The 121,241-nt window shown below is 37.5% G+C and overlaps 4 protein-coding genes and 1 long non-coding RNA gene across 5 annotated transcripts in view; 3 read left to right on the top strand and 2 right to left on the bottom strand.

Moving 5' to 3' along the window:
- Positions 1-1,621, bottom strand: part of LOC139720988 (uncharacterized) — a 2,406-nt gene extending 785 nt beyond the window's left edge. Inside the window, exon 1 of the long non-coding RNA XR_011710198.1 lies at positions 1,503-1,621. This is a non-coding gene — a long non-coding RNA (uncharacterized lncRNA). The remainder of the gene's footprint in view (positions 1-1,502) is intronic.
- A 24,045-nt stretch (positions 1,622-25,666) lies between these two features.
- Positions 25,667-67,682, bottom strand: LOC139720987 (forkhead box protein J3-like). Its single transcript, XM_071632319.1, has 9 exons — positions 67,100-67,682; positions 62,665-62,739; positions 45,892-45,963; positions 45,336-45,425; positions 39,453-39,588; positions 35,098-35,337; positions 33,485-33,583; positions 29,566-29,712; positions 25,667-26,136 (listed from the first exon to the last, which is right to left on the bottom strand). Exons 1-9 carry the CDS (start codon positions 67,457-67,459, stop codon positions 25,835-25,837), a joined length of 1,521 nt encoding a protein of 506 aa, XP_071488420.1. The 5' UTR covers positions 67,460-67,682; the 3' UTR covers positions 25,667-25,834.
- Positions 67,683-73,856: 6,174 nt separating this feature from the next.
- Positions 73,857-81,281, top strand: LOC139720986 (decapping and exoribonuclease protein-like). The gene is made up of 6 exons (XM_071632318.1): positions 73,857-74,405; positions 76,480-76,703; positions 77,639-77,858; positions 79,391-79,526; positions 80,162-80,247; positions 80,715-81,281. The coding sequence occupies exons 1-6, from the start codon at positions 73,918-73,920 to the stop codon at positions 80,824-80,826; spliced, it is 1,266 nt and encodes a 421-aa protein (XP_071488419.1). The 5' UTR covers positions 73,857-73,917; the 3' UTR covers positions 80,827-81,281.
- A 7,169-nt stretch (positions 81,282-88,450) lies between these two features.
- Positions 88,451-102,689, top strand: LOC139721005 (decapping and exoribonuclease protein-like). Its single transcript, XM_071632335.1, has 6 exons — positions 88,451-88,860; positions 90,779-91,002; positions 92,874-93,093; positions 93,792-93,927; positions 101,109-101,194; positions 102,578-102,689. The coding sequence occupies exons 1-6, from the start codon at positions 88,451-88,453 to the stop codon at positions 102,687-102,689; spliced, it is 1,188 nt and encodes a 395-aa protein (XP_071488436.1).
- Positions 102,690-109,523: 6,834 nt separating this feature from the next.
- On the top strand, positions 109,524-118,824 carry LOC139721004 (decapping and exoribonuclease protein-like). Its single transcript, XM_071632334.1, has 6 exons — positions 109,524-110,011; positions 114,483-114,703; positions 116,051-116,270; positions 116,680-116,815; positions 118,153-118,238; positions 118,713-118,824. The coding sequence occupies exons 1-6, from the start codon at positions 109,524-109,526 to the stop codon at positions 118,822-118,824; spliced, it is 1,263 nt and encodes a 420-aa protein (XP_071488435.1).
- Positions 118,825-121,241: the final 2,417 nt, after the last annotated feature.

Below are 121,241 nucleotides of genomic sequence, written 5' to 3'. Positions count from 1 at the left end.
TGTATTACTTTAAAATAAGATACACTATTAAAAGGAAAAACAAAACAAAAACAAACAAAAAACAGGGGAAAAAATAGGTGCAGTGCACTCCTGTTCTAACGAACATGGTGTAACAAAATTCTGGTTACAATAAAAGGCCCCCTAATTATGTGCTCTTTGTTTTTTATTGTTTATTTATTCAGTTATAACGAAATTTTTATATAACTAAAGAAAACTGCCCATCCCAGGGATTTCGTTTATATTATCTAACGGGAGTCGACTGTATAACTGCAGAATATCCCACGATCCTGACACACTGACAGCTTGCATAAGTTGTCCACATGTACACTGTACCTCAAACAGGATATTAGATTAGTCGTGTGCATCTGTAAGTTTATCGTTGTAGGTTTAATGTATGTGTAGGGTTACAAAATATGGTGAAGTGCCTTTTGCTAAAAAAAAACAAAAACAAAACATGGGTGGACTTGACCGACATGTACATGTAGTCCAACTTTCAAGACTGTAACAAAAAAGTAGACCTATTACATAATCATAAATGATGATCAATTTCACATTCACAGAGTATATTCTGCACAATTTTTGCGAAGAGTCAAAATTGTTATTGTAGTGAGGATAGGGGTTATTGAAGTAATATAGTCTAGATCTATACACCATACCCATTTTAATGTAGGCTGCTCCTGATTCAGTGCAGAGTGGTTAACCATCACAAAATCAGAAATAGGACAAACAAATGTGCTATCAAAATTTTCACCCTTCTTTGACTTCGTATTTGTTCTCTCACTTTTGTTTTGTTTGGGCAGATAGTCTAGAAGTCTATGCATATCATGGCATGGGCAAACAACATAACACCAATTAACAGTCAACTTCTTTAAAAAAAAAAAAAAATCAAATGAGATCTACATCATTATTAATTATACTTACGGGTACAGGATCACTTTACATCCATTCCATCTGTCCATAAAGTTTACGTGATGGTATTGGTATTACAACAGGCATGGTTACACAGATTTTCTAAATTCCCTGTCAGATTTCATTTAGAAACATTTGCGCATGATACATGTAGCAGAACAGAACACGTCGTTCATATCACTGCAAATGTTGTTGTTGTTGTTGTTTTGGTTTTAATGGCGTGTATCACTCAAGATTGAGTATTTACGCCAAAATGCGTCAGAATTCTAGCCTCTACGCTAGGCATTTTCTTCTGTAGAACCAGTACGGCAGCAGTTCTACGTGATCTGATGATTCGCAGTTTTGGTGCGGTGAGAGAGAGGCGGCGTGCAAGAGGCCATTGAGGAGTGGTCACATACTACAATTTGTATGTATGGGACTGAAGATTTGCTCTCGTCGCTACAACGGACAGTTTACGCACACAAAGCTCAGGGCCATATTTCGTTGCACTGCAGTGGTACTAGCAAAAGTAAGTCAAACAATCCCCTCTGTAGCACAATGCGAGATAAACAATTCTGCATTATCTGTTACAAAACGTACAAAATTTAACTTACGTTTTTTGCCAAATATACTGGACATCTTCGTTCGTACTTCGTTCGTTTGTCACTGGTTTGTTGTCACTGGACTGTCATGTCATGTGACGTCCTAACAGCTGACCGTCGCGTCGTACGCAGCTCTTGCAGCACGATCGTGGCCCTTCTCTGAGCTTCCAACTAAAAATCGTGACTGATGACATGGCTTTATGATCATCTGAACAAATACTAGTAGTCAGCAAAGGATCACTTAGCTTGGGGGATACAGTCTCTCCACCAGCCCGCAGTAACGTTTGCCTTTATACTTTGGAAAATCTGACCAAATTTCATCGATATTGAGATATTGACTCGGCTATGAGATATAGCTTTCAACTTGGAAACTCTTCTTACTCCAGAAAAAATTTGCTCTTCCGTAAGTCCCCTTACGGAAACGACGTGGATATCTACTATGCGCCGAGTTGCGCAATTATTGTCCACTTGATTGGCGACACAATCAGTTCAACAATAAGCCTTACTAAAATATCCCAAGACGACGGAAACCCCGGATGCGTACCATTATTGGGAGATTCCGGCATTAGCCCATGCATCATTATACCGATTATAGCTTATGGTGCCCATTCTATAGGCCTAAAGAAAAGGCAATGATATTGAAAGTTGCTATAATTTATTTGCAGTTACCTTCACGATAATAGTGTGATTGGTTCATGTATGACTAACTCCTACAGAAACTACAACTATTTAGTTGTAATAGCTTTATTAACTTATGATGGCACTCGATAAAACTACTCTCAGGGAAATTATCCTGAGGCTCCAGACAACTCCTTCTACAGGCCTACACACCACCCCACGCGGGAGCATTAGATGTACATGTAATTCGTTATTCCGAAGGTTCATTATTCTGGAACACACATAATTCAGTCCCTATACTGTTCAGTAATCTGCCGTGAAATAGGGTTCGTTGGTCCATAAGGTTCGTTTATCCGAAAATGAAACGGGATCGTTTTTCCGGAGGTTCTTTGAGTCCGAAACTCACAAATTCCCTGTGCATATAGGCCTAGGCCTAGGTCCTATACCTAGGCTGATCTCTATGGAAATAAATGTTTGTTAATCCAAAAATGAAATAGGGTTCGTTAATCCGAATATTTTTGGAATTGTTCCGAAGGTTCTTTACTCAGAAAATGAAATAATTAAGGTTCGTTATTCCGAAGGCTCGTTAATCCGAAAACGGTAAAGAAAGCGTGTACAAATGAATCTTCGGAATTACGAACCTTATTTCATTTTCGGACTAAAGAACCTTCGGAAAAACGAACTGCGTACCCCACCCCCCCCCCCCCCAAACACACACACACACACACACACACACACACACACACACACACACACACACACACACACACATCCAACACAATATCACTCCACATGTAATCGCCCCAACCCACACCTACAACGTCACCACCACCATCACCATCACCATCATTTCTAGATTGGTATACTTATCGCGTGGCTGTTTCCAGCCTAATCTTCTAAATCCGTTCTTGAAAACGTTTTTCCTTGTTTTTCGACAGATCAAAATTTTGCTCTTGCCCTATTCCCATTTCGGCCAATCAGTCCAATATCAAAGGTTTTTGTGAGATAGAAATGGGATGTGTTTACCCATATATATATAGGTTTGGCATCATATCGGAGTCAATTAAAATACGGTTGTGAATTATAACAGTAAGTTGTTGCCAAATTTAATGTTATGAGTCTATAATTATCATTCCTGACTCTCACATCCTGTCTCAATCAAATGTATTTCGAAAAAAAAAATTAAACGTCGCTCTTTGTAAAAGTTGACTTATAATGAGAAGAGACATTTTAAACAAACAGAACGGCAAAAGCTTATTCAAAATTCAAGAGAATTTAAGAAGTTGGGAAATTTGGAGTTTTATGAATCTAAGCTTCGCCCCTCCGAAATAGTGAAGTTGTCAAATTGCGAATGCTATAGTTTGGGTAGGCCTTATTGGTGATAGTTTATTTGCGTCCTCTTTACATGGAAACAGAAGTTATGCCTTAGGGCTGTCAACATTATGATCCGAAGACAAATTCCTCTTCCTTCGAAAAGCAGCATACAGTGCTCAGTCATCATTCCCATTCCGCAATCATTCATGACAGTGATGCAATGGATGTGTATGCGTTATTATGAAGGATGTGAAGTTGCCTTATCTAGTATCGTGCATCGTAGATGGGAATCAGCTCATCAGAGGCGCCTCGTCGATGGGGTGAATGAGCGTCTGCATACCGCTGCCCGTGAACGGAGCTGGGGTTTCATTGACAACAGCAGCATCGGTGATAGGCATCTTGGGCGAGATGGGGTTCACATCAACAAGGCTGGGCAAGCTGTTCTTGCTTCGAATATGCGAAATTTCATCAGGCGACCCAGAGAGCAACCCACTGCATCTTCTCAACAGAGATTGTATGCTGAAGTGGTGGGATCCTCAACGCGGAATTTCAGGATGATTCCACCTCGAGGGCGGCTGAAATCGACCCCCACCCACCCGTGGCTTCCACTGACAAAAGCTCAACAGGGGTGGCACGAGCATCTATACGTCTCGTGACGGCAACATGCTGTTAACCTCGCGCTCTAACTTCGGTGAACATCGTGCGGGTTCTCGTTTATTGAAGTCAAAATCACAACCAATTTCTAACAGTGCTTTGAAAGTTTATACCGAAAATTTGAATTGCAATGATAATGTTAACACTGGCGAAGCACAAAATGCTCTTCAGGAAGCCTCAGGAGCGACCACATGAACTAATCAAAAGTAAAATTAATAATTTGATAGATGGTACAATTCCTCCACTCAGAAAGAGGGGTCTAAAATTTGCTCATTTGAATATTCGTAGTTTAATTTCTAAAATTGATGAACTTAGATTACTTCTGAGACATACATCACTTGATGTCATTGGTTTGAATGAGACATTTTGTGATTCCATGATTGATGATTCTGAATTGCACATCGATGATTATGTCCTATTACGTAGAGACCGTACAAGACATGGTGGCGGTGTGGCAGTATATATTTCCAAAAGATTCAACTATAAAATAAGAGACGATTTGAATTCATCTACTTTAGAATGCCTTTGGTTTGAATTGCATTATCCAAATAAGCCTTCCATCCTTGTAGGGGAATTTTACAGACCTCCGAATTCTCACGTTGATTTCTTTGACGAATTAGACAGGACTTTGGACTCTGCTCTCTCGGAACATATGAGTTGTATTATATTAGGTGATTTCAATTGTAATTATATGCCACACCAACATGATGTGAATGCCGAAAAAGTTATGTTTTATACAAATATGTACGGACTAAGCCAGTTAATCGATACTGCCACAAGAGTTACAAATACTGCTTCTACTTTAATTGATTTGATATTTGTATCAGACAAAGAACTTTACAGTGAATGGGGAATATTTGAGACTAGCATTAGTGATCATTATTTGGTATATGCTATTCGGGACTTCAGTGCAAAGATCCATCAAAAATCTGAATGTGCGGAATTTCGCTCATTCAAAAATCTTAATGAGGAGGAATTTTATAGTGATTTGAGAAGTGCTCGTGGCAGGTCATAAAAGATACAGACGACGTTGATGATGCGTGGGATATGTGGTTGACTCTTTTCAATGATGTTATCAACAAGCACATACCTTTGCGCAAAAAGCGGATAAGAAAACATGCATGTCCATGGATATCTGATGAGATTGTTAAGCTCATGACGGAACGTGATAAAGTTCTCAAAGCTGCTAAAACTAACAATAGTGATGATCTTTGGAATACCTATAAATATCTAAAAAACAAAGTTACTCATCTCATGAGAATAAGAAAAAAAACAGTATAACACTGACCAAATTTTACAAAATCGTAACAACAGTAAGAAAATGTGGAAGAGCTTGAGAAAACTTGCGCTTAAATCATCACCCATTTCTCCCAATACCATAAAGGTTGACGATGCAGAAGTATCGGACAACGCAAGTATTGCTGAAGCATTCAACAATTTTTTCATATCTAATGCTACTAAAATTACAAAAGACCTGCAGAGAAATACTTCTCAAATGATATCAGATGAGGACAAAGGCTTTGTTCCATCTCATTCTCAATTCAATTTAAGTATGATAACGAGAGATTTTGTATTGAGACAGATCGAGCTTCTTGGCATAGATAAAGCAACCGGAGAAGATCACATCGGCTGCAAACTTTTAAAGATGACAAAGAATGTTATTGCAGAATCTCTTTGCGATATTGTCAACAAATCCCTGTCTACGGGAGTTGTTCCACGTGAATGGAAAAAGGCTCGGGTAGTACCAATATTTAAAGCAGGAGATATTTCTTCGTTGAATAACTACCGCCCCATCTCAATCTTACCAACAGTCAGTAAAATTATCGAAAGGACCGTACATCAACAACTGAGCGAATTCATCAATTCAATTCAATTCAATTTTTATTTTCCACTCATGGGGTGGAACACCCTCGTCAGCCAAAGGCTGGTTTTCATAGGGGTCCACACATTGATTAAAAATACAAACATTATACGTACAGTATGACAAGGATAAACATCACATAATATGCAAAGAGCAAGAAACATGGTATGTAAAAGTAAAGTAATTCATGAATGCGAATGATTTACTACACCCTAATCAATCTGGTTTTAGACCATTTCATTCCACATCAACTGCTCTTGCAAAACTTGTGAATCAGTGGTCTTTGAATATAGATAATAATCAAATTTCTGGAGTTGCCTTCATAGATCTTCGGAAGGCATTTGACACTGTAGATCATGACCTACTTTTACATAAATTAAAGTGTATAGGGTGTAGCAAGACGACTGTAGATTGGTTCAAATCCTATTTAAGTGACAGACAGCAAGTGACGCAATTCAAAGGAGCCAAGTCCCACCCTTCAACTATCAAATTGGGTGTACCTCAAGGGTCAATACTTGGTCCCCTTTTATTTTCAATTTATGTCAACAGTCTACCCGAGTGTACTTCAGAAGGTGTTATAGATATGTACGCTGACGATACGACCCTCACTGTCAGTGCTAATGACGCAACAGTTTTAGAAGAAAAGATAACTGTTGCACTAAATAAAGTAATGGGGTGGATTAAGAAAAATCGGCTCGTCCTTAACACTGACAAAACTTCTGTCATGATTATCGGCTCCCGTGCTAATCTCGGGAAAATTGAAAATTTCAGTGTTTCATTAGATGGTAGTCGGATTAAAAGAGTTCAGTTCACTAAATGTTTAGGTGTTTTAATAGATGAAGAACTGAAATGGTCTAAACAAATCGAAAATGTATGTAAACGTACCCAAAAAAGTGTCTGCATGATAAAGAGAGCGAAGGCCTTTTTGCCCCAACAATCCCTAAAATTACTTTATAATAGTCTAGTGTTACCACAATTTGATTACTGTTCTGTTGTTTGGTCAAACAGATTTCAATCCCATACAACTAAGCTAGAAAAAATTCAAAAGAGGGCAGTAAGAATAATTTTGGACAAAACATAGTATGACACACCGTCGGCTGATTTATTCAAAAGTCTTAAATGGATGACACTAGACAAACGTTTTGATTTCAGCCGCGTTATGATGATAAATAAATGCGTCCATAACTTAGCACCTTCGTACCTTCAGGTGCACTTAGTTAAGCCTAGTGATGTACATGAACATCATACAAGGCTAATAGACAGTAGAAATCTACGTGTGCCAAGATTTCGCTCTGATTGTCACAAGTGCAGCCCAATCGTATCCTCTGTACTTGAATGGAACAGGCTAGATCATTCAATTAGATCAGCTTCTTCCATGTACTCATTTAAGAGATTGTTTAAGCAAAGTTGCTATTTGTAAGTAACACACGAAATTCATTCTTGGCTTTGTCATTCCTGTATAATAGCGTTTTAATTGTTATTTCGGCATTCTGGTGAACTCTTGCTGTGGCATGTATTTAATATGTTACTTTGCAATGTACAATATGCTGTATGTATCTACACTGTATATGTCATCTTCTGTATATACGTTTTGCTATTTAATGTACATATGTTCATCAATATTATTCAGGGCTCCATGGAAGACCACTATTTATTGGTGAATGGACTACCCTGACAAAAGATTAGAAAGAAATAAATAAATAAATAAATAAATTATCATGTTTATTTCATTTCAATACGGCAAACTTACTTAATGTCTTGTGTTAATCAATAGGAGACTTGCAAGTATCGTCGTCATCCAATAGCATTATGACGTCGTGATCGGGTGCGATATCACTGTTTGGCGTATAATATGAAACTAAAATAATGGCTATTAAGTTCATGATATCCACATTTATGTGTGATATAACAAAATACCGGTATTTGTTTGTTAAAGTATACTCATTTATGTTATCTTGGTTGACAATGAAAAAAAAAATCCCTTCAAACCAACCAAAATATATAATAGTACACAGACGCGACGTCTTCGTGTGTAAGGTAAAAAAAAAACACACACACAAACAAAAAAAAAGTCTGCAAAAAAAAGAATGCAACTGCAAAGAAAGTGACTTCGTATCATTAAAAGTCTTCAATCAATGTCAAAATTTATTTACTGATCAGGAATACAATTACCAACATACCAACATAATACATTTTCTCTCCCTTGGATTTTGTGTCCCTCCCTTTTCATATGTGCTTTAATTATTATTATTTTGATTTCTTTTATCAACATCATTATCATTATTGTTTTTGTTATTATTTTCATTATTGTGTTTTCATACTTTGATATGTTTTATTACTTGCATATGTTGGTTGACTTTCACTTTCATTTTGTCGCCTCTTCTTGGTACACCTTATAAGAGCTCGCTGTTTGCTCAGCCACCCCCCCCCCCCACTTCCCCTTGCTTTTGCTACTTCACTCTTCACTCCTTTATCCCTCTGTTGTTCCCTATCTTGTTTGATGTTGCCTCCCTATTCATCCTTTTCCTTCAGTGGTTGCACCCATGGCCCTCAGGAGCATTACTGACCCTCCTCTGCCTTTTGTCTGTCTACCCTCCTGCCTTAATCCCACTCCCTTTACCTGTTGGGTTCCTTGCCCATGACCTCCTAACTTCTCCTTTTGTTTTCTTTGTTCTGTGTCCCTAGCCTGTCCCTGACTGTTCTTGTTGTGTGATGTCCTGAAATGTGATTCCTTTCCCTGCCAGTTTGTCATTTTGCCTCTGACGAAGATTCTGCTAGGATCGAAAGCTCAGGCCCCTTTTTACTCCGGGAATGCAATTTTACATTTATTGTGCTATTTGTATGAATTGTATACGTATGGACATCTGTTTGTCCATTATTTTTACTGACATATAGTGCCAAAAAACCATCCGAACATTTGTGGCGTTATTACAGACTGTTCGTTATTCCGAAATTCCTTTAATCCGAAAATGACATAAAGTTCGTTACACCGAAATTGAAAAAGAATGCGCGTGCAAACGAACCTTCGGAATTACGAACCCTATGTCGATTTCGAATTAACGAACCTTCGGAATAACAAACCTTCCAATCTCATTTTCGGATTAACGAAACTTTGGAATAACGAACCTCATCTCATTTTCGAGTTAACTAATCTTATTTCATTTTCGGATAAACGAACCTTTGGAATAACGAACTGTAACCAAATGAATCATCATAATTACGATTTTCTAGCTGCCAAATGCTTCCATTGTCATTAAAATCATACGAAAGTGTTTCATGCGGTGAATTTGACTCAGGTTTCCCATTGATTCATCAAGGTTAATACCCATGGCTTTTACTTCATGTAATCAAAGCCATGAACATGGAACACCATTTCACTTGAAAGAGTTTCCCCAGTATACATGTTTGTGATAATGACGTTCATTGATTCAACGTTTGATCGCTTTGCAAAAAAATAGAAATGAAAATTTCTTAGTCCGGGGGTGCAAATCCCCCCCCCCCCCCCCCAAGGTAATGCATGTGGTGCAGGAATTTGAGCGAAGGGCGAAAGGGGAAGGGAGGGTTCGTGGTATAGACGCTGTGTCAAACAGACACATTTTGTTCATTCGTTAACACTTGAGTCGTTAAAACGTTCTGTCTTGTTTTGAAGAAATTGATCTCATTGCTTACCAATCGCTTGTACTCTGTATGGAGGAAGAAGGACACGAAGCAGCAAATGAAAGCTTAAGGAGAAAAAAAAAAAAAACCACACACACACACAGAAAGAGAAGAACGAGACAGGAGGGGGAGGGGAGGGAGGGTGAACTACAAAATAGGAAACGATAGCAGGAAAAGTTGTTTGGCGCCATCTGCGGCAATATAAAAGAATTTTCTCTTTATTGCCGTCGGCCCACACCGTCGGCCCTGACACTCTTGAGATAAGTGATTGGCGCAGATAGTTTTGTAGATTGTAGAATGATTCTGCTCTTCCATAGGGTGTAATATTAATACACATAAATAATTGAAAATTATAGTAAAATATAATATTCAAACATACACATGAATAACGCATATTTCAATGAGACACGAGTAAGATGCACCAGGGAGGTGGTCCACCTCCCTGGACGTACTGATGGCCTCACGCTCCTTTTCCGGGCTCCCATATAAACCTGTGTTAAATGCAGCATATTCCATGAATCATGAAAAATCAATCGAATCATAGAATTTTTTTAAATTGAAGTAGATGAAGGGAAATTTTCTCTGCTTTCAAGCAAACAACATATTTTGGGATGTTGTCCAGCTCTAAAAAAAGTTAAGAGCCTCCATACGAGACTAGTCATCCAGTCACTCTCAAAAATGATAAAAATAGCAAATTACCTCATACATCAATAAAACATCATTAAAAATACAAAAACCCTGATTCATTCAACTTCTTTATAACCTGCAGAAGCTCCTGTCCTCAAGCAATGTCAAACACTACCAAAAGTGGCAATTTTCTACTTGACTGATTTTTAATGATTTTTTTGGTAAAAAATAACATTACCTCATCTTTGTACTGCCTTCCCGGTAGGCAATGCGCGAGTTGAATTAGGAGCGTGAGGCCTATAGAGCAGTCAAGTGCTTCCAAACACTTTTTGAACGCTTTCATCTTGTAGAGATATTAATTCCGACTACAACGATATAAAACTTTCTACATTTCATGCTTGTTTTCAGCAGAGTGGACCCCATCAAGCTACAATGCACCATGTACTGAAATCCAATCAATGCACCCTTGCTGGCATTATACCTTGGGTTCGGTGAAATTGGATGTAGGGCCCAAATAGACAATAATTCAATGACATTCATTCAGTCCAATTTGAAGGTTTAAATGCTGGATACCCTGAAAACCTCCCAAAATATCAAAATGATTATTCATATTATATCAAGGTAAATATTTAAGTTCAATGAGCAAGAAAGGGAAGTTCAATTTCACTGTTCCATGGAGCATTTGAGCCCACCACCAGGCCATAAATATACTATGATGTACTTTTAAAATATATATCACTGTAAAACTCGATATAAGGTAGGGATTAGAGTTCACAGTGGTTAGAATATGAAGGATGGAATAAGATAGGATGGGAAATGTGGGGGGGGGGGGGGGGGGGGGGGGGGGGTTCCAGGACATGCCTACAGAATGGCCCTACATAAGGGCAACAACAGAGAGCATGAGTACAGGTTTATACATTTTATGTTTTGTGGGGTTAGTGAGATGCTTGACTGCTTTGATCTGGAGTCAGAATGCAAGTGTTCTTTATTCACTGTTCTCCAGTATTATTATTCCAACACATTTACATGGTCACAGCCTTATTGACTCGGCCTGTAAGCCAGCATACCACTGGATCATCACCCGCACTCTTGTCCATCTTAATTTCTAACTGTTTGGAATAATGTTTGCTCCACTCTTCCGCATTCATATCCAAATCTTCTTGCTTGTCGCCATAAAACACCCCCCCCCCTCAAAATACAACAACAAAGAAAGAAAGAAAGAAAGAAAGAAAGAAAGAAACAAAGAAACAAACAAACAAACAAACAAACAAACACTGTTGTATAAAAACGTTCATGAACAAACCTGCTGGCTCCCTCAGATCCAGGACCAGAATATTGTGTATGACAACCTGCAACACAGATATATTATTCATTAAATGTCAGTAAATGACTATGACACTTTGAAAACTGATAGTCCTGCTACATTTTTCTGAGAGAATGATGCTGAGTTCGTTGTTAGAATGAAATGCAATGGAGTGAATGTGTAGACCATGAGTGGTGAATAAATGGCACATGGCTGGTGGGTGAACATGAATTCGTACAGCAAGGAAACTTCCAACACAAAAAACCACTGTCTGCATGGGACCAAGCACGTCCATCACAGTTTTTACACACATAGCTCTCCATTTTCACAGTAAAAGTGAAAATAATACAGTTACACTGTCACTGGGTGCTAGTTTTGAGGTGTACAAGTAAACTTAAGCCTAAGGATATATTTATAGGCCCACAGTTAGGACGAGGGGAAGCTAGGCAGGGTGAGGGCTAGGGCGTAAGTTACCATACTCGGTCTAACTTTAGACTAACGTTATAGTTCTACACTAGCTTAGACTGGGTTAAATTTGAGCCTTGTTCATATTACTAGGCAGCTAGGGTTAAATTTGGGGTTAGAATCTGATTTTGGGCTGAAATCTTACTTTGGGTTGGCATTTAATAGGGCTATGGTTTGGATTAGGGTTAGGGTTAGGTTAGGGTTAGGGTTTGGGTTAGGGCTAGTTAGGGCTAGTTAGGGCTAGTTAGGGTTAGTTAGGGTTAGGGTTAGTTAGGGTTAGGGTTAGGTTAGGGTTAGGGTTAATAGGGTTTTAGGGTTAGGGTTTTAACAGCTAGGGTTAAATTTGGGGTTAGAATCTGATTTGGGGCTGAAATCTAACTTTGGGTCGGCAATGGATTCAACTTTAGGACTATGGTTAGAGTTGGGTTAGGGTTTGAGTTTGGGTTTGAATAGGGTAAGGGTTTTAAAAGCTAATGTTAGGGTTAAATTTGGGGTTAGAATCTGATTTGGGGCTGAAATCTAACTTTGGGTCGGCAATGGATTCAATTTTAGTTCTATGGTAAGAGTTGAGGGCAAGGGCTACCTTAGAAATAGGACTACACTTGTTTACTAGTGGTCTGACTTACCCCTTAAAGAATATTTCCGAATTTAAGCTAGCAGGTACCATGGCAGTAACCCCGGGAACCTTCCCGTACACTCTGCACGCCGTTTGCTGGCGAGAACATCGCATTCTAGCAGACGACTCTCATGCCCACTGCCTACCAGTCTCACAGTATAGGCCTCACGCTCCTTTTCCGGGCTCCCATATAAACCTGTGTTAAATGCAGCATATTCCATGAATCATGAAAAATCAATCGAATCATAGAATTTTTTTAAATTGAAGTAGATGAAGGGAAATTTTCTCTGCTTTCAAGCAAACAACATATTTTGGGATGTTGTCCAGCTCTAAAAAAAGTTAAGAGCCTCCATACGAGACTAGTCATCCAGTCACTCTCAAAAATGATAAAAATAGCAAATTACCTCATACATCAATAAAACATCATTAAAAATACAAAAACCCTGATTCATTCAACTTCTTTATAACCTGCAGAAGCTCCTGTCCTCAAGCAATGTCAAACACTACCAAAAGTGGCAATTTTCTACTTGACTGATTTTTAATGATTTTTTTGGTAAAAAATAACATTACCTCATCTTTGTACTGCCTTCCCGGTAGGCAATGCGCGAGTTGAATTAGGAGCGTGAGGCCTGATGTCTATGGAAATATCACAGAAATCAGTGATAGCCGTTTTGGCGTGCAGACCATCATGACGAAAACATCATTAATTTTCCCATCATTATGATAAAGACTATATTAGGTGCATCAACCAAATTACAACCCCCCCCCCCCCATTTTTTTTTCTCTCAGATTCACAAGAGATGACTTCAAAACCTGTCTGCTGCTGCAATCAGGGATGCCAAGTTCAAACAATTCTTATGAGTGAGACTTTCATGACTCGGCATCTCGGCGCGCGAATGTGCGCACGAGCGAGGCGAGGGTGTGGGAGGGGTTATTCCTCCCTGTGGCCTCCCACGGTAGGGAGCTTTTTCAATTTTTAGCTCCGACCAGGTGCATATTTACGTGACTATTTTTTCTTGGTTTGAAAGACAAAAGGTAAATATACCTTCAATTACAACTATTACTTTAATCCTTTGAGCTATGCTCCTTATTATAGGCCAAAGTTGCAGACTTCGCCCGATGCGTGAGAAGAATGGGTGCCATGCGTGAGATCGTGAGACGGCCCCTAAATGCTAGAGTCTCACTCAGAATGCGTGAGACTTGGTAGCTCTGCTGCAATACATGCACTGTGTAACACTGTGAGATACAAACGACAATCATTCTGTTCTCGATCTGAAACTTGTTGAATTTGACTAAAAACATTTAGAATTAGCCCCTCTTATCAGTATTCCAAAGATACTATGGAAAGTACCTTTAGGCAACTTATTCTTTCACTGCTGTAAAATGACTTCTTAGAATATCTTGTTGTTGTTCATAAAATAACATTTTTATCACTGAATGATCGTGAATATGTAATCAAAGAAGCATGTTTATGTGATTAATACCTCAATATAAGAAAATATAATATATATACATCAATATAATGTAAAATGACTTCTTAGAATATCTTGTTGTTGTTCATAAAATAACATTTTTATCACTGAATGATCGTGAATATGTAATCAAAGAAGCATGTTTATGTGATTAATACCTCAATATAAGAATGATCCAAGTCCAAATTTAAATGTCGTCTTTGGAGACCCGTTATGAAGTAATGAAAATTACTACTTAACGTGACTGTTTTAATATGTGATACGTAATGGTCCAATAACTGAAGAATAAAAACAGTAAGTTATTATTGATATTTTTTCCTAAATTTTCTCTTATGGACTTGGGTCTTTCTTATATTAAAGTATTCAGTTGGATTCATAATAGTTTTTGGTCCATATGTATAACATGGCATTTCAATTGCAGACACTGAAATGCAAGACATACGTGTTGAGATAGAGGACAATATAAATTATTGATTCATCTAATTCATTTAAGTGACTGATATTCAGTGACATTTTGCTCACCAATCGTGTGGCACTCTAATCTCCCTCTTTGAAAAATTTGGATTTTTTTTTCCAAATATTAGGCAAGATTCATCATTTTGTATCTCCATTCAGATGGTACTGGGAATTGAAAATTTTAAGGGTGAAAATCCTCTTCATGTTCATTCATTGTGAGCTAAAATTCAAACAAGACAATGAATATGAAAGTTTCATTGGAAGTGAACTAAACAGAAAGCCATAGAACTGTCAATGTCAATATACTTTCCCATGAAAACATTACAATCAAAATAAGTAGAAACTTCTGTTTTTCTCTCATTTATTAAACCTTGTAAATAACTGTTTTTACTTATCAATTCCAATTCTGTTATTTGTCTCCTTTAACCACTTGATTTCAATCCTAATTCAGTGAACTTGGCCTAATTTCTTTGGTTGTCATCTGTGAGGATTGCTTCACGACAGGCACTGAGCATCTACAGAATGTTTGGGGGCAGACAATTTGTTCAAAATGTTGTGAAAAGAACTATCATCATCACCACCCATGACATTATCCAGGGCTCGACACTAACGGTGGCCTGGTGGCCCGGGGCCACCAAAAATGAAAGTCGGGCCACCAAAATTTTTTGAAAAGTGTGTCAATAAATTCGTAACTTTTTGCGCCGGAAAGGCATAATGCATGCAGTGAGTGTGCGACTTATTAAAAAAAAAAAGGGACTTTTATCAATGTTTTTTTTCTTTTTTCGGGCCACCAAATTTTTCTCTCGGGCCACCAAAAATTTGAAATTGATGATTTTGGTGGCCCCATCGGGCCACCGAAAAATAAAGTTAGTGTCGAGCCCTGCATTATCACAACCATCACTCTTGTCACCATTATTATCAGCACACTCAACATCATCAACAGACATTGCCTGAACATTTACCATTACAATTAAACCACAGCACAGACAAATTATGTGACTTAACAACAGACGTCAAGCCCTTTATTGATTCTATAGGCAAATGTTAACAAATTCACAGCATTCATGGTATTCAATTAAGTATGTTACACTGTATATCACAAAAGAGAAACTGTCATACTTTCTTTTATCTATGTACAAAGACAGGCAACATTTGAGTCTAGTTACACTTTGGATATATATAAAAAGACAAGGAAGATATCTATATGAATATGTACACGCATGTACACTTAGTATTCTTATATATATCTCTCAAGTTTGAAGACGAAGAGTCCAAAATAATTTATACAAAAATAGTATAGTAAGGGCTGACATCCCTGAACAAGCTCTATCATATGAAGTCAATTATTGCAAACTGTTTTCAAATCTATGTACATTTAAGTATGAAAGAGTATTCATGAAGACCTGTCAACGCAATTTCACTCAATGATACAGCATTATCAAAAGCATTCAGGCTGGTGCTCGGCGAGATAGAGAAGACACTACTGAAGGCATATTTTTGGATAAATTTGAAAGATTTGAGAATAAGCCACAAGAGTCAGTTTTACAGATGCTCACACTACCACAAGATTTCTCATGGAGATATGTATAAAGACACGTCTTCATTAACTCCCCCACAGAATCACAATCAAAACAAGTACCAAGGTTAACATGGACTTCACTGTCTTTTACACACCTATTCTAACCTTAGTGCAATGATACACAACACAAACACTACTCAGAATGACTTCCAGATATGTAGGTGTACAGACTGTCATTTTGTCATGCTTGTAGCAAATTGAGTGATAGAAAAACATCTTAATTAACTCCTCCATAGAATCACAAACAAAACAAGTACAATGTACCAATGTTAACACCTATTACAGCCTCAGTGCAGTAAACTGTACCACTACTCAGAATGACTTTCAGACATGGTGTAAAGACTGTCATTTTGTCATGCTTGTAACAAGTGTCTAAACGGCATCATCGATTGGCACAGGGCAAATCTCCATTTGGTCGCATTTCCAAACATTCAGCTGCAAGCAGCTTTTATCACATTATCGAATCAAATGGGAAATACTTTCTTCTCAACATGAGGATGATGCAAACTCTTCTCTTTCACATGGAGTAAACACTTGTGGGTAGTCTCTTGAAGCAGCATGTGTTTTCTTTTAAAAAAGTTACTAATTTTCAAGAAATCTCAATAAAATATCGCTAACAAAAGCTATTACTGTAGCCATATTGATAATATGACTACAGTGCTGACACAAGCTTTCTTTCTTCTTTCTTCCTTCCTTTCTTCCTTCCTCTTTTTACACAGTACACATTTTCAAGAAGTTACCCCTTTCCTTCATTGCAAAGAGTCTTAAGAAAAGGAAACACTTCTTCCTGAAAAAAAAAATAAATAAAACAAGAAAAAAAGGAAAGACTTAAAGCCTTGCCCTGCCCCATACCAAATTATGTGTCTCCATTACTCTGGAGCAAATGCACTATTTTCAAAATCTACATGAAAGTTTGATACTCAATCTCACAATTTCTAACCTTTTCGTCCCATCTTCAAAAATATCGCCTATGGTACTCTTTCAGGGTTTTTGTAGCAACAAATGGCTGACAGACAATAACCAGGAATAGTGTGCCCTTATTTCTCCTTGCCTTATTCGCTGGAATATACGAAATTCCAATGCCCCTTTTCTTCTACTAACTGGATATACATTTGTACTCACTGGCAAGAACAAGGAACCTTGCAGTTACAAGAATGGGGTCAAACAGGATTATCATATGCACTTCATGAGGAAAACAATTTTTTCCCCCCTCCTAAGCCTCTTGGGTGTAAAATCAAATGATGCACACAATTCTTGGAATAGCATAAAAAGATAAGGCATTGGCTTGGGTTCTTCTGTGTTTTTTTTTTCTGAGAAAGAAGTAAATGTTACCCCAAACCAACTTCCAAGAAGAGAAAGGTTACTAAGTATACAATTGTACCACTTGTCTGGACAGCTCTACTCCATCCTTTGAACATCACTGATAAGATTATGAAGTGACACATTCTTTATACCACCTAATTCTGGGAGATATTTCAAGTGCTTTACCACCATATGGAATTCACTGGCATTACACAATAGTTGCCACTAAGACTTTTCTGTTTCAAACTTCAGATGCTTTGTAATGCTTGACAAGCAGTCAGAGGAAATGTACACAAATTTTGAATTGCTTTATTTCAGTGCAATTTCTATAGACAGCATAAACTCAAGTCTTCAAAATACCATTTGGACATCAAATGAAAGCTTGAAATCTATTTTCTCCCCTAGAAATAATGTGGTCTTGCAGAACAGGGCTCCTAACCTGTAAGTCTTGTGGCACCAGTGTAAGTGCCAGACAAAATTCCTAGGTCAACAATGACTCGTCAAAACTTCTGGTAGAAGAGAATAATCCAGTCATGTATTTTGTTACCGTGCTCATTGATCTATTTTTTTTTTTTCAACTTGTTTTCTTGACCTACTTTCTTGGTGGTTTCAGATACACTATACTTGAGATCCGCCCAGCAGAGAACAAGAAATTACGTGCACGACGGGGGAATCCCCTGGCCTCTTGGTTCTCTTTTTTTACGTCAACTACTCTTTGCGATGGCCTTGAATCTGAGAATATGTAACTTTCCTTGCTCAGATTTTAGTCACGTACACGACATGCTTCCTCTTTCCTTCTTCTATACAGTCCATGTATAAATGATCGTGGAGCTTTTGGCACATGGCGCAACAAAGGACTATCTTGCGCAAATTCTGAAGAGACGTGGTGCCTGGCGAAGATGGTTTTCCTTTTTCCTGTTTGTTACTTATCTTTTAGTCTTATCTTTCTTTCTTTTTTTTTTTCTTTTTTTTTTTTTGCTATGAGGAAGGAAATTGTCCATATGCACCCTGTACTATTATCCTCCACTATCTCCAGGCTATGACACATCACTTAGTGTTGAGTTCCTACACCTATAACCCCTAACACATCTTTCCTTGACAAAAGATAGGGCTTAACTGAGATATTTGTTTGTGCTTTTGTTTTTGTCTCTTCTTAGCCTGGGTCTCTGATTATCAAGCACAAGGGGATGAGCTATAAAAAAACTTTTTCTCTCTTTCTCTTTCAAAGCCCCGTCCCCTTTCTCTCTCCTCACCATGAGCAGACACGAGAAAATACCGACTGAAAAACTGAAATTAAAACGAAAGAGAAAGTGAGAAAGACGAAGCAAGCTAATTACTCATCCAAGATGAAACAATGAAACATACAACAGGGCACTTTCTTCACAACATTATGCTCAGCTGATATCTGCATTGATATGTTACACAACAGAAACTGTCTCATTGATAATTGAACCAGTACAAGTAGCTGATTAAGCTTCACATACCTAATTTGACAATTTTTCGCTGGTTAAAACCCAAGAACAAGTATCATTCATAGAAGAGGCAAAAAGCAGTAAATGGAATATCCTTCCGCAGGAACAAAACCTTTAGAGCCTACTCTACATGAAACTCATTTGTTTGTACAACAGCCAACAGTCTGGACATCAAATTGGAAATACTTGCTTAAAAAACAAGCATAAACGCAGTTAGTTATAGGCTAACTTCATAGATAAATTACTTTATAAGGTATGAATGAACTCTATAAGTCTACTAATGCCAGTCAGAACACACAAAAAAATTGACTTTGGGATACTATTACCAAAGAGAAAAATGTGCATTATTTTGTGCATATTTTAAAACATGATATGCTGGCTGCTCACTCTGTCTTCAAGTTACTTCCCAGTTATTCTGGCCACTTAGGTATCCAGATAATTACTAGATTACATTATCACTTTGCTAATGCCTACATTTCCAAACAGTTTTGTTTACTGGGAGCAGCATGGCCTTTCAAATTGGTACATGTACCTTTACAATCTATTTCATGTAACCACGGCTCAATGAATAAAAAACAGTAGTTGACAGTAATTACCAGTACTACACTATCACTTTTTCAATGTCTACATTTCCAAATCGTTTTGCTTACTGGGAGCCTTGTCTTTTGACTTTCACATTGGTGCCTTTCAAATCAATTTCATGTAACCACCACTCAATGACTGAAAACCGTACTTGACACTAACGCATAAAGAAAAGGGAAAAGAACCCAGCAGTCTACTTTCAAGAGAAACAGATATTCATATCTTTACATGATTGCAGAGGATGTCATTAAAGATGTATGAAAGAAGAAGAAAAAAGACAGTGACTGAAAGATGACCACTCTATATAGCAGCCTTGATCCAGTTTGAAACATAGTCCCATACAATATGGAGTGCCTTTTGTGTTGAAAGGAAAACTGAAAGTGGTAGTCCCTACTGGACTGCGTAGTGGCTGGTATAGCGATGACATCAAATCTGAATTCTTTTCTTTCTCTGTGCTTTCATCAACACAGCTGCTCATCACTTAAGGACCTATACCAGACTTACTGGAGCCACCCTCTTCACAAGAAAAGAAAAAGAAAACTACGAAAGCACTCAGAGACCGCAGACCTCCACCATGGAGCTCACTCCCACCCATATAAAGATATGCTGAAAATGGCCCTATTTCACAATCGATAAAGAATCCTTTCCAGTGTTTCGATCTCAGCCTCCCGCCTCGAGTGCACACTTGGTGCTCATACATATGCACACCTCAAATACACTCAGCTCCAAGGCCCTCATGTGGTGGCACTATTTGCCAATGATAAAGAATCCTTACAAAAAAAAATTCAAAAGATTCCTGGATCGAGACACTGATCCGGAACACTACCAAATTTAATCATATCTTCCTAGTGTCATTATAAACCTTTCCTGTAAATTTCATCCAAATCGGTTAACAACTTTTTGAGTTATTTTGCAAACAGACAAGCAACAAACCAACACCGTCAAAAACAAAACCTCCGTGGCCGAGGTAAAAATGCAAAATGAAAAGCAAAACAGATCAAGAAGATGACAGATTTGCACATGACAAAACAAGACACGCCCACTTTCTCCCTCTGACTTTTGCCCATATAAGGAATCTAATCCTACCCATTACTTTCACTTTGTGTCCTCTGCATTCGATTTCTTCTATCCTTGCACAAACTCAACAATCTCGACCCCTGTTATCTGCAGTGTTCTGAGCAGGGTACAAGTTCAGGATGACATTTTCCATGTGGGCCCAGCAGGATTTGCTCCTGCACTCATCCCTATCAGCACAAATTTTGTTTGTTTATCCACAATGTGTATTGCAGCATTTTCACAAAGTTATTACTCTGACAAGATTTGGAGTTAAAAAACTGATTGGGCTATATCTGTATTACGAGAGTGGAGTCAACGTACTTGTCACCACCTGTACTTCCCACATACTTAACAATGTCCTGATGAATATGTACAATAGTAATTACAAAAAAAATGAGGCACAATTCATATTTGCTAACTTCAAATAAAGAAATTTGTGACCACTTACAACCCTTAGAATCACTGCAAAGCCTGTGAATTCATAAATTGTCAAACCATTCCATAAAAGAAAAATAAACAAAAGGAGAAAGAATAAACAAAGCTAGAACCCCAGGAAAGAGAGCAACATCTCCCTGGCACAATTTGAGCTTTCTCAAACCCTACCTGTCAAGCATTGCGTGTGTGTGTGTGTGTGTGTGTGTGTGTGTGTGTGATATATGTGATTAAAGGTCGCCTTCATCTTCTCTGTCAAGAGCTGTGCCATGCAGGAACAAAATTATGAATAAGTGTTGACTGTAGATTACAGACACTCTAGCATAACATTCTCCCCTGTAATTATTATCCTTGGGTGTGAAATATCAATATTGACACAGGCGAGGGAAAATGAGTTCAGGGCATCGGGCAGCAGATACCATGTGTATGTCTTTGACAGTTCAGGAGGAGTACAAGGGTGTTATGACACACTCTAGTAGCGTGGGTCTTTAATCTTTGTATAGATCTCTGACTGCTTGTGTTATCAATGTTCACTACTGATGTCTTACTACCACTTTACCTGTTAATTGACAGCATTCGACTAATGATCATGTAAACTTGCGGAGGGTCAAATTTAGTAATCACTACAGCATCTACAGAAATCATCTGGCCGTATGTGACAATTCATTGTCAATCGCTGCGAAATTCTGAACTTACTAGGCTGAAGGAAAAGAGACATCAATGAAATTTAATCCATCACAGAAGCAGTCTTTTTTCTTCTGTCTATTCAGCAGTAAGAAAAGAGGTCCAAGAGCAACGATAACCACAGTGACTTTCAAAGCCTAACAGATGTAAAGACCAACTTTCCCAATCCCAAGCAAAAGCACAATACTGACATTTCCTCTTCCATTGCTCCATGTCTGCTAACCATATCTATTCCATCAATAATCTGTCTTTGGCACATTGTTGTACCCACAACTTCACAGCCTTTTTAATAGACAAATACATTTCTTTTTCACTAATATCTAACCCTATTGTACTTGATACATGCATAATTTAATCTTTGGTACAATATAAAAAGCAGCTTTTAGTTTCAAAATCATGATATCTCGCCAAAAAGCATAATAATGTAACAGTGAATCCTTGTTTTATTTGATGCCATTATTACACCATTTCAGGCAAAGATGTAAGGAAACAGTTTGTCTTTCAAAATCATGATATATTTCCTGGTGGTAATCTAATATGATTTCTACTTATCTATCAAGCTCATTCTCAATAAGGGGATTTTTTTTTTTTTTTTTTTTTTTTTTGGGGGGGGGGGGGTGCTACATAATACAAGGAAATACATCACTGCTCATGTAAGGGCATCCTACAAATTAGTACAATGTACTCTGCGCAGCATTTTACATGAACATGTGTGTCTGTGTCTGTGTTCATCTATAACCCTGAAGAAAAAAGTATAGGCCTAGTCAAAATATATCTAAAAGGTAGCACATTGCCGAGAAAAAGTATCTCTCTGACCATATCTCTTCATGATGATCATGGGGAGTCCAGACATTTGGCATGTGTGGTTAAATCTTGTTATGACCTCTAGCACCCATAGACACAGGAATTTAATAAACCAATGTCAACAAATGCGTGCCTATCCAACATAGAGCTCATCAAATTTTGACCACATTGTGCTTAGAGAAGAGTATTTTGTGTGGGGGATGAAAAAAAAAAGGGGGGGGGGTAGCATATGGCTAACAAAGAATCAAGTAATGTGCACAAATAATTAAGCTTTTGCATAATGTGTATGTCAGGTAATCACTTCAATATAAGGCAATGCCAGGATCACAGTTAAAGGAACTCACAAGGGAACTAAAGACAGGTGTATACAGAAAATAAAAGCTGTGTCGGCCAGAATCACAGAGACTGGGGTATGCACACAGAATTTAGAATGCGACTTCAAACTAAGACTTTGGATGAGAGATTGTTAATAGTGTAGAGTATTACTTTACACCAAGTCATATCACAATTTGTGAAGGGTATAAGACTCGGTGATAACCTTTTTCAGTACCAAAAAATATAACTGATACTAGGTAATACACATGCACATGCAATTAAACAGTTTGAATAATTGGGTCCATCTAAACTGAGTAATTTGAGGAAGAAGAAAAACAAACTACAAGATGCAAGTATGTGTACTGATTCCTTTTTCTTTCTAAGCCACCTGTGGGTCATGTGCCACGCTCCCCCTGGAGGCCTTCACATGCCGAAAATAATCAGATTTATTTTCAGCAATGATCACAAGCCTCAATGTAGGCACATCACAGAATCATACAGCCTACCATGTCAGTGAACACAATCCATCATGCTATCCCCATCTCTACTTGTAGCTTTTTATTCTTTCTTTTCTTTTTTGTTTAAATCTAGCCAAATTGCTGTAATCAAAACAAAGTATTCCACTGCTTTTTATCCCAATTAGTCACATGTGTTGAAAAATTCACACTCACAAAACTTGTATTCTCAAAGTCTAGGTGATACGTTTCTATCATTGCATAGCCGTTTCATGTCAGGAAATTTCAGAAAGTGTTGCCGGTGCACACGTGAATTACATGTGTCCCTAAGTGACTTCAGCAAAGCAAAGAAGCCCGACTAACAATACTGTCAATACCAGAACACTGAAAGTCAAAAAGAGAATTCCCTCTAAGCTCGCATCAAAATCAACAGCACTGAATAAATTGACCCATTATTCAACAATTTGATGAAATATCAAAAAGAAACAGTAATGTCTCAAAGTCTCCATTAGAACATCTAAATGTCAGTTAATGTTTCATATCAAACAGAAATCTCACAGCTGACACAATGCACACCCTGTGTGATGAGAATTACTGTGTGACACACTGCCATTATTTTTTCAGTCAATTTCGGCGATAATTCATTACAAAAACAAAACAAAACAACTGGTGTAAGTCTAAACTTAGCCTTTTACAAAGTTAACAGACATTTTGATTCACGTATTGGAGTCTCCAAATTGTGTGATGTTGATGCAAAAGTCCGATACTTCACTTCAATGTATCCACAGACCGAGGTAATAATAGAATGTATGCGCTTTGAGCACTCTACAGAGTGGATTTAGCGCAATATAAATTCATATTATTATCATTATCATTATTATCATTATTTAAATCCTTTGTGTGATTAGAGAGTCAAATGGCACAGAAAATCCCGCAGCATTTCAGAATAATTATACACACTATCCACAGTCCCTTGCACAGAATGGTTGACAAATCTGAGCCTATAGATGACTTGATAAGTCCTTGTTTGAGAGATTCCCTCGTGATTCACATACTGAATGAACGTAAGCAGGTATTCTCGTTGGTATGCCCCAGAATGCATTTTCGTTCATTGATATACATGTACTATATGTCATCACTGTGATTGATACAGGAAATCACATTCATATCCTATCATATCAGCTGAGGAAAAACATTAAGAGAGATGAAATGGATTTGATAACATTTTTCAACTGGAAATCCACCACCCACACTGCATTTTCTTGTACTTGCTAGAAAAATAGATTTAAGAGTGATATGTTTCTCTTTTTTTCTTTTGGTTTATTTCCCACGTAAATCAAATTTTAAAGAAAGAACCATAATTTTTTTTTGGTTCACATGCCGTAAATGTAATACCACGCTTACGCTCTCCCACAAACTCACACACAAGCACTCCAACAGAATATATTTATATTGTGTATATATACATATGCACATATTTACAGGTTTATGAGTGGAGAGAACATAACACAGAGATAGGTGGATACAGACTAAGTCCACTATTGCTACTCCCTATCACACTTCACAACACTAGAGCGCCTTTGTAGTCCTCCAGCTAGGACCGGATGGTACACACTGGGGGTTAATTCCACTTGGTTCTTGCCAGCTGAGGTGACATAAATGTTGGAGAAAAAAACATAACACTGACCTACTCTGGGATTGTACCATGGTTAGATTCCCATGCAGAAGGACTCAAGTCCAACATTTCTGGGCTTTTCACACTTGGAAAACGGTTTGTAGGGTGGGCCTGCATACTTGCATGCCTATGGAATCACAAGCTCACTCTCTGTGGATGGTCATTTCATTGTGACAGACATTTGATAGTGACAGATCACTTTCCACATTTAGCAGTTGTGCAACTGCTTATAAATAGGATACAAGCAAAGATCTATGTGCCTGGTGCTGCTAACTTGATTCAATGCACTTTCCTCTTGTACAGGCTTGGTTGGTTCGTTTTGCCCTCGAATATGAAGCATAGCTTCTACACTCTTTAGGAGGGCATTATGTGTACGAGACCAAATTTTCCTCAAGCTTCAGTGGACTGGCATGCAGGACGATGTCACACCCCATCAAACTTTGCCTACTCTTCACAATCGCTCACTTTCCCCCGTTCTAACACCCATGTTCAGGCCAACAGTGAATGAGGGTGAGCTTGACCACACATCACCCCAGAGAGCTGGCCATGGGAGTGTCTGTCTGTCTGTGAGCAACGTTAGGTGGAGGAAAGAGCCGGCTTGGCCAAAGTTTCACCCCGGTGGTTGGAAGCAGACCCACACTGGATGATCATCAGGATTTCTCTCATCGAGCCCCCTTGCACCTTTCCCTGAAAGCATGTGACTGCTCTCACCCTGGCAAATTTCAGTTCTGGCTTGCGGCGGGAATGGAGTACCCCTACGGTGTTAGCTGACCTCACTACACTGCAAATCGTATTCTAAGATGAGATACCTGCACACACTCTGCACACTTTCTCTCTATGCTAAGGTCAGAAGGGAAGGTCGGGGGTTTCCCCTTTTCTCTGACAGTTTACAGGCAAAAAGAAAAGGACAGAACAAAGACTTGGCGCGAAGTGTGAGAGGGGTGACTACGCGATCGTGTCCCACGGGAACGTGTCTTCTATCTCGTCATCGCCGAAGTCGGTGACGCGGGTGGTGATGGTTGGCTGCACTTGCCGCTGCATGTGGGGGTTGGGCGAGATGGACTGTGGCATCATGCGGGGGCTGACCTGGTGGTGGTTGGCCATACCCATGGGGGAGTGCGCTCCCAGCGACTGGTGGCTGCTGTTGGGGCTGAGCAGCTGGGGTGAGCCGAGGAGGGAGCCGCCGCCCCCACCGGCCGTCGAGTTGGAGATGCTACTGTGGGGGCTGTCGGAGAACGCACTGTTGGCTGGGGTGGGGCAAGGGGAGGGGAAACAGGAGAGAAAATTGAAAACACATTTCAAAATTGCATCTCATAATTGTACATTCATGACATTACTGATATGACATCTTGCAACCAATGCGTATTCTATGCTATGTAACTGCATCACAAGTAACAAGCAGGATACGTCTGTACCAGCAAATGATCTGATCATGCCATTCAAATTCATACATATTCCAACATTGCTTGTGAAAGCACAGCAACAACTCTTGAGCTACACAGAAATCAAATCATTGTTTCATACAATGTGGACCCTCAAACTCATAAATAGTCTCATAAATGGTCAAAGTATGCATTTGCCTTTAATGAAACTGAAAGCTAATTTTCACAACTGATATGATCAATAAAATATGTATATTCAATGTTTTCTTCCTTATGGATGAACTTATCAGTGCCAGATTACAGTTTAAGTGGCACTTCAAACCAAAAAACATGACATGTGTCATTATTAGCCAATGACTTATGATACAATACAATACTCTCTAGCATTTCCGTAATGTTAAAAAGCAGGCACATCAACCAGCAACCATGGGACACACATTAAATAGAAGTCTATAAATAGTCCACTCATAAAGGTAAGGAAGAATATCCAGTATGTAGCTCTATACAGTGCTCACTAAAATTTGATGATCAAAATGCAACTATTCCACACAGAAGTGGAAAAGGGCAAACAACCCAACATAATGATTTATAAAAGCCATGAATGGAGGCATTTGATTAGTATTAAATCCATAAATGGTGCTGGGTGTTTTTACAGCCATCATGTAATATGTAAATGACATCAAAATCCAATTTACATTGATATTCGACAAGAGTAGTCAAATGTGAGGGTGTATTGCCCTGTCACTCATTACAGCATAATTTTGTTCATATCGCACTATGAAGACACGTTTGTATAGCTAGCACAGAACTCTGGGGAAAACACGTATGGCTGACTGCTCAGAGCTCATCCACAAACCAAGTCGAGTGATATTCTGGGAAGATGAGTATAAAACGTATTTAAAAGAGAAAATTCGATTGGGTCAGTCAAATGATTGTGAACTGCTTGGTAAATGGTATCGAATATGACCCATTAAGACTCCCCCCACGGTGACATTTGAGCGATTCCCAACCCCTTAACACTAAGCTGCGTCCCAAATGTCATCTCACAAAGTTATTTCCTTCCAGCGACCTTATCAGCACCGCAGTGGCTGCACAGTCAAAACAGCAGCTTTGAAGCCACGAAGAATGACAGACAAAAAGGGCACTACATCATCACACACCACACAGTGTTAATTAGAAAGAAACAGTCTCCAGTTGACAGTGCATCCAAAGTACCTCCCTAAGGCTCAAAAGCACCTTTCGAAGGCTTCAGAATGCCAAGTGCACAAAATCAAACATGTCACACTTTTGAATGAAAGTAATGCAACCAAAGAATCAGCCAGTTCAGTGAGGGGGAAGAAAACACATAGTAAACTATTGAGGAAAATAATGAAGATGTGAATAACTTCTCTCAACACATATGGCAATAATTAAATCAGGATTTGGTGAACTTGGGTATCCGAAATTTTAAACAAAAGTGGCTGTCATGTGACTGACTGTAACCTCTTTTTTTAATATTCCATTTTTTGTAAAGTTCTTATATGAGCATAAAATGTTCACACCAATCCTATTTTGCCGGACAATTATTTTCTCTATCCTTTTTTTTTTTTTTTTTTTTTTGGGGGGGGGGGGGGGGGGGGTTAAATCTATCAATCTACATCAAAAATGTCAAGGGCATGAAGTCCTCACAAAACATAAAGATAAGGGTCAATAACTGCATGCAAATCCAAGGACTAAAAATGTGTTTTTCTCTTTCCAAAAAAGGAAATGACATAGCTATTCAGAAATCAGGAAGACTAGAGTGGTGTTTTGAGTAACTCAAAAGATCCTACAAGAGATGTGTACTTAAAACCATGTATGTATCATTCGCTTAAGTTCACTTTAGGTTTCACTGCAGTGCTCACAAAGCTCATGCAAATTAGTCTAATAGTATTCTTTTTCTTTTCCAGTCATGTTTCCTGTCAATGTAGACTGTTGATGGTATATCCTGCCTTTACCCTGCCTCTAATCTCTTACATTCTTTGTTTGATTCTTGCTATCACATTCTTCTCCCCTAACCCTTATCGAGTACATCACAAAACGATGAAAACAGAAATAAAGTCATGGAGAGTTGTTGCCTGATGCAACAGGACCATGTAGATTGATTTCCTCTTCTGTTTAAGATTTCAAGAGGCCAAACAATCACTGTAGAGTACATTTCATCCAAAATTTGCCGTAACTTTTGTTGGCTCAGCAGGTCATTTCACTATCAACTAAATGCGTTTGTAAATTTTCAACAGGATCCTTTTTTTTTTCTCTCTTTTTGTGTGTGTACTTTTTGTCAAAATTTCCAATTCGTTGTGGAAAGGATTTCAAACTGAGGAGCATCAATGAAAAAAACTTGAAGGGTATGTCAAATACAACAATATAAACAGCGCCGGCAGCAGCTGTTTTTAATGACGTTCACTATCTAACATGTCTCCTGTATGAAGAAATGAGATATTTTCTGAATTTTGTCCATGAAAATGGCTGATCCATTTGAAATGCAGTCAAATTTAATGACATTCACTATCTGATATGTCTCTTGTATGAAGAAATGACATATTATCTGAATTTTGTCAATGAAAATGTCTGAAATGCAGTCACACTTCTACCCCCTCTCAGCATACAAATACAAATCTCCAGATCTTATCATGTACCATGCAGCAATTACTGACTTATCTTCATTGTTGAGATTAAAGGGGAAGGCTAGTAACTGATCAGTGGGAATCAGTGGAAATGCTGGGAGATGATTGTTCCAATTCTTATGGGATTCATTCAAGAGTTCATTGTATATTTATTGTTGTGTGAAAATGATTTGCTTCAGAACGGTCTCATATTCAAGTAATGTGCAGATTAATGCTCCGTCACTGACCAGGGACGCTAACCTGAAAGCATCAAACTGCACATTACTTGAATATGAGACCATTCTGAAGCAAATCATTTTCACACAACAATAGATATACAATGAACTCTTGAATGAATCCCATAAGGGTTGGAACAATCATCTCCCAGCATTTCCACTGATTCCCACTGATCAGTTACTAGCCTTCCCCTTTAATTCTCTCATGAGTGTGTTGAAAACAGAGAAATACAGAGATCGCAAAGATCTATCCATCTATCTATCCCTATATATATATCCACATATCTATACAGATGGATATATGTAGAAAGAGAAAGAGAAAGACGGATATGAATAGATAGCAAGACAGATAGATGAATGGGTCAATAGGCATATGGTAGGATAGATGGTTATCATTAGGAGAGCAAAAGCACAACAAAGCACATCTAAGCTACCTCCTGTACTGCACTGACTTGTGTTGAGGAGCCCCGAGACCCCCGTCTGCTGGAAGAAGCTGTTCAGGGATGCAGCGAGGTCGGCAAACTGCTCCGGCTCCAGCGACCAGTTCTTGGAATCTGCTTGCTTCATGCTTTCCATCAGACCTGCGCAGTGAAGTTGGAGGAAGTTTATGCGTACAGTGCTAAGTTTCATCTGTGAACATCATACTGTGTAGCATCTTTGTCTCCACAGGTTTGCTTTGTACATTTCTACTGAACTGGTTGCTGCAGCTAGACCTGTACCATTGTACAGAAATTACTTCTTTACAGAAGTTACAGAAGTGCAGCATCAGGAAAATGTAAGTCTACACTGGGGTCTTTGCTGGTAGACAGAGGCATCAGCCATACCTCACTTGAGCCTTTTGTCTGGGCAAGTCAAAGACAGAAATACTACTGCATTGAATAAAAAAATTGCAATGAGTGGCAAAACATAGGAAGTCCAATGACCGTAAAATCAAGCGTCAGGTCAGACTGCATACCCCCCCCCCTTTTCCAAAGTGACAGACTTACACACAAAGAGAAGCATTCTTGCACTTTTATCAGGTCAAAGTCTACACAGAGATTTTTAAGCACAAAGTCTAGAGGTATCTTCAAGATACACACTCGACACTTAAGAGCAAACTTGGGGGGGGGGGGGGTTGTGTGTATTTGACAATAACTATATCACTTCATGACACTATTAGAACAATCAAAGTAAATCATAGTGTGACAATAAAAGAAAAGGTTACTAGTAAGTCAAATAGTATTCAATTCAGCATAGCACTCACTTGAGAAAACAAAGCAAATTAGATGGCAGAGGCCATAGTATTAGAAACAAGGAAAAGTAGAAATTACGCGGTGCGTAAAATATGTCCCCGCCGGAAGTAGCATTTAGTAGCAAAATGTACAATATCGGTAAAAAATCCAGGTCAAAGGTCAAAGAAGTCAAAGGTCAAAATTCTGTGTAGAAGTTTTGAAGCCCTCACCTAGTGCCATCACAAAAAGCAAACGGAATCGAAATCGGGTTAGAAATGGCGAAGGAGTAGCATTTTGTAGCCAATGTACAATATAGGTCAAAAATCAAGGTCAAAGGTCAAAGAAGTCAAAGGTCAAAATTCTGTGTAGAGGTTTTGAAGCCCTCACCTAGTGTCATCACATAAAGCAAACGGAATCGAAATCGGGTTAGAAATGGCGAAGGAGTAGCATTTTGTAGCAAAATGTACAATGCAGGTCAAAAATCAAGGTCAAAGGTCAAAGAAGTCAAGGGTCAAAATTCTGTGTAGAAGTTTTGAAGCCCTCACCTAGTGCCATCACATAAAGCAAACGGAATCGAAATCGGGTTAGAAATGGCGAAGGAGTAGCATTTTGTAGCAAAATGTACAATATAGGTCAAAAATCAAAGAAGTCAAAGGTCAAAATTCTGTGTAGAAGTTTTGAAGCCCTCACCTAGTGCCATCACATAAAGCAAACGGAATTGAAATCGGGTTAGAAATGGCGAAGGAGTAGCATTTTGTAGCCAATGTACAATATAGGTCAAAAATCAAGGTCAAAGGTCAAAGAAGTCAAAGGTCAAAATTCTGTGTAGAAGTTTTGAAGCCCTCACCTAGTGTCATCACATAAAGCAAACGGAATCGAAATTGGGTTAGAAATGGCGAAGGAGTAGCATTTTGAAGCAAAATGTACAATATAGGTCAAAGGTCAAGGTCAAAGGTCACAACTGAAATTCTGTGTAGAAGTTTCAAAGCTCCCATGTAGTGCTATCATATAAAGCAAACAGAATCAAAATTGGCTTATAAATGACAGAGAAGTAGCAAATTGAACATTTTGATCACACACGGACGCACAGACAGACGGACGGACAGACAGACGGACACACGGACACACACACGTACGGAGCCCGTTTCATAGTCACCTGCTCGAACTCGTTCGGCGGGGACAATAAACATTTCCTTCAACTTACTGTAAAAGTGGAAATTTTAGCGGCGTTGAAATTTTCGCGCATTTCGCGCAACCAGAAACTAGCGCGAAAATTACTGCACGCGAATATTTTTGCTTGCCATATGTTCCTGTGCGTGATGTCTGAATTCCGCAGAATTAAAAACACGCGAAACTCTTCTTACGCGGCCAAGGGCGAAAAATTACTCGCACGAAAATATCCACTTTTACAGTATTGAATATTTAAAGGACAAGTCCACCTTCCTAGACATGTGAATTGAGTGAATGCAGCAATATTAGTAAAACACATCATTGCAAGTTTGAGGAAAATCGGACAATCCGTTCAAAAGTTATGAATTGTTAAAGTATCTGCGTAGTCACTGCTGGATGAGAAGATTACTATAGTGTATGATGTCATATGCGTACAACCATATAAAGAAAATAAAAAGAGAATTTCACAAAACTTTACTTTTTGAATTAAGTGCACATTTCTTCGACTTGTTACTGACATATGTTAAGGGTAATATTATTCCCCCTGCCTTCTGAAAGAGAGAAGTCAAGTGTTCTTTTGTTATGCGAGAAAAGTGAGAATATGTTGAATTTTCTTTATTCTTTCTTTATATCGTTGTACTCATGTGACATCACAAGCTATAGTAGTCTTCTCATCCAGCCTTGAGTGAGCAGAAACTTCAAAAATTCATAACTTTTGAATGGATTGTCTGATTTTCCTCAAACTCTCAATGATGTGCTCTACTAATATTGCTGCATTCACTCAACCCACATGTCTATGAAGGTGAACTTGTCCTTTAATTCTTAGCTGCTGACACCTTCTGCTTTAGCATGCAATGGTAATCACCTACCCCTAATATGACTTTGTCTCAATAGACAGCAAACTAATAGTCAAATTAATGAATTGTTGCATCAAGTTGTTTTTATGGCAAATGATTGACAAATTGCCTTACATCACTGTAAAAAGGCACCAATTATTCAATGCTTTAATGATATCTATGATAACAAAATATCATGGGCATAATTGGTGCTTAAATTAAACGTCGATGTGGGGCAATTTGTCAATCTGTTGCAATAGTGAAATAATAACAATAACAATTTTGGAATTTGTATCATCACATGTCAATATTTTAAGAGGAAGATAACAATCCTAACAATAACATCTATCACGGATTACCACAGCTATCATTCGGAGAATCACTCCAGTTAATACATGTAGATTGGGTCAAGGGCATGATCAATCCTCTGAATTACAGCTCACTTCCTATCCAGATGACACATCCTTAATACCTACTTAGCTCTTGAAACTTTGAGAGCAAATGACATTACTCTTCATAAATAATGATTGAATGAATCAATTGGTAAAACACTTTGATATTGAATGATTCTCTCAGCAAAACCATAGCACACTACATTTAAAGAGAGAAAATATCAATAACGAAACAGAAAGAATATGATACAATGAATACCAAGAATGATACTAGGTCAATAGCACAATCAGGGTATGCAATTGTGTAACAGGGCAAAAATGAACAGTAAATGAGAAGAAATTAGCTATTGTCTTACCACATGTGATTACTGATGTCTTAGCATGCTGCATGTGAATTTTTAAGTCAGTTGGTACATTCTTTTAGAAGTTACAATTTTTTAAAGTGAGAAAGTCATGATTGCATACCCTGATTGTGCTTATCACCACAATGAATACCAAGAAACATGAGTCAATGAATACGATTCAAGAATGGTCCCAGACATATCTAGAATTTCAATTTTCTATTAAAGCAATGAAGGGTCAAATTTCATGAAGCTTTAACAGAGGAAAAAGTGAGTGTCAAAGTTTCTGCTTTTCTTTTCCTTCTTACCCGTCAATCACTTTCAGCAATTTGTCTTTTAGGGTTTTGTTTTCCATGCGGGGAACAGATTTTGGTATAAAATGACTGGCGGAGGCGGAGCTTACCTGCGAATTGCGATAGATCCAAGTCGGACCAGTTGTAGCTACTTGCAAACCGTACGCTCTCTTTGAGTAGGTCTAGATTATTCAGCCAGTCTGTATTTCCTGCTGGAAGATGGGAACCAATGGAAAAGAGAATGTCATGCCATTCTGACTCCTTAGCACTGGCGGCCCCACGTAGGAGAAGTCACGTACCCATCAGAAGAAGAATGATTTCCTGAGAATGCTATTAAACTTGTACTCCACTCTTTGGTGTGTTGGCTGGACAGTTTTAACTCTTGAGCCCCCAAAAAAAAATCTCTGGCTGCCTCTCTCGGAAAATCACACAACTGTCTACAACCACCATTGCATGTTTCAGTGTGTGTCTGTGTGTTTTTTTTCCAAATCCAATATCACTCTTCATTTATCACTAATGTATATGTATAAAATTCACTGTTTCTGTCAGTAAAAACAGGTTGACATTGCAAGAAACCACTACCGGTAGGTTCTGAACGGTTAACAGAGAATGCTCCCTCAACAGTTCCCTACTTCAAATCTTCTCCTTTTTGCTATATACTTTCCTACAAGTAATATAGATTTTTTGAGTCATACATTCATTCTACAGGACAATCTACAGTTACATTAGTGTATATGCAATGAATGCTCCGTGACCATGAGGTGCCCATCTTCATGGTCACCAACGACACAAAGAATCCATGCTTGAGAGCCTCGGAACAGAAACAGCAAAAATTGTATGGCGAGAATAAAGATCTCCCTGACTTCCTCTTCTCTCATGAGAATGCCTATTGCATATATCCAGTATTCCCTGCTGGAACGAACACAGTGTCCCACAGTGCGCTTACAGTGTGTTCACTCAGTCGACTCTGTGAACACACTGTGTCGAATCCTGGACCTTCTGTTTACACAGTGTGTTCACAGAGTCGACTATGTGAACACACTGTGATCACATCATGGGACTCAGTGCTCACATTATTCAAACGTTCAACTTAACTCTGTGTTTCACACTGTGTTCTTTCTAGCACGGTTGCATTTCATATGAAATCTATTCCAACTTTGAAACCAAACTGCATACATCCAACAGTTTACCTGTTTCTTTCCTTTGATGTGGTATAAATGTTTATATGGATATTGAGCATGACAACATGATATCTTGCCATTGTATACACTGTATCTACAGAACAAGGAGGATAGGATGACACTAGACATACTTGATAATGTCTAGTCTTCACACACAAACACACACACACACACACACACACAAAAGAATGAAATATACAAAAAGAAGAATATATACCAAAATGTGCCTGCCAGGATATCTCACAAAACGGTACAGTTAAATATGACAACATTCCCTTCGAATATTAATTTCAAAGATGTTTAACAGTCAGAATTCATCTCCTTTATACATCATATGACAGAATCTGCAGAGAGAGAGAAAAAAATATTGTCTTGAAAAACACAGTCATATGACTGAATTAGAATCAAAATGAGTTGTATTCCATCTATCTGACATATCTCAGTAGAACCTGAAACTGCCAACTGTTGAATGTCGACAGGGTTAAGAATGAGAGAAATTTTACAGCTACATGTACTTCATGTGACTGTTCGGCCAAACTCACCTCCTAACGAAAGCTGTAATTGCGACTGTTGCAACTGTTGTTGTTGTTGTTGTTGTTGTTGTTGCTGCTGGTGCTGGTGCTGGTGATGGTGTTGCTGCTGCTGTTGCTGGTGTTGATTGTTGTTGAGAGATGATATGCTGCTGTGTGAACTGGTGAAGGATGCTGGTTGTAATGTCATGCCCTGCCCTGAATTTTGCAGTTCCAGTTGCTGCTTGTACTGCGCGATGATGTCTCCCACATCTTGCCACACACAAAAAAAAAACAAAAAACAAAAGACAATCAAAACATAATAAAAGATAGGGGTCAATAGAAGAAACAACTTGTGAGTCTCTATGGGCAAGGCAAATAACATAACCAAGCTATTGATGGCAGATCAGGGCATGAACAAGGGTGAACTACCATATGTTGTACATTAATTTTACACTGAATACAGATTTATCCTGAACCCAGAATGAGAATGTAAAATGCAAACATTGCAGTATGATATAAAAAAAATAAAAAATACTTATAGACTTTCCTTTCTTGTATCAATCTCTGCATGACATTACAATTATCAGGACCATCAGGCCTGTGAGAGACATTAACATTGTATGTTTCCAAGTACCCACTGAGCGGAGAGCCTAAAACAGGAAGTCATAAAGTGAATGGTACGTACATAGATTATGGTAGGCATCATGGGTGATTGCAGTGATATCAAACTTGCATGCAGATCGTTTGCAAGCATTTGCTGGTGGTACGGGGCATGGGAGCAGGATCATACACACATGGAGACACCCATTACACCACACAATCGACATCCATATCACACTCGCAACTGCAACAACTAAGGGAGTTTATGATGACATGCATTAAATAGTGATGACAGACAGCAGTTGATCAGTCAAAACCACTGCAGACATGGGACTAAGGGAATGTGATGTCAGAAAGACAAGACAAGACAGACAGACAGAGGAGAGAAAGAGAAGGGTACTGGTCCAGATAGGAGTTATACGTCCACTTCTCCTTCCCTCTCTCTACCCTTCCCTTCCCTTCTCGCTCTCTCCATCATCCTTTATCTCTTTGGGGACATATTTCTGACATCACAAATTAGATCATATCCTCTTTGGTTTGCTACAATACTCTACGACTGGGACAGTATCCAGATCATCGGTATTGTTCCACGCGACCAAGATTTCCTCTTACCCTTCTTTTACCCTCTTACGACTACCTCGAAACAAAAAGCAATCAATACAATCACCCAACAAAATTATGTGATATTTCAATGCAACCATTGCACTGAGGATAAAAACACAATGCTAAATTTGTAAACTGTGCAGCTTTGCAAAAATAAAAAATATACATATATTTTCCTATAGTTCTACTATTGAAATCCAGGTTGTTTCTTCTTATTTTTCATTAAAAAAGAAATCACATTATTGATAAATTTTAGTTTTCTATACTCTCATTATCACATGCTTTCAAAGATAACATATTGCTTTAACATGGCAGCTCAAAGTGTTACTTCCTTGCATGTCACGAAAATACATTAATTCTAGGATTCTTGCCTTGAGCACGTTCTATTGAGGACATTTATAACCCTGCGGCTGTTGTGACATCATAATTGAGGTCATATCTTTCCCAGTGCAGTTTATCCCTTGGAGTCTACAACTCAGTCTCGCACAGCAAGACCACGTGAGAGATTGAGAGCAGGGCATCGCTAGTTATACCTTCTACTGCATACGTCACCTTCCACATTTCCCCCTAACACATTCTCTCCAATTCTCTCTCTCCTCCCCCTCCCCCCTCTCCACTTTCAAAGCTCTCTCACTCTCTCTTTCTACTATTAACTCACAGCATATCTGTCTGTCTCTCATATTCTTTCTTTCTCCTCATCCTCTTCTCTCTCTCTCTCCCTGTCATCCGATTCCCTCCCGGTGGGGGCGAAGACCTTCCAGACACGATCAAAATCGGGACTGCGATTCTGATCGAGGAAAGAATCAATTTCTTTCAGGGGGCGTCTTATCAATTTACATAGGAGCATCCCTCTACATGCGCGTCTCCCAGAATTACGTCAAGCCACAGTCTCCTTCCGCATTCTGTTTATATCTCCACGAATCTATTAATCTCTCTTTCTCTATCTTTGTCGTTTTCTCTCCCTACAGCAAGGGGGAAAAAATACCCAAATGCCAGAAATACTGCTGATAAAATCACCAGCTCGTGCGTGCTACCAAGAACAACATTGCATTTTAAAGTACACTTACACTGTCTCTGTTCTGTTAAATGTAATCTTCTTATCCCCCAAATTTGGCTAAAATAAAGTGTACTTAGGATTGACACCTGCCCCTTACAGTGAAAAAAATTACCTACATATAATTGCTTGAAATACTGCTGACTACCACCAGCCAGTGCATGCTACAGTGTACCAAGAACAACATCGTATTAAAGTACACTTGCACTGTCGTCATGTTCTGTCACTTGTACTTTTCTTATTCCTCCCATTTGGCTATATATAAAGTGTACTTAGGATGGACAACTGTCCCCTTACACTGCCCCTTTGGCTGCACATGTTCAATACACACTCCAACTGTCACCAGGCCAAGTAGGGCAGCAGTCACAAGGAATCACTCGCTTTGAGGCAGACTCAATTGTACATGTGCAGGGACTGACAAATATTTCTACTGCGGTGATGGAGAGGGTGACAGAAGGCAAAGGAAAATGAGTGCAGCTTGCTTTACTACATGTAGTTTAATAGTCTATTCTTTTCTTTTCTTTTCTATTCTCTTCTTGAGGTGTTAACTGTTGCTAGTGATCTGACAAAGCCTGTAAGACCTACTCTGCCTTCTGTTTGATTGATATTAATCATACCCAAGATGGCTACAAACATGAGGTGTATTATTCACTCTCCAATTCCAGGAAATCTCTACTCTGCATCAAACACATTATTCTTCAGCACCAGGGCTCCTTGCAATGGGAATACAGGCAAAGCATTGTTACAATGTTGTATTGCAGTGCTGTAGTGCTGTAACAGTTACTGTCTCAACATTATCACTAACAGACTAGAAGCATAGTACTGAAGTTTCCTAAATGAAGGGGCGGGGGGGGGGGGGGGGGGGGCAAAAAATGTATATCAATATATATATCAAATTTTCCAACATACAATCATAATGCTAAAAGGTGCTAAGTGCAGGGTTCAATATACATGTCTAATTCATGTTCAGGCTGGAGCCTTTTACATATAATACATCATTCAGCATTCTGGGTTAGGAAAGACTGTGCACACAAAAAGACACATCACAAGAATATACTCTCGCTCATCACAATCTCAGGAAGAGCACTGCAAGCAGGCGCTACTTTCACTGCCCTTTGGTGTTTTTTTCCTTCCTCGTCCTTGGCTGAGAACAAGAAGGACGCTAACATACACTGCTGCAGCTTCTATTATCTTCATTGACAGTTACGTTACAAAAATTACTTAAGAAAATATCACTGAGAGCTTAAATTGATCCATTTTGATATGTGAACACACCTGACACCTTTGGGCACTGCGATGCCTACATTATATTTCTAATTTTGTACTCATACTAGTGTAATTCTCTTTGTTTGTTTGCTTTTTTCTGGAGAGGTGGGGGGGGGGGGGGGAGTTGTTAACATGATTGAGACATTTAAAGTCATTACCAAGAAACTATGACATCAAAACAATGCTTTTCTGAGTAGAAGGAAACATAAATCAAATGCCAACTTTTATATATAACTCTTGTACTTGGCCAGTGGAGTAGATGTTCGGTGTCTAAAGTTGCTAATTATTATTAGGGCAAATAGCAACTACAGATTTAAAGACAGAGACAAATTGTGATGTGATGCACAATATATTATTATACCATAAGTATTGATATTTAAGAGTGCCTACAAGATTTCTAGAGATAGTGTGGTGAAAGGGCAGATGGATCAATACAGACAGATAGATAAAGAGATGAACGTATCAACCGACGAACGTATCAACTGACAGGTGGATGGACAACACGAAACATAGTGCATCCGGTAGTATTATTTGATGAACGATACAGACATCCAAAGGTCATGATAGCTATGGATACACAACCACTTTATATTCCTTTCCCCTACATTAACAAACCTGTATAATCCCAAACACAAAGGGAAATGGTTGTTTGGTCATGTGGGGGCAGGGGAGACCGGGATTTTGGTGGTCTGGTGGAGGTGGAGGTGGAGGTGGTAGAGGTGGTAGTAGAGGTGGTGGTGGTGGTGGTGGTGGTGGTGGTGGTGGTGGTTGCAGTGGCTGGTTCAGTGTGTGGCTGCAAGCTGCTTTTTTTTTTTTTTTACTCCACGGGGTAGGGCTGTGCACGAGGGCACTGCAAACTCACCAGTACCTTGTGGGTTCTCAAATACTTTCTTGTACAGGCTCTTGAAAGAGGCGCTGAGGTCTTCTATGTTGGGGTTGGACTCAAATAATCTGTGGTCCCCAGAATTTGACAGCTGATGGTGTGGTGGTGAGGCAAACTGCAAAAGTAATGATATACGACAACAAAATGAAAAAAAACTACCAGGTAGACATATTTGTAGACATGGTAGACATGGAAGACATATTTGACTGCATTTCTGACAAGGAAGATCATTAGTAAAAGGAAACAGTCCATAATTGACTCAGAGAAGTATTGTAATATCAAACCAATATGTACACCAAATATCAAAATATACTATAATCAACATAGCTTGAAACAGTCTGTTACATTAAGTTATCTGGCATGTTTCCCTACTTGATGTTTAAATGATATTATTGAATTTCAAGCTTGATGCAGACCCACCCCTAGGTTCCTACATTGGGGTACAAGTTATATTTTCCTGGATCAAGAGGTACAATTCAACCCATTTAAATATTGTACTATATGTGGCTACACAAGAAAAGCAACAATAACAACAACAAAGCTTTACAAAGCCTGACACAGCCGAGGTAACATATTGCAAGTCAAAGTGAAGCCACAACAGAGGTAACAGGTAGCTCCAACATTAATTTCCTCAAGAAAGGAAATTATGTAATATTATCCCACTATGCAGTAATATTAATCGAAAAAATAGAAAAAAACAAAAACAAACAAAAACATGGCCTGCACAGAAATTGAACCCATTAAAAAAACCCTGCTAACAGGCTTCTGGAACTATACAATTATTCAACAGAAAACAACAACCAAAAACTAACACCTACTGAAATGTTATCAGTCGGTTTCTTCAAGGATTTAACCTATACACTTTTGACACATACAGTATTTACATATCTACTGATCTATTCATATCAAACTATTCCAAGCTTCATCTCTCTCTGTTTTTAGCTAATCTACAGCAATTGACCTTTATCATATCTCTTGCTTGTCCCCTACCTCCTTCTCCTGTCTTTCTGCCATCCCCCCATCCAATAATCCAAGGATCATAAAAAGCCCACCCAAGATAAGGTGTGATCAGACACGATGCTTCGCAAGAGGAGGAAAAGGTAATTAAACAATTTAATCTAAATTTGCCGATGTCAACTCTTGTTTTGGCCAGTCGGTGCAGCCTATAAAGGTTGTGCCAGGGTGACCTTTAACTCGGCTGCCGACTAATTGTCAACTGGGTCCCACAGGACCTTTCTGATGTACTTAAAAGTAGAGCTACATGTACACTTATAAGCAAAGGGGTCCGTATGTGTTCTTCTCTCCATGCTATAGAGCTAGACGGCTAAAACTTAAGTATAGGATGCAATGTGAAGGGCAGAGCTCTTTTCTCTTCAGTTTTATCACGAGCTCAGTATGCACTGTACAGTGTACAAGCTGCTATTTTCGCAGACTGATATTTTCGCGAATGAGGAGATCACATTTTCGTGAGAAGTTGATTCTGCGAATGGACACCAATTCTAACATAAATGCACTATTACCCTAGCGCACAGCGACATTTCCATGTGTTGTTGAATTCCCAGTCCAACAGTGATTCGCGAAAATTACAGCTTAAATACAGTAGCCCTATACCACTGTTCAGAGTATACAAAACAGCATTCTTAAATAACCATGTATATATGTAATGATAATGAATATGATAATACCAATATAAATGATAAAAAATTATCATAATCAATATCCTATAGAACATAGGTGAAGTTGCTCAGAAACTGTTCTATTTTGTAGTCATATATGCACATTATGGTGGCAAAAATTAGTTTGCTAATAAAGTGTACTACTGCATGTAGCAATGGAATTTTTCATTGCAGTGTAAAGGGAAGAAGTAAAAACTGTCAGCAAATTTACATGCTCATTGTGATATCTGCCCTGACGAATAAACGTAATCATGAAAATGGAAATGGGAGGGGGAGGGCATAGGATTGTTACAGGGTGAGTGTTGGGGAGGGGGGGGGGGAGGAGGCACTCACACTATCTTTGACAGGTTTACCGCAAAAGTCCTTGATGGCTATATTTTGTAACATGAGCATAAAATGCAATACATCACCTACCCGAACACCCTGAAATAACTCCACTGGGAGAACCATTGATTTTGATTTATAAAATTGCAGTCAGTCCAACATAACAGAGTATTACCATGTGTACCAGGTTTTGTTATGGTTTCTTCATGCCAAATCAATATCGTGAACCAGCCATAAATAACTAAGTACAGATTGGTTTTTCCTGGTTAGTTTCTCTATATTGGCACCTTGTAACTTTGGATCCATTCCACCCAGAGACCAACAGGTAGTATAAACTACTTCAAGTCTATAGTGCCTGCTTACAACTTGTAGGACCTATGTATTTCATACATGCAATGCAGACAACATACAATACACTTTGTGCTGAAAGTGCAATCAAATACATTTCAGGTTTGGGTCATATTTCATTAGACATAAAAAGATGACAGACGTGTCCACATCATTACATAGCTTGGGGTAATGTTAACACCTGAACTCATTTAACATTTTAACGGCAGATCAAAGGGGGAAGTTGTAGTATGTAATATGTACATGAACACATTTGTACTGATATTCATACACTTGGATTTCTCTTTTTGTAGAAGATTAGGCTTAAATACAAAATGTATTTATTGTACACATTTCTCAATAGTTTAGTTTCCTTCAAGAGTTTAGTTTCCTGCAAGAGTTAAAAGACATGGTCTGACTTAATAATTCATTGGGAGCTGGCATCATACTTAAAATAAAAGTGCCTGGGGACAAATCATTAATAAGCCAGTATTTCATAATGATAGCAGCTTAACTGCAGACCCATTGAATCCTTTATAACTTGTTTCTGCAGACTGAAGAGCACAATATTGTATGAAATTTACTTATGATTTTACACAACTCTAAACACACCCTTGTACAATGTAGCCCTACATGTACTTTGTATGGTGTTGTGAATTAAGAATCCCTCCACTCAGATTTTAGGCCACACTCCTTCCACAGATCCATTACTTTTTATTCTTTACAGAGGACCTCACATTGCCTCAAAGTGCAAAATTCTGCACAGTTTGAATTTCCTTTGATACGCACAGTAAAAAGAGGTCAGAAGAATACAACCATCAAGGTCAGACTTAAAATTAGAAAGATAGGGACTTATGGAGAGTTTCATGCTTACCCACGCTTCTTGCCAAGAAATATCATTTTTTTAAAAATTATGTTTTTGGTCAACTAAATGTTAGTAATCCCAACTCTTTCCCCACAGAAATTCATTAAAGTACTAGCTATTTTGCACATACATGACAAAGCAGAATACAAGTTTTCTTTCTAGGATTTTACAGAAAAAAAAAAGAAAAAAAAATAATTTAGTACCGGTACATATAGATTTGTATGTAAGTCAATGGATGACTTGAAAGGCCATGAGATCTACTGTACAACAAGTTGCATATTAATGATTGGCACCTGTACCACTATCACTGTATACAACTTTATGTGAAAGTATCATAATTTCCATAACTTTCTAATGTCATGCCTGAAATCAGTCCCAATATATTTGTTTGTCGTTATTCCACTTATCTAAACCAAGTTTCAAAGTGACACAGAATTTCACTTTAATCCCATGGGGGAGGGTACTCTACCCCTATATTAACACACTGCAAAAATTGCCCCGCCCTGCCCTCCAGATATCCCTATAGATCCATTACCATTGGGGGGAAAACCTCAAACTGCTACCACAATGAGAACAGCCCACACTAAAAACCGCCTCCACATATCAACCACTACAATCCTCTATATAAAATAAGAAACCATCTCTCCGCTAGCCTGTCGAAGGAAATGTAGCTTTCAGGTAATTTTCCCTCATGCACTTGTAAACTTGGCCCTTACGGATGAAGTATACAAGTGAAATCAAGAAAATTTAAGACTCTTCTACATCCTGTGGAGGTTGACCATCAGGTCAGTGACCTACAAGTACAGTGTACATGTTTGTATCTTCAATTTTCGGCAGCAGTTCATCCTTTTCCTTTTGTGATATAGCACCAAAGGCCACTGACTTGCCTTAAAAAATTGTTACATTTTATTGCATGTACATGTACATGTACATGTAGGGGCATTGAAGCATTCAATCAATGCACAATCAGGCAACAGCAATACTCTCAATAAAGATCATTAAAATGATTATACTTATAGAGGTATTTTCCAGACTCTTGTAGACAAGATACCTGGGTATAATGCTCCTTGTGCCACAGTATCAAAGGAGAATTGGCAAAACAAAACTAAATGCAGGATATAGGTGTAACTCCATTTTCACACATAGCACAAGCTCAACAGGTTGTATTCAAAATTCATCTTTTGAATTAACACATCATTGCACTGATCTTTAGAAAATACACAACAAAAGAACACCATTCTTCTCACTATTTTACTTAGAATAACACAATCACAGAGTGTGTGCCAAAGCATTGTTGGGGTACTTACAAGATACCACATATTAATATACACCTACAGACATTCCTATGAATGAGTCACTTCCAAACTGATGTATACAATTCTCATCCTGTTAACTCAAATACATACATTGTAGCAATCATATGAAAATAAGCGTGGGAGTCTCAAAGAGAAACTAGCAACCTGCAACTCCTGATATTCCCAAAAAGTGAACACAGTCTCAATGGGCCTCAAATATACAAAAACACTCTTGTAATGACACAAAATGAGGGTAATATTTTCATGGCAAGTGATTTGAACTGCATGAACTAGACAGCATGTCAGTTTATAAACAATGTTTATTTTTCAACCAACGTCCATTCAAGATGGATGTTTTGTGTGAAATTCAACACATTAATGCATGACAAAAATGTGCTCATGGGTATTGAATTACATTTGGTGGGTATTGAATTACATTTGGCTGTCATTGAATTGTTGTGTATACATAGAGGAGTATTCAAATTCATCAGTTTTAAATTTACAGCAGGACAATACACTATACTGTCCAACAGGCCCACATGAAGATTCTTGTGATGGCTTTCATGAGGTACCGGTAAGATGATGACAATTTTTGACCTCTCTCTAATCAGGACAAGTCATTCAAGCAGGACAAATTATGTCTTATTCCCAAGTCCACCTGATTATGCGTTGACAAACTCTACATCAGTCTACTATTTGCCCTGATGCACATTTACTTGGCCCATTTGACTTTAACTGCTACAATGTAAGACACTTTATGCACTGTCAGATATGAGTACTTTCTTGTTTTGCGTTGTATGTACGGTCTAAAATATAGTTTGACAAATTGTTCTGATATACAATCTTTGTATACTGTAGCTGAAGTTTGCATTGTGATGATTTGCCAGTGATAGCCATCACCTATATGGGAAACTCTTTGACTGAAAAAATATATCACTCAACCAAATAAAAATATTGCAAAACCGAACCAAAACAAAAGAAAAGAAATGGGGGTCTTTTTTCATTAAAGAACTTTGATAGAGATTTCACATTTTCACAAAGAGCAACATCATCTACAATCTAACATGTCAATAAGATAAAGTTTTGATGCCATTGTTTTGCTAGCCTGCTATTGGCATACCAAAACAAACAAACAAACAAACAAAAATCTCTAAATATCCTTTTACCTCTTAATGGAGGACTAAAAAATAAACATTATAAAGTTACATCACTTGTTTTTGCATTCTGGTGCCATGAAAAATTAATCAAGCCACATTACAAATGGAGCTGTCGTTGTGATATTGACAACACTCAATTGCCACTGCATTTTTTATATACTGTGTACATGTCAACGAGAGAGTTGCAACTTTATAGAAAATAGAAGTCTGATACTCACTGGACTATTGTTAAATGCAGGAGTAACTATTACACTACCCAGGCTTCCGCCCGAGCTCTCTAAGCTCTCCTCTGGACTGTATGGTGACAACTGCAAAACGTCAAGAGAATAAAGAAAATACATTGTAGAATCATGTGCACAGAGAAAAAAAGGAGATACATGAAGGCAGCTGGAAAAATCTTGTCATAAAACTTGACAGGGGATGGGTACTAATAGGGAGGATAACGGTTCATATAAAATTTGAGAGAAAACTAAAAAAAAAAAAAAACCTGTTGTGACAATAGTACATGAACGTTTATCACCACAATAATCAACACATTCTCATCCAAGTAATGAAATTTATGTTTACTTCCATAAACTGATCATTTTTTTTTTTATCTTGCTGTTGCTGAAGGTTCTGTCCATCAAATAAGTGTCAATATAATCACTACAACAGTACACCTAATACTGAGTATCATATACAAACAGGATGCAGGCGTAGTGTTTTCATGGAACAGTGCCGCGCTATGGGTCACGTGTCACGCCACATGATTGTTTTGCCATATTGTGTACTCACCCGCCGTTTCCTGAGCTTCTGCCTGTGTAAGTTGTCATCGTGTGGATTGTTGTCAATTGCCCAGTATGAACCCTGTAGGAGGAAACAAGGGGTAGGGGTGAAAATAAAATCTCTTGATGTAACAATGATGATAGCACATTTTACCTTATTGCGTTTAAAACTACATACTTCCATTAAAAAAACCAACAACAACCTAAAAAATGAAATGCTCTTGTAAAAGCAAAATACATCACAATAACATTTCACTCATCTACAGTGTATGTATTGTACATGCGTAACCCCTACATACATTGTACATGTACGCTACAGTACATTGATCACTTTGTACACTCTGGAACACCCAATCTTTTTAACCCATAAACTGCGAATGGCCACGATCGTGGCCTTGAGCGACAGGTCGAAAGGCCACGATCGTGGCCGTGCGTAGTATGTTTACTTTGACGGCTCGCTGTGTGTATTCTGAGCATGGGAAAGCAAAATTATGAATGGGATCGTCTTCAGCGAATCACAAGCTTTCTTTTAAGGTATGACTTGGCATTTTTCCGGCATTACGCTCTTCCTGATTGGCTGATGAAAATCCAGAAAAAAAAATGGTTCGGAACCGTTCGGAGGAGCTTGCGAACCGCGTGCGAAACCAAGCTAGACATTTAAATTTTACTTCCGGGTATTTAAATTTCGAATAGTATCGGATGTTTTAGCTTTAGCGATTCGCGATGTCATGTCATTGTGTGCATATTATTTTGGTATTGTTTTGCATCTTTTCTGAAAATATCTTGTGATTATTTCATCCCATATTTTTTTGAGAGCGAGAATAATTTGCATATATTTTTTTCCGGGACGCTCCGGTTTCGAACGAATGCTATCGAAGTTCGCGTGCAAAACGTGGGTTAGCATTTTCTCTGTTGTGATTGCATACACTCGTTACTGCTGCTCTGTGAGTTCTGATCGAAAGAAAAGGCTTGAAAATGTCGAGTGACAGTGACGTTGAGATGGAGGATGTCGATATTGATGCAAGCAGCGATGTGGTCGATGATCGAGAGTTGTCACTTAGTGATTTCGACGAAGAGGAGAGCGATTATGAAGAAGCGATTGGGGAGTTGTCAGCGTCGGAATTTGAGTCGTCGGCAGAGGATTCCGACCACAGCTCTGCCAGCGGTGACGGCGGAGATAGAGGCGCAGGTACGGCTGCCGGCGGTGGCGTCGGTGGTGGTCCCTGGATGCGAGTCAACGATCCGGACAACGATGCCCCTCCAGTGAGACATCGATTCAAGAGTCGAAGCAGCGTTCTCGCCAATGTCAGAGCAGATAGCAACCCCATCGACTACGTAAAGGTATTTTTCTTGCATATTTTATTATGTTATTTCAACTGTTCACCGTCAGCATGATCAGTGAAATTGAAAAAAAAAAAAAATCTGATTCTGAAATGAAGTGACACATAACGTTAGACGTAGTCTCACGAGAGAATGATTTTCATGAAGAAAACTAAAACTAAAGGGAAAAGAAAGCAATACTGTCTAGTGTCTATATCAAATCCAGGTATATCATAAACGTCTGATCATAATTTTCCCAGCTTTTGAATAGTTTGGATGTGATTGTGAATGTGAGGAAAAAAGTAAAATAAGGCTTTGAAAAAAGGAGAAAGAGAGAACAAAAAACTGAGCAATACCATTACCAATCACCAGTGTAGCTATGTAGGGCTGATATTGAGTGATAACAATATCAGCTACATTCATATACATGTTATTAGGGTTTAGTGCCCCTGTCCATGCCCCTCCCCCCCCCCCCAAAAAAAAAAGGAAGAAAAAAATCTAAGTCTAACCTAGAAGTAGATCATCTATCAATGAAAAAAAAAAATGTCTAGCTGCAAACTGAGTGTTTTACTTTTAGTTTATTATTCATGTATTTATTTGTTGTTTTTTCTGCATGTTGTACTTACCTTTTTTCTCTTCCTCCCCCACCCCTCCTGTTTTTTTTTCTTCTGTTTTTTAGGTGTTCCTTACTGATGGCTTTTTTGAGCAGTTGATCGATTACACGAAGGCGTACGCTACAAAGATCATCAACAAGGAGACTGCAAGGTGCCGTGAACAAGGGAAGGATGGTCTGCCTCCCCATTCCAGGTACCGCCAGTGGGGAAAGCTCTCTGCCAGACTCGGGCTAGGAGTGATCCTGGCTTTCTTCGGTCTCTTCCTGAATATGGGTCTGATCAAGAAGGCGAATCTGCATGACTACTGGAACGTGACTGACTGGAGCCAGGCAACACCAGCCTTCCCTGAGACGATGCCGAGAGACCACTTCATGCTGATCCTGCGGTTCCTGCAGTTCTATGATGTGAACAACGAAGGGGATGTTGCCGACCCAGGGAGGAAGATTCGTTACGTCTTCGACTTCTTCAATGCAAGATTTCTCGATGCGTACGTCCCCGACGAGAACCTAACTATCGATGAGGGACTCGTAGGTTTTAGAGGTCGATCAGGAATCATCCAGTACATGCCCCTAAAAAAACACCATAAGTTCGGGATAAAATCCTACGAGATTTGCGAGGTCAACGGCTACACATTGCAATGTAGTATGTGTGCAGGCAGCGAAGACCGGATCCCTGATGCATACAAAGACACTTACCCCAACCGGCCGGACAGGATTGTACGTTCACTGCTCAGAGGCTTTGGCCAGAATTGGTGGCATGTGACAACAGACAACTGGTACAGCCATGTGACTCTGTTCAGTGAGATGTACCTGCAAAAAATCAAAATGACTGGAACGGTAAGGAAAAACAGAACTGCCGGCATTCCAGACTCAGTCAAGCGAGCAGTGAATGGTGTTGGAACTGTAACGGCATCAAGGAAAGGATCGCTGCTTGCTGTTTCCTTCCGGCAGAAGGCATCGCAGAAGCAGCCTGGAGTTATCCTCATCAGCACATCTGAGACAGCCCAGTGGGTCGATTCGACTGGAAGTGTTGTTCCAGAGAACAGGGATGACAAGGCGAAGCCGCAGGTCGTCCACTTCTACAACCACACCAAGATGGGCGTGGACTTGGCCGACCAAAAGATGTACGAGTACGAGGTTGAGAGAAAGACGAGAAGATGGACAATCAAAGTTGCAATGAGGCTAATACAAAAAGCCCTCCTAAATGCGTACATCGTGTATGAAAAAACAAATGGCAGTCCGATGCCGAGGAAGAAATTTTATCTGACAGTGATAGAAACAATGTGTGCCGAGGAGAGGCAGAGGCGACTCATTGAGCCTGCGGGTCAACCAGGGCCTTCAAGAAGGAGAAAGGGGTGCCGCATCGATCGTCTAGGTGTTGGGAAGAAGCGTGACTGCTCTGTATGTTCGGATCGCACAACCAAACGGAAGAGAACGAACCAGATCTGTGGCAGATGTAATGTTGGTGTGTGTGCATCATGTTGGGATCAGCACGATCCCAAATAGTCTGGAACTCGAACTCTGGAACACTGACAGTCAAGATACATGACAAGGATATTTCCTTGATAACTTTTTTTTCAAACATTATCTGTAGTGTACATGTATCATCGGTGTGCTTTTTCATGGAAAAGGTTATTCGTATTATGAGAACATAATTATTTTTGTTGGCAAGTTTTGTAATTGGTTGGTGTCTTCTATTTATGAACACTTTTTTTTATCAGGATATGAGACAGTTTGTTATAACCAAGTTTTACTTATGTATTTTTTGAATGAAAACATGTTTCGTGTAGTAGTGAGGACCTAGGGAGAGCCCCCCCCCCCCCCCACACACACACACAGCACACAGAGGTCTCTGAGAAATTTCAAAACAGTTTACAACTTGTTTTTTCCTGCATGTCAAGGAATTTCAGAATGGCTTACAAGTTACAACTTCCTTTTATTATTTTCTTTTCTTCTTTTGCTCATTGCCTCACTGGCCTGTTTATTTTTGCTTCTTTACTGATGACGTGATCATCGCATTGTCCTAAGATATTTATCACCAGTGTTCATGTCTTCATGATACATGTATGTATTTTTTTTTTAAACCCACATCTGGTTTATTGGCATAATTACAAATTACAGTACATGTTATGCTTTTCCAGAAAAGACAATTCTTTGTGTTATTATGTTTGTGGGATTGAAAGTGTCTGCACTAATGTACGTTTTGTATGTTTGTACATTGTATGCATGTTTGTGAGTGTGTGTGAACTCTGACTGTATGTGTGTGTGTGACATGCATTTTAGTTACATTATGTACTTGTGTCTGTGTTCATGCATTTGTTTGTGTTTGTGTGAGTGTGCATACTCTGTTCATGTGTTTTGAATGATTTTATGTATTGTATGACAGAATTTGTTTTTACCTACATACAATGTACATGTGTGAATGTCTAAAGCGTGTGTGTGTGTGTGTGTGTCTGAATGTGTGTATGTGGGTGTGCTATATGTTGTGAGAGCATGTTTGTAACTGCATGTTTGTTATATTTGAATTTTTTTTATTTTTGAAGTGCTTTTTAGTTTGTGTGTGTGTGTGCGCGCGTGCCTGTGTGTGTGCGTGTGTGGGTGTGGGTGTCTGTGTGTGTGTGTGTGGGTGTGGGTGTCCCTGTGTGTGTGTGTGTATGTGACTGATGAGAGTGGTGTGTTTTTGTTGCTGTCCATGTGTGTGTAAGAATGATTTTTTTTGTTTGTACATGAGAATAATGTTACATTGCTTTTTCCTTTATCATCTCAAACACAAACAATTCACAACTTTGCTGGAAACAAACACACGATACAGAAAAACTAATAATGCTATGAGTGTGAAATTTTCAGAATTTATTCATGAAACATGCTTCAATCAGTGAGTACAAATTTGAAGAAAACGAATCACATATGTCAAAGATATAAACAAAAACATGCATCAAGCAATAGGTTGTTTTTCGAATAGCGCCCCCTTTTGTCATATATTTCAAATTCAAAAATATGACCGTTATTTTTCAAACTGACATAAACAGAAAGTTCATTCTTCACTCTTTATTTTGATATATAGTTCGTCTCTATAACATCCTTTTCTGATTTTCTGGAATTTTTGGAAATATATAGTGTCAAAAGGATTGAAAGTTCATTATTTACCCATAGCATTCCATGACATCTACACACATTTCCAGCACTTTATGGGTTAAAAGACATAAACAGGGGTGTAGTTATGGCGGCACATCAAAAAATGCCCTTTGACATCCTGTATTGCTGAAGTGTGCATACAATAACAGGAAGCTTTTGACAATTAGCATGGCTGGGTGGGCTGAACAATGGTGTACACTGCAATATCAGCACTGCCTTTGGTATCTATTGGCAAGAAAATTATAGCTTTTAATGGTTATATATTCTACAAACTCTTGTGTTACAATGTATGTAATAATTGTTCCAGCTCACAAAAGTCTGTGAAAAGTCACTGACTGCACTATTATTAGACTATATCTTTAAGCAGTAACAGCTTCTATTCATTTCATTACAAATACAGCTGTATTTCTGGTATACAGCTGTAGACCCTAGATAACTAGAGAGTCACTCACATCTGAAGTGACAGACAGAATTGTCAAAAATTTACAGAAGTAAATGAGATTGACATTGAGTGAAATGGGGAACATTGTAACCCCTCCCATACAAGTGTATACACTGTAAAATGTGAAAATATAGCCGGAGTTTGAATAATGTCATATTATGTGGGAATTTCCAGAGAACCACATCGCATACAAGACTGTGGATATCGCTCATTTTCTGTAGAAGTCTCACTTTGCTCTTATACAAACTGTTCGCAGAATTTTTTTTTTCATTTTATTTTGTACAAAAGAATACATAATTATGTTTCATAGTATGCATATCCTGGACTATGTCACTTAATTGCAGTGCTCACTGAACATTTTGCAAGATGTTCAACATGGCCAATATAATACAATTGTATGAGCCAAAAAAAGAAATAAAAAATACACAAATCTTTATGTACCCACACAACCTAAATCTGCATTTCACACCTCCTGAAGTACCAACAGCTTGTCTGTAGTTCAAAATTGATTTGTAGAAGCTTACGGTGAATTCTCCCCAACTCCATCTAACTGACATCCTCTTTTAAAATTAAAGAATAATCTTGCTTGTCTCACGGTACACAAATACAATTACTTTGCATTCCATTCAAAGCAGTATTGAGTATCTGTTGGTCATCAATCACCTCACTGATTGATTCACTTCCCGATAGTCCCAATACAAATTGCAATACTCAGTCGGGACTTCACCACTCTTCAACACACATCATGCAGAACTACATACATTTGTATCGTACATACTGTTTGTGAACTGCGGAATTCCCCCTCCCATTGTATAGAGTGTATGGATTCCGACACATGTGTAAGATGTCGCATTCCATTCATAAATCAATTGTATGGGTGATGGGTGGATATCATGTGTGGGTGGCATATGTACATATAGTTTTAGCCCTACAGTTGTTGCTGTGCATTCAGAAAGTGCTACAGCCCGCAAACAAGACTATTCACACAGTTCAAACGTGTGGTTTTTACATTAGCAAGTTGTTTAGCCCTTCGTGATTCACAAGGTCAATGCCAGAATCCAGAGAACACCGAATCCTGGGCCCGATTCCAAACAGTTTGCCAGCCTGCAAATGCTGCACTATTCTTCCTTGAAATGCAACCATGATCATATTTGTGCTTTACTAGCTATCTCTCTTCCCCCTGCTCTGAGATGTCAAGTACATGTTTTCATTGGCACTCTTTCACACAGTAACACACGTACACTCTGTCACCCAATGCAAGTAGTACCACTTGGCATTGTAGCAACGATACAATTTTGCTGTGGTTATGAATCCCCCTATCCCACTCAAACTCTACAGCAATACAGTGTGTATCATGACTCATTGTATGTAATGATATTCATCAGAATACAAAGGGAACCTCCAACATGTGGGGAAACTCCTTACTAGTAAAAATTATAGGCCTACAATGTATGTTTTACTAGCATACACACAGATAATGTGCAAACAACTGTTACTGGACCTTGAGCACCGCATCAAATTATTCTACTACAGGAGTGCAAAATGCAATATTTACAATGTAGATAAACCTTGAATGCTTTTAATATTGGCAGCTGCTTTAGGTAATCTACAGTACATGTAGTTGTATGTGCAATACATGTAGATTATAGACAAGAGAACTGAATGACAACAAGATTGAAATCTACCCTTGCTGCTTACACATATCCAATGGAAATTGGAATAAGATTTTATGGCTTCAGGACTGAATTGGCATCCTTCTTGTACTGCTTGACAATACCTCTAGAGACGGAAATTGGGGGACAAAAACGGCTGACATGCACATATATTGTGTTAAAGCATTTTTCCACTTTTAAACACTTGCACAATTGTATATCATAATTGAGGCATTTATTATTGTTCATGTATTTGGAAAAAGAAAACAAAACTTTTTCTCAGCACATTAGAAGTTATTCTTTATCATAATAATTTCCTGTTCTGTTATAAGAATGCCTATTGTATGTGCAAGATGTTTTTTTTTCTTTAAATAAATGAAATTGAACCCAAAGCAATCTCGTTTAACTCACTTCAGGGAATGTTTGTTGTGTATACAATTGTACTATAGAATATGAGAATATTTCTGTACCAATATGCTGTCATATAACACTTTACCAAATATTGGTGTTAAATTTTCACACAGAGAAATATTCCACATTTAGAGTAATCCAGCTGTAAACATAAAACTGGTGTACATATGTAGCCATCAATGTGAGGGAATTACAATTTACATCATATTCTGATCTTAACAATTTGAGCCCAAGGAAATCAACAAAGTTATGTTAATACGGTTTGTATGTATGTACATCATTAATTAGTATAATTTTAATCTCACTCTTCATTGCAATACATCGTACACGGTGAAAAATAATGTCTAGTTCTTCCAGGCACTGTTAACCTCAACTTTAGTACAGGTTAGCAGTCCACCTGTTAACATGTAGTACTTTCAACTTAGGCCAAGTAAAAAAAGAAACCAGTTTCTCGTCCTCACGCGCATCGATTTTGGCCGCCGCATCGATTTTTTTACTATTTACTATTTTCAAAATGGCGCTGAAAATACCAAGAAATTCATAATTCTCGTCCCAGCCCGCTCCCCGCCCGCATCGATTTTCAGTTGCCGCATCGACTTTTTTGATATTTACTATTTTTTCGGCCGCCGAAAAAAAAAAAATCAAAAATTCACCTACCAATCGTGATGTCTTATTTCTAATTACGCCTTGCGTCCTCTACTTAAATGTCGTACAGCTGTAGCTTCTGTAGTGCGTATGTAATAACGCATGCATTTCACACTGCGAGCTCGGCAAGAAGGAATGACCCACAAAGCAGTTGAACTGTAGTTGGATGGGCGGGGGGCACAGTAGAGTTCTGTGGCGGGGGGCCTGGGCTGTGATGTACAGCGCACTCGGTACGTCGTGATGTAGACAGGACGTTGAGCACCTTTTCTCTCGTGCTGTTGCCCGCTTCGTGTGCTGCTAGATTGATTGCGCAATGTAACCACAAACCCCGTTATTACGAGATCCGTGGGACCGGCGATATTACCTCGTTATAACCGGTACCTCGTTATAACCATACTCATTAAAAACAAAGAAAAACATAAGCATGACGTCAAATACCCATCCATTAAACTTAAACATATCCTTTGCGTTATTATTACACAATTATTGAGGGTTATTATTGAGAGAATAAAGGGAGATTATTTGTGAATTAGATGAAGAAATAGAGGCTGAAATGATAAGTTAATTCTTTATTGTAATTCTTGTTTGTTAAGCTTTTTCTAAACACCAGCGCAAGTATGGGGGCAAACATATACTGTAGAGTAACATACAGGCCTTGTTTACCGTAACTTGCTATGTATTTTTACGCTGTTGGTGCCCAGCGGGAATGCGACGATTTCATGAATCATTTCGGCTGTAATCCGGTACTGTACATGTACAATGTATGATCGTTGCGCCCAAATGGATTAAAAATGCGTTCTTTATTTTCTTCCGAAAATCTCTTCGCGTTTTGTACGACCGTTCTTGAAAATATGTGACAGGATTGAATGTGGGAGGTTGTCATCCTGTTTACGCAAGTCTGTACCAGATCTATTCAAACTAATAAATGCGTGTGTTTCTTTTTCTGATTTAGGATAACATGCGTCATTCAACTTTTTTTACGCTGCTGTCACCTGGCGAGATCGCGATGATTTCAGAGTAACATACGTGCGTTGTTTACCGCTAACTTGCGAGGTATTTTACGCTGTTGGTGCCCAGCGGGAATTCGATAATTTCATGAAATCATTTGGCTGTAATTTTATATAATGTATGATCATTGCGCTCGAAGGGATTAAAAATGCGTTCTTTATTTTCTTCCGAAAATCTCTTCGCGTTTTGTACATCCGTTCTTGAACTGTTGAATGCGTTTGTTTCTATTTCCAAGCATCGATTAAGTAGGTTAACATGCGTTATTCAACAATTTTTACGCTACTGTCACCCGGCGAGATCGCAATGATTTCATTCATTATTTTGGCTTTAATCATACACACTCATATTTAAATTATCATTCGTTAAATGATGATGAACACATCCAGATCTATTCAAACTAATACATGCGTTTGTTTCTTTTTCCGAGCACCGATTAAGTATAGGTTAACATGCGTTATTCAACTATTTTTACTCTACTGTCACCTGGCAGGATCGCGATGATTTCACTAATTATTTCTGCTTTGATCATACACACTCATATTTAAATTATCATTTGTTAAATGATAATGAACAAATCCAGATCTGTTCAAACTAATAAATGCGTTTGCTTCTTTTTCTGAACACCGATTAAGTATAGGTTAAAATGCGTTACTGAACTATTTTAACGCTACTGTTACCCGGCGGGATAGGGGCGATGATTTTATCATTTCGGCTTTAATCATCCAAACTCATATTTGCTCAAAACCAGCAACAGAACTGGAAGTCGGAACTAAAATTGGAAAGGATATAATGATGAGTTGCACACGCATTCCAATTGTCCATTTTTTGTCAAATTTTATTGTCGCTACATGAAAAGTTTTTGAATGCGTTATCTATTTTTTTCTCGTTGCGCTGTGGTCTGACCTCATATCACGCACGCGTTTCTCGCGAAAAAGAAAACCGAATGCGATTATGTTAAATAATTAGCAGGAACATCGGAAGGTGTTCCTGTGTCTTATCATGTGATTAAGAAGAAAACATGGAAGGAATGGTTCTCTGCAAAACGGGAAAAGACGTGGATAGCGAGATTTCGGTTTCCAATGTTTCATTTGTCGCGTGTTTGAAAGCGGCAATTTGGTCAAGAAATGGAACCTCGTTATATCCGATCAAATTGCTTATGTTTTTCTTTATCATGATTTAGCGAAATTGTCCTCGTTATAACCGGAATCTCGTTATGACCGAACAGGTTATAACCGATTCGTTCTGCCATTACACGCAAAGGAAAACGGGACCGACGCGATCACCTCGTTATAAGTGGTTCCTCGTTATAACCGAACTCGTTATAACGGGGTTTCCCTGTAGTAGAGGAGACCAGCCAGCCAGCATAGCATGCCTTCTGGAGCTGGAAAAAAAAATTGTGGAGTGATGGAGAGAACCGATCTCAAGCGCGCGTGTGCACAGCGAACGGCTTTAAATAGTGAATACTAGTATAGTATTCAACTGGTTCGTATTGTCTTTCAGTAAAAAGGAAATCAGGTGGTTGTTTCACAGGGTTGACAATTGGCAGCACTGTCTGCGGCATTTTAAATCCTTGAGCGAATAAGTTTTCATATGAGAAAAGATCTAACTCAGTAAGTTTGTGTTGTGTTGAAAGGCAAAAATAATGCTATGCATTTCCAGAGATAATGGTTGGATTCATAGGTTCAACAAGTGATGCATAAATGTGTATATCTTATGTTAAAAAAAAACGTGTTTTTTTTCCATACCCTTGATATGACTGAATGAATACAGTCACAGTGTATTTAAATTGGTATACTTGTCATGCATAAACAGCAATATACGCAGATTTGGTGCATCACTCAAATGATAAGTGGTTTATATCACACATATAAACACATATTACTTTCATTCTGACAATCCTCGAAAAAATAGTAAGATATCAAATAGTAAGGACCTCCCTCATCGCCTTGTTCAAAAAACCCGGACGAGAAACTACTTTCTTTTTTTACATGGCCTTAAATATTTACACCTCATGGAGACAGGGAATATGAATTACAAACTCCGATTTCAACATAAAAATTTCTACAACATATTGTTGAAAACAAATCAAGCATAGTAATACTCTGGACATGCAAGGTGCTTGCAAAACCTGTAACTTTGAATGGTAACATTAACCAATGAACAGGCCATTACAAACTTTAGGCATTTACCCACTTGCTAGAATGGGCACTCTGGAAAGGGCCCACTTGCTAGAATGGGCACTCCAAAAAGGGCCCTATTCTTGTGACAAGACAGGAAAGTAGGACCAAGTCTTGATACACCTACTGAGTGAATGGACGCACACACATCCCGATTTCTTAGCCCACTGTTGTACTCCAGAACTTTCCAATTTGTGAAAATTAAACTCGCTACCTAAGTACTAGCGTACAATGTGTATTTGACAGTAATTGTCCAACGATGAGGTAGACAAGTTTATAACACTGGACAAGTGGACAGGTGGGCTATGGTATCCTTGAGTGCCCATTGATGAAAATTTGAGGAAAGTTTGCAAATTTTTTGGAAAGCCACAGTGTACAGCAATCAAATGTAGAGTGTATTAATGTGATCAATGCCCCATGGGTACTTCATAATGGCTGCTTTAAATAGTAACCTGCCACTTGAATGTTAATCCTTGTTCACTTTTTAGTGCAGAATTGGCACAATAGCTCTGTATGTGTGTGTGCGTGTGAGTGTTGTTGTTGTTGTCGTTGTCGCTGTTTTTTGTTTTTTTCCCCTAAAATTTTCTATGATACACTGGACACACACACACACACACACACAATTATACCCCTGTACCAACATCTCCTCCAAGCGAGAGACCTGGTATTCAAACAGTTTTAAGTTTGATAATAGCAGGATCCTATTATTTGTTTTAATTGCCTACGATACATACAATTGTAAATTGCTTTTCATTTGGCGCCTTATTGTTGCACATTAATGCTGTAATATCCCTTCTGTCAGATGACACATATTGTGTCTATATAGATCGATATCTTTTTAAGAGGTTGTATATATATTGAAAGAATAAAATGCAATATTTTTTACTTTTTTGCATGGTTAAAATTATGAACTTCATGTTTATATTCATTCTGTAATATAATCAACATTATCAAATCAACTCTTATCTGTTTGCTCATTATTAAAAACATTACTTACAAAATTATATCAATGCATAATAATACTTCAAATCACACATTATGCTGTACATCAATGTTTACAGTCTCATATACTGTACAGTGTAGGCCTACATACAAGTTTGTAATAGTCTGGCACATTAGTTTTGGACAAGCTAAACCAGTCTTTACTGAACTGTTTAATTTCTCGCATTACGACGTTACCTCAAAACATACAGTGTACAATAAATGTGGTACTATTGATGTGGTACTGTGCATATTCATGAAAAAGAGTTTCTATGAGGAAATATGTTGTGAGGACACCATAGAAAAGGAAGTGAAATGACTATTCAGTTACAAACTGTGTATTCTTCCCTGTGCAATCTACGTGTACACTACATACACAATACTGTACATTTTTGTGTCAGCTATCTATGTATGCCATACACACTGCACACAAGAGAAGTTCTACATAAATATGTACTGTCCTTGTGCGAAACCACTGCCTTGAGTGGATGAGTAATTGGATAGGGAACAAAACAACACAAGTACAAGCACAGCCTGTATACACTCTGCACAGATTGCTGTCAACGAAAAGAAAGAGAGAGATTTAAAAAAAAAAAAAGCAATATGGATGACATACACTCTTAAGTGCTGCCTTCAGAGAGCAGGCATGTTGGCACCAGACAATGTCAGGAAGCCAAGCTTTGAAATAAAATTTGCCTGTCTTTCATAACAATGTTCAATGTTTGCATTTAACTTTCTGTATACTACATGTATGTATACATCACTTACTGACACACTGCATAATATATTGGTATTGATTTGCCAGTGCAGCAATTTCTACAAGAGAATTGAATTGAACAGAAATATTTCATATCATCCATAGAAGTCTTTCATATTATCCATAGAAGTCAAACATGGCTTTGCAAACACTGACCTGCTAAACACCTTTACTAAAGATGCTGCAAAGCTTACCCCTTTAATACTCTGTATATTATGGGTGGAAAAGAAGGCTTTGACCAAAAATATTCAAGACAGTTTCGTAGGTGAACTCCACTTTGTGTTCAAGTTGACTTGGGTTTAGAAATTAATATAACTATTAACAATGTACAATGCGTACACTGTACATGTGTGCATCCATTTTTTTTTTCTGTTGGTTGTTGTTGTTGTTATGCTGACATCTGAAAGTTTGCTCATGACATAATTACACACACACACACACACACACACACACACAATTACACAGATTGATAACTGCCTAACAACAGTAATCTTGAGAAAAATATAATAACTGACATGTTTGATCCCAGCAGTTGAATCTTGATGCAAAACAGTATTTTTCCTGAATGCTGCAATATCTTTTTTTTTCCATAAATGGCAGCCTATGATTGGAAAAAAAAAAATCAGCTGAAATGTAAAACGTGTACTGTAAAGTACTGGAACAGCAGAAAACATGGGTTTAGTGCTGGCTGTCCTTGCATCCATGTGCAATGTGCAGTGTACAGCCCTACATCCACTGTGCACTAGCCACAAGCCACTTCAGACTTTCTTTCTCACACAGGAAAGGACAGGAAAGCTTGCACTCTTGATCAAAAACAGAAATCTTGTCGCAGGAATCAAAGGTCATGTGTAATATGGTCATAGGGCCATGGTCTATTCCTCTGGGGATTACAGTGTACAATATACTCTGCCTGGCAGTAGCAGCCTACTGTCTGGCATTGCACAGTCAGTACAGTACTAAGCCACTTGCAATGAAATAGCAGGCATGCTAAACAGCCATCTGCACAATAACAACACAAGTTGTACATTATATGCTTCACTGCTAATATATGCACACTAAACATGAACAGTCAGTGATGTGTAATGTAGGCCTATGTATGTTCAATGGTGCACCATCATAATCTTGGTATCTCACTGTAGACTATCCTTACCTTGTACGAATTGAGGGGGTTGGCGCAATATAGTGCTACAAACTTGTAACCCACACTTTTGTCAAAATTGAGTTACATGCATTTTCATTATCCTTATCCTTCACTCTAACCTCCGTAAAAATATCATTATTTGAATTGCACCAATAAGATGGTAAAAAATGCATGCATTCATGTTTCATTAATGTACAATGTATGGACTTTCCAAACATTCAACAGCGATTATCTCAAAATGACTATTGTGTGGGTTAGCACAATATTGCACCGACCCCCTCAATTATTCACTATTCAGTATGACTAACAAATTGATTTACAATACACGCATGTAAAACCTAAAGTATAAGTACAAAGTCTATGATTACAAGCTACACTGTAAAAGTGTGTAAAGATGAACATAATAATAATGTCATTATTTTCGTCCAACACTGAAGCACCTCCTTAAACTGCCCATAAATTCCACTGACATACATTTTGTACATTGTGTACAATCCTGTACACAGTCTCTCACATTATTGCAAGAACTAAATGTCATTTGAACACAGGCAATACGTAAATGTGCTGATTTAAGCTAGGTTGTTATATTTGTATTCACAGGAAGAACCGCAAACGATACTGTATTCCCTAGCTATTGCAGGAAGACTGACTGACTTGCCAGTTACACGTCTTAGGCTGGAAGTCACTACTAATACAGCAAAATACACTGTATTCAGTAGACGAACACAATCATGTATAAGGTCAATAATCAGTACTCTCGGCCCTGTTGCATAAAAGTTGAGATCAAACATAAGTCAGAAAACCAAATAAGTCACTGAATACGCAATCCTGATTGGCTGATATGTTTGATATTTGCGACTTACATGTTGTATGTTTGATTGCATCTTTTCATGCAACAGGGCTCTGGTATTTTTAGTCTGATCATGAGACCACCAATGGACAATATTTCAAAAATTGAAAATTAGAAACAATGTAAATGACCATAAACTCAACCTTCAGGATATATTAATCACACATCACCACCAAATATCAAGGACTAGTCATAAGTAAGGAAAAGTGTATTAACACTGTAACAGGTACAGCAACGAACTCTGCTTTGAATCTCTTCTGGAATCAGCAAACCACAAGATTCTGTGTTAACTATGAATAATAATGAACATCCAAAGTATCAGGATTCCTATAAAGTGATTCTGGCACTCATTGGTTGTATTGTTAAGGGTTCAGTATCACTCAAAAACAACACAAGGAATCCATACTGAAACAATACGTCTGAATGATAATTACATCTTCCACTAGCAAAAGCCATTCACAGCAATAATCGTTACACCTGGGTATCAAGTGGAAGCCAATAGAGTTTCAGTATTGATCTTTGTGATCATAACGTGTTTGTGAACATGGAGGATTAGGCTGGGGTTATGCAACTACCAGGAGTACACATAGCTGTACAAACATCAGAAAACTTGATAGAACCCTACATATGTCAACAAAGCTCTCCTCACTGAATAACTGTGATTCTAAGCAGATAGACATGCCATGACGACACCAAGGCCATGCACTGATCGAGATATATTTAGGATTAAATAAAAAGGATTTCATGCACATCAAGGAATAAAATGATTTTCTTTCTGCTTCACTTGAATAGTTAATTAAAAGGATAGCACCCACCTTCCTGGCATATTCATAGTAACAAAAATGTCTGAGCCTGGTAGCTTTATTATAATGTTTTTCACCTGTTTTCTTCAATTGTATTTCCCCGCCTAACATCTATTTCATCCACACACTGTAACTTTAATATCAAATTTGCATGTACAACTTGTCTGATCTCATGCAACATCACCACATACTTGAACATTCAGATTCACTGCTCATTTGAACATTTCATTTTTTTTTTTTCAAATCTGCACATCAGTCCTGTTTTCAAAGTCAATGCATGCCAGTTCAGACATCTCTTGAGGACATGTACACTGTACCTCCTTTCCTTGAAGAAATGACTGACAAATATCACACAATGATGGTAGTCACAACCAATCAAATTGTAAATTTACAGATTGTACACAAAGATCACCTGTCTGGTTAAAAAAAAAAAAATGCACTGTGAATTCTTAGTCAGTTCTTCAGATTTTAGACTACTCTTCTTCTAGGATTTAGTGTATGTATCAAAAGATCTTTTTCCTGGTCTACCCAAATATTGACTGTTCTCCCATACCAATATCATCAATGTTTACAGTCAGTAGGCTCACCATTACAAAGACAAACATCTAATCTATGCAGAATATACTTTGCAAAACCAGAAGGGCACTTGCACAACACCTAATTTCACTGATACCTGTCTTCTTTTTATCTAAGTGTAAGAGATCACAAAATTGAATGAACAAAAAGCCAAACAACATTGATACTGCATTTTTACTGATTTTAAAATTCATTAAAAAAAATCATGAGAAGGAATAGAATGACGGATTTAAAACAATATCTTTTGAAATTGAAAGGACAGTTGTACATACCTTGCCTGGATCATCTTTTGATCTTGGTACCTTCATGAAACATTTGTTTAGGGATAGATTGTGTCTGATGGAGTTCTGAAAAAACAAACAAACAAACAAATGCAAAGAGATTGTTTTCAGTTGAAAGCCACTAACTTTTCATGGGTCATATGAACAGCAATAATTCTCATCATCAACAAAGTGCAGACAATAAAATTCACATTCCCAGGTCTAAACTGGTGCAAAAATGCAAAGAGCTCCATTCGAATACTCTGTGGTACTGTTATAGGTTGAAAAGAATTTTCTGTCTGAAAATGTTGTTGCTTTCATAATTTTTATTAGATTTGTAATGTTACATACAATTGTAAAGGGATGATATACATATCAAATGAAATACAGTTTGTAATTGTGCCTGATATAAAGCACTGCAACAAACAGTGGTCATTTGTTTTTATAAAGACAGCGTATAAAAAGTAAGATCCTTGATCAACAAACAGAAGAGCAGATCTGAATATAATTTCTTTTGCTAATGAGAAGTTGTCGTAAGACGGGGCTGCACACTAAACCCATTTTTGTCTACTGGTCTGACAGACAGTAGGACCAGTAAGTACCCAGTTTTTCCATTTTTTAATAGTCCATTCCTGAAAAAGTTACTGGTCCGACAGTGATTTTTACTGGTCAGGGACCGTCGGACCAGTGCCAGTGTGCAGCATTGCGTAAGATGATATATACCAATTATACGGATGTAAAACATAAGAGCATACTTATAACAGTATATCACGCACCATGATATCCCTTTCACTTAAGTGCGACAATAGGATGAGGCTTTTAACATACGTACAAAAAAAACAGTATTCAAATGTGAAGGAACTGTAATAATTCATGATTTACAATTACATGGTCATGATAAACATACAATATTATGAATAGAATAGTTTAAAAACGTGATAGAGTATCTTACTATGTGTGTAATAAAATGACATTCTCATGAAGAATATCTTTGTTCAAAACATGGTCTGCTGTTTTCATATGGCTTGGTTTTACAGTTACTTTATGCACATTGCTAATCATGTACACTGCATAATACATTTTGTATTTAAGTAATGTGTAGACATTATGCCTCTAGCAAGTTTATGTGATTGGCAGCTTTTGCTACGGCTGGGAAGTCTAGACTGAAAACCTTACAAATATTCTAATTGGGTTACTGGTCCACAATAGGTCTACAGGCAACAATAAAACACATTTTCCAGACGTTAACATATGAGTGTACAATGCATTTTGGTGAAGACAACTCTATTTCCTGTCCGCACTTGACGCAATGAGCAGCAATCAGTCTATAGACATGTGAGGCACAAGCTGACAATATCTGATTTAAATATGAACAAAAAAGAAAATGTGTTGTCAATAAAGGCATTTTCTTCAACCATCAAACAAATACAGAATTCTCTACCTAAAAGACACCACTAACAATGATTTTAAAAAGTCTTCGAAATTTATTTCATGCACTTTAAAAAAAAAAAAAAAAAAAATTCCCAACCCTCTTTTTATGTCTGTGAAGACAGTCTGTAAGAAAATTTCTACGAGTCGGAGAGGAAAACATCAGTTATATTGCCCCACAGAGTGCTCAATAAAAGCTCTGAAGATCCTTGATTTCTTATCTAAGACAGCATTAGCTTGATGGGGGGGGGGGGGGGGGGGGGGGAGGGGGTGGGGAAGCAACATTCATGTATACATACCAGCAGATCCTACACGTAGATGAATCACAAATAACTTTTATCAGCTTATTCATCATGTCATTAGTGTTCATATTACATTAGTGCTTACTCATAGGAGCCAATAAAGTACTGTATTCCGAAAGACCACCAAAATATAATCTCCAACAACTTGTCAGAACTTGTCACATACATTGTACCTGATAACTTTAATATCAACATTTTGTAATGTTGAAATCTTTACATCTTTACAGCTATACAATAACAGTAAAATGTACACAATCATTAAATTACAATGTACAGTATGATGTATGTTCACATCCCAATTTGCTACTTGGAAGAAGAGGTTAAGTGTGTACATGTGTATCTCTGCAGAGCTTGTATTACTAAATTAGAAAAAAAAAATATTGATATGGTCACTCTCCCTCAGAGAAGATTTACCCCATTGAGATGTCAGTAGCCTCAATATTCCAACTCTATTAAAATCTGATTTCAACTCTGCTAAATTCAGATACTGTGTTTTTTTCATACAAGTATGTAAAATATAGGCCTACCCCTTGTATTCATGCATCAAAGCTTTGGTTTTCAAAATCGAAATATTGGTCAACTTCTTTTCACTATAGACTTTCACTGTTTGACCCAAAATGTAATTAATTGCTTTGTCCTGATATTAAACAAAGCCTTCAAAATCACATATTAAAATATATCAAACATCCGCTTCTGTTCAGACTGTATACTGTACATATACTTACAGAAAGGCAAGAGTTCCATATGTACAGTAACCCCCCCCCCCCCCTATGTATTATGTATAAGAAACACCATTAAATTTAGATGGCTTTAGGATTAGGGTTAGAGTTTACTCAGGATTAACTAGGGTTAGGGTTGGAGTTAGAATTTGAAGTTAGGGTATTTAAACTTTTATAATCTTGGTGTCCTAGGGTAATGTGGTTGGGGTACATAGATGTAGTCAATGTAACTCTAGATATAAAAGTGGGAGTACATGGGACTCTTTCCTACAGAAACAAAACAAAACAAAACTACAAATTGTAGCATTTAAGGTATTACATATTAATCAGATACACACAAAATGCAAACTTGGTCATAAATACTTCTGAAGCTTATTAAATGCCAATTTATGATAGATGGATACAAACTGTTTCTTGAATACTCAAGAAGCTTTGAGATTGAGTAAACAATTCCAATAAACTTGAAGCACTTACAGATGGTGGCATGTGCAAGTGTGTGGATCTATCTACCGGTATTTTTTTCAAGACCACCAAGAAGGCATTAAATTAAATGCTCATAATATTAATATAGCTGCCACAGGACGCTGCATTTCCTGAGTAAGACTCTTTAGAGGGTACTTTTCAGGGATGTTGCTTTATTTTTCTGTTTCCATTGTGCATTACCCCTAGTTTTAGAACACTTTAATGAGAGATATCTTTGTCCCAAAGTTGCTTCAAACGAGCAATCTATTAAGTATTAGAATTTATGCCAAAATGAAAAATTTTGAGTAAATGTACACTGTACATGTTTTTAATGCTAGACAGCATGTAATGATCACTCATACAAATGGTCAAATTATGAATGCTCAAATAAACTTTGTTTTTCAATTGAATGGCCCAATTTGATGAGAGAAGACAATAACAGCTCTAAAATTCTACTGAACATTGTGTTTTATACCATTTCTAGACTATGGTAAGAGGAGAAGGTATGTTTACAACATGGACAGACCAAAATGTGACATTATAGACAAGACAGTCTGCAGATGTTCAATATTAAGTCAGCCACCCCCTTCTTGTTGAAGACTAATGACAATGTCAGGGCTGGCAACTCTCACGCATCGAGCGTGAGACTCACCCATTTGGTCCTTTCTCACTCTAAAACTTTATTTCATTTGCATGCATTTCTTTTGATCTCACTCACTTTGACTCCTAAATTATAGCATTGGCCTATGGGAGTCTCACTCTCAACGTTAGGGGCCTAGACAGAGGCATAGAGGACCGTGTAATGTGTAATGTGTAGTGTAATGTTCTTCCTGTTTCTCTATCCAGTGAGTTAGTGATTGACTGATATCTAGACATCTAGACAAAACATGTTAACACTTTAATGGGCTACAGTACAGGCTACAGCCACAGGCTATCCAAAAAGGCAATGCCTTACTGCTTGGCTAGGCAGTGTGCCCATCATTGAAGCATCGTTTTGACATTGACGGTGAACACACACACACAGTCTGCATGAATCTTCTGCTGAGTTACAGTAACGTTAGGGGCCTAGACAGAGGCATAGAGGACCGTATACCCACTTGGACCCTGGTTAGAGTCTAACGTGTTAATGAGAAAAAGAAGAAGATGACAAAACCACAGTAAGTTGTGCCCATGGACATTGTGGTTAGTTAATAGTTAGCTTCTTAATTTCTTTCCGTTTCTTTTCGCATTTTGATTCTGACAGGTGGTGTCAGTGAACTTCTAACGTTAGGCTAGCGTTAGACTGACTCTGAGCTAAGTCTAATCAACGCTAACCCTAACGTGTTAATAATGTTAATGTAAAAATAACCGCCACGTTAAGTTCACTTTTAGCCTAAACCAGTGACAGTGTGCAGTGACACTGACAGTGTAAACAATTGAATTGTTAACTAGAACTCGTAAATTTAAGTTTATTGCTGAGACAATGCTGACTGTTGAAGATATGTGTTATGGAGCTCATGTCAAATATATATGCACAATGACATCCTAAATACAAACCTTCCACCCATTCCCGGCATCCCTGTAGTACGGAAAGTTGTCGCAGATCCACTGATATATTTCGCTCAGTGTCATTTTCTTCTTCGACGAGCTGTTGATAGCGAACGTGATGAGGTTCGCGTAGCTGAACGGTGGCTTCCCGTCCTTCACCGGCTGCTGTTCGTCCCATGTCGCGGTCGTATCCAGTGGTGAACTAGGCGATTTTCGCATAGGAATTGTACCTTTTGAAGGGTCTAATGAGTTATTTTGTCCCTGTCCATTTTTGCTGTTCGGCGTATTACCATTTAAAGCTCCTGGTATATTCAGCCGGCCTAGCCAGTCCATGGAAGTCAGGCTGTTGCCCAAGTCTGCGTCCGCCATCTTGCTTGTTTAGTTGCAAGAGCCGCATTACACTCGGCGCATAAATACTGAATTTAGCTCTCACGAATAATCTCCGTTATTCACGCGCAATTTCGCTGATTTCAGTAGCAGTACGATAGATTTGACTAAAATGCTTCCTCAGTTGGGGTGTAACCCAGTTTTCGCAACAAATTTCACCCGGACTTTTGCCCTAATTTCAGGTGCGGAAGTACGTCAGCCTTGTAGCGCCACTTCACTACTTTTCGAGCTCCAGACCCCCTGCGAAGACTGCCATGGCAGCGGCTTCCTTCTTACGTCATAGCATGGTCGTAGCGCGAATGTACGATCGCGATGTACTGGTACTTAGAAGGCTAGATTAAATCATTAAAAAAGAACAATTATTCACACACAACTAACTAAAATAGGTGATTTTAGTTTGTGCTAATAAGAGTGTGAATCATGATATTATCATACATTTATTGATACAAATCTTGGGGACATTTTTCGTAGATAAAATCCTATCATCATTTGGCGGGAGCACTGGTTCTGACCGGCAACAGTGCCCCTGGAAGTTAATGCCATTAACAAAGAAGAGTTCCCACTCAATAATTTCCGGGGTTCGCGGGGAAGGGGGTGCAACATTTGCCCTCTCTCCTTACATAATATGGAGGGGCTCTAATCCAATGGATTAGCTCCATGCTGATGCTAATATCGACTGAGAAGATATTAAACCTTTTAATCATTTTGTCCACTTTGTAGTCTAGAGTACTTCTTTCCCTTTTCTGTCTTTTCTTCGTCGTCGTCTTCTTCTTCTTCTTCTTCTTTTAATCTCCTGGCCTGATCGTCTGGACATACCGCTTCACTGAAGTGTGGAAAAAAAAAATCGATGGTCAATGTGTGAAGATTTACCAAGCACACTGAACGATGTCCTTCCGGTCTGGATGATTAGGCCTATACCCGACTGAGAAACTCTGGCTATAACCTTACCATGAATTAAGAGATCGAGATTACGGAATATATTAAATTAACGAAAGATGTTTTATGTTGTCTGTACTTGTGGAAGGAAGCTAAGTAGGTATATCAACTAGTATTATACTGGAAACATTGGCGAGGTACCATTGGCGATAATGACACTCAGGCGATTGCAGGGGCAGGTCTGATGCAAATGGTAACATCGACAACGAAGTCTAGCCCCAAGTCTCGGTATGGGCCCATTGGTCGGACAGGGTGTCTTGACATCCTTCGGGCCTGTCCCGAGATTAACCTGTACTAGGCCCTCAATGAATGTGCTAAGGGGAGGGAAACAGGCTGAGATGTCCGGGGAAAAAGTAAAAAGTGGTCCAAATACAGGGGGTGTTTCATCAACGCTTGTCAGCGACGACAACTGTCGCCGCTGACCAATTTCAGCAAAATCCTTGGTTTTGATTGGCTGAGATGTTCTGGTCACTGACTGTTACTATGGTGATTCAAGTTGTCAGCGCCGTGACAAACGTTGATAAAACACCCCCCAGGGTCTTACCTTTAATATTAGGACACCTTTCTTTGGGATATCTCAGCCATTCCAAAACTAAATTTCATCATATTAAATGAATTTTCAATTCCTCTCAGAATAATGCATGCTCTTTAACATTTCATATTATAAGCAGTTTCTGATTATCTCTCAAAACCAGATTCACCATCTCAACCAAAACTATCCATCCCTTTAAAGGACAAGTCCAACTTCATATACATGTGGATTTAGTGAAGGCGGTTAGCAGAGCACATCAGTGAAAGTTTGGGGAAAATCGGACAATCAGTTCAAAAGTTATGAATTTTCAAAGTATCTGCGCAGTCACTGCTGGATGAGAAGACTACTATAAGTGTTTGATGTCACATGCGTACAGCGATATAAGGAAAATAAAAAGAGAATTTCACAAAACGTTACTTTTTTAATAAAGTGCACATTTCTTCGACTTGTTACTGATGTATATATGCCATGGGTGATATTATACCCCCTGCCTTCTGAAAGAGAGAAGTCGAGTGTTCTTTTGCTATGCGAGAAAAGTGAAAATATGTTGAATTTTCTTTATTCTTTCTTTATATCGTTGTACACATGTGACATCACAAGATATAGTAGTCTTCTTATCCAGCCGTGACTGAGCAGAAACTTCAAAAATTCATAACTTTTGAACGGATTGTCCGATTTTCCTCAAACTCTCACTGATGTACTAATATAGCTGCATTCACTCAACCAACATGTCTATGAAGGTGAACTTGTCCTTTAAGAGTGAAAAATAAGACCGTGTGTTGGGGGCATACGATATCTTGCGTATGAAAGGTTGCCAATCGTCATGGTCTATAGGAAAGTTGTGTCTATGGTCCTTCGCAAACGATACCATTTCCGGTTGTTATAGTTTCACCAGGAAGGTGTGACTTAGAGATACATTAAACCGAAAGGGTTTCTTTTCTACTCCCGCCCCCCCCCCACCCCCCCCCCCCCCCAAAAAAAAAACAGCATCAACACTTTCATTTTGTATAATATGCAGTAAACATTTGGGTTGTTTTTATTTCTGTTTTTGTTTTTGAAATAACCCTTAGAAGCCCAAGCCATTTTTTAACGTCTCTGACACAAAGAGGCACAGTGTGCCCTCTCTATATTTTCTATAGTTTTTAGCAACTATTGGTTTGAACTTTGGCACGAATATAAAACAAGTCATGCCCTACAAAATGGAACTGTCGAAATTTCACTAGGACACAACATGGGAGCGCACTTTGACTAATATGAAAACAAAGACAATCTTAAACATTATATTCTTGATTAATTTTAAGCCATAAGTTCGGCAATAGAGGTATAGGCCCCTAATCAGTTTGTGTGCTTTTATCAAGAAGGATTAAGAAACACATTCTGAGCCCTAGTTTGACCTTTCCAGCTTATTATGAAGGTCCATAACCTTATCAAGACATGATGTTCACTGGCGAGACGACCCGTGTTTACTGCACAAAATAAGACAAAACACAAGATGGCGCTATTACTGTTTAAAAAGGATATACAACTGCGAATTAATGTACAAAATTATTATGTATGTTGATCGGAAGTAGATTAAGCCCTGTAGTCACATTTAATATGCATTATAGGCCGCTTAATTCAATATATATATTTTGTTTAAAGAGAAATCAAAAACATTTATATAACCCATATAAGTGACATAATCAGAGGAAGGTATCCCCTTCTACACAACGAAGCTTCTCAACTGAAAGTCAATGACCTGATGCACGCTTCGGGGGAATAATAGGGAAACATTTTTCAATCAAAAAGTAAGAAAATGAATGTGAATGGCTATTCGTTGTATATATCTGTCATCGCTATTTTGTTTTTCGGCGTTTGCGTCTTCACTATAATAGAAAAGACTATGGTATGGAGAGGGATCAAAGGGAAAGAGAGTGTGAGATGGGAGCATCCTACACGAGATAGTTGGGTTTTTTTTGTACAGCTGAAATTTAATGATCTGGTGCATAAACACTGAGAATTGTGGGGAATTTTCTATCGAAAAAAATAAAAGAAGAACTAATATTCAAGAACACTGTGAATGTCTGACATATTGTAAAACTATACTTGTCTCGCAAGCTCATTTTCCACGTCTCCATCTTTCTTATGTACTTTTAGATTAGATACATTGATCTGATGCACACTTTGGGGGAATTTTAAGAACAATTATTTTAAATGCAATTTTCAGGGCTAATATGCATGTGAGTGGCTAATTCACTGCATTTTCTCGTGTACGTCTTCACTCTTGAACATGGGGAGGGTGTATCCCTTCGGTTACAGTAATCATACCGAAGGTTTGTTTTTCCAAAATGTTCTTTACCCCGAAAAAAGAAATCAGGTTCGTATTCCGCAAAATAATGTCATAATCTCTGGCGAAGCCCGGGGGGGGGGGGGGGGGGGGGGATCATTGTTTCCGTCGCCTATTATTATAGTTATGAGGGTGGGAAGGGGCTGACCTATCATGACCATGGTGAGCACGCAAGATCTTTTCAACGGGCGTGATTACACAAGTGTATGATTTTTTTTTCTGCCTGTGAGTGGCCTCTCTGTTTAGTTCATCAACCATGCACTGACGATGATGATATGAAGGGGAATGGTGGCATACGGAGGAAAAGACATAGTAGTCTTCTTCTTTTTCAGCTATGTGCTTAGAAACGTCAGTATTAAGCGCAATATGAGTATTATTTGTCATTATTATTTTATTATTATTATTATTAGTAGTAGTAGTAGTAGTAGTAGTAGTAATATTAGTAAGAAAGAGTAGTAGTAGTAGTAGTAGTAGTAGTAGTAGTAGTAGTAGTAGTAATAGTAATAGATAGTATTAGTATTAGTATTAATATTAGTAAAGTATTAGTATTAGTATCAATATTAGTATTAATATTAGCATTAATATTAGTATTAGTATTATCTAACACCAGATTGCGATTACTCTCAGCGGAATAACTCACTGTAGCCCAGATAGAATGCCCATAAAAATGGAAGAGTGTACAGAGTAAGGCGTGAATTACAAGTACTTCAAGTATGACAAGATTTGCTTGGTACTATAGGCCTATAATATGACGAGTATTTTCTCTCGATACCTACAATAAAAATGTTGGGTATATACAGGATCTCCAAAACAGTAGAAATATCAAGAAACATAATTATAATGGAGCTGTGTATTGAAGTGCACATTGCAACATAGTCGAGTGACAATTCTTTATTGTGCCAAAAATCCCGGCAAAACGTCGAGCAGAACGGGAAGAAACTTTTCAGCACCGAGTGAGACACCAGTCCTTACCGATGGCTTTTTTTATGGACGATGGACACAGAGATTCATACTTATGTCACCCTCTTCAACAGTGATGTCACCATGTCAGAAAACTGGATGCTACCCTCAACGACACTGTGAGAACAGTCAGTGGATGCCTAAAATACGTCACCGACCTCGCCCGACCCCAGTGAAACATCTGATTGTTCCGTCGAGTATCGTTAAGGGAACACCGAGAAGAAACCCCAAAATAGATAAACTTTAAACAAAGAGATGAATATTCCTTACAACATGATACAAACATGACAAAAATCAGATAAGAAATGTGACACTTTCACCTTTTTTTTAATGAATATTCATATGAGTGAGTTTATGATGTCACACCTTCATAATCTTCATGTATGCTATATATGATATTCGGATTTTTTTTTATTCATGTTTAGCTAATACAAGTAAAAGCATGTTCCCATGCCAAGATTTATCAGAGTTAACATTAGTTCTTTTTTATTTTGGGTGGTTTTTAAGACATGCTTTATATTCTAGCTGAATAATGTGAGATTTTTGTCATTTCTGTATAATTATGAAATTAATCAAGAATAAATTGGTAAAGGATGTAATGATCAAAGATAAATGTATCAAATCTAAATTGGAATGAAAAGTAACTGTTAATGTTCTTTGTTTGAATTACCGTATTTTCAAACAAGAGCTGAACCTATAGAAAAAAAAATATCTACACTGTATTAAGACTTCTTTTTCGCTATAATCTCCATTGTGTAACTCAAGATGTGGGAACCACAAATCACCTGTCGAGACGGGAAAATATGCAAAATAAATGTATTTAGAAAGGAAAATCGTTTATCTTCCCTCTGTAAGTATAACGGTTAGGCGAAAAATTCCATTATCTATTTCAATGCAGTGTTTTTGATGACTCAAGAATGAATAAAGATTATATGAATAAGACATTTCAGAAACTTTCCAAACAAATTAAAAGCGAATTATTTATTTGACTCTAGAAAACCGTCAGTAAAACTCATGAACTCTGCATTGAAATAAGACTCCGCTTTTGATATACTCCATACGGATTGTGAATCAGATGGTAACTTTCATTGTTTTTGGTTTGTTTCAGCCAAAGCAATTTTTCTATTAGATTCTATCAATGTCTATGTATAAACCAGTAAAACACTTATTTGCACAATCTTCTTTCTGTTTCCAAATGTAATATACCCAACCAAAGTGAATTTATTCATAAGTATTCATTCATCTTTTGTAAATAACATAAATTGTTAGTTATTTAATTTAATCAATGTTGTATTCCTCACGTGTTCCCCAATACCCTGGCAAGGATGACATGGGGGAAAGAAGTTGCCATTGTCATTGTTATTGTTATTGTCATTGTCATTGTCATTGTCATTGTCAGGGGGTATGGCCAGTAAGCACTCTGGACAGTGCCTATATAGTTGCCTATATAACTCATAACTCATATGCATGTATGCAGTTAGAGCCATGAATGTTCTAAGCGTGCATGCTCTATAGCCGCTCGCTGTGTTGTATGAGTTGCGTGCATGCACGCGAATATAACAGAGATTTTCCGGTATGGGTATTCCCCATTCTAATACAGTGCGTATACCGTGATAAACGATACTGCTTTCATAACTTGAAAATTGTATGTTATGCTGTAGTAAAGTTGATTGATAATTTGTGAGGATGGCGACCTTTGGAATAGGTAAACCTGCTCTAGGAAGGCAGAAACGGAAGCACCAAGAGGAGAGGGAACAAGATTCGAAGTCTACAAAGGTGCAGAAAATTGGACCAGTTCAAGTTCGAAGTGCTCTCCCTGCCACCATACTTAAATCTTTCCCTATCAGGCCTATCCAGAGGTTTCAAAATCGCTACCCTTCCTTTCGGGATCCAGCTGAAATTGGCCATTTCTCGCTGGATGCAGACCGCCGTGTCCACTGCGATGCAAGATTCCTTAAAGTCTACACTCATCCAAAGGACCCTAGGAAGACTAACTTTAACCTTAGAAAGGGTTACAAGGATTTCACCGACAGAGATGACGATGTAAAAGACCGACTGAACAGTCTGACAACTTGGATGCTGGAGAAGAGAGACGTGATAATATCCAGGCCAACAGAATGTCGAGAAACATCAGGTGCAGAAGGAAAGACGAATAAAGAAGGACAAATGGCAAGGTAACGTAGTAACACTTTGGTGAACCCGAGCCCCTGCATGGCTCCAGTCAGACCGCGCAGCGCGCCGAAAATCAGAGAATCAAAGTAGGAAATGTCAATAATATCAAGGGCAAAGGCCTCGCCGTTTTACGATATAAATTTCATGTCTCTTAGATTTCTGCCTCTAGGTTCTAGATATTTCATAAACTCTTAGACAAACGGTATACAAACTATTCACTCCCCTGAAGTACAATTATTCTCACTAAATTTTACAACGAACAAGACGGTTAGAGGGACGGGTAGCTCTTAAAACGGTCAGGAGCGAGCAAAATGTCACCCCAACGATAGCGAGTTCATTCTGTTTCACGGCAAAAGCGCATGGGGGCGTACTGTCATTTTTAAGCACACGGTAGGCCCCCTTTACAATTAATCAGGGTACGAACTTCAGATTTGACATTTTCTGGGTCCTGAAAAAAACAAACAAACAGTGTACATTAAAACAAAATCTGGTGTGGCATGTTATCAGGCCTATTGACCTCATCCTTAAACAGCGAAATGTGTTTGAGAAAAGCTTACTAAATTTTCAAAATACGTAAAAATGAGCCAATTAGGGCAATTTTTTTAAAGTCTCATCTGATGCTTTTTTTTTAATTTCAAAGTTTGAGAATGTACATTTATGAAACCGATGAGCACAACACAATAATATGACATCAGGATGAGCAAATGAAATGTACTTTGGAAAACTGTATATGGCTCGTGATATTTAGGACACATACAGTCTAAAAATTTGGGTTTGACACATAGGTAATATACATATTCTGTCCAAAACTTGCTCTCCGATTTTCTTTTCTTTTTCATATAACTTCACAGCATGAACAATGACATGCAGTTCCGCCCAAAAGCGTCTTCTCCGAAAAATCACATGTATTCAGTACCTTCAATAAAATGCACATGTTTTCATTCCTGGATATGTTATTGACAGTGCTAGAAGCTGTCTATCATTTACATCATAATTATGTCAAGATGTATTCATTTGCTTTCCTACATTTAATTTCCATAATTATGTTATATTTCCATTCCATTCCGAATGGCAGTTTGTATATTGATGAACACATAAATATGAGATTTAGAGAATACATTTTCCTACCAAAATGTCTTTTGTTTAACAAACACACCCTACAACCATCACCCTCATGATACAAAGGGATCTGTGGGAAGATGTTTCTTTGAATCTTCATTTTCTAACTCCCATTGATTCCTTCAAATTAAAAGAACAGTGAAGAAAACTCGTATTTCCTGTATTCTTTTGGTATGTACACATTCTTTGTTCATATTTATCACATATCGAATACTCGCAGAGTCCTTCCATAATTCATTGATATCTCTAATGATAGTATTTAATAATTGTAGAGATGACAATTATTTTGACACATTAACCCTATCATTGTGAAAAGAATTCTCTCTAAAAAAAAATCGAGTGAAAATTTTCACTCTAAAAGGAGTGAATACAAAAAAGAGTGAATTTCGAGTGAAATTGGAGTGAATTTTGAGTGAAAATGCTCATTTTCACTCATTTTGGAGTGACGTCAGGGATCACTCCAAAATCTTCGAGTGAACCCTGACGTCACTCCAAAATGAGTGAAAATGAGCATTTTCACTCAAAATTCACTCTAATTTTACTCGAAATTCACTCTTTTTTGTATTCACTCTTTTTAGAGTGAAAATTTTCACTCGATTTTTTTAGAGAGAATATGATAAAAGGGAGACACAATGTAGCTGAGATTAATGCACAAGAACATTGAAAAAAATCCATGGTTATGTATTTAAAAAAACACACACATTTATATAAAGCAAATAATTGTACTAGTATTCACTCAAAATCACAAAATATATTTGGTACACAATATACAATGGATGCTGTATGCTCCAAAATATGAGAGTGCAAGACTCAGTTTTCTTCTAAAGTGACAAAAAGAACCGATACTCTCTGCATAACTTTAATTTGTTTTTCCAATCCACACACATCTATTACAAAGCTTCAAACAGACTTCATTCTCTCATACCACACCATTAACTTTTCCCCCTTTTATGCTAGGTTGAATGCTGACTTTGTCACATCGAGGGGTCACATGACCAAGTTCCTCTGCACCCCTTACGAGAATCGGGAGGGTTGGGCCATGGCCGTGACTCTTTTCAGAGGCACGTACTACATCAGCGAAATTGAGACAGAAGAAAAGAGGAGACGGCGAGAAGCGATGTCGGAGAAAGAAAAGGAAATGACGTTCTGGGGATACAAATTTGAGCAATATGTGACAAGTGGTAATTCAGTTTTTTTTTTAAAGATTAGTAACAAGAAAGAAATGTACCAAATTGACGGCAAACATCTATCTAAAGAAAAAAGGTCAAACTATATATTCTAACAGAAAGTGAAAAAGGCGAGAATACAAACTTTATTTCCCTTTCGGATTAACGAACCTTCATAATAACGAACTTTATTTTCATTATCGGACAAACGAACTTTCAGAGTAAGAAACCTTATTTGATTTTTTTTTTAGGATTAACGAACCTTCGAATTAATGAACTTATTTTATTGTCGGAATTACGAAATTTCGGAAGAACGCACCCTCGAAGAAAAAACCGAAACTTTTTGCAATGTCGGATTAACGAACCTTCGGAATAACAAAGCTTATTTCTTTTTCGGATTAACGAACCTTTCAGAATAAGAACCTTAAATCATTTTCTAAATTTCAAACTCTCACACTAGCGAGTCTCGGGAATAGCGAACCTTCGGAATAACCAGCAATCTGAATAACGAACCTTCGGAATAAACCTTCTGAATAACGAACCTTCCGAATGACGAACCTTTGGAATAGAGAACTGTATAACCGAATCCTTAAACATCACTTTTATAATGCATGCATTTTCAAGCTCTCTCTTAAATGTAATATCAAATGAAGATACAGCATCACATATAACATTGCTTTTTCAGCGTAAGATGAGTACTCATTAAACATCATACAATGTACGAATGACTTGCATGTTTTCATCATAACTGTCCACTTATAACGAAATTTCGATATAACGAAAGAAAACTGCCGATCCCGAGGACTTCGTCACAACGGGAGTGCACTGTATCAAGTCTCGTAGGGTTGCTTGACTGGAGAAAATCTATTCAAGCCCACATCAGCAATACTTAACGCATTATGGCTAGATGTTGATATTCAGGGCACGCATGTTTTCAATTACCCTCACAGATGATGGGCGGACGACCTCCGTTGATACCTCAAAGCCTGTGAACTGCAACGAGGCTTTCTGTTGTGTGGTTCAGACCAAGCTTGGCTCTCACTCTTTGATTTACAATGGAGAGGTGGATTGTAGAATCAACCGACCTGGCACCGAACCACCAGCAAACTACGTGGAGCTCAAGACATCCAGAAAATGGTACACCGACAACAATGAGAGGAACTTCTACAGGTATAGGAGATGGCGTAGTTTTGATGACACGATTATTTTGATCCTTCATGCGACAATTGCTCCATTTTCTCCAAGGACTTCGAGATAGGGTTTGGGTTGTGATAGGTTCTAGGTTTACAGTGTGATGTGAGGACTAGGATTGGGTTCAGGTAAATGGGGTAGAATATTTAGATATATTTATTCATTATTTTACAGGATTATTCACGGGAGCAGTTTTCGCAAGAATGTCATGGAACAGGCAGTTTTATATTCGCATGTGTGGGACTGAATACATATGTATATCATGATCTACCGTAATATGTGTCAGGATTTCAAAATACATGTACAGCACTCTCAAGATAAAACAAAATCTTCTTTAAAAAACAAAAACAAACCTAAAACAACAAAGAGCTGAAACAAATAAGCAAAACAACCAACCACACACGCAGCGTGCATGACCGGAAATGGAAAAAGGACAATGGCAAGCTATGAGGGGGAAAAACACATCAAGATTTGGGTAACAAATTCTATACACAACTAGATCTGTCGTCTTTGGCAGTGTTTGGGACACGATACATAATAATATGGTATAAGTTTGACATTGATAGGCAATGCACTTTCTGAGCTAACCTCTACACAACTTTTGAGGAGAAATAAAGAAGAAGAAGAAGAAGAAAAACAAAGAATCAGTACAGATACAGAAGGTCATCCGAGAGGATACTCAGATCACCTAATAATCTCTGAACACAGTAAAATCATTAAAAAATATGAGGAATGATTAAAGTGGAATTCCAGTGCAGTTGAAAGTTAGTCTGAAAAGAAAGAATAACATTTTCTTAACACAGAAATGAAAAATTGATGAAAATCGGATAAAAAACAGGAAGTTTTGACATTTTGAAGTTTTACTAATTGATTCTTCAGGAAACACTACTTGAACTGTAAATGTGAATACATTGTATACAAATTGTGTAATGATATTTTTTTTTGTACACGATCAATGGAAACTTAGCAGTTGATGATATTATCAGCCCACTCATTTGCATATTAATATCAACTGTACGAGAACTGGTCTGTAGAAATTAGAGAACTTCACAATTTCATTACTTCCCTATGCAATTCTCATCCAATTTTGATCAAAGTTTCACATTTGTATTTGAAAGATTGTACTCTTTCATTTCAGACTAACTTGTAACTCGTTATGATTATTTACTATTTTTGTTGCCATGACAAAGTGCATTGTTTTTTTATGACATCATTCATGCATATACTTTATTTATTATTATTGTATCTGAAAAAAAAACTGCCCTTATGAGATGAATGAAAGACAAATCGACAGTTTGTACCGCTTTGAATCATGTTCTGTTTTTTGTTGTTGTTTTTTTATTATGGAAATAGATAAACTATTGAATTGAAATTGAAATTGAACTGGACTGGAGTTCCTCAAATTTCAACACAAGCAATTTGGGGATGCAATATAGATTATATTCTCGGCGTATTATTAGAACATTAACTTTTGTTTATTATGCAATTTTCCTTTTCTTCTTTCTGTACAGATACAAGTTGCTAAAATGGTGGGCACAGTCCTATCTTGTGGGCGTCCCTGAGGTCGTCTGTGGCTTCCGAGATGATGACGGTGTGGTGCGTCATCTGAAGTCATTCATGACATCGGACATGCCCAGCAAAGCTCGCGTAAGTTTGATTTCGAGTGATGACGAGATGCCGTATATTACCCTGCATGGGCTCTCACACCGAAGTGCATTTTTCATTTGTTGTCATTTACTTTTGTGGTAGGGTCCATGGTCAAAGTGTGGAATTTACCCTGCCTGCTGCAATTTTGATTCAATTTCATCTGCTTTTGTGATGCGAAGTATTGTTAATTTCACGTATCTTTCTTTGTTACTACATGGTAATGATATTTGTGTTATTTTGTGTATGAAAATGTTTTGCATGATTGGAAATGAAATAAATTAAGTGAAAAATTTTGAAAGCAGTATAGCCTATTGTACTTGGGTGCAGTCATTCTTGGACTAGAAAGAAAACCAATAATAATTTTCATGAACAGCTAAGTACTGAGAAAATAAGAACACTGTGCAGTTGAGTCTTCTTAACAAAATGTATGGATGTGAATTTCATTGAGACCGCGGACCAGCGAAAAACAAAGTGATCACACGAAAGTTTCTACTTCCGCAGTGCCGTGTTGGTTAAACAACACAGATATTTTGGAGTCAATTCATTAGACACAAAATCGATAAAGAATTCGTCAATTTTACTTACTGCTCGGAGTATAGTCATTTGGTTTGTCTAATCTTATTTTACTCACACAGGGAGCTTGGGATGGCGCAGTCTGCTGTAACTTTGCGGATCAACTGCTGTCTTACATCAAAGAAATCGTGAAAATCGATGACCCCAGGTAAGACAAGGGCAGAGTTAATGACGAACCACCACTTTGAAGCATCAAAAATGGCAAGCAAAACCTGTAATTCTTAAAATCAAGCAAAACCAACTGGACTGTCACCAAGATAGTACGGATCACAAGTTCCACGCCTGAGCTGAAAGTGAATTTGTGCGGTTCAAATAATAATAATAATGAAAAATAAATCAAGGGTCAAATTGTACTAGATACCCCCCCCCCCCCCCCTCGTGAGAGTCCCGTCCGGAGATGGAGGTATCATTGACCCTTGACCCCCCATTAGAAAACGTTACAATATTATACATTAATATTTATTAATTTGTGTGTGAATGTGTATGTGTCTGTGTGTGTGTTTGTGTAAGTATAATACACGCATAAAACGTGTGTTAAATTGTGAACTCACCACACATACATCCATGAATAATTGGTGCTCCAAATACACGTACATTCTCTTCGCGTGGTTTCAGGGTGGTGTACATGCTGGAGAGGGCCCCAGGTTCGTCCGAAGTGACCTATGTCCTCCACGAGGATGGGAAGGAACAGTTCCTTACAGAGGAATTCATCTCAGCCTTCAGCTAGAAAGAGCAGCATCCGGGAAGAATCCATTGTTACGTCATGACAGCTGACGATCTACGTGATTTTGTTATGAGACTTCTTACCTTAACCCTTTTTGTGCTTGGAGTGCCAATTTGCCCAGAAACCCCCATAGTGATGTACACATTGTCCAAAGTACAAAGTCCCTGGCCCTGGAGGAAGTTACTGCTGCTACCATGAGGACGTGGGCATTGTTAGTTACCATGGGACGAATTCTGCAGCATATAAGAACTACCAGGGAGCTCCCTGGAACTACCGTCCATGACCCCTCCATGCATACCATTCCACCATACTGCCAATTTTATACTGCCCTTGAGATGAAACTTGTGTGAGGATGAAACTTGTAAGAGTTACCTGTGTGAGGCTGAAATTTGTGTGAGTGAATTCATGTACCAGTAATTATCGGACTGCAGAGGTAGCTGTCGGTGAAATGTGTCTGTCAAAAGTATAGGGCCTAAGGATGAATAAATGTATGTATGAATGAATGAATGAATGACTAAATGAATGAATGAATGAATGAATGAATGAATGAATGAATGAATGAATGAATGAATGAATGTGGGCATAATGTTAGTTACATTGGGACAAATTCTGCAGCTTTCGTAAGAACTACCAAACATGACCCTGTACCATTCCACCACACTGCCACTTTTATACCGCCCTTTTGCCTTTTGATGAAACTTGTGAGTGAATATTCTTGTACCATTAATTGCAGACTGAAGAGGTATATACCGAAATATGTCCATCGGAAGTATAGGGCCTAAGGATAACTGAATGAATGAATGAATGAATGAATGAATGAATGAATGAATGAATGAATGAATGAATGAATGAATGAATGAATGAATGAATGAATGTGGACATAACGGTAGTTACCTTGGGACAAATTCTTCAGCATAAGAACTACCAAACAATCCTGTACCATTCCACCATATACATTGTACTGCCATGCACTTTAATGCTGCCCTTTTGCCTTTGGGATGAAACTTGCATGAGGATGAGACTAATTTGTGTGAGTGACTATATAGAGGATGAAACTTCTTGTGTGAGTGAATTCATGTTCCAGTAACTGCCAGACTGCAGAGTAGATGCCCGTGAAAGTGTAAAATGAATGAATGAATGAATGAATGAATGAATGAATGGATTTATTACCCCATGCAGTTATAATCATTGTGCATGTTTGCAAATGTGGAGTCACATGGCTAAAGAAGGGATAGGAACCAGAAAATAACATGAATGTTTATTGAATCTGACCCCTTGCAATTCAGGCGGTTACAAAGTATTTTTCTTATTTTTTACTGCTAGTTTTGTGTTACTGTTAGATAGCTATCAATGATATATTATTCTATTCTTTATATCATTCATATTCTATATTCGCAAAAAAAAAAAATGATTGAATTACAAATTCAGTATATATTGTTACGTGATCAAGATGTATGGCTATCAATACTGTATACCATCTATATACGTATTATGCGATTAGATATGAATGTGATATACCAGATGAAAAGAAAAATGCACATAAAATATCAAACAGTGGTGGTCTATGTTGATAGATATCGTTACCGCAGAACTAAGTTCATAGTCACAAAATAATACGACTTTTTATACTATGTATAGATTATTGATATTCCATACATGTTGCTACACAAGTATGATATTGCGTGAATTTTGACGTGCGAGATAGTTTTGCAGATGTTTGACTCTGCAACCATGTTAATGGGATGAGAATGACGTTTGATCACCGTTTAGGAAAGTGATTATTAATTTTCCTAATTCGGATATTATATAATTATGAAACATTGTGAATTGAAGGCAATTATTCACAAATTGTTATTTCGTGGACATCGATCCACACGTGAAACTAAAAATCTGCAGTAGCGTTATAACCTCAAAAGTACAATTACTTCCAAAGTCAGAGGTTATCTTCCAACCAAAATGTAAAAAGCTTCTGATTACATCGTGAGAGAAAAATGCTCCCTCAGGTCAAAGGTTTTTTCTGCAGTCCACTTAAGAGACTCAGCTTGTGATTTTTTTTTTCTTTGAACTTGTCTCTTAGGATAAGAGGGAGAGAACTCTTACATTCAAAGAAAAAAAAAACATTTTACGTGGGCTTTCATTTCTGACACAATAATACTTTTGCCATCTTTGATGTTCGTTCTTTGATACTCTGGTATATATACTTTACATATTTCTTTTCTTTTTTAACAAACTTGGTAGACATCTAGAAGGCTTGTGAAAGATCGTTTCTACATTTAATAATTCACATGCTTCATTTAATAGGTCTACTTACAATCGGCGTGCAGTTTCTGTCTATGCCTCGTGATCTTTTAGCGCACTGTATGGTATAAATGATTTAATCCATTGTTTAGGTGATTCCCAGGCAGTCCAGTTTCGTTTTATCCATCAAGAGATATTTTGAAGGGGTTAATTACTGGTAGTTATCTTCTGTACATTCTGTAGATAACTCTGGCAGTGGAGGATCAGCATCTTGCCACTGTGTGAGAATACGGTGGGGTTAAGGTAGACAATAAATGTTCTGCTGTAATGTCCTGTAATAAAAAAATATTTACACTTGTACTGATTTAAAGATCTGAATGGTCTCTGCTTTCAGATTTGGGGCATGTAGGCCTATGTACGAAGTAGTTTGCAGTACAGGCCTGCGCAGTAAGTTGCATAATCTCATTTCCGCTATGTAACGTCCAATATGTCTGAGGTATGCAGTTACATGACATGTATTGTCCATTCCTCAAGATGTTATTAGCAATGTATTATGTTATGAGTAATTTGATATATTATATATATATATATATATATATATATATATATATATATATATATATATGATTTTATATCTTGTGTATATACAAGGTGCCATTGTAAAGCAGTTATCGAACTGAATGTGCCTATCCTGTATTTTTAAAGAAAACATGAACAAGTAATAATAAATAAATAAAAATAAGAACATTGTGAATGTCTGACATAATAGTAAAAATACCTGTCTCGCAAGCTCATTTTCCACGTCTCCATTCTTTTCTTGTATATTTTTAGATTAGATAAATTGATCTGACGCACACTGTCTTTTGGGGAATATCAAGAACAATTTTAATTTAATAAATACAAATTGTCAAGGCTATTATGCATGTGAGTAGCTAATTCATTGTATTTCCGCGCGTACGTCTTCACTCCTTATAGAGCATGATGGGGAGGGCGTGGAAGGATCCATTCGGTTGCAGTTCATATGGATACCGACGGTTCGTTTTTCCAAATGTGCTTTAGCCCGAAAAAGAAATAGATGTTCGTTATTCCGAGGGTTCGTTAGATAAAAAGGCTATGAAATTTGTAATTCCGAAGGTTCGTTGGCTCGCATGCACCTTCTCTTTCTGTTCGGATTAAAGAATCTTGTTTCATTTTTGAATTATAACGCGCTTTCGGAATGAATATTCTTTTTCTTCTTTTTTCTGACTAATGCCACTTCGGAATAACGTAACCCATTTTATTTTGGGGTGAACAAACCATCCTTCTCCTCCGTCATGGGGAACCTTTTGCATAATAATTAGAATTGAAATTCAATGATCTGGTGCACACTTTTGATGGAATTTTAAGAAGATCTTCAATCAAACAAGTTGGGAAGATTGATATTGACGGAAAATTTGAATGAATAAATGATAATTAACAATCACGTTTTGTTTGATTCTCAAAGGATTCGTTCATCCGACATTGATTTCATTGAATAAGATTCAGTATTCCAGAAATTGAATAATCTCTGGCGAAACCGAGGGGGGGGGGGGGGTCGGGGGTCATCGTTCCGGTAAGAGGGTGGGAAGGGGCTGACCTATCATGACCATGGTGAACACGCAGGATTTTTTCAACAGGGATGATTAGTACACCAGTGTATGATTTTTTTTTTCTGCCTGTGAGTAGCCTTTCTATTTCGTATACGATATTATAGCTCATACTGAAGATGATGTAGGAGAATGGTGGCCTATATACGGAGGAGAAGCACTTCTTTTTTTTTCAGCTATGCGCTTATAGAAACGTCATGCAGTATTAAGCGCCATATGAGTGTTATCTATTATCATTTATTATTATCATTATTATTATTATTATCATTATTATTATTATTATTATTATTATTATTATTTTTATTATTATTATTATTATTATTATTATTATTATTATTATTATTACTATTATTATTATTATCATTATAGGTTTCCCCGCCCAATTTCATCAGATTTGCATTCGAATTAATGAAAAGGCGTTCAAATTCAAGCGATTTTGGTCACTGCTCTACTCTCACCGTTCATTTTATTTCTTTAGGTATTCAATTTCATTCCATGTCATCCCTTTTAGATTTTATTTCATTCAATTTAGAGAGAAATTCATCCAATTTAACGACTCAAAGTCGTCATTCAATTTCGCGCCAGCTGGATAGACGTTCAAATTCGTGCAAAATACCAGTATCAGGAACACAACTCAGCACTTTGAACGTTCTTATTCAATCAACTTACACAACTTCACGGGCCATGCATTTTAACTGTCAAACGATTGGATGACACAATTTCATTTTCATTTCAAAGTCGTAATTGTATTGGATGTATTTTTTTCCTGTCGACCTTTCTGTCATTTTCAATTCATCCCTAACAGCGTGGATGTAACATATAGGAAATAGCCATATCCCAGAATATCTTAGGGGTCCTATACGCCCAAATCAGTATTGATCCATTTTGATTCCATTCCTTAGTTCCCCGTGTCCATATCATCACTGAGCATAAGTTGCCGCGATCGGATCAGCTATTATAGATAGACCTATTTCACGAAAGGATTATATCGTCAATTTTGCTGGTTGTCAAGATCATGCTTCATCCGCTAATTCTGTCCGTATTCGAGATATTCACGCAAACTCTGTAATGTATATAGCAGCGGCTAAAATCGTGTATGAATAAAGTGTAAATGTATGTGTTTGAAAGTGGGGTTATACGAGTCATTAGCTAGTCAAAAATCGCATTTCAAGGTATCTTAACATTGTATACTAGTATTCAACACAGAGCTGAGTAACTGCAAAGAATAAAAGCAACAACGAAAAAGACTGCCCACACTTTGTATCTGTTGCCTATCGTGAATTTGAATTCCCTTAACGCTCTCCAGCACGGCGTTGCTGATGCGAATTTGACTGCGTTGCACTTGCATTTTTAATTTGAATGCCCTTTTTACACCCTTGTGTAAGAAACTCATGAAATCGCATGCTGATGAAATTAAATTAAATGAACTAGATACTTTTTTGAATGTCGATCTCGGTGATCATTCAAATTCACTCGAACTTGAATGACCTCGTCGTTAAATTGAATGCAAATTGGGCAGGAAAACCTATATTATTAATCTTCTTATTATCATAATTGTTGTTGTTGTTGTTGTTGTGTCATTTTATCATTATTATTATTATTATCAAACACAGTTACAGATTGCGATTAGCCTCAACGGAACAACGCACTGTAGTCCACACAGAATGATCACCCGAAATGGAAGAATGTATAATAGAGTAAAGCTTTAACAAGTATTTCAAGTATGACGAGATTTGCCTGATATAGTACTTTCTCTCGATACCTACGATATGAATTTCACACCATAAAAGGATATACAGGATCTTCAAAACAGTAGAAATATCAAGAAACATGAGGGGTGTGTGTATCGACTTGCACACCGCAACAGAGTTGAGTGACATTTCTATATATTGTGCCAAAAATCCCGTCAAAACGTCGAACAGAACGGGGAGAAACTTTCCAGCGACTGAGACACCGTATACCGATGGCTTTTCATTGACGATGATGCAGACAGAGATTCATACCCATGTCATCCATCTACATCTGTGATGTCACCATGTCAGAAAACTGGATGCTACCCTCAACGACACTGTGAGAATAGTCAGTGGATGCCTAAAATACGCTACCGACCTCGCCCGACCCCAGTGAAGCATCTGACTGTCCTGTCGAGTATCGCGAAGGGAACACCGAAAAGAAATATAAACCCCCAAAACGATAAACTTCAAACAAAGAAATGAATATTCCTTACAGAATGATACAAACATGACAAAAATCAGATAAGAAATAAGGAAGATATGACACTTTCACCTTTTTTTTAAACAGTCCTTATGAATATTCATATGAGTGAGTCTATGATGTCACACCTTCATAATTTTTCATGTATGCTATGTATGATATTCGGATTCTTTTTATTCATTTTTAGCTCATACAAGTAAAAGCATGTTCCCATGCTAAGATATATCAGAGTTAACATTGTTCTTTTTTCATTTTGGTTGGTTTTTAAGACATGCTTTATATTCTAGCTGAAATGTGAGATTTTTGTCATTTCTGTATAATTATGAAATCAATAAGAAATTGGTACAGTATGCAATGCTAAAAAATAAATGTATTAAACCTAAATTGGAATGAAAAGTTAATGTTCTTTGTTTGAATTACCGTATTTTCAAACAAGAGCTGAACCTAGAAAAAATATCTACACTGTATTAAGACTTCTTTTTTCGCTACAATCTTCATTGTGTAACTCGGGATGCGGGAACCACAGACCACCTGTCGAGACAGGAATAATTATTATGCAAGATAAAAGCTTATAGAAAGGAAAAATCGTTTATATTCCCGCTGTTTAGTCTAACGGTTTCCATTGTCTATTTGAATGGAGTGCTTTTGATGACTCAAGAATTAGATAATATATCATTAAGAGATATTTCAGAACTCTCCCAAACATATTAAAAGTGAATGATTTATTTAACTAAAAAAAAACCCGTCAACACTCATGAATTCTGCAATAACATAATGCTCCGTTTTTATGCTCTACACGGATTGTGAATCACAATTAAGTGTCACCGTGTTTTAGGTTTGTTTCAGCCAAAGCAATTTTTCTTTAAGGTTTTATTAATGTTTTTGTATTATAATGTTTATACATAAACCAGTAAAACACTTATTTTGCACAATCCTCTTTCTGTTTCCAAATGTAATATGCCAAACCAAAGTTAATTTATTTGTTTAGCATTCATTTGTGTTCTTTGAATAACATAAATTGTTAGTTATTTAATGTTATCAATGTTATAATTTATCATTGTGTTCCCCAATACCTGAATACGCTGGTATGGGTGACATGGGAAAATAAAACAATTGTCATTGTTATTGTCATTGTCATTGTCATTGTCATTGTCATTGTCATTGTCATTGTCAGGAGGTATGGCCAGTAACTTGAAGCACTCTAGTGCCTAGTTGCCTACATAATTCATTATAGCAAAGCTTTTTGGCATGTATGCAGGTAAAGCCACGAATGTTCCAGGCATGCTCTATCGCCGCTTGCGCAGTATGTGTGTATGAGTTGTACGCATTCGAATGATAACAGATTTTCCGGTGGTATTCCCCATTCTCTACTGTGCGTATGTTATCGTGATACACAATACTGATTTAGTAACTTAAGATTGTATGTTATACAAAGGTAGGACAAAAGGAAAATTTATTTGTAATTTGTGAGAAAGCAATACAAAGGTAGGACAAAAGGAAAATTTATTTGTAATTTGTGAGAAAGCAAGTTCGCTCTAGAAAGGCTGAAAATGAAGCGTGGCGAGGAGAAGGAACTTCGATCAGTTCAAGTTCGACGCGATCTCGCGGCCACCAAACGTAAACCTCTTCCTATCGAGCCCATCCGCAGGTTTCAAATTCCCTACCCTTCCTTTCGGGATCCTACTGAAATTGGCCATTTCTCTCTGGATGCAGACCGTCGTGTCCACTGCGATGCAAGATTCCTCAAATTCTACACTCCTCCAAAGGACCCTAGGAAGACTTACTTTAACCTGAGAAAGGGTTACAAGGATTTCATCGACAGAGATGACGATGAAAAAGACCGACTGAACAGTCTGACAACTTGGATGCTGAAGAAGAGAAATGTGATATCTAGGCCAGCAGAATCTCAAGAATCATCAGGTGCAGAAGGAAAGAAGAAAAATGAAGGACAAATGCAAAGGTAAATAACTTATAAGTACATGAAGTAACACTTTTAGGAGCTCGGGCATCTGCAGGGCTGCAGTAAGACCGCGAGAATCAAAGTAGGAAAATAAAATGTCAATATAAAGGGCAAAATCGAACCGTTTTACGATAAAATTTCGTGTCACTTAGATTTCTTCCTCTAGGATCTAGATGTTAACTCTCAGACAAACGGTATACCAACTACCAATTATTCACTCCCCTAAAGTATGCTCGCACTAAATTTTACAACGAACAAGACGGTTAGAGGGACGGGTAGCTCTTAAGACGGTCAGGAGCGAGCAAAATGTCACTCATAGCGAGTTCATCTGTATCATTGCAAAAGCGCACGGGGGCTTTTAATGCAAACGGTAGGCCCTCTTTTAATGTCTTGAGTGAGAAAAGCCTAAGGGGTTGTTTTACAAATCAGGGTACAAACTTCAGATTTTGACCTTTTCAGGTTCCTGAAAAAAAACGCAGTGTACATTAAATCAAAATCTTGTGTGGCATGTCATCAGGCCTATATCTACCTCAACCCTAAGCAGTGAAAAGTTTTTGAGAAAAGCTTACTAAATTTTCAAAATATGTCAAAATGAGCCAATTAGGGCAATTTCAGTCTCACCTGATTTTTTTTCTTCAAAGTATGAGAATGTACATCTATGAAACCATATGAATTATGACATCAGGATGAGCAAATGAAATGTACATTGGAAAACTGTATATGGCTCGTCACATATAGGGCACAGTTTGGGTTTGATACGTAAGTATAATATACATATTCCGTCCAAAAATGTCCTCTCCGAAAACAGTTAAATGATTTTTTTTTCTTTTCAAAGATTTCTATGAGCATGAACAATGTCCTACCGTCTGCAAAGCCTCACTCATACCCTACACATACAAAGTATTTGTGTAACCCACACGTTTAATTTTCAGGCATATATTGTGCACATTTAAATTTTGATATAGGTGCAGTTCCGTCCAAAAGCGTCCTCTCCGAAAAATGGCTTATTTTTCAGTACTTCAAAGAAATGCACATGTTTTCAATCCTGGATATATTTTTAACAGTGATAGTAGTTGTCTATCATTTACGTATGTCAAGATTTATTCATTTGCTTTCCTACAGAAATTCCATATGTCTAAAAACTATGTCCTCTCCGAATGGCAATTTGTATAACATCATATTGATGAATACGTAAATATGAGGCTTAAAGAATACATTTTCTTACCTATAATTTTTATGTCTTTTGTTTAACAAACACACTCTACAACCATCACCCTCATGATACCAAGGGTTCTGTGGGAAGATGTTTCTTTGAATCTTCTTTGCTCTAACTCCCATTTATTCCTTCAAGTATTATAAAAATAATGAAGGACACTCGTCATTCCTTGTTTTCTTTTGGTATGTACACATTCTTTGTTCATATTTATCACATATCGAATACTCAGAGAGTCCTTTTGGCAGCTTCATTGATATCTACCATGAGAGTATTCAATAATTTTAGAGATGACAATTATTTTGATGCATTTACCCTATCATTGTGAAAAGAATATGATAAAAGGAGACACACTGTAGTTTAGATTAATGCACAAGAACATTAAGAAAACATTTTTAAAAGTCTATGGTTATGTATGCAAAAAAAAACACCCATATTTACACTAAGCAATTATTGTATTATAGTATTCACTTAAAATCACAAAATATACTTGGTACACACTATGCGATGGATGCTGTGTGCTCCAAGATATGAGAGTGCGAGACTCAGTTTTTTTCTAAAATGACTAAAAGAACTTATACTCTGTGTATACAGCATGGCATAACTTTAATTTGTTTTTCCAATCCACACACATCTATATTACAAAGCTTCAAACCGATTTCATTCTCTCATACTCTACCATTGACTTTTCCACTTTTGTGCTAGGTTGAATGCTGACTTTGTCACATCGAGGGGTCACATGACCAAGTTCCTCTGCACCCCGTACGAGAATCGGGAGGGATGGGCCATGGCCGTGACCCTTTTCAGAGGCACGTACTACATCAGCGAAGTGGAGACAGAAGAAAACAGGAGACAGCGCGAAGCGATGTCGGAGAGAGAAAAGGAAATGACGTTCTGGGGATACAAGTTTGAGCAATATGTGACAAGCGGTGATTCAGTTGGTTTTTTTAAGATTAATAACAAGAAAGAAATGTACCAAATTGATGGCAAACACATATACATAAAAAGGTTAAACTATGAATTCAAATCAGAGAAAAAAAAAACGAGAAAACAAACCCCATTTCTCTTTCGGATTAACGAACCTTCATAATAACGAACCTCATTTTCATTATCGGATAAACGAACTTTCAGAGTAAAAAACCTTATTTGATTTTTTAGGATTAACGAGCCTTCGAATTAATGAACTTATTCTATTGTCGGAATTACGAAATTTCGGAAGAACGCACCCTCGAAGAAAAACCGAAACTTTTTGCATTGTCGGATTAACGAACCTTCGGAATAACGAAGCTTATTTCTTTTTCGGATTAACGAACCTTTCAGAGTAAGAACCTTAAATCATTCTCGAAATTACAAACTGTCAGAATAGTGAGTCTCGGGAATGGTGAACCTTCGGAATAACCGGCAATCTGAAGAGCGAACCTTCGGAATAAACCTTCTGAATAAGAAACCTTCCGAATGACGAACCTCTGGAAGAGCGAACTGTATAACCGAATCCTTAAACATCAATTTTAATACATGCATTTTCAAGCTCTCTCTTAAATGTAAAATTTAATGAAATTAGTTTACCGTCACATATAACAATGCTTTTTCAGCGTATGATGAGTAATCATTTAACATCATACAATGAATGATTGCGTGAATGATTTGCGTGTTTTCATCATAACTGTCCGCTTATAACGAAATTTCGATATAGAACGAAATAAAACTGCCGGTCCCGAGGACTTCGTTATAACGATAGTGCACTGTATCAAGTCTCGTAGGGTTGTTTGACTGGAGAAAATCTATTCAAGCGGCATCAGAGATACTTAAAGGAGACCTCCGAGTGATTCATACCGGCATATGCACCCAATCAATCGCAATTTCAAACCAGGGAGCGTTGTATTGTTTTGTGTTATTGCATTTTCATCATGAAGTACAGTATGCTTGTGTCCACGATGGCGTGTGTTGTACCATAGTCTCATTTCCCCCTTTTTTGTTCTTTTTCTTTTTTGTTCTTTTTCTTCTTTTTTCCCTTCCTAAGTTAATTTCATGTCAGTTGACATTGGTTTCTTTGACTTTTTGTACGTATTTTTGAGGGTCCCATACCCTACAAGCTTTGCTTTTTAAGTGGGACCCTCCATTTCCATTCTAATCTTTGTATTAGGTATATACCTTAGAAACGAAATTATGTTGTTACTCGTGACCACTTGTACGTTTTCTTTGAAATTGTTATAAATTTGTTCTGTAAATGTATTGTATATATTTTTTTCTGTTTATTCAATGGAAATGGAAATAAAATTGAATTGAAAAAAAAGATTCTCAGAATTTTACATTTGTACAACTATAAATTAGTTATACTGAGGACAGAGTTTCAGAATTTGTGATAATCGGGATGAAGAATAAGAATGTTTTCAAAAAATAGAACAAATTGCAATGAACAAGGATGATGACAAGGCAGAGTCACCATAACAATGCACGAGTTGGGGCTCAAGGAAGCAGAACAAAAGAAGAAGGCATGCATAGATTATAGACAGGTGAACTCGCAAGCAAGCGGTATTGTTATGGAATTACACTCCTATCATTTCTGAAATATGTGATCCTTCTATGTCATCATCCTTGTTCAGTGTAATTTGTTGAAGGTTTTTCAAAGTATTGTTTCTCTGCTCAAGAACCACAATAAATTCCACAAATATATACAGGGAGTTGTCGATTTATGTACTACATGATGTGAAATTATGAAATCGTCTGGAATATCCCTTTAACGCATTATGGCTAGATGTTGACTTTCAGGGCATGCATATGATTTTAATTACCCTCACAGATGATGGGCGGACGACGTCCGTTGATACCTCAAAGCCTGTGAACTGCAATGAGGCTTTCTGTTGTGTGGTTCAGACCAAGCTTGGCTCTCACTCTTTGATTTACAATGGGGAGGTGGATTGTAGAATAAACCGACCTGGTGCCGAACCACCAGCAAACTACGTGGAGCTCAAGACATCCCGAAAATGGTACACCGACAACAATGAGAGGAACTTCTACAGGTATAGGAGATAGCAGTTTTCGTGACACGATTATTTTGCTCCTTCATGCGAAAATTGCTCCAGTCTCATTTTCTCCAAGGACTTCGAGTTAAGGTTTTGGTTGTGATAGGTTTTTAGGTTTGCAGTGTGATGTGAAGACTACGATTAGGGTTCAGGTATATTTGTATATTTTTGTGGGTCATAGAATTTATGTTAGATATATTCATTTATTATTTTTACGGCATTATTAATGGGAGGAGTGTTCGCCAGAATAAATGTCACGGAACAGATAGTTTTATATTCACATTTGTGGGACTAAATATATTATGTATACCATTATCTGCCATACATGTGTCAGGATTTCAAAATACATATATACATCTTCATCAACACTCTCAATACAAAAGAACACAACTATTTTTTATCAGCATCTTCTAAAAAAAAAGAAGAAACCCTATAACAATAAAGAGCTAAAACAAACTAGCAAACAACCAACCACACATGCAGAGTGAATAACCGGAAATGGAAAAAGGGCAATGGCAAGCTATGAGTGAAAAAAAAAAACCCACACACACCAAGTTTGGGGTAACAAATTCTATACACAATTTATCTCTGAACGCTATAATTTGTGGATGCAATATGGATTTTATACTCTGCGTATTATTAGAACATAAATTTTTGTGTATTTATGCACTTTTCCTTTTCTTCTTTCTATACAGATACAAATTGCTTAAATGGTGGGCACAGTCCTATCTTCTGGGCGTCCCTGAGGTCGTCTGTGGCTTCCGAGATGATGACGGTGTGGTGCGTCATCTGAAGTCATTCAGGACATCGGACATCCCCAGCAGTGCTCGCGTAAGTTTGATTTCGAGTGATGGCGAGATGCTATTACCCTGCACGGGCTCTCACACCGATGTGCATTGTTCATGTATTGTTGTCATTTATATCAATGCACTTGCCCCAAAACGTTTGCATTTTCATTTTCATTTCATTTATTTCCAAATTCTCGTTAAAATACATGTAGCAAAGAACAAGACAAAGATAATAACATTACATTTGGTAACAGTATACATGTACAAGAAAAACAAGCACAATGGAGAGGGGGGAAAAAAAGAAGAAAGAAATTCTAAGAGAGAAAATGGATGAGCCAGCAGAGGCCATTTGCCTTTCTACGGCTGGACTCCCACTTGAGATTTTATGTACAATTATAAGATACGCTTAAAAGGAGGGAAAGAAAGACGATTAAAAAACAAAAAATAAATAAAAACAGGCAAACTATGAGTGAAAAATGTGTAAAATAATACACATTGCAGACATCACATGAACGTTTGATTAAATTTCTACAGAAGCTTCAATTATAATTATTCAACAGATATCTTTTATATCTACGTTTAAAAGAAGCAAGGGAAGGACATAACTTCATTTCGTCAGGTACAGAATTCCAAACATGTACTCCTTGATATTTAACAGATCTTTGCAATGTAACATATCTGAAAGGAGGTAAATATAGGTTACCAGTTTGTCTAGTGTTATATAAACGAATATCTCTCGTATATTTCAACATATCATCAAAGACAGACGGTGATAACTTATGAGTATACACATACATAAATGAGGCGGTTTGTAATTTACATAAAGCACATATCAAATACAGTAAGAAGTTGGAGCTTTTTAAACAGAGGTTGGGAAGGTGTTGAAGGATGAGAATTTGTTATTGCACGTAATGACCTTTTCTGAAGTGTGAACACACGATTTAAAAGAGATTTTGCACATTGGCCCCAGATCATTGAACAATATGTTAGATGTGGCAATATAGTGGCGTTATAAATATAATATGATAAAATCCTTAACGTTAACAGATGTCTTGTCCTATAAATCACACCTGTTGCACAGGATTTTTTATATAAAACGTCATCTATATGAGGCGCCCAATTAAGATGTTCATCCAACATAACACCAAGAAATGATGTACAAGAAACTCGCAATACCTTTTGATTATTTATGACAGCATCAGCCATATCATCTGCTATTCTCTTATTTTTCTGTTTAAATACAATGCAATTTGTTTTTTTCATATTAACCAACAACTTATTTGATAAAAACCATTGCTCAAGTTTGGGTATTTCAGTTGTTATATGATAGATGTTATTTGGGTGGCGTTTCTACCAGATATAGATACATTTGTATCATCTGCAAAAATAACTGAACTCAAGTTACTACTAATATTTTGTATATCATTTATGTATAATAAAAATAATAAAGGGCATAGAATTGATCCCAGGGAACGCCTGTAGTAATTCTTAGAAATGTGGAGCTATTGGCATCAATACAAACAAATTGTTGTCTATTAGTTAAATAACTCTTCATTCATTCCAAAGAAATTCCTCGTATGCCATAAAAATATAACTTTTGAAACAAAATAGAATGATCCAGGGTGTCGAAGGATTTTTGACAGATCTAGAAAGATCCCAACACCTACATGACCAGCTTCAAAAGCTGTGTTAAGATTGTTGATGAATTCATCAACAATCTTAAGCTATAATCAAAAGCTTCTCATCGTTATTCAACCAAGCTTCAGTAATCCCAAGCACTGAAAAACTAGTATTAACATTCGCAATATATGAGTACAACTTATCAATATTCTTTTTAAGACTATACGAATATTACAACGAAAAAGATTGAGGGAGAAAGAGGGAGAAAATAATTCTAATATCCTCCTACCTCAGTATCTCAATAAGATTTATTGACAAATTGCCCTTCATCGACGTAAATTTATAAACACCGATTATTTAGCGTTTGGGTCTTAATGAAAAAAAAAAATCATGGGCAATTTACTGCGACCTATCATAAGCCCACATACTAGGGTGGGACTTAAATTAACGACCTCCTTATTGCGTCACTCAAACACTCAAGAATCTGTGTTTTTAGGGCAATTTGTCAATTAGTTGAAAAAAAACAACAACATGAATACAAGAATGGTTCATTTGAATGATATGTAGTACCCACTGGTATCATGCTGTCAGGCTCCCACTCAATAGTATAGTGGACATGATTCATGTCTGGCAATCGGGACGTGGGTTTGAGTCCCACTGGAGTATGAATGTATTTTTTTTTATTTGATTTATTGGTTTCTGTATCATCATTGTACATGCACATTCATGTACAAACATATCTAGAACAAACATAAATACAAGTCGTTCACAGAATATTTTTTCCTTCATTGCCTTTGCACAATGTAAAATGTACAACAAATATACAACAATGAATAATACAGTGGGGCTACAGCATAAGCGTGGCTTGATTTGCGTGCAGCCCCAGTACATAAATAATATTATAATATACATCGGAAGGAGAATAGGAGGGAGGGATATTGCATAGAGATAGGATAGTTGAAAGGAAAAAGGGAAAGGAGAGGTCTGTCTGCTTTCACTATTAAAGGTTTATACAAAGTGAGTTCACCTGTATCACTGATTTAAATAGCAAAGCATGACAAACTATTTTCTCACCGAGGTACAGGTGAACCGTTGATACAGGTCATGGTCGGTTACATAATTACGTAATAAATTAAATGCGTCAATATTTCTGCGAAAGAATTTCGTGTATAACACACTAATAATGACAATGGAATTACTGATATCCAGAAAACAACATTGTTTTTACAGCTTTCCTAAAAGAGTACATAGACTTTGAACTTCGAATTTCAGAAGGAAGAGAATTCCAAACATCGGGTCCGGTGTGTCTGACAGATTTCCGAGCCATCACTGTTTTGGGATTATATACTCTCTAAAAAAATCGAGTGAAAATATTTACTCTTGAAGGAGTGAATACAAAAAAGAGTGAATTTAGAGTGAAAATGTTTATTTTCACTCGTTTTGGAGTGACCTCAGGGATCACTCCTAAATCTTCGAGTGATCCCTGAGGTCACTCCAAAATGAGTGAAAATGAACATTTTCACTCAAAATTCACTCCAATTTCACTGTAAATTCACTCTTTTTTGTATTCACTCCTTCAAGAGTGAATATTTTCACTCGATTTTTTTTAGAGAGTAAATGAAACTTATCAGATTGTCTTGTGGGATAAGAATGTATGTCCTTGTTTAATTGAAATAGTGAGAAAAAAGAAGATGGGAACTGACCATTATGTAAGCGAAACATACAAAGTGAGTTTTGCAAAAAATTGATGTCATTCACCTTAAGTGTTTTTAATTCTGCGAATAAAGGATCTAAATGGTCTCGATACCCTGATTTGGTGCATATACATATAGCTTTCTTTTGTAGAAGTAGTATACTATCAATGTGGCTTTTTGAAGTTGCCCATACAATCATGACAATGTTGCGATATGAAATGTGCGATAATATCAACGAACTATATAACATGAATAAAATATTCTGAGGGACATAATACCTTAACTTATGAAGTATACCAACATTACGAGACACTTTATCAGAGATATATTGCACATGAACATATGTATGTCCATTAATCTTTATCAATGTCACACTGGGAGAGCCTTTATGGGTGTAGCTTGGCACCTTTCAGACCAGCACCTATTAAAGGTGCAACTTTGCACCTTTCTGGTCTGAAAGGTGCAAAGTTGCACCCGTAAAGATGCTCCCACTTTGACAAAAGGGGCGAAGTTGAACCTGTTTTTTGTAGAGAGCAGGGTCATTTGGATAAATCATTAAAACTTCTTTGTGCATTTGTCCCCAAATCAAACATCACCGGACTGTGCAGCGGTGTTGTAAAGTCAATGGTTATAAGATGCCATAGTCAAAGTTGGGAATTTACCCTGTCTGCTGCAACGAAAGAAGTAGCCTACTTATGGGTGCAGTCATTCTTGGACTCGAAAGAAAACCCACAACAATTTTCATGAATACGTTACCCTGCTAAGACCAGGCGTCCACTAGGGCGCGGACAAGACGCGGACAAGCTCCGGAATGCAAATTTGGTATTCCGCACTCCTTCGGGAACCTGTCCGCACGTTCCTGAACCTGTCCGCTTACTGTCCTAAACATGTCCGGGCGTTTCCGCACCTTCGGGAGAGAGAAAAATGTCCGCGTCCAAATTTTGATCGAGACCAAAATTTGGACGCGGAAATGAATTTCCTGACACCTTCGGCGACTTGTCCTGACGATGTCCTGAGGATGTCCCGCTTGTCCGGAACCCTTCCGCTCCTTCCGCACACGCTCCGGAAAGAATCCCGCGGTGTGGGGAAGCTTCCCGAATGAAAGCGGAAGACACCAGGAATGTTTTAGGACAGCGCGGAGCCGATGCGGATCTATATATGCAAGTGTCCGGAACCGATGCGAAAATTTTGTGATCCAGACTCGAAAATGTCGACACTTTCCGCGAGCGTCATGCCAATGAAACGCAAAATGAGCAAGAAGGGAGGCGAGGCCCCCTTGCAAATATCCCCATCACAGGCATACCTTTCGTCTAGTGATGAAGAACAGGAAAATCTAAGGAATTTCCAGTCCCAGAAGGCAAAGAATAAGGTAGTAGAGACTGTGCCAAAAGCAACCAGAAAGAAGTGAAATCAGCCCCCTAACTTCCTAGTAAGTTTGTTTTGATTTGATCTTTTCAGAAATTATTTTTCATCTGAGTGACTTTCCTGGTTCCTATTACTTACTATAGTACATTTTCCTTTATGTTCTTCGTATCATATTTGCAAACAAACTAGGTTGTCCCATGTGACAGCCCAGCTGAAAAATCACAAAAGTAGGTGGAAGTACACTCAGAAAAAAAAAAGCATAGAATTTTTGGCTAAATGTTAATGTATTATATAAACATGAACAAGTTGTTATTCATACGTAAATGCTTTCTAATGATACAACATACTAGAACAAAAGACAAAGTCATCACACTAAAAGGCATGAATTCAGTTGCAAAGATATACCTGTGGTCTCATTACAATGTAATATCTTTGAAGCCCAAAATAACAATGAAAGCTAAAGATGATGGAGGAAATGAAGAATTTTCTGTCACTTCAAAATTCAAGTTAAATGAGGAAAAAAAGCAATAAATCATGAACTCGAAAAAGTGTTAAATTTCTGTCTTATTTTTGTTTTGTTTTTTGCTGAGTGTATATATTTAAGTACACATTAAGCATCACAAATCATTTCAGAAATATTCTTTACCTGAATGATTTTCGTAGTTGTTAATACCTAATATTTTTTTCTTCTCTTTTTGTTTTAGTTGCAAATAGACTCGATTGTCCAATTTGACAGCCCAGCTGAACTCCCCCCCCCCAAAAAAAAAAGTAAATCAAAGTAGGTTAAAAATATTTCCCTATTTTTACACTTCATTGACAATAGGCTAGTAAGCTCTAAGCATGAAAAAAAAAAAATTCTCGGACTTGAAAATGTTCAAAAGTGATCAAAATAAGAGAGGGTAAGAGATGCACAAGGGTAAATATCAGAGAAAGAGAAAAATTAATGATTAGGATCATTTTGGCATGCTCTACAGAAGTATCAGACAAAACATGTATATACTTCAGGATGGATAAAGCACAGGTCTATAAAAAAAGGGAATAAAGAATATATATATATATATATATATATATATATATATATATATATATACATATATATATAATGTGAGAAATAGTTCCCTGGGTCCCGAACGTACGCGGTGCTGCATTGTTGGATGCATATAGTTGAAAGAAATTGGACTGAGGCGGGACGTTGCTCTCGATCTTAGTCTCCCTTTTATTTGTCAAGCTTTCGGCCCGTCATTGGGCCTTCGTCAGGACCTGACGAAGGTAGGTGGTACACTTGTAGGTCCTGACGAAGGCCCAATGACGGGCCGAAAGCTTGACAAATAAAAGGGAGACTAAGATCGAGAGCAACGTCCCGCCTCAGTCCAATTTCTTTCAACTATATATATATATATATATATATATATATATATATATATATAAGTAACAAAACTGCAACAAAGTTCATGCTGTATTCACCAACGGTTTATTTCTTGTGAAGAAATAAATCGTTGGTGAATACAGCATGAACTTTGTTGCAGTTTTGTTACTTATCTTTTTATCTTGCCCACACGAGGACTACCTTATCAGCATGATTGTATATACATATATATATGTATATACATTTACATTTTTATGTATATATATATATATATATATATATATATATATATATGGTTCAGAAAGTTTGCGAATATCATCCATGTGACTGTAGGCAGAGAAAAAATTGTTCTCCCAGATGAGACAAATAAAAAAAAAAAAAATGAGTCGTCAGCCGACATGCAGACAATCCTATTCTTCGACTTTTGGTGGTCACATTTATCAAATAATATTGACCAATCATGTTAATATGATATCAGCCGCTACTGCGGAAGCACAACAGGGAGCATCAACGACGGCTAGCAGTCAAATGAGGAAAAGTCAAAGTCAGCGCCAAATTTATACCTTTCCATTTTCCTGGTATTGTCCGCAGTTTGTCCGCATGCCTAACTTGTGTTGTCCGGAAGGCATCCTGATTGTCCGCGTTCATTCCTGGTGTAATCCTAGATATTTCCGCGCTGCCCGGCTACGATTAGCATATTCCGAGGTATTTCGCGCTCTTCCGTAGTGATTCCTAGGAATGTCCGCAGTCAGTCCGCGGACAGTCCGCGGACAGTCCGCGGACAGTCCTAGGAATGTCCCAGGACAAGCCGATTCACAAAGTTATTCCGCGTCTGTCGCGGACAGGATGCCGAAATAACTTAATTTGCTTCCGCAACCCTTCCGGGGCTTGTCCGCGCCCAAGTGGACGTCCGCCCTTAGTAAGCGTACTGGGAAAATAACATTGTGACAACTGAGTCTCTTTAACAAAATGCCATGGATGTGAATTTCATTGAGACCGAGGACCAGCGAAAAACAAAAGGATCACACGAAAATTTCTACTTCCGCAGTACCGTGCTGGTTAAACAGGACAGTTATTTTGGAGTCAATTCATTAGACACAAAATAGATAAAGGATTAGTCAATTTTACTTACTGCTCGGAGTATCATTTGGTTTGTCTGATCTTATTTTACTCACACAGGGAGCTTGGGACGGCGCAGTCTGCTGCAACTTTGCGGACCAACTGCTGTCATACATCAAAGAAATCGTAAAAATCGATGACCCAAGGTAAGACAAGGGCAGAAATAATGACGAACGACCACTTTGATACATCAAAAAATGACAAGCAAAACCTCAAATTTGTAAAATTACACAGAAACAACTAGATTGTCACCAATGCCATGTGTCAAAATTTCATGCATATACATACACATGCCTGATATAACCTGAAAGTGAGTTCGTGCTGGTGATTGTTGCATCATCAGGGTCGAATTCTACTTGACATGCTTGATACACTGTGTCACTGTATTTAACCTTTAAAGATGAGCGTCTCACCTCCCTGCTTTAAACAAGTTCTGAGATGCTGATGCAAAACCAATTACACGTGCTTGTCATACATTGTGCATTGGGTCATTAAGATTACCTCGTAAAGATACCCCCTCACTTTTTTACACTTTAAAAAAACTACTGCACTAATAAAAATGAAACAAAATCACAGCAATTAACCCCCCCCCCCCCCCCGCGAGGGTCCCCTTTGGAGATGGGGTAATCATCGATCCTTGACCTCCCCCCTCCCCCACTGGAAAACGTTGCAATATTATGTATTCATGCTTGTAATGTGTGTGTGTGTGTGTGTGTGTGTGTGTGTGTGTGTGTGTGTGTGTATGTGTGTGTGTTAGTATAATGCACACATTAAACTCGTTGTTGTTTAATCATGACTTTATTCAAGTTCAAGTAAGTGTGAGAATAACAAATATACAAAAGAACCAGGTCCACCGTTTCATTCAAAACGAATGGCAGGTTTAGACACGTACATGGGGATACAAAACAAGAATATTAGAGTTTACATTATTGCAACCCATATCACACATAGAATATCAGATATTACCGGTGATCAATCAATAAAAACAATCAATACATAATACTATTTCTGTGTTACAATAACAGCAGTGATGTATAGTTATCATCCGCAGTATTAATACAATAATCCGCATTAAAATATAATATAATAAATTATACAAATACACATATAGACCTATATATATGCATATACATACATATACACACACATACATATATACAAAAAAACCCACATAAACCTTATTATCATCATCATCTCATCAAATCTTCACCAACGTTAATCTTTATTTGGCTCTGTGCCCCATACCCCTACCACATATTATGATTATCAGAACCCATCTTATTTACAACTATCAATCTTTTTCAACCTAAAACCAAAAACTATAAATAAACATTTCTACATTTTTTTTTTCAATTACCTATTCACCCATAATATTACAGTGCATCAATACTAATCTCATCTCAACTTTCCAAACCCCCCTATATATAGGCCTATATAGACCTATAATGAACTCATACAGCACATGCATCCATTAGTAGTTGGTGCTCGATCTAAATACACGTATATACATTCTCCTTTCGTGGTTTCAGGGTGGTGTACATGCTGGAGCGGGCCCCAGGGTCGTCCGAAGTGATCTGTGTCCTCCACGAGGATGGGAAGGAACAGTTCCTCACAGAGGAATTCATCTCAGCCTTTCGCTAGAAAGAGCAGCATCCGGGGAAGAATCCATTGTTACGTCACGACAGCTGACGATCTACATGATTTTGTTATGAGACTTCTTCCCTTAACCCTTTTTGTGCTTTGAGTAACAACTGGCACAGAAAACCCCATAGTGATGTACACACTGTACAAAGTCCCTTGGACGGAGGAGGTTACTGCTGCAAACATGAGGAAGTGGGCATAAATGCTAGTTACCATGGGACGAATTCTACAGCATAAGAGCTACCGAGATAGTTTTGCAGATGTTTGACTCTGCAACCATGTTAATGGGATGAGAATGAAGTTTGATCACGGTTTAGGAAAATAATTATTAATTTTCCACATTCGGATATTATCATGAAACATTGTGAACTGAAGGCAATTATTCACAAATTGTTATTTCGTGGACATCGATCCACACGTGAAACTAAAAATCTGCAAAACAGCAGTAGCGTTGAAACCACATAAGTACAATTTCTTCCAAAGTCAAAAGTTATCTTCCAACCAAGATGTAAAAAGCTTCTGATTGCATTGTGAGAGACAAATGCTGCCTCAGGTCAAAGGTTATTCTGCAGTCCACGTAAGAGACTCAACTTGTGCATTTTTTTTCTATTTTCCTTTGAACTTGCATCTTAGGATAAGAGGGAGAGAGCTGTTACATTCAAAGAAAAAAATACATTTTACGTGTTCTTTCATTTCTGACACATAATATTTTTGCCATCTCTGATGTTCGTTGCAATCGCTTTGATACTCTGGTATATACTTTACATATTTCCTTTTTTAAACAAACTTGGTAGACATCTAGAAGGCTTGTGAAAGATCGTTTCTACATTCATTCACATGCTTCATTTGATACGTCTACTTACAATCGGCGTACAGTTATTGTCTATGCCTCGTAATCTTTAGACATTTTATGGTATAAATGATTTAATCCATTTTTAGGGGATTTTCAGATAATCCAGTTTCTTTTTATCCATCAAGAGATGTTTTGATGGGGTTTACTACTGGTAGTTATCTTATACATCTATAGTAAATCTGGAAGTGAAGGATTACTACCTTGGCACTGTGTGAGAATACAGTGTGGGTTAAGATACACTATGAATATTGTGCTGCAATGTCCTGTAATCAAAAATAAGTAGGGCTACTGATAAAGATCTGAATAGTTTCAGCTTTCAGATTTGGGACATGTATGCTCGTAGTACATTAAATTTGCAGTATGTAGTAAGTTGTTTAATATTATTTCCTCTATGTAACATTTGATATGTCTTCATGCAGTTAATGTCTATGCCTCGTGATATTTTAGCACTGTATGGTATGAATGAATCAATCTACTGTTTGGGGGATTCACAGGCAGTCCAGTTTCGTTTTATCCATCAAGAGATGTTTTGATGGGGTCAACTACTGGTAGTTATCTTACACATCTGTAAATAAGTCTGGCAGTGGAGGATTAGCACCTTGCCACAATGTGAAAATAATATTACAGTGGGGTTAAGGTAAACAACGAATGTATATTCTGTAATGTCCTGTAATGAAAAAAATATTTACATTTGTACTGATTTAAAGATCTGAATGGTGTCCGCTTTCAGATTTGGGGCATGTAATGTACGTAGTAGCTTGCAGTAGGCCTATGCAGCAAGTTGCATAATCTCATTTCCTATAAACATTTGATGTCTTAGGCATGCAGTTATTGTCTATGCCTTAAGATTTTATTAGCATTGTATATGGTATGAATGATTTAATCTACTATTTAGAGTTCTGATGATACCCAAATTAGTGTATACCGATAGTCCATATTTTTGTTTCTTTTTATTCATCAAGAGACGGAGAGATATCTTGGTTGGTATAATTATTATACTGGTATAGCTATTTTGTAGATAAATCTGGCAGTGAGGGTTACCTCTTTGCCACTGTGTGAGAATACAGTGGGTTAAGATACACCATGACTATTCTGCTGTAATGTCCTGTAATCAAAAATATATAATGGCTACTGATAAAGATCTGAATAGTATCAGCTTTCAAATTTGGGACATGTGTGCTCGTAGTACATGTACATTGGTTTTCAGTTCGTAGTAAGTTGTGTGATTTTATTTTCTATGTAACATTTAATGTCTTCTTACAATCAGCATGCAGTTAAATTGTTGTAATGCTTTAAGATCTTTTAGCATTGTATGGCATGATTGATTTAATCCATTGTTTAGGGGATTGTTTCATCTATCAAGAGATGTTTTGGTGGGGTTATCTACTGGTAGTTATCTTATACATTCTGTAAATAAGTCTGGCAGTGGAAGATTAGCACCTTGCCAGTGTGTGAGAATAGACAATGAATGTTATGCTGTTTTGTCCTGTAATCGAAAAATATTTCCTTTCAGATCTGGGGCACATGTTCGTAGTTATAGTAGTTAGCAGTATAGGTCTCCGCAGTAAGTTGTATAATCTCATTTCTTATGTAACCTTTCTCTTCTCACAGTGAGCATGCAGTTGTTATAATGTCTCAAGATCTTTAAGCATTGTTATGGTAAATAATGATTTCATCTATTGTTTAGGTGATCCTCAAGCATTCCAGTTTCGTCTTATCTTTCAAGATAGCTTTTGGTGGGGTTAACTACTAAGTACTGGTATAGTTATCTTATAATTTGTTTATATAATCTTGCAATAGAGGATTACCACTTTGACACTGTGTGATAAGACAATGAGTATTAAACTGTAATGTCATGTAAGACATGTAGTCAAAATATAGGAGCTTGATAAGTTATCAAAATAGTCGACTTTAACAAAGATGATACGACCATCGCCTGCTGTGAGGTGGAGTGTGATAATTATTGCTGACTGCAAAAATTCACATCCTTCTTAATCTTAAACATTATCAAGTTCAAGTTCAAGTTTATCATTTTCCATTTCAAACATGATCAATAGCAAGTATGATTACAATGTAAAAAGAAAGGAAAGACCTTATTAAATACAAAGAGACTTTGTATGATGCTACAAGATACTGAATCTGCCTCCACGAGTTATAGTCAGTGTATCTGGCATGTCTGATGGAGTCACCCACAAGACCGACACCCACGAGTCATACAGCCCACGAGTTCGACATTGAAAAGGGGTCCATGAGTCATACAGCTTACGAGTCATACAGCCCATGAGTTCGACACTAGGCAAATAAAGCCCATGTGTTCGACACTAGGTAAAAACAGCCCACGAGTTCGACAGATACAACACGGCTCTTAATGTATCGGTCTCGTGGACCGTGTTAGCTTAGTGTCGAACTCATGGGTTGTATGACTCGTGAGCTGTATAACACATGGGCTGTATGACTCGTGAGCTCTATGAGTATGACTCGTGGGTGTCGATCTCGTGACGTGCATTCACCCTGTCCGGTGACTGACTGTGTGCGCGCGCGTGTGTGTGTGTGGGGGGGGGGGGGAGGGGGAGGGGGTAAGAGTGTGTATTATGCATGTACTTTCTTCTCTTCTTTATTTCGCATTTTTGTTTTAACCTGGAATTCTGAGAGAGGAGTTAGGAAGTCGGTAAAGCACTGACATTGGAGTGATAGTTGATAATTCGGTGGTGCTGAGTAAGGAGGCGCTTATTGATTTACCACAGTCACTCCTTACAGGTGAATTGTATTAGCTATCATTATTATAAAAGTGAATTTTATGCAGGAACCATGCTATATGTCAGACTTAGGTCAATCAATAACTGAAAGTTAGAGAGAGAGAGAGAGAGAAAGATATAGACAAAGAGCGAGAGAGAAGAGAACAGAATTCTTGCACAGTACTGTTCGACTTTGCTGCATGCCCATTAAATTCTTTCACGCCTGCTGAATTTAGTTGACGAACAATGCGCCCAATAACGCTTTCAATATTAACGGGTCATTTTGCTTTTATGATTCCCATCTACCTGTAGCCTGACAATGTCCTCCAACATAATCATTGAGAAGTTACCAGAGCACGACACGATCTCTCTGTTTTTCTTAAAATTTGTGGCACAGAACATTGAACTGTTGGCTCTATCTATAGTATGTTCCGGGCATTACTTTTTCGTTGCTCAAAAAATATAGAGAAAAAAAAATTGTGTCACTGTGTATATTCCAAGCATGCAATGTGTTAGCTCCTCTATCACACAACGACTGATCTGAATGACCATAAAATGAGGAGAATCATCTCATGTAGGACCCTACTATGTTAAGGTTATATAATGCGTGTATAGAATGAAGTCAAACCAACAGAATTGTTCCTACTAAAGTAAAATAATGATATCGAAAAAGGAAAAGGGATGAGTTACATTTGATGAAAATATTGATATCAACCTAAACTAACTAGGCCTATTCTTGTGTTGATTGCTTGCATGTTCACGCAAACACCATATGGGGAATATGTAAGCCTATTAATGACATTACATCTATAGTTCAAGTAGCATATAGTTATTACAAGGAGATGAGTAATCTCCCTAATAATAATACTATCGCTATCACTGCATTGTAAAACATGTTAAACTCTAACGTTTAAGAGTTCTTTTTGATTGATTTTGCCCTACTTTAAAGTCAAAACCAGTATAAATTAGTGTCATCTTTTCTCGTTTATAAAAATGCTATAGAAATGGGGTTAACCTTTGAAAGATTCGGAAGGAGGGAACTGATTTTCTGTTTTCGATCATAAGAAAAAAAAAAGAAATATTGTTTTGGTTTCTCTCTAGAATTTGATTAGGCCTACAAACTTTTAGGTATAATCATTATTTTTACATTTTCTGGTATCGTCTGTGTACCATTGCTTCGCTGTTGTTGCTATTATTATCATTATAATCATAATGATAATAATAATGATAATTATCATTATTATTATTATCATTATCATTATTATTATTATTATTGTAATAAGCTTTCGATACTATAAAAAGAACATCTTTGTGGTATAAAATGTTGACATATAACTTCAATAGGAAAGTATCAAAAGTTCTTCCGAATATTAGCATAAGGCAAAGTCATGTGTTTCATTTGACTGAGGTAAGCCTGGTTGTTTTTTCTTTTTTTGACTACCAAATTGGAGTAGCTACGTCAAGTCTGTCACCATTCCTGATATTCTCTATTTGGTAATCATTTCGAATCTTTCCTTCGTCATAGATGTAATGGTGTTACTATCCTGCCTGCAAATCTTGCAAAGGATAATGCTGGTCCTTTAAAGTTAACATTGATAAAACCAAAGTCATCATAATTATTTTCAAGGGTTGATCAAGAACGTCTCTCGGTTCAAATGTTATATGCCATGGAGGATATAAAAAAAAGATTAGAAGTGGAAGATGACTGTCCATATTTATCAATGAACAATAGTAATTTGTAATAACCAATTCAGCAAGGCACAAGCCAACAAGTTAATCATTAATGAAGCACGGAAAGATATGTTTCGTTTGAATGATGAAATCACAGAGATCGAATTGAACTTATACGATGAGCTTGTTTTACCAGTCCTTTATTTATGGCTGTGAAATATGGGGACTAGAAAAGAATCTAAAACAACCGCAATCACTTTATATGCGATACTGTAAAATATTATTGAAACTCAGTAGTAATGAAGCAAACTGCAAAATGGTGCTGGGAGATCTTGGAAAACACGATATAACTATAAAGGAGTATTGAAAAGTTAATTATTGGATTTTGTATCAGAGTATAGTTCATGGCAAGTCTATCCACTACTTAGTAAGCTTTCCTCAATTATGTTTTAAAACTTGGAAGTACTGTATAATTATGTATTGTATATCTATATATATATATATATATATATATATATATATATATAATCATATAGATATCCCCGTGTTGATGGTATACTATGCAATGATTAATGTTTGAATTGCCATATTTTTAAACAAGAGCTGAATCCATAGAAAAATATCTATATATACACTGTATTAAGACTTCCTTTTCGCTATATAAGCTTCATTGTGTAACTCAAGATGTGGAAACCACAGACCACCCGTCGAGACAGGAATATATGCAAAATTAATGTATATAGAAAGGAAAATCGTTTATATTCCCTCTGTAAATCCAACGGATGGGCGAAGAATTTCCATGATCTATATTAATGCAGTGCTTTTGACGACTCAAGAATTAGATAATATATCAATAAGAGACATTTGAGAACCCTCCCATACGCATTAAAAGTGACTTATCTATTTGACTCTAGAAAATCGTAAAAACTTATGAATTCTGCAATGAGATAAGACTCCGCTTTTGATATGTATACTCGCATACACGGATTGTGAATCAGAGTAAGTTTCACCGTTTTGGTTTGTTTCAGCCAAATCAATTTTTCTTTTAGCTTTTATAAATGCTTATATATAGACAAGTAAAACACTTATTTTGAACAATCTTCCTTCTGTTTCCAAATGTATGTCCAAATCTGACTTAGTGAATTTATTTATTAGTATTCATCTATGTCTCGTAAATAACATAAATTGTTGGTTATTTAATTTCATCAATGCTGTATTCCTCGTGTGATCACCAAGTGGTGACATGGGGAAATGTCATTGCCATTGTCAGGGGATATGGCCAGTTAGCACCGATATAGTGCCGATAGTTGCCTATAAATATAACTCATTATAAGCTTTTTGGCATGTATGCAGTTAAAGTCATGAATGTTCCAAGCATGCTCTATCGCCGCTTGCTGTGTGTTATGCGTTGTATGCACGCGAATATAACAGATGTTCCGGTATGGGTATTCCCCATTCCCATACAGTGCGTATATTATAACGTGATATACAATACTGCTTTGGTAACTTGATAAGATTGTATATTGTTAGGAAAAAGTACAGGACAAAAGGAGATTTGATTGGTGATTTGTGAGGATGGCGACCTCTGGAACAGGTAAACGACTTGCTCCAGGAAGGCAGAAACGGAAGCACCAAGAGGAGAGGGAACAAGATTCGAAGTCTACAAAGAGGCAGAAAATTGGATCAGTTCAAGTTCGAAGTGCTCTCCCTGCCACCAAGCTTAAACCTTTCCCTATCAGGCCTATCCACAGGTTTCAAAATCGCTACCCTTCCTTTCGGGATCCAGCTGAAATTGGCCATTTCTCTCTGGATGCAGACCGCCGTGTCCACTGCGATGCAAGATTCCTCGACGTCTACACTCATCCAAAGGACCCTGAGAAGATTAACTTTGACCTGAGACAGGGTTACAAGGAATTCATCGAGAGAGATGATGATGATAAAGACCGACTGGACAAGCTGACAGGTTGGATGTTGAAGAAGAGAGATGTGATATCAACGCGAAGAAAATCTCGGGAAACATCAGGTGCAGAGGAAAAGACGAATGAGGAAGGACAGATGGAAAGGTAGGCCTTGTATAACTTATAGAGCAACAATTGGAGAGCACGAGCGCCTGCAGGGCTGCATTCAGACCGAAGAACGCCGAACATCGCTCTATTTTACAATCTTTTGTATCATTATGATTATGACCGCAAGACGACTTGCAAATATTGAGCTGATATATTAGGTGATTGCATGGTCCAAAGAAATAGCAATTTGCTTCCTATACTATGCTAAACAGTATAGACATTCTGGTCGGGAAGATCAGGGGGTGAGAAGTGTCGAAATTACGTTGCAATCAGAGAATCAAAGTTGGAAATGTGATTAATAAGGGCAAAAACTATGTCGTTTTACGACAAATCTTATGGCACTCAGACTTCTGCCTCTAGAATCATTATAAATTCTCAGACAACTCCCCTGAATTATATTCTCACTAAATGTGACAACGAACAAGACGGTTAGCTCTAAAAAAACGGTCAGGAACCGTCGCAACAAAACTATCACTCCAACCATGGCGCTATCGGTGACACAAAGCGAGTTCATCGGTTTCACGATAAAAGCACCCGGGGGCGTACTGTCATATTCGTACACGGTACCGGTCTTGTGTGAAAAGCTTCGTTAGACCTTGGAGCTACGTATAGCTCCATGGTTAGACCACGGAGGTACATGGTTAGACCAGCATGGACCTACAACCATCGAAAATGCCAGCTCCATACACGTCCACACGCTCCGGCATAATTATGTAGGAGCGTCACCCCCGTTCCCCGCATTTATTCTAGCAAATTAATAGTCCAACATATTGGGTTTTTTGTGTGCGTGTGTGCGTGTTAACGTACCGTTACATGGGCAGTTTCACGTTGCTGCAACAGTTAGTTCAAGTCACACACACACACACACACACACACACACACACACACAATGCAAAGCTCCTGTAGCCCTCGCAATCTCTTTAGTAAGACATTTTGTCATAAACTATGCATTTCAATTTGGACACTTTAATCAAAGTTTAACACCTCGGAGGAAAATATTATGGTATTTGCGATTTTAAGTGACACATTTCAGGGACTTCACATATTGATCCGAACTCGTCAGTTGTTAATGATCTAAATGACAATCAAAATAATACGAACCACTTCGCCACAGACCCAATCAATAACTTTAGTATACTTCACTGGAATGCCAGAAGTTTAAACAAGAATTTTGAGTCATTAGAATGACTTATCTCTGTTCAAAATTTTCCTTTTTCTGAGATTGATATTTATAACGGAAAATGGCTACGTCACAACTCCCCCAATCTATTTGATATTGATGATTATAGATTGTTCTGTTCTGATTGTGAAAACAGTAGAGGTAGTGGGGTTGCCATTTATATCTACAATCATTTTCGTTTTAAAGTCAGAACAGTTATTCATACTGAAGGCTGTGAGGATTTGTTTATAGAAATTATTCATGAAAAACATAAAAACAAAATAGTTGGTGTCATTCCACCACAAATTATGCAGCAGAATGTTTTAAATCATCTTGAGGAGTTATTTTTTCATATGGATGCTCGTGAAAATAAAGAAGTTTATTTTATGGGTGATTACAACATTGATATATGATAAAAACAAATACGTATAGCTCTCATGTTATATGTTAACGTCGTTTGATTTTCAATCTCATAGCCAAAATCCGACGAGAATAACTCAAACCTCTAAAGCACTTCTAGATAATATATTTTCTAATGGTATTGATAGATAATTCTACCAGTGATACTTTAATATGATGTATCTGATCAAATGTCCACTTTTACAATCTCATCACAACATTAATGAAGCTTATCAGAAAAATGAAAAACGCCCAAGTTATACAGAAAAGAAATGTTGACTTATTGTAATCCGATTTAATGCAAAAACAGTGGAATGATGTTTTTCCTATCAGAATCAGATGCAGATAAGATGTATGATGTAATTTTGAATAAGTTTGTTTATTAAAACAATAAGAATAACCATTAAAGTTTGTTAGAAAAAATTTGAATCATGCACAAAGGGAATTATGCGTTCAATAAAAACATGATAATATAACACAATAAAATGTATAAAGAACAGTTATTACTCTGTGTGTTTCGATTTTGATAAATACAAAGAATATAGAAATAAATGCAGTAATCTAATTCATGTATCACGTAAAATGTATTATTCTCAAAGATCTGAAGACAATAGAAATTATGTGCATGGTTTGTGGGAAATTGTCAATGATATTATAGAGGAAAACAGAAAGAAACAGTTCCTGTATCTTATGATAGTGATAAAGCTAGTTTACAGATCCAGTGATATATCCAACGCATTTAACCATTCATTTTACTAGTATGGCCCCTAAATTAGCATAAAACATTGTTAAAAATTACAAAATGAATTCATGAATTTTCTTCTATCACAATTTGATAAGTCTTTCTTGCTCTTTTTTATTACTCCAGCAGATTATGATTGTTAGAACCCTGAAGTAAAGTAAACGTGAACCGGCAATGACGGACTTAGTGTGCATTTGTTGAAGAAAATAATTGTAAGTATAATCTAAGTATAATAATCCATATATTTTTTTATTCATCTATTTCTGCTGGTAAATGCCCTGATTCTTTAAAGATTGCCAAAGTGATTCCGATTTAAAAAAAAAGATAACCCTTTATTTCTTACAAACTACCGACAGATGTCTATATTACCCAGTAATTCTAAGATTCTGGAGAAAATTATTCATAAACGGTTTTATATTTTCTTAAACATAAATATTCTGTTTGCTCCTAATCACTTTGGTTTTAGAAAAAAAATTCAGCTGATTTCGCCATTATTCAATCATTAGATATATGGAAACAGAATGTCTTGCGAACAAAGAACATCTGATTGGAATATTTATGGATATATCAAAGGCATTATTTTGATACCATCAGTTATGACACTTTGACATATAAATTGATGAGATATGGTATGCGGGGTATTTTCTTTATCATGGATCATTGATTGCTTATCTTTATCAAATCTATGCGAAAACAATAGGTAATATTCCGCTTATCAAAATTTTCTAAATCTCATATAACATGTGGTGCTCCTCAAGGATCTAATTTATATTGGACCTCCTTATTTTCCTAATCTATATTAGTGATATTCTAAATTCATCTTTGCTTCTTAGTTGTATACTTTTTGCAGATGATACAAAAATTTTGTATTCCCATAAAAGTCTTAAAACATCTAGTGCCATCATTTAATATGGAAATATCTAAAGTGTCTCAATGGTTTGCTTGTGATAAATTGTCACCAAATTTTTCAAAAATGAAATTTATAAGATTTAAAGGTCATAATTTTTCAAATGTCAATAATGTTCACGTTACTGTATTTGTGTTGACAGACATCCAATCCTTGAAAAGAAAACTAATAGATTTTAAGGTATTCTTATTGATTCTAATATATCATGGAATGATCACATAATATAATGTTCATACCTCGGTTTCTATAGTGGTATCACAATTTCGCATTGTCTGAAAATCAAAGATATCCACACTTTTCAAACATGATCTATTGCCATATATATAATATATATATATATATATATATATATATATATATATATATATACTATACATATATGTATATGTTATACACACACGCACACAAACTTCTACACAAACTCTCCACACTTTTGCACTATGCTTCATCATTCCGCATTTTTCCCCACTCGGCATCTGCTCGGTGAGTGGTTAAAGGGTGTGTGCAGTTCTGGTCGAGGTGTAGATTTAACTTTTAAAGTTTTGCGAGATATTCAGAAACTACTCTATGAGATGTCATAGAGCATGCAGTTCTAAGGGGTATCAAAAGTTTATTCGATGAAAATCGGTTTTGAAATGGCTGAGATATCCAAAAACAAGGTGAAACAAAGAGATCCTTATAAAGTTGTGGCATGTCGCCTTTTATAATTGGCACTTTTTTGATATCTCAGCCATTTGAAAACCAATTTTCATCAAATAAACGTTGAATCCTTCTTAAAATTACATGCTCTTTCATATTTCATAAGAGGCTTTTCATTATCTCACTTAGGAATGTTCAAAACATGAATCCCTACCTCAGCCAGTACTGTACAGTCCCTTTTATTGTATGATCTTTAGTTGTATTATTTAGTGAGGCCATTATCCTCATCAAGCATTTCAAAGTATAAGTCCATCATCAGATGGAGCAAAATCAAACCTTTCCAAGAATACCTCACTTTTGACATAACAGGGAATTATTCTAGATGGTGTGCAGCTTTACTCACAAATATCTCAACTTAACAAGAATGGAGTTAGCTCGTTTTGCGACAAAACTCTTCAATTGTTGGACTATACGCTGCGTATAATTGGTGTTGTGGGACTTATTTTATGGTACTGTTCATGTCAGTTAAAAGTAGGGCGGCCTAGGCCTATGTTTGTTGTTGTTTTATACTGATCCCATGCTCTCATACCTCACCACTTACTTTCCCCCTTTTGTGCTATAGGTTAAAGGCTGACTTTGTCACGTTGAGAGGTCACATGACCAAGTTCCTCTGCACCCCGTACGAGAAACGGGAGGGTTGGGCCATGGCCGTGACCCTTTTCAGAGGCACTTACTACATCAGCGAAGTTGAGACAGAAGAAAAGAGGAGACGACGCGAAGCGCTGTCGGAGAAAGAAAAGGAAATGTCGTATTGGGGATACAAGTTTGAGCAGTATGTGACAAGTGGTAATTCAGTTTTTCTTTTTAAGTTCAATAACAAGAGAGCAATGTACCAAACTGAAGGCAAACACTTATAGAAAAAAAAGTAAGGTTAAACTATGAATTCGTTATTCAGACAGCGAAAAAAAGGCGAGAATATGAACCTTCAGAGTTATAAACCTTATTTCGCTTTCGGATTGATGAACCTTCAGAAAACGAATTTTATTTTCATTATCGGATTTACGAACTTTCGGAATAAGAAGCCTTTAATTCTAGTTTTCGGATTAACAAACATTTGAAATAACGATTTAGATAACCTCATTCTACTCCGGGAATTACAAAATCTTGGAAGAACGAACCCTTGAAAAAAAGCGAACTTTTTCTTATTGTCGTATTAACGAACCTTTTGGAATAAGAACCTGATTTCATTTTCTAAATTACAAACTTTCAGAATAGCGAGTCTTGGGAACAGCGAACCTTCAGAATAACGAGCAATCTGAATAATGAACCTTCGGAATTAAACCTTCTGAATAACAAACCTTCCGAATGACGAACCTCTGGAATAACGAACTGTATTAAATAACCGAATCCTTAACCTTCACTAATCATATATACGTACGTTTTCAAACTACAAAGCATAAAAGTAGAAACGAATTTGATGTTGTTGTCTGTTTCTTTGTTCGTTGTTTGTTCCATTTCCATCTGAGAAGATGGCTGGATAGCCCATATTCAGCTGCAATAGCTCGTCTTCCATGGGGTCCAGTTTGATGTTAGGCGGTATACCACTTCACTGGGTTAAACACCCTGCTCTTTGCGATGAATGAATGAAGCGGGATCTTTTACGTGCATGAGTTGTGACTCTCTCATACATGGGACCTCCATTTTATGTCCCATCCGAGGGACAGTGTGTTTTGCCTCTTGCTGGAGGGGACGGTATGATTACACACAACATTGCTCAGTGGGACTCGGGAATCGAACCTGGATCCTTCGGATTGCGGGGGAGACGAGCTACTTACTGAGCTAACTCGCCGCCATTCTCGTCTGAAATGTAAAATTTAAACGAAATTGATTAGATAGCACGGCAATTAGCATTGTTCTTCAGCGTATATATGTTCAAATTGTTTGCGAGTTTTCATCATTGTATTTGTCCGGTTATAACGAAATTTCGATATAACGAAAGAAAACTGCCGATCTGAGGACTTCGTTATAACGGCAGTGCATTACGTTTCAAATCTCTTAGGGTTGTTTGACAGGAGCAAATCTATTTAAGCCCATATAGTGCTCATCAGCAATGCTTATGCATTATGGCTATTTTTTTTTTTAACATACAGGACAAGTATGATGTCAATTATTGTAATTCTCACATGTCAGGTGATGGAAAGACGGCCTCTGTTGACACCTCAAAGCCTGTGAACAGCAACGAGGCGTTCTGTTCTGTGATTCAGACCAGTATGGGCTCTCACTCTTTGATATACAGTGGAGAGGTGGACTGTAGAATCAACCGACCTGGTACCGAGCCACCAGCAAACTACGTGGAGCTCAAGACATCCAAAATATGGGATAACAACCACCATGAGAGGAACTTCTACAGGTAAGCGATTGTGGTAGTTTTATATCCATGTGTGGGACTGAATATAATGATAATATGTACATCTCTGGCATATATATTACTATGCTTATGTTGTGTCAGCATCTTGTTAAAAAAAAAGAACCCTTGAAACAACAAACAGCTAAAACAATCTGGTAAACTAACAACCAAGCACACACAGTGGTCAAAGATGGAAAAGGACAATGGCAAGTTATGATTTGTATCAAGAAAAAAAAAATGATTTGGGTTACAAATTCTATTAAAAAAATAAAAAATAAAAAAATTAATATCTGAACACTCTAAAATCATAATATGATGAAGAATGATTAAACACAAGCAAATATGGAAATCCATACCACAAATAGATGTTAGATGATGTATTATGCATTCTCCTTCTCGTCTTTCTTCACAGATTCAAGCTAATTAGATGGTGGGCACAATCCTATCTTCTGGGCGTCCCTGAGATTATCTGTGGCTTCCGAGATGACAACGGTGTGGTGCATAGTCTGAAGTCATTCATGATATCGGACATGCCCAGCAGTGCTCGCGTAAGTTTGATTTTGAGTGACGAGATGCTACGCTGCGTGGGCTCTCACACTCTCGCGCATGCACTGACGTGCATGAAAGTATGTTGTCATTTGCATCAATGCGTGCATGAAAGTATGTTGTCATTTTGCATCAATGCACTCCCCTGAAAACAACTCTTATATCTTCTGACCTCAGCGTCTCAGTAAAAATAATTGACAAATTGCCCTCACCGACGTAAATAAACGCCAATTATTCAGCGCTGGAGTCATGATAAAAAATCATGGGCATTCGTATCGGGTAGGACTCGAACCAACACCCTCGTGAAGACAGGCGTCACGGCTGTTACTCAAACGCCATGTGAACGCTGAACAATCGGTGTTTATGTACGTCGACGAAGGGCAATTTGACAATCAGTTGCAAAAGAAGCTGCAAGACTAATTCATTTGAATGATATGCAGGGATAAGAACTGGTATCACTTGCTGTCAGGCGCCCGCTCGTTAGTCTAGTGGATATTATACACTAGGTCTGGAAATCAAGACGTTGTGGATTTGAGTCCCACCCGAGTATGTGTATGTCCATTAATTTTTATCATGAATGGCTATTCCTCAAACACGGAATAATCAGCATTCAATATTCTTTGTTGATGAAGGGCAATCTGTAGGTCAATCAGTTGCAATAAAAGAAAAATAGGTTCAACTTTGCAGCTTTACTAGTGTCACACTGGGAGAGCCTTTACGGGTGTAACTTTACACCTTTCAGACCAGCACCTATTTAAAGGTGCAAAGTTGCACCCGTAAAGGTGCTCCCATTTTGACAAAAGGTGCAAAGTTGAACATGTTTTTTTTTGTTTTTTTTTTAGAGTTCAGGGTCATTTGAATAAATCATTAAAACTTGTTTGTGCATTTGTCACCAAATCAAACATCACCAGAATGTGCAGCGGTGTTATAAAGTCAAAGGTTAAGATGCCATAGTCAAAGTTTGGAATTTACCCTGCCTGCTGCAACGAAAGAAGTAGCCTACTTGGGTGCAGTCATTCTTGGACTCGAAAGGAAACCCACAACAATTTTTCATGAATACGTTACCCTGCTAAGTAGGCCTACTGAGAAAATAAGAACATTGTGATAACTGAGTCTCTGTAACAAAATGTCATGGATGTGAATTTCATTGAGACTGAGGACCAGCGAAAAACAAAATGATCACACAAAAGTTTCTACTTCCGCAGTACCGTGCTGGTTAAACAGGACAGTTATTTTGGAGTCAATTCATTATACACAAAATGGAAAAAGAATTAGTCAATTTTACGTACTGCTCGGAGGATAGTCATTTGGTTTGTCTGATCTTATTTTACTCACGCAGGGAGCTTGGGATGGCGCCGTCTGCTGCAACTTTGCGGACCAACTGCTGTCTTACATCAAAGAAATCGCAAAAATCGATGACCCCAGGTAAGACAAGGGCAGAGTTAATGACGAACCGCCACTTTGATGCATCAAAAATGGAAAGCAAAACCCGTAATTCTTACAATCAAGCAAAGCCAACTGGACTGTCACCAAGATAGTACGCGTCACAAGTTTCATGCCTGAGCTGAAAGTGAGCTTGTGCGGTTCAAAAAAAAAAAAACAACAACAACAATCAAGGGTCAAATTCTACTAGATACACCCCACCCCAAGTGAGGGTCCCGTCCGGAGATGTAGGTATCATTGACCCTTGACCCCCCCCCCCCCCATTAGAAAACGTTACAATATTATACATTGATATTTTAATGTGTGTGTGTGTGTGTGTGTGTGTGTGTGTGTGTTTGTGTGTGTGTGTAAGTATAATGCACACGTGAAACTTGTATATCATGAACTTATACAGCACATACATCCATTAATGATTGGTGCTCTAAATACACGTACATTGTCCTTGTGTGGTTTCAGGGTGGTGTACATGCTGGAGAGGGCCCCAGGTTCGTCCGAAGTGACCTATGTCCTCCACGAGGATGGGAAGGAACAGTTCCTTACAGAGGAATTCATCTCAGCCTTTCACTAGAAAGAGCAGCATCCGGGGAAGAATCCATTGTTACGTCACGACAGCTGACGATCTACATGATTTTGTTATGAGACTTCTTCCCTTAACCCTTTTTGTGCTTTGAGTACCAACTGGCACAGAAAACCCCATAGTGATGTACACACTGTACAAAGTCCCTTGGACGGAGGAGGTTCTTGCTGCAACTATGAGGAAGGGGGCATAATGTTAGTACCTAATTGGGACGAATAATTCTGCAACATATAAGAACTACCAGGGATCTCTTTGGAACTACCGTCCATGACCCTTCCATGCATACTATTCCACCATACTGCCGCTTTTATACTGCCCTTGAGATGAAACTTGTGTGAGGATGAAACTTGTAAGAGTGACCTGTGTGAGGCTGAAATTTGTTTGAGTGAATTCATGTAGGCTATTAGTAATTGTCAGACTGCAGAGGTAGATGCCGGTGAAATGTGTCCATCAAAAGTATAGGGCCTGAGGATGAATGAATGAATGAATGAATGAATGAATGAATGAATGAATGAATGTGGGCATAATGTTAGTTACATTGGGACAAATTCTGCAGCATTCGTAAGAACTACCAACCATGACCCTGTACCATTCCACCACACTGCCACTTTTATACCGCCCTTTTGCCTTTTGATGAAACTTGTGAGTGAATTCATGTACCAACAAAATAAATCTCAGACTGAAGAGGTATATGCCGATGAAATGAATGAATGAATATGGGCATGATGTTAGTTACCTTGGGACAAATTCTTCAACATAAGAACTAAACATGACCCTGTACTATTCCACCATATACTGCCATGCACTTTTACACTGCCCTTTTGCCTTGGGATGAAACTTGTGTGAGGATGAGACTAATTGTTTGAGTGAATTCATGTACCATTAACTGCCAGACTGCAGAGTAGATGCCGGTTAAATGTGTCCGCCGAAAGTATAAAGATGAATGAATGAATGAATGAATGAATGAATGAATGAATGAATGAATGAATAATTAATTGATGGATGAATGAATGAATAAATTATCCAGTGCAATTCTAATCATTGTACATGTTTACAAAATAGTGGAGTCACATGGAGTAAGAAAGAATGATGTAGGAATTAACCAGAAAATGAGATGAATGATACTCGAATCTGAGCCCTTGCAATTCAGGCAGTCACAAAGTATTTTTCTTATTTTTTTACTGCTCAGTTTTGTGTTATTGTTAGATAGCTATCAATGATATATTCTATTCTATATATTCTTTATATTCTATATTCGCCAAAAAAATTATTGAATAACAAATTCAGTATATACATGATCAAGATGCATGCCTATTAATATTGTATTCAATACCAACTATATACGAATTATGCGATTACATATGAATGAGATACACCAAATAATGAAAAAAAAAAGAATGCACATAAAATATCAAACAGTGCTATTTAAGCACTGGCAACATGATTTTGTTGAGCGGGAGCTCAAGTTTGTTGATTCTGTTGTAAAAAGCATTTACTACTCACCAAAACAACAACTGATGTTGCAGTGGACCTGAGGGGTATATGATAATCTAGTTGCCAACTGAGTATTTGTCAGAGGTAGTAGCCCTTACTTGCATATTGTGATGGGTATGGAGCACAAACTGGTGCATGATTGCTTGAAGTAGCTACAGTCTATGTTGAGAAACACCGTTACTGCAGAATTAAGTTCATATATAGTCACAATATAATACAACTGTACAGTCAACTCTTCATACTGTGTGTATACGCCATACATATTGAGCACTACGAGTATAGATATTGCGTGAATTTGGACGTGCGAGACAGTTTTGCAGGTGGTTGACTCTCCAACAACGTTATTGGGATGAGAATGAAGTTTGATCACCTTTTAAGAAAACTATTATTCATTTTCCACATGTGGATGTGACACGTGTACTGTATATAGATTTTGTTATTTCGTGAACATCGGTACAAACGTGAAATAATATAAAAAAAATAAAAATCTGCAAACCAGTAGTAGCGTTGAAATCACATAAGTACAATTTCTACCAAAGTCGGAAGTTATTTTCCTACCAAAATATAAAAAGCTTCCGATTACATCGTAAGAGCAAATGCATCAGGTGAAAGACTATTCTGCAGTCCAAGGAGACTCAACTTGTGCAAAGTTTTGTCTATTTTCCTCTTATATAGTATCTTAACAGGATAAGAGGGAGATAACTTTTACATTCCATTCAGTTTAGTTCAATTCGATATTGTTGTCCATTTCTGGAAAGTTGCTTGCATGCATGCACATTACATCGGTAAGACATATAGAATGCATACATAGAGAGCACACGTATAACATAGACACATAGACATGATATGAGGACGTACAGAAGACAATATAGACTTTACTTGGGCTTTATTTTCTGACATAATACATGTGCCAT

The sequence above is a fragment of the Diadema antillarum genome, unplaced genomic scaffold (assembly GCF_040938485.1).
Source record: "Diadema antillarum isolate AM-2024a unplaced genomic scaffold, OU_Dant_1.0 scf00000136, whole genome shotgun sequence".
NCBI classification, from domain to species: Eukaryota; Metazoa; Echinodermata; class Echinoidea; order Diadematoida; family Diadematidae; genus Diadema; species Diadema antillarum.
Note: the sequence above shows the minus strand (reverse complement) of the source record. Positions and strands in the feature narration are given on the sequence as shown.

Excerpts from the sequence above, each read along its gene's own strand:
- LOC139720987 (XM_071632319.1), bottom strand. The coding sequence starts at position 67,459 with ATGGCGGACGCAGACTTGGGCAACAGCCTGACTTCCATGGACTGGCTA. Across the intron at positions 45,426-45,891 it reads AGAAGCTCAGGAAACGGCGG|TTGTCACCATACAGTCCAGA; the intron begins GTGAGTACACAA and ends GACGTTTTGCAG. Across the intron at positions 26,137-29,565 it reads AAGTCAGTGCAGTACAGGAG|CCAACAGTGCGTTCTCCGAC; the intron begins GTAGCTTAGATG and ends GCCCCACCCCAG.
- LOC139720986 (XM_071632318.1), top strand. The coding sequence starts at position 73,918 with ATGGCGACCTTTGGAATAGGTAAACCTGCTCTAGGAAGGCAGAAACGG. Across the intron at positions 76,704-77,638 it reads TGAGCAATATGTGACAAGTG|ATGATGGGCGGACGACCTCC; the intron begins GTAATTCAGTTT and ends TTACCCTCACAG. Across the intron at positions 77,859-79,390 it reads AATGAGAGGAACTTCTACAG|ATACAAGTTGCTAAAATGGT; the intron begins GTATAGGAGATG and ends CTTTCTGTACAG.
- LOC139721004 (XM_071632334.1), top strand. The coding sequence starts at position 109,524 with ATGGCGACCTCTGGAACAGGTAAACGACTTGCTCCAGGAAGGCAGAAA. Across the intron at positions 114,704-116,050 it reads GTTTGAGCAGTATGTGACAA|GTGATGGAAAGACGGCCTCT; the intron begins GTGGTAATTCAG and ends CTCACATGTCAG. Across the intron at positions 116,271-116,679 it reads CATGAGAGGAACTTCTACAG|ATTCAAGCTAATTAGATGGT; the intron begins GTAAGCGATTGT and ends CTTTCTTCACAG.
- LOC139721005 (XM_071632335.1), top strand. The coding sequence starts at position 88,451 with ATGAAGCGTGGCGAGGAGAAGGAACTTCGATCAGTTCAAGTTCGACGC. Across the intron at positions 93,928-101,108 it reads ACATCCCCAGCAGTGCTCGC|GGAGCTTGGGACGGCGCAGT; the intron begins GTAAGTTTGATT and ends TTACTCACACAG. Across the intron at positions 101,195-102,577 it reads GTAAAAATCGATGACCCAAG|GGTGGTGTACATGCTGGAGC; the intron begins GTAAGACAAGGG and ends TCGTGGTTTCAG.